General features: G+C 45.6%; 5 protein-coding genes and 1 non-coding gene across 22 annotated transcripts in view; 3 read left to right on the forward strand and 3 right to left on the reverse strand.

Moving 5' to 3' along the window:
* Nucleotides 1–8,248: 8,248 nt before the first annotated feature.
* LOC105479271 (adenosine monophosphate deaminase 2) lies at nt 8,249–20,763 on the reverse strand. 5 transcript variants are annotated; one of them, XM_011737221.2, is made up of 19 exons: nt 20,004–20,375; nt 19,015–19,521; nt 14,858–14,988; nt 14,500–14,630; nt 14,075–14,143; nt 13,876–13,984; nt 13,391–13,577; nt 12,987–13,128; nt 12,785–12,874; nt 12,398–12,527; nt 12,024–12,218; nt 11,806–11,937; nt 11,516–11,679; nt 11,084–11,210; nt 10,829–10,992; nt 10,401–10,521; nt 9,911–10,084; nt 9,512–9,622; nt 8,249–9,359 (listed from the first exon to the last, which is right to left on the reverse strand). In XM_011737221.2, exons 2-19 carry the CDS (start codon nt 19,265–19,267, stop codon nt 9,150–9,152), a joined length of 2,640 nt encoding a protein of 879 aa, XP_011735523.1. In that variant the 5' UTR covers nt 19,268–19,521; nt 20,004–20,375; the 3' UTR covers nt 8,249–9,149. The 5 variants fall into 5 exon arrangements, with proteins under 5 accessions (XP_011735523.1, XP_070954894.1, XP_011735525.1 ...); XM_071098793.1 differs by lacking the exons at nt 14,858–14,988; nt 19,015–19,521 and adding an exon at nt 20,631–20,763 and having other exon boundaries at nt 20,004–20,141; XM_011737223.2 differs by lacking the exon at nt 19,015–19,521 and having other exon boundaries at nt 20,004–20,451.
* On the forward strand, nt 20,262–37,326 carry LOC105479270 (G protein subunit alpha transducin 2). 8 transcript variants are annotated; one of them, XM_024792053.2, is made up of 11 exons: nt 20,262–20,399; nt 25,354–25,452; nt 25,879–25,961; nt 27,321–27,491; nt 30,354–30,396; nt 30,675–30,816; nt 32,124–32,281; nt 34,177–34,305; nt 34,514–34,643; nt 36,318–36,471; nt 36,873–37,326. In XM_024792053.2, exons 4-11 carry the CDS (start codon nt 27,374–27,376, stop codon nt 37,061–37,063), a joined length of 1,065 nt encoding a protein of 354 aa, XP_024647821.1. In that variant the 5' UTR covers nt 20,262–20,399; nt 25,354–25,452; nt 25,879–25,961; nt 27,321–27,373; the 3' UTR covers nt 37,064–37,326. The 8 variants fall into 8 exon arrangements, with proteins under 8 accessions (XP_024647821.1, XP_024647822.1, XP_011735519.1 ...); XM_024792054.2 differs by lacking the exon at nt 25,354–25,452 and having other exon boundaries at nt 20,266–20,399; XM_024792051.2 differs by lacking the exons at nt 20,262–20,399; nt 25,354–25,452 and adding an exon at nt 20,682–20,804.
* Nucleotides 37,327–47,226: 9,900 nt separating this feature from the next.
* LOC105479273 (G protein subunit alpha i3) lies at nt 47,227–96,211 on the reverse strand. The gene is made up of 9 exons (XM_011737225.3): nt 94,773–96,211; nt 67,210–67,252; nt 66,952–67,093; nt 61,351–61,508; nt 58,149–58,277; nt 54,360–54,489; nt 53,823–53,976; nt 48,484–48,696; nt 47,227–48,393 (listed from the first exon to the last, which is right to left on the reverse strand). The coding sequence occupies exons 1-8, from the start codon at nt 94,888–94,890 to the stop codon at nt 48,506–48,508; spliced, it is 1,065 nt and encodes a 354-aa protein (XP_011735527.3). The 5' UTR covers nt 94,891–96,211; the 3' UTR covers nt 47,227–48,393; nt 48,484–48,505.
* On the forward strand, nt 49,099–49,205 carry LOC112426207 (U6 spliceosomal RNA). Its single transcript, XR_003017496.1, has one exon. It is a non-coding gene; the product is annotated as a U6 spliceosomal RNA (small nuclear RNA).
* Nucleotides 96,212–96,350: 139 nt separating the features above from the next.
* LOC105479274 (G protein-coupled receptor 61) lies at nt 96,351–103,796 on the reverse strand. 4 transcript variants are annotated; one of them, XR_011625040.1, is made up of 4 exons: nt 103,668–103,796; nt 98,976–101,198; nt 98,226–98,304; nt 96,351–96,887 (listed from the first exon to the last, which is right to left on the reverse strand). XR_011625040.1 is itself a non-coding variant. In XM_071098900.1 (2 exons), exon 2 carries the CDS (start codon nt 100,591–100,593, stop codon nt 99,238–99,240), a length of 1,356 nt encoding a protein of 451 aa, XP_070955001.1. In that variant the 5' UTR covers nt 100,594–101,198; nt 103,668–103,796; the 3' UTR covers nt 96,351–99,237. The 4 variants fall into 4 exon arrangements, 2 of the variants coding, with proteins under 2 accessions (XP_070955001.1, XP_070955045.1); XR_011625023.1 differs by having other exon boundaries at nt 96,351–98,304; XM_071098900.1 differs by having other exon boundaries at nt 96,351–101,198.
* A 30,204-nt stretch (nt 103,797–134,000) lies between these two features.
* The window catches only part of LOC105479275 (adhesion molecule with Ig like domain 1), a 10,585-nt gene continuing 2,213 nt past the window's right edge, over nt 134,001–142,372 (forward strand). Inside the window, exons 1-2 of one of the 3 annotated variants that reach the window (XM_011737229.2) lie at nt 134,001–134,314; nt 134,732–142,372. The exon at nt 134,732–142,372 is cut by the window's right edge and continues 2,213 nt beyond it. In XM_011737229.2, the coding sequence (XP_011735531.1) occupies nt 134,819–136,300 (1,482 nt within the window). In that variant the 5' untranslated portion in view covers nt 134,001–134,314; nt 134,732–134,818 and the 3' untranslated portion in view covers nt 136,301–142,372. The remainder of the gene's footprint in view (nt 134,315–134,731) is intronic. The other 2 variants (XM_071099274.1, XM_011737231.3) reach the window with 2 other exon arrangements.

Below are 142,372 nucleotides of genomic sequence, written 5' to 3' on the forward strand. Positions count from 1 at the left end.
CAGTCATATTTGCATGAGAGAACAGAGCGAGGGCCTGCCCAGTGGCCTCCTGAACACCAGCTGCTGGTCCATCTTGCATCTGTCCACCCAGGGCCTTCGATGAACACCGTGGAGGAGCCTCTCCTCCTCTCTCCCCTCCTCCTTCCACCTCGCCCCAGCACCTCCTTCTCTCCCAACCAACTTCCATCCTGACTCTAGGCTCTGAGGAGAGAGCTGCAACAGGCCAGGCCCCTGCAGCAGGTATTGGCCTCCTGGCCTGCTGGGGAGAAGGAAGAGGTGGGTAGAGAGAGGGAGGCAGTGAGGAAGCCATCAGGAAGGCAGGAGGACCAGTTAGAGCAGGCTCACCCACGCTACGAGGCAAGAAATATTCCCCCACAAGGGAGCAGTTGGTGGGCCGCTGGGTATTGTCCCGGGTTCCCCTGCTACCCTGTGACAGAACCTGAAGGCCGCTCATCTCAGCCGCATCCTGGCTGGATGCCGCTGTGTCTCAGCTGGTGTGGGATTCCGATGCTCTGAGACAGCTTGGTCGTGCAGGATTCTGGAGGTTGGCAGTCCTCTGGAGACGATACGCCATAATGGTTCCACTTGGAATCTGGAACTGGATGGGCCTGGAGCTGAGTCCTGGCTCTACCTCATGCCCGCTGAGTGACCAGAGCTGATTACTTAATTTCTTTGTGCATTAGGATAACCATCTGTGAAATACGGATAACGCTAATACATACTGCACAGTGCTGCTGTGAGAGTTAAAAAAGAACAGTTACTCAGGAAAAGAAATGAGGTAAATGGGAGTTAGCTGATGGGGCCAGGAGCAGAAGAGCAGGAACAGGTGCGAGAGAGGCTGAGATGAGGGCAGGGCGCCGAGCCTCCATAGCTGCCCAGGAGGTGCACTGAGATTCAGAGCCAGCAGGGGATCTCCCAGAAGATGCACAGGCCCAAGGCAGTAGGAGGAGCAGAGAGGAGGGAGCTCAGCAGAGGTAAACGGACACACATGGGGCCAGGCGCAGTGGCTCATGCCTATAATCCCAGCACTTTGGGAGGCCAAGGCGGGTGAAATCACCTGAGGTCAGGAGTTTGAGACCAGCCTGGCCAACATAGTGAAACCCTATCTCTACTAAAAATACAAAAATTAGCCAAGTGTGGTGGTGGGCACCTGTAATCCCAGCTACTTGGGAGGCTGAAGCAGGAGAATCACTTGAACCTGGGAGGCAGAAGTTGCAGTAAGCTGAGATCATGCCACTGCACTCCAGTCTGGGTGACAAGAGTGAGACTCCGTCTCAAAAAATAAAAACATAAATAAATAAATAAATAAATAGACACATGGGCACTTGCCTTTGAAAGTCTTGGCCAGGCGCGGTGGCTCATGCCTGCAATCCCAGCACTTTGGGAGGCTAAGGCAGGCAGATCAACCTGAGGTTGGGAGTTCAAGACCAGCCTGACCAACATGGAGAAATCTCATCTCTACTAAAAATGCCAAATTAGCCTGGTGTGGTGGCACATGCCTGTAATCCCAGCTACATGGGAGGCTGAGGCAGGAGAATTGCTTGAACCCGGGAGGCGGAGGTTGCAGTGAGCAGAGATCGCACCATTGCACTCCAGCCTGGGCAACAAGAGTGAAACTCCATCTCAAAACAACAACAACAACAACAACAAAACGAAAGTCTTAGTGACTCCATCAAGGCCCAGACCTCACACCCTGTTCCACCCTCGCCATCCCCACCTCAGCTTCACAGTCACCTAGAGTCATCCTCCCACCCCCAGTTAAGGCCCCTGGCCAGGCTCTGACTCAAAGCTCCAGCAGGTCCCAAAGGGAGTACAAAGATAAGAGCACTGGGCTGGGAGTCCGGCGCCAGGACCTCACTCCACTCTCCACCTCCTATCCCCGTGACCAGGCAAAGTATGGGACTCTTTGACTCTTGGTACCATTATCCATTATGGACTTGTAACATTTTATGGCTTCTGTTTAGCTCACACCTGGTTCCAAAAGGATTTGAGGCTGCTGTGAGGAATAAACACTCTCTTGACCAACTCAAAAGGCTGTTGCAAAAACTAAATATGGCCGGGCGCAGTGGCTCAAGCCTGTAATCCCAGCACTTTGGGAGGCCGAGATGGGCAGATCACGAGGTCAGGAGATCGAGACCATCCTGGCGAACACGGTGAAACCCTGTCTCTACTAAAAAGTACAAAAAAACTAGCCGGGCGAGGAGGCAGGCGCCTGTAGTCTCAGCTACTCGGGAGGCTGAGGCAGGAGAATGGCGTGAACCCAGGAGGCGGAGCTTGCAGTGAGCTGAGATCCGGCCACTGCACTCTAGCCTGGGCCACAGAGCAAGACTCCATCTCAAGAAAAAACAAAAAAACAAAAAAAACTAAATATGGAATTTTTTTTTTTTTTTTTTTTTTTTTTTTTTTTTTTTTTTTTGCAGGCTGGAGTGCAGTGGCGCGATCTCGGCTCACTGCAAGCTCCGCCTCCCGGGTTCCCGCCATTCTCCTGCCTCAGCCTCCTGAGTAGCTGGGACTACAGGCGCCCGCCACCGCGCCCGGCTAATTTTTTGTATTTTTTTTTAGTAGAGACGGGGTTTCACTGTGGTCTCGATCTCCTGACCTTGTGATCCGCCCGCCTTGGCCTCCCAAAGTGCTGGGATTACAGGCTTGAGCCACCGCGCCCGGCCTAAATATGGAAAATTATAAAGCACAAAGCAAGCATGGTATTATTGCTATTTTCTCCAAAAAGGAATTAGCCCACCCTTCTCTGTCCCCCAGTGGAGTTTCTGTCCTAGCTCCATAGTTGTTCAAGTCTCCTGTCCTTGAACTCAGCCTTATAAACAGCATTTAATCTCCATGGCAAACCAATACACGTGGACCCCGATATCCTCATTTGATAGATCAGAGAACTAAAGCTCAGAGTTCCTAGAAATTTTTCAGGATCTTATGGCTAATAAGTGATAGCTGTGCCATGGGATAGAACCCAGGGATCACAAGCCCAGTACCTCCCTGGCCGTGTATGGACTGGGATGGGTATAAGGTAACCGGGAGGGGTCAGGCTAGCAGCCACCTCAGAGCATTCATATTCTCCATCTCTCATCAGGCTGTGCCAGCCAATCACAATCCTGTGGCCACCTCTACCGCCTCTGTCTTAACTACTGGTCTTAACAGCCTCCCCACAAAAGCTCCTCTCCACCCACACTGCCACCAGCCAGGTCCTTGTCAATCACACCCGGGATGTGGCAGGAGCCTCCTGCATGACCCTTCTGCCTCCAGACTCACCCGCACTGATCCGCCTGCTCATCAGAGCCTGACCCTGTCCCTTCCCTGAGCACCCCACCCCTAGAGGGACCCCCTCAACCAGACACATATCGCAGGGACCATGATAGAGTAGGAGGAACAAAGACTTTGCAGCCTGACAGTTCTCGGGTCACATCCCAGCTCTGGCACTCATTAGCTGAGTCATTCTGGATGAGTTACATAACCTCCCAAACCTCATTCTCCCTGTTGACGTGCGGGAAGATGGTGATAGAGATCATGCAGAGTCCTAGGAGCTGGAAGTACATTCACACTTACTTACAAAGAGCTCAGCCCAATGCCAGGTGCTCATAGGTATTTTACCCCAGCATGGCAAATGCGTAGTAGATACACCAGCATACCCCAGCCGTGGCTTGGGACCCTGGCTGGGAATGGATTGGTAGCCACTCCCCTTTGCATATCTCCTCCAAGCCTGGGAAGTCAGGGAGGAGGGCTGACTTGCCCAAATAATAAACAGAACATTCAGGTTTAAACCCAGGTCAGTCTCTCATCTGCAAAGGGGAGACAGAAATTCCAGCTGTGCGTATCCGTTGCACAGATTCAGGGAAGATGCCAGTGGCAGCAGTAGCTGCTCCAAATCTGCCCAGACTATTTAGGGAGGCAGGAGGGGCTGAAGGTGATGGCAAGACCAACAACTGAGCCAACCCCCCTGGCCCAGAGTGGGACTGCGGGGCTGAGCCATTTTAAGTAAGTCCTTTATAGACCCTACATCTGATTCTTGGAGGCCCCACCCTCACTTGCATTTAAAATGCACCCACACCCCTCATTAAATAGAACTCTACTTTGCTTTAAAGGGATTTTTATAAATTTGCTTTTGCAATTACTTGACTCTGAGTAACTCACTTAATTTACTATTGGCTATGATTTCTGTTTCATCATATTGCATATTCTGGAACTCTTGTCAAAAATCCAAGTTACAAATTGTTTTCAAATATAATGACATGTGACTTAACAAATATTAAAGTTGACATGCAACTTTCTGAAGGCATTTCATTAAACATTTGTCAATTTCAACTTTTTTTTTTTTTTTTTTTTTTTTTTTTTGCAGCCCTCAAAGCTTTTCTTTCAGCTCCCTGTGTTGCCCGGGGGTGGGCGGCATTGAGGGCCTGCCAGGAGAAGACAGGTGTGCGCACAAAATCAAGGCATTTGGATGGTCCCCATCTCTAGACCTGCAGGCTGCCCGCTTCAGGTGCAGCTGCAGAGACCACCCACCCCAGATTGTTCAGGGCATCCTAATTTGGGCAGTTTCACTCTCATTTTGAAAATAAAGTGATTTGTCAAACATTGGATTAAATCTGAGTTAATGCTTAGGCCTTTATTGGAATTTCATATGAATACATTCATAAGTGAGGCAATACTTTGATATGGTAAATGTTCTGGTGTAGGGTTTAGAAATCAGGATTATTGTCACCCAACCAAACACCCTTACCCGTACTCTACCCCAGCCTGGGGACCCAGATAGCTCCCCAGTTACTCTCCTCCACTCCCCCAGGAGTGGGCATGGAGAGGTGACCCCATGCAGGGCATGTGAGATGTGGCCTGGCACATGGCCCTCATGCTTCCGAGTCCGAAAGCTTTAGGGACAGATGAGGGACAGTCCCTCAGTGTCGACTTCACTCAGGACAGGCCCCAAACATTGGTTGGGTTGCCTGTTTTATTTACTCCCTCTGCCACCCACCCTCTTTCCCCCACCCCCCGATTCCATGTAAGATCTGGCCCCTGACCAGAAAGAAGATGTGGGCTCCTTCACACACACAGGCACACAGAGCAGGTCGAGAGGAAGGGCAGGGCATGGAGCTCCAAAAGAGGAGAGGAGGTGACGGGCTGGCATGGAAGGTGCAGGCAAGGTCGAGGGCAAGGAAATGACTTTTTATTTCGGCTCACATACTTTGATTCATTTCTATCAAGAACAGTAAACAAATTCTACCTTGGACCTGGTGATTTCACTCAGGGCATCTACACTAAGGGAATAATCCGGAGAGATTTATGCAAAGATAATAATAGCTTATATTTACTGAGTTCTTGCTTAGTGCTTTATATCCAGTGGCCGATTGAATCCAAAATCAACCCATGAGAAAAGTGCTATTATTATCCCCATGAAATGGGTGAGGACCTGGAGGCACAGACAGGGGAAGTAACTTGCCTAAGGTCACACAGCCTGAAAGTGGTGGAACCAAAAGTCAAACCCAGAGTGCACATTGTTGGTCACATTAGGCCACAGTTATTCTTAACGGAGGAGAGCTGTAATCATAAACCACGGGAGGCTCACCAGGGGGTGGTGCACAGTAGTTCACATTCATATTTGCAGAGTATTTTAATGACATGTGGAAAGACATATGTTAAAATAATTTTTAAAATAGGCCGGGGTCAGGCCCGGTGGTTCACACCTGTAATCCTAGCACTTTGGGAGGCTGAGGTGGGTGGATCAGCTGAGGTCAGGAGTTCGAGACCAGCCTGACCAACATGGTGAAACCCTGTCTCTATTAAAAATACAAAAAATTAGCCAGGTGTGGGTGTCACACGCCTGTAATTCCAACTACTTGGGAAGTTGAGGCAGGAGAATCACTTGAACCTGGGAGGCAAAGGCTACAGTGAGCCAAGATTGTGCCACTGCACTCCAGCCTGGGCAACAGAGTGAGACTCCATCTCAAAAAAATAATAATAAATATTTTTAAAAGCCCAAATTATCCATGTGAAATCAACTCAAAAATACGATTTTTAAAAGAACTGAAAAGAACGCACAAATATGCATAGATATGTATTAAAATATCTACATACATCTCAGGCATGCAGCAAATACTTGGTGAAACTGAATATTTGGTAGATTATGAGTGGGCTTTTTACTTCTTCCTGTTTTTCTTTATTTTCCAATTTTTTTTTAACGAAAATGATTTTCTTTTCAGATAGGAAGAAGTATTAAGGGCTTACTGTTTTAAGATTATTTTCTCTTCACAAATATTTGAAAGAGAAATTTCTGAGAAACTAAGAAACCAGAGGGAAGTTGTTTAAAAAATAAATTGTGGGTTGGGCGTGGTGGCTCACGCCTATAATCCCAGGACTTTGAGCCCAGGAGTTCAGGACCAGCCTGTGCAGCATGATGAAGGTGGCACGTGCTTGTAGTCCCAGCTACTCATGAGGCTAGGGTGGGAGGATCACTTGAGCCCAGGAGGTCACTGCAGCCTAGATGATAGAGCAAGACCTTGTTTCAAAAATAAACCATGGAGAGGCTGCTAGGAACTTCAAATTAGTAATATTCTTAGAGCTAAGCCTCAGCACACACTAAGAAAAACAGGAGACAAGAATGTGAACTGAAGGATTCTATTAAATGACAAATTCAACGAGTAAATATAGAGTCCTAAGTGCTGGCAGACGGGACAGGCAGTTCTTGCCTCCGAAAGACCTTCTAGAAAGATCTTTTAATCCTGCTTCCTTGTTAGAACAAAGACAAGACACAGCTCAGGTGTGTTATTATTCACCTACTTGAAAAGTGAGTCCCTCTCACCCTTGTAAAGGGGGATCTTTGGGCAGCCAAGGCCCAGCCTGGGTGGGGGAGCCGTGGACTCACCACCTCCCACCCTCATTGGGCTCCAGCATTCAATTCTGTGACATGTAAGTGGCCAGGATGAATTGGCAAGGGGTGTCTTCTGTTTTTTTTTTTTTTTTTTTTTTTTGAGACGGAGTCTCGCTCTGCCGCCCAGGCTGGAGTGCAGTGGCCGGATCTCAGCTCACTGCAAGCTCCGCCTCCTGGGTTCCCGCCATTCTCCTGCCTCAGCCTCCCGAGTAGCTGGGACTACAGGCGCCCGCCACCTCGCCCGGCTAGTTTTTTGTATTTTTTTTAGTAGAGACGGGGTTTCACCGTGTTCGCCAGGATGGTCTCGATCTCCTGACCTCGTGATCCGCCCGTCTCGGCCTCCCAAAGTGCTGGGATTACAGGCTTGAGCCACCGCGCCCGGCCAGGGGTGTCTTCTGAACTGAAGGGCCTCGGGTCTTGACCGGGAGAGGGCTTGGCCAATGGGAAGTGAGGAGGGATGAGGAGAGTGTCTTCCTGGGGCACCTGCTGGGAGGCCCAGGGCCAGGTGCAGACCTGCTTGCTGAAAGAGGCTGGGGTGAGGGAGAGCAGCTGACAAGAAGGGAGGAGGAAGCCAGCGGCCTCCCAGCCTCCCCCTCCTGCTCCAGCTGCTCTGGCTCTGGGCAGGCCCTCAATTACACAGGCTCATGCTGTTCCAGGGCTAATCGCTTCTGAGGCAGCCAGCCAGGGGAGGACAGGCCTCCCCAGCCAGCAGCAGGGGCAGCGACAGGCTTCTCTCCGCCCACCCAGGACCCTGCACAGCCCAGGCACATTCCACTTTCCTTCTTTACCTGGGGAACAGACTCCAGCAACCTCTGCGCCAGGGAGGTGCTCCAGAAATTGTGTATTAAACATGGGACAGAGGCTGAGGTTGTGGGGGGAGGCGCTGGAATCAGAATGCACAGGCTTGTGCCAACCTCTTGCAATAGAATCTGCCTGAGAGTTTGCAGATGTCTGTGCCACACCTTCTGCCTATTGAATCAGAATCTCTGAGAGTATGGCCTCGAGAGGGCCATCTAAATAACACCCCCCAGAAGACCCTGGCCTCGGGTTCGCCTGTAGGTGCACAGTCCCCACCCACCAGGCCATCCCCTCAGAGGCTGGAAGAGGGGAAGAAGTACAAGGTAGGAAACAGACACCAGCCCCCGAGCTGGTGTGACAGGGATGTGCTGCAGACCTGGGGCTAACTGTCCCCCTCATGGGGGACAGGCTAGATGAGGGTCGGATGGGTATCTCCTCTCTCCCACAGCTTCCTTTGTCAGTTTCCACAAGCACAACATACACATCACCCAAGACTAGTCCCTCTCCTCAGAATGTGCAGTGCCTCCATTCACAGCCACCTCCCACCATGGTGCTTCCTCTCCCAACAGAAACCCCACCTGCTTCATTAATTAAATAATCTTTATTTCTCATGCACTAGGAAAGATGGGTCGTATGAAACACTGCAGTTCACAGCAAAGGCCTCGGTCCAGAACACAACACAGGGGCCAGCTGGGATCAGGATCTGGTCAAAGCTCTGGGAGCCACACTGGGAACACCACTCCCAGGGTTGAGTGGCAGATCCAGGACCTTGCAGTGACCGTGGCCCCAGACATAACACACGGCAGCTGCCCTCTCCCACAGAGGCACAGGAAGCTGACACCCAAGGAGCACGTGGGCTGGGGACAGGACGGAGAAGGCTGCTGGGCAGTGACTTGGCGGAGATGTGGTCCAGCACCTCTGCCACCTGCGTCTACCCACTTAGGCCAGGAAGCCCAGGGCTGTGACTGAGCTCTCAGCCCAGCTCTAGCCAGTGCGGAGCTGCTGGAGTTCCACAGACCCTCAGCAGCCCCGTGCCCACAGCAGAGGTGTACAGGTCCCCCGCCTACCCCTCGGTTACATGAACAAGACAGGGGCCTAAACTCCAGCCCTGGCCAAGGCTTAGATTTGTCCAGGAAGGACCTGAAAGGCTAGAGGGGCCAGCCCCCCACAACCATCCCAAGCCCCTATGGACACTGGAGAAGCCCGTAGGACAGTCAGGCTTCTGAGGACCCCAGGACAGGGCCACCAGCAGGGGGGACCCTCAATACCTGGGCCGTCAGGTGCTACCTGAGCCCAAACAACAACGAGCAGATTCCCAGGCTTTGCTTTCACTGGGCGGCTCAGGGACAGTGACATGGTCGGAGACATGCAAGACACAGACAGACAAGAACGGAGACATGCAGAGACCACACAGCATGGGAGGGGTCTGAGGACAAAACGTGGTAAAAGTGCTGCGATGTGGTGGGCACTTCATGGACCAGGCTCACTGAGGCCCTGGGCTCATGGTGATACCCGCCTCCTCCGGAATGGTCTCCAGCATCTCACTCTGGACTGCCTGCGTGATGAGCGCCAGCTCCTGGCACAGGGTCTCGTAGCGGTAGCCCACGCGGATGTCTGGCACGTTGGTCCGGCGGATGTCATTCCCTTCAGGGCCTTCCTTGGTATAGTTGGGTCCCAGCCAGTGGCTCTTTACCTGCAGGGAGCAGGGGTAATGGGCAGGGCTGCAGCCAGTGCTGAGGGGCCGTGCCCCACCCCAAGCCATCCCAGGGACAGGTCAGGACTCCAAATGCAAAGGAGGGGAGGAGCGATGCCATGCCAAGGTCCAGGCAGGCGCTGTAGTAGTACCTTGTGCGAGAAGCCACTCATGAGCACGCTGTTGCGGGCCAGCTCACACATATCGCAGGAGCTGAGCTTCCACACCTGGGTGGCGATGCTGTATTCCTCCATCAGCGGCTCCTGCACGGGCCAGGTTCCCTCAGAGGAGTGCGTCCTGGCTAGCTGCCCCTGCCTCCCTTCCCCCGCCTCCCCACACGCTCTACCCACCCCCGCCCCCCATCCGCCCTACCCACCCCCGCCCCCCATCCGCCCAACCCCCCAACTCCATAGGACTTGCCAATTGGCCTGCTATGCTCTACCACCAGGGGGCAGCACCAACCCGAGAGACCCGCCCCCCCTCCCCGCCCCCCGAAAGACCCCAGCGTCCTGGGACCCGCCCGCCTGCCTGGCTGCCTGCTGGGCTCTGACCTTGGTGAAGTGGAACTGCAGGGGATCATCAGTGGACAGGGAGACCATGAGGCCGCGGGACAGGTACTCCGGTAGCGGATTCCGGTGGTAGCTGAGGAAGAGGCTGTTGTTGCTGAGCGGGGACATGGCGATGCCAATCTGGGCCAGGTAGTACAGGTACTGCAGGACGGGGGCCTGGGCAGGCAACAGGGAGGGAGGGCCTGTCAGGTGGCCTCGGGGCTGGGCAGGGCACAGTGGTTCTGGGGGTCCAGGCCACAGAAGAGGGAAGGGGGAGGAGAATCCAGGCTGGGCCTGATGTGCAAAGGGTGAATTAGTCAAAATCCAAGTTGGGGCCCCAGGCTGGAGGCTAGGGCGGGGAAGGGTAGTTACATTGGGAAGGCAGAATCCAATCTGAGGGCTGGGTGGGAGGAGGATTGGTTACTGAAGGGGCTCGAATGGTTCAGAGGAAGGTGAACAATTGGGAGGGAAGGCTGGGCGTGCAGATCCTGACCTTGCGCAGAAGCAGCCCATGGGAAATGTTCTCAGCCAGCATGAAGGCTGACACCAGGTGGTGGATGGGTCCAGCCTCCCCACAGTGTGGCCTCAGCACAAACGTGTGGAAGCCCCTCTGCCTGGGGGACATGAAGACAGTGTCAGCTCCTGAGCCTGGGATCACCTGGGCTCACTGGAGCCCCTGACCTCCCAACCCAGCCTGCATATGTCCTCCAGCCGATAACTATGCAGGCCTGGGATAAGGGGGACAGGGGTAGGTTACTGGCTGTGAGGGGTGAGAGATGTAGCTCCAAGGGCAGAGAAAGAACCCGTCTAGTCCAGGCAACAGGTGGGTCAGAGGTCTGGTGGCCCCAGCCCAAGGTGCCAAGAGTGAAGTTTGTTGGGCAAGAGACGGCACAGCAAACAGACACAGGGTGGTGCAGGCACCTGCGCAGGTGGTTCAACATGGCCATGTTGGCAAAGGTGTAGTACAGGTAGTAGGCATAGGGTGGGTTGTCCTCCTCCACCCACGCCTCAGGCAGGGGGCTCTCCAGGTTGAAGACATGGTTCTCAGGCTTGGACTCGTCATCCACACTGTCAAAACCATCCACCTAATACAGAACCCTGGGGTCAGACCCAGAGCTGCAGCTGGACGTGAAGCTGGCTGTGCTCCCCATACCCAGCCCTGTGCTGCCTGCTCACATGCTCCAAGAACAGATGCAGCTCCGGGTGGCTGGCAGGGTGCACAGTGGCCTCGAACAGTGGCAGGAAGATGTTCTCCAGCATCTCCTGGAAGTTGGCCAGCTGGCCCTTGGTACGGTACACATCACTGCAGGCGAGACATAACATGCAGGTATGTGCAAGTCAGGGCCAATGGGAGGAAACCCAGCGGGCCAGTAAGGGTCAGAGCTCGGCCCAAGAGCATAGGGGCGTATCTGAACCACACTGGGAAAGCAAGGATACCCAGGTGGGCCAGGCTGGACAGACCATGGGTGGGACCAGGAAGCCCTTCTTTGCACTCAGAGGGGTTGGCAGGGACAAGGGAGGCTCAGCCATCTTAGGAGGGCAGGAGGCAGGCCCTGACCCCTTGAACATGACCTCACAGGTTCCCCTCCCACTCCAAGGGACACTCACAAGAGGCGGGGCACCTGCACCAGCCAGCGCACGTTGGGGGAGTGCACACGGTGCATGACGGCCCAGCGCGCCAGCTTGTCCCACTCATCCCTCGAGCGCCCGTAAATGGAGAGCCGCAGCTCTGCATTCTGGTATTTGCTCTCCTCCAGGTCTGACATCACCTCCTAGACATGAGGTGAGCTGAGTCAGAGCTCTTCAGGGGGTCATCTGCCCACCTTCCTTGAGTCTCATCCCCCAAAAGCCCCCAGATCCTCAGGCTCGAGGCTTGGCAGGGAAGGCGGCCTCCTTACCTTAATGATGTGAGCAAAGTACTTCCCAGATACCCTGTTGTCCGTCTTGATGAAGATCTCTCGGAGGACGGACTCCCCAATAGGGTTGTATTTGGCATTAAACTTGTCAAAGCGATGGAAAGTGTTCCTGTCCTGGGGGACGTGGGAAGGCTCAGGTCACCCCTGACTCCTGGTCCCCTGACTGACTCAGTCCCACAGCCCACACCACTGGCACAGACCGCATGCACATCCAGCGTGTCCACACTCAGGTCGTAGGCTGTGAGATTCATGCTCTCAAAGACCTCCCGCAGCGTCTGTTCACGGCCCTGCTCCACATGCACGATCTCCTCCAGGTGCCGTTTCATCGCCCGCTTGATGAAGCGCAGCAGATGCTTCTGGTTCATGCAGGACGAGGCATGGATGTGGGTGTCCACCTGGAGTGGAACAGGGCACTGCTGATCCACCAGAGGCCAGGACGGTCTGGGGCCCAGGGCAGTGCGATGGGAAAGGACCCTCTGTACTGGATGCTCTGTGGGGGGCCTGGCCCTTGAATGGGAGGCTGGGCAGAGGTGTGGGATGGGGACACAGAGAGGGTCACGGGGTCAGGGCCCACCTTGCGGATGTTGTAGAAATCTCGGTGTGGCACTTTCTTCTGAGCGGCCAGTTCCTTCATCTCATTGAGTAGCACGTGCATCTGGAACTTGGAGCTCAGGTACTGCAGCCGGCGGTAGCAGAATGACTTTCTGGGCATGAGGAGAACAAGGCAGACACTTAGGCCCTGAAGGGAGGCACCTGGGGAGGGCTCGGGTAGCAGATCAGAGGGAGCAGGTGGGAGGGTAAGGATGGAGGCTGCCAAGAGGCCAGTAGACTGCAGGCAAGTCGAGGGCTCAGCAACTAGGAAAGGTGACTATCACCAGGTGATGGGAGTCTGGGGCAGAACTGGGGCTGGAGAATCTGGGCTAGGAGGCAAGCTAAGTGTCTGGGATGGCAGGGGACTCACATGGGGCCATTGATAATCAGGGCCATCAGCACATTGACGTCAGCCACAAATTCCTGCAGGTCAGGATATGGCAGCTCCACCTCTGAGCAACTGGCATGGAGGGGAGCTTGGGTGAGGAGAGCAAGCTGAGCCCTGTGGCCTCTCCCAAGCCAATGCAACCTCCCACGCTGCATCCCCCCAACACGCACCACACCCCTCTTACTGCTCGTCAGGTTCCCTTCGGGTGTAGACGTGCACCACACCCCGCACCATGCGCAGACCCAAGCCCAGGTCCCCAGGCATGGTGCTTGGCTCACAGTGCTCGTACGGGTGCTGCTCCAGTGCAGGGGGGTGCACCGGGGCATCTGCAGGGGTGAGGAGGGTAAAGTCAGAGCAGGGCTCTTCCAAGCCACCCACTGCCCAACCCAAAGTCCCCACAGACGGCAAGAGATGTTGAAGACCCAGTAGGTCAGACAGCTCCTGCCCAACCTCCACCCCTGCACACCAAGAGGTTGGAATGAGGCTGGGTGTAGGGAGAGGCAGGCAGGGCAGAGGTGCCCAGGCACTAGGCTGAGGAAGCCCAGGAGGTTAGGGCACATGGGGTGGGGCAGAGATGGGGGGTCCCACCAGCAGACACAGGGGTGTCGGGGCCCTGCTCATAGGTCCGGGTCTCCAGAGGCTTTTCAGCCAGCTGCTGCAGGTAGCGGCGGGTGGTGGGGCAGAAGCTCTGCAGGGACAGGGCCATGTACTTCTCCCGGATGAAGAGTGCCCGCACCACACTCTTGGCTGCATCCAGCAGGTCTGTGAATGGCACCTGAAGATGAGGACATGCAATCACCATCCTCAGTCTCGGACTCAGAGACCTCCTCCCTGAGGCTTTATCTCAGACCCCAAACTATCCCCACCTCCCACAGGCCCTGGCCCCCAGGAATACTCAGATCACCCTGGTCCAGCACATCAAGTGGCTCCCAGCCAGCCCCTCTGCCCCTCCAGCTGCTGGAAAGAGAAACACCCTCTCCAGCCCCCACCCCCAGGTCTCCAGGTTGGGGGAACCCACTAAGACATAGGTGATGGAGATTCAAGGCCCTGCCCCACGTGCACCCCATACTCACCCCACACTTCTCCTCCCCGGAGATGGTGACCCGCTGAAACTCCCGTTCCAGCACATCACGCTCCCGCAGGCTCCGGTCACCCTGCCCCTCACCCTGTTCCTTGTAGAGCCTGCAGGGGGTGCATTCAAGGGAGGGGTTTGGAGCCGGCAGAAGGGCAGACTCCAGCTCCGCATTCCCTGTGCCCCTCTGCCCTCCTCACTGTAGGTCCGAGTCACTGTCTGTCTTCAGGAAATCTTGCTTGGCCCGAAGCAGGATGTCCGGCTCCAGCCTAGAGGCAAAAGGGGTGAGAGGTCAGGCAGATCACGAGGGACGGCCCTTGCTCCCAGGTCCCAGCACCACACTAGGTGCTGTGCACATGTTGTCACATGTGATCCTCAAAGGCAGAGCTGCAGAACCCTGTGCTGTTCTCACCCACTTTAGAGATGAGAAAGCAGTTAAGCAACATGGCCCAGCCACACCGGCGGCTAGAAGACAGAACAGAACCCAGCAGCCCGACTCCAAAGCCCACTCTAGGCTCCCTGTGCAGCACCCCAAGGGAGGGCGCGAGGGAAAGAGGCAGAGAAGGGCTCTGAAAGGGTCTGGACGGGTATGGAGGGAGACTAAGCAGCTGCCTGCTGGGCTCACTTGACATCCTGGCTGATCTGCCGCTCCAGCCGCTGCCGCCGCTCCTCCAGCTGTTCAATGGGGCTCTCCTCGGGGAACTCATACGGGGCACTACGGAGCTCACTCTCGGCCAGCGAGCGGGTGAACAGCTCCTGGGGGGAGGGAAGGAAGGTCAGCATGGCTGGCCCTCCGCCCTCGGACACTCTCCTACAGAGTCTAAGGGTGGGGTGAGGGCAGCAGGACCAGGGGTACCTGGGAGAGGCTGAGGATCAGGAGACAGCCAAGCGTGAGGTGAGGGGACAGCTGAGGTGAGGGGTGTGGGGAGCAGAGGCAGGGCATGGAGACACAGGGTGAGGGTGCGGGTGGTGCCAGGTGATACCTCGGCGATCTCCTTGCATTTGCCATCCATAGACGTGCGCAGGTCGAGCGGGAAGTGCTTGAGGCAGGGGGCGGGGCCCGGCAGGGATCGGGCAGACTGCAGCGGAGGGGCCCCCAGACCACCCCGAGCCTCTGCAGAGACAGTGATGCCAGGGTCAAAGGGTGGAGGGGCACCCCTGATAGCCCTGGGCCCCTGCCCTGACTAGGCCAGCTCCCGAGAGAGCCCAGGGTGGGGAAAGAGGGCAGTCTCTCCTCAGTAGCTGAGGAGTAGGCCTGTGTGTGTGGCTCCCAAAGGGCTCACCCTCACCTCTAACACAAGGACCCCTCACCATTTCAGGCTCGGGATGGGGATTCTGAGTCTGCCCCTAGAACAAGTAGATTCATTACCTCCACAAATGAGAACCGAATCCCAGACTAGAGCCTGCTCCCTCAGGCCATGAGAATCTCCACATGACTACCTCCCAGAGGCAGGTGCACGTGTACATGTGCGCACACATGCACGTACGCACAGACACCCGCAGAGACACACACCAGGCGCTTGGTAAGGACCAGGCGGCCACACCAGGGACCCCCAGCTTGCAGCTCCCAGGGCAGGCAACCCAGGATCAGACCCGCCCCTGGACTAGCAGATTCTCCAGTCAAAGGGGCAGGGCCCTGCGCCTGACATCCTGGACCTGTGCAGCACAAGAAAAGCCACAGCTGCTGCTCAGCTCTGACCTGGGGACCAGCCCTCAAGGGAAGAGGAGAGGAAGTGGAAGGCCTGGTTGGCAGGGGAACCCTACCTCCTCCCTGGAGGCCTGCCCTCTCCCCCAGGGCCCCACGGCTGCCAAAATGTGGCCTGGCCTGTCCCTCTAAAAGGAGCTGCCACAAACAGTCTATGTCACTCAGGCTCCAGGATCTGGGCTGGGGGCACCACAGAGGGCCCTGGGGAATGGAGTGTCAGAAGCCAGGGGTCTTTCTCCATCAAGACTAGACTTTTCATCTGTGCCACCCGGAGGATGGCACCAGAGGGCCGTAAAGCCGCCGATCTATGGGGGCTGCCAAGGCTTCCAGCCTACCCCGAAGGACCCTCCCTGGGCTCAGCAGCCCCAGCTCCTCAGTGGGAAGCTTTCCACACCCAAACTGCCTCTCTCAGCCGGCTGTAAGGAGTGCTCCCATCCAGCACCCTCCACCCTGGCTTAGGGAAGGATTACAGGATCTGCCTGGGTAGCCGGCCTTAAAGTCTCTGCACCCATTTCCCAATACTCCAGGACTGGTCCCAAAGCTGGACGAAGGGAAGAGGGAGGGGCCTTCCCCAGATCCAAGACCCCGTCCCCTGCACACCCTGGGCCCTGCCTGAACCCTACCTGCAGAGTGCAGGCAGCTCCAGCCAGCAGCCCTGTGCCCCTTGCCCGCCTGTTTGCCAGTGAAGCTGCAGCCAGTCCCTCAGGGGCTGGCACAGGCTGTACCAAGTGCAGCTGCAAGCAGGGGAGACCCTGAGATGGCCGTGAGCACAGAGCTAGGGGAGTTCAAGGGAGCCCAGAAACCAAGGAAAGGAGCATCAGAGTTGGGAGATAAGATGAGCTCCAGAACTGAAGAGGGCCTCTACAGTGCCAGGGAGGACCCAGCCAGATGTGAGGCTCCTAAGGGGGAGTAGCAGGGTAGGCTGATTTGGGCAGGGCAGGCCGGCAGGGAGGAGCCAAGCCTCCTTAAAATCCACTGCCCTAGGGGACAGTCAGTGGACAGGGCCTGGCTGGCCAAAGAGTAAGAGGGGAGAAAAAGGAAGGGAACAGCTCTCCTCATCTCCACACCCACAGCCCCAGGTCAGCCTCCCCTGGCAGTGGCCTTGGTACTCACCACTGTCCTCTGGGCCCTGACTATGGGGTCCCTTAGGAGAGACAGGGCCTTTGCTAGGGAAGAAGCTAACTGGCAGCTGAGGAACTGGCCCAGTCTAGGTAGGGGCCAGTCACTGAGGCTTCCCCGCTGCCCAGCTGCTCAGGGGACTGGTTCACAGGCCCCTAGACTTGCAATCCCTGATCCAAGCCTATCATCAGGGACGGGACAAACTGTCCAGAATAAGTTTGGGAGAAAGGGAGCTAGAATTTGGAGGACATGGGTCTGATTCTGTTCCTGCTTCCAGGCATGTCTCTACCTACCATGGAAGGCTTTGGGTCCTCATCTACAAGTGGGGCGGTAAGTGCTCCCTTCCCTGCCTAGCCACAACTGCCATAAGGCTCACAGAGATAATGGCTCTGCAAGTGTTCTGCAAAACACCAGGCTCTGTGTTGAGGCGAGGCCTGCAATTATGAACTCCTGGGACCTTCAAAATACATCCTACTTGTAGCCCTGCCCACTGAGGACAGTGGGAGGTTCTCTGGGCCCAGTGCAGGGTGAAGGCAATAGGCCAGTAAAGGGCAGTGAAGTGAACTTGGCAGGGGTGGAGATGGGGTGACTATCTCTTTCTTGGAAAAGGACAAAGTAGAAAGAGGAAGAAAAGAGGGGACCCTGCCTCACCCCCAGAGTGTAAGACCTTTTCTTGCCCAAGAACCCTGATTCTACACACCTCCTCCCTACATATGGCCCCAGACCACTTCTAACTCCATCTAGGGGAGGCCGACCACAGACCTCCATGGCTAGTTCATATTGGGTTAGCAGGAGTTGAGTCAAAGGCCCAAATCTCAACCCCCTCTCCTAGCACAGGGGTCTGGGGCTCTACAGCAGTTCTGGGGTGAGCAGGACAGATTCCAACAGCCAACGCCATCCCCCCAGCCTGCCAGGCCACTCTCCAGGGCTGCCACAGGCTCACTGAAGGTGACACACAGGCAGTAACCTCTACGTTCTCAGAGGCCAGGCCTAGAAGACTCAGCTGCCTACTGGTCCTTTCTCTAGGGGCCAGCACCACACACATACACCCACACTTACAGAGAAGTCAAGCAAAAGCCAGAGTGGGCTGCTCCAGAGCCACTCCCACCAACTCTGAGATTCTGAGCACCCCATCTCCCCTCTCGACCAGGAGCCCCTCACACACTGCCAGGACTGCCTCAGTAGGCACAGGGGTGTCCACGGCTTTGACCCCACAAGTGTCAGATGCTCTTACCATCTGACCACTGAAGGGTATCCAGTTCTGGGCTAGATCTGTATCAGTTGCCCTATTGCTGAACCAAACAGGGCCAGGGAGGGCCCTACCCAGGGGACACCCTTTCTGGATGGCACAGACCTGGGCACAGAGAACACCCTCAGGGCAGTACAGACCTAGCACTAGGCATCTTCAATGAAACAAGAAAATATAGGAGGTTGATAGTAGGGCTATGGCTACAGACAGCTGCAAGGGTGGGGGGCAGTCAGCATGATCTGGTCATCAAAGTCAGGGTGGGTCTTTCCTTAGCCACAAGGCCTGGGAGCAGACAGTAGGCAGACAGCCCTCTGCAAGCACAGAGCCAGGCAGCCAAGCCCTCACTGAGACAGGCGCTGCTGCACCTCGCTGCCTGCTCCAAATGATGCAGAGATGCTTACTAGAGTGAGAGACGAACCAAAGGGTGCAGGAGCACACGCAGTGCGGGCAGCAGCCCCAGTCTGAAGCCTGCACGGACCTGACCAAGGACGCCCCATACTCCTAAGGAGGCTCATGACATAGACAAGGAACGAGCAAATAGCAAACGATAGATACAGTCAAGCCCCCAGTTGTGGGATGCCAGCCAACAATGGTTGTGCCCAGATGTCAGACCCCCAGTGAGGGGGATCTAGATGTGGGGTCCTAAAAAGTGGAACTAGTCACAGAATAGCCTGAGCCTGCCTGGTAAAGGCACAGGCACCAGTCAGAGTGGCCAGTCCACAAAACAGTCCCACACACCCCCACTCCATTCACACATGCTCCACATGCAGTCTTAGCACATGCACACGCTGACACGTGTGCACACACACCTCTTGCTGCACCCACACCATGCCCACTCCTTGTGACAGAGGACAGCATCCCTGGCACAGATACTCAGATCCACCCCCACCCCCGGCCACCCCTCACCCCACCTTCCAAGCCGGCTGTCCCTGGGACTGAGGTTAAGAGGCACCACCACAGAGAGGATGCCAGAGGAGGTGGCCTCCTCTGAGGGGACCAGCAGCTTGGGCGAGAGGTGGCAAGACAGAGCCCAGCATCTATCCTGAGGCCAGGAAGCACACACTCACCTGGAGCTGCAGTGGAGGCCTGCAGGCTGGCCCGCTTCTTAAAGGGATATTTGGCCTTGGGCTTGCCAGAGCCAGATGGATAGGATGCCATGGCTGGGACCACGGCGGCGACAGCGGGGGAGTCTGAGCGGCACCGGCTGGGGCCTGGCTCTGCCACATCCAACCCCTTCCTCCGCCCCGCCCCCAGCGGGAGTGACTGATGCAGGAAGCAGCGGCTCCGCAGGCGGAAGAGGCCCCGGCCACGATTTCTCATGTTGTCTAGGCAACCTCGGGGAGTGGGGCCTCCATCTCTGCCCCCTATCCCTCCCCTCCCTCCTCAGTCCCAGGAGTGACGTGACTGATGGTGGCTGGGCTTGGCGGGGGGCGGGGGAGGGAGTGGGTAGAAAAGAAGATGGGGAAGGGCCAGCCCCCAGCTCTCCACTAACCCACCAAGAGCCCTCACCCCATTATGCCAGGGCTCCAGGGCAAAGAAGCCAAAGTCCAGGCTAGCTGGTCCTTCCAGCTAGTCTGGAAGAAAAAAGAATAACAAATAGGAATTCAGCAGCGAGTGAGTCCAAGCTCAAACACAGTCCTCCCGGGGCAGGGCTGGCATACTCCGTGAAAACCCAGCACCCACTTTCCTTCCACATCTGACCCTCAGCTCCGGGGGTAGCTCAGCTCTGGGAGGAGGGGGAAGAACCGAGAATCCCAGCCCAGGAGGGAGGGGCCTGTCTTGGGAAAATTCCACCGTCGCCAAATAGCTACCTCCTAGGAAGGCAGGAAGGCCAGGAGACCCCCTTGTCTGGGGGTCTGGGACAGAGACCCTAGCCTCTTCGGATTTTTCCTCTGGCTCTGCACACTCTGGCTCTGCTCCCCAGGCCCTCGTAGGAAGAGCTGACCGCCTTCCCTACGTCCTGCTGCTGTGCTGTGACTCCCACCCTCTTGTCACCCTGGCCACAGCACTTCTCTGTCCCAGAGACCCTCCCTCCAACACACGTACACACACTCACCTGAAGCCATGGTGTCCGAGTTCCGAGGGGAGGCTGCCCACGAGGGTCTGCACAGCAGAAAGCCCGGGTCCTGAGAGAGGGCAGGGTGGTCGGGCCCCAGACTCCGGCCAAGTCACTCCAAGGGCCCCTGCCCTGGCACTGAGATGGGGAAAGTAAGGCAGTCTTTCAAAATTGCCAGCTGGCCGGAGGTGGACTCCCGCAGATCTCGGCAGCCAGACTGGCCTCAAGGCGACCCCGGTGTCGCGACCACCCAACCCCGCAATCGCAATCGAGAGACGGGTAGGCCACGTGCTCCCAAGGGAGCGGGACCCGGAACTCGTCCAGGTTTCTCGCAACACTCCCTGGGCATTCAGGGTCGGACTCCCGCGGCCGGACTGTGGGGGAGTCACGCAACAGGTGCGACCCCACGAAAATCTCGCCGGCTCCGCGCCAGGCTCTGCGGCCCTTGGCCCCGCCCCCGCCTGGCCCCGCCTCCGCCTGCCGACCCCGCCTCGCCATTTTTTTCTCTTCCTGGGCGCCACGTGGGCAGCCGCCACACCGCGGTAGGGCTGGCCTGAGCTGACCCTTGATCTTGGGCCAGTTTCGTGCGTCAGCTTCCTCATCCGTAAGATGGGGTAATGACAGTACCTCACTCAAAGGGGTTACTGTGAAGATTAAACGTAAAGTCCCTTTACATAGTGCCTGGCACGAAGTCAGGGCCCAATGAAAGGTAGCTGTTGTTATCGTCCCAGGATTCATTTTAAGCAGAAGTCCTGCCCCTGCAATCTCACCTGGTCGTCTGTTTTCTTCCGGCCGGCGTAGGTAGGAGGCTGTGCCCTGCAATTCTGGCTCCCCTTCCCACATTTCTGTATTTGGTGGTGAAGAGCTTTAACTCTAGCCAGAATGTCTGCGTTCAAATCCAGATTTCACCTACTTCCTGACTGATACTGGGCAAGTTACCTAACTTCTCTGTGCTTCTGTTTCTTCCGTAAAATGAGTGTAAGAGTACCTGCTTTATATGGTGGTTAAGATGAATGAGTTAATATAAGTTAACTGCTTAGAACTGTGCCTGGCCTGTAGTTAGCACTTTTTTATTATTACCATTGCTTTAGCCTTGGCCTTGGTTCTCTATTGACACTCACAGGTTGATTCACTTACAGCCGTTCTGGGGTCTGCAGACATCCTATCCAACAAGCATCCCCACTGCCAAGGGGTAGAAAATCCGACCTAAAGGGAACTTGTGGAGGGAAGTCCCTAAGACTTCACTGAATATAATTAAATGCATTAGCAGGAATTAATCTCTTCCCTATTTTCCCTCTTGTGGGAGGCCTTTGCCCCCCAAACCCAGTTGTTCTAATGCTGTTTGTCTGGCTCCTCCCAGTTCTCACCACCCCCACAGCAGAGTTCCTTCCCAAACTCTGCCTGCCTCTTCTCTCCCCACGCTGGATTCTGGACTTTGAACCCTGTGCTCCACCTGCATTTGGTGCCACTTCCATTGATCCCTGTCTACTGTTCCCTGAACAAACTTAAAAAAACTTGGCCTCTTCACCTCACACAGAATCCATAGAACTAAAAAGAGAACAGAGATAACCAGGTTTACCTATCAAAATAGCAAAGACTAAAAAACAAAAAAACAAACATTAATGCAGGTGGCAAGGGTATAGTTAGTGAGATGGGAGACACACACACACGTACGTGTGCACACACATTACTGGTGGCCTTGAACACTGATATAATCTCTCTGAAAGCCATCTGGTAATATATAATCAAAAGTTTCAAAAAGGTTCTTATTATTTGACCCAGTAATCAATTTTCTGGAGTTTTTCTAAAAAAAGCTGCCAGAAAAATATGTATGCAAAAAGTTGCTCAGCACCACAATGTGTATTGCGTAGGAAAGTTAGACACTTTAAAGGCCCAACAGTAGGGGAATGTTTATGGAAGATTCATACCATGAAATACAGCCATTAAAAATTGTTCTTGGAGAAATGTTTAATGATGTGGAAATGTTTACAATATAAAGTTAGGTAAAAGAATGGATGCAAAACACTATATACAGAATGGTCCTACTTATGTGATATACATGGGTAGAAAAGAAACACACCAACAAGTTTACCAATGATTATCTGTAGTGGTGGAATTATGGGTTATATTTTATTTATTTGCATTTTGAAAATTATAATACATACCCATAACTTTTATAATCAAGGGACTAGAAATCAACAAAAATTGGTAAAAATCCATAATTGACTCCACAGTCCCCCCAACCCAGACTTCCCTGGGTCTTAACCCCAGACTTAAACTATTCTGTTTACATTTGTGGCCCACTGAATTGGTCTTGGGGCCCTTAGGGATTTTGAGGCTGATGGACTCTCAAGAATGAATAAAATGAATCTCAAAAATCAAGCACCATGTAACTACATAGAATGTCATGTATCTTCTGATAAGATGCAAATGTTGACATAGTTTTAAAGATAGTATCTTGCATTGGGCCAGGCCTCTTGAGCCTCCTGCTTAATGCAGACCTACCTACCTCAGCAGCCAATAGGTGGCAATCCTTGCCCTCCACCCAGCCCAGGCAAACCAGTTCATTAGTCCCTTTATGCTAGTCCCCTAGTCCGATCTGCAACACACCCCTCACTCTACAACCCTCCCCTATTTCCAGGTCATCTGGTGTATTGTCGCTGCTAGGAAGTCGGCCCTGATTACAGTTAAGCATCAGTCCCTCCACCCACTCAATACCAGCAAGAATCACAGTGAGGTTTCATTGTCTATGCAGAATAGAGCTTGGGAAATAAAGGCCTGAGTCATCCTATGGCCTGGGCTTTTTTCACACTGAGGCCTTAACATTGCTTTTGAGACTCTGGGATCTTCCCTAGCTCCAAACACAGCTTCCTCCCCTCCTAGCCTGTTCCCCACATGGCTCCTTAACTGACCCTCCTGGAATCCCAGCTCCCTAACGATGGTGCACTCCTGTTTCTCTGAAGAACTGCTTTTCTTTACTTCTGGACTTCAGCTCACTGTGATGTCAGCCTCCCTAGCTAGGCCAGAACAATCTTCACAGATACTAAACTTGGGAGAGAATATCTGCATCTCCAAAAAGGTCCTTGGCCAGGGCAATTTCCCAAACCATACCTTATGCCTAGGCCCTTCTAGAAACAAGCTGTTCAGCTCTGCTTTCTTAGCTTCTCCTAGCAGCCAGCTCCCTCTACCCCCCACCTCAGTCACCCAGCATTGTGTTTATAGCACCATGCAGCTGTTTCCATCTGTACTTGTTTATAAGACCCCAGTGGATTTTAGCCAAACCCCTTGCCATTGAAGGCGCTTCACTGGCTGGCTCCAATTTCCCTTTCTTGTCCTTATCTTCACCTCCCAGCCCTCCACTCCATGCACCTTTCTCTCCAGTCCAGTCACATCAAAGTCCAGGTCTTCTCTGAGCACACCTTGTACCTTGTACCTCTACCTGTTTTCTCATGCTCTTTCCTTTCCCCAAAACACTAATCTCCCATTTCCACTGTTGTTCTGCTTCTCTGTGGAAAGTCTGTTCATTTCACAATCACCCTTTTCTTTCTTCTGCCATAGAACTTGTCAGACAGTCAGCTGTGTGTTTAATTGCCTTTCCTACCAGGGGTGAATGCTAGGTCTTAAACAGCTCTGAATTTCCCAGCACTACTGCAGTATCCCTTTCACTAATTTGTTTCTCTGTGAATTTCCCCCACCTCTGCCTATGGACTGGAAGGTCCTGAAGGTAGTTCTCATCCTTCATATCCTCCCACTCCATCTGGGACAAGTCTTTACCCACAGTTCACTTAAGACAAAGCTTACCACGGATGTCAGACAGATCCCTTAACTCAGGAAACATGCCCAAATCACTGAGAAACAGTGATTTACTTTTCATCCAAGATGATATGGTTATAAAGGGCTGTGAATCAAAACAACTGAGCTCTGGCTTGGCTTCTGATACTACCTTGCTTATTAATGTGAGGATCACTTTTCTGTACTTCAGTTCACTCACCTCAAAAATGGAAATAGCACTACATACCTTACTTACTTCATCAGGAAACTGTCCCTAAATGTGATCATAAAGTGGAACAGCTACAACAAAGGCACAGAGTTGACAACAGAGGCAGAGGCAGGAGGTCACGGGCATCAAGATGATGTATGCACAGTAATGGATCTGTGTTCTCAGGCCAGGCGAGGGCTAGCAGTTCCCTCTCTCAGCTTTCCAGCGAGAATGGGGAACTTCCACCCAGTAGGTTAGGGAACAAAGCAGAAGCAGCACAGAAGTTTGCAGAGGTAGCAGTAGAAAAAGGAACGAGCCCACTTTCCCTGTGTGTGAAACAAGTTAGTGGTTCCTTTAACAAGGGCTGCTGTTATCGAGTTCATGCATTTGCCCATGCTTTCTCTCTCTGGCTACTTATGTGGGAGTAATAGAAAGAATGATCACTGGTTTGTCTGTTCACTAGGACATATAACTTCGTTTTTTTGTTTTTGAAACAGAGTCTCACTCTGTCGCCCAGGCTGGAGTGCAGTGGTGCAATCTCGGCTCACTGCAACCTCCGCCTCCCGGGTTCAAGCGATTCTCGTGCCTCTATCTCCCAAGCAGCTGGATGTATGCCACCATGCTGGGTTTTTTTTTTTTTTTTTTTTTGAGACAGAATCTTGTTCTGTCATCCAGGCTGGAGTGCAGTGCCTCCTGGGTTCAAGTGATTCTCCTGCCTCACCCTCCCAAGTAGCTGGGATTACAGGTGCCTGCCACCATGCCCGGCTAATTTTTGTATTTTTTTTTTAAAGTAGGGATAGGGTTTCACCATGTTGACTAGGCTGTCTCAAACTCCTGACCTCAGATGATCTGCCCGTTTCGGCCTCCCAAAGTGTTGGGATTACAGGCATGAGCCACCACTCCTGGCCTAATTTTTGTAGTTTTAGTAGATACAGGGTTTCACCGTGTTGGCTAGGAACTCCTGACCTCAGGTGATCCGCCCACCTCAGCCTCCCAAAGTGCTGGGGTTACAGGCATGAGCCACTGTGCCCAGCCAACTTTAAATGAGTTACTTAACTCTCAAGTCTCTGTTAATCTAGTCTGTAAATTGGGGACGATAGCAGTTATTGTGAGAATTAACTGTTATGAGCCACTTACATTGTTCAGTAGTTATTATAATAACTATAACATAATAATTATTAATAGTTCCAGGCAGCCCCTTGAACAGTGTAGCCTTCAGCATAGCTCTGGCCTCAGTGTGAGTTACTGTGAGTACTGAGTTACTGTGGGTAGGCTACAGCACGTCTGGCAGTGGGGTATAATTACTGAAACCTTATAATGAAGATTCCAAGATAGTCACAACTTCAAAGAGACTCTCCTGTTTTCCCTTAGGTCAATAAGCACTTGCCAATTTGATGGGAAAACATGGCTACCACGGAAAGCCCCTCAGCAGCTGCCTATTTCTCCATCAGCCCGTACAGTCGCTGAAAGGTGGTGTGAAGGAGGAAGGTAATTAGCTATGGCTCAGGGTACCTGATAGGCGGGGAGACCTAGATTCTACTCCTGACCATCCCAGTCCCAACTGGCCACTGCTGCACAAGTCCAGCTCTCAAATGAAAGAGCAAATTACATCCTTCGAGCTCAGTTCTCCACCTTGGCTGTACGCTAGAATCAGCTGGGGATGTTTTTAAATTCTTGTGCCTGGACTGCACTCCAGACCAATTTAATCAGTATTTTTTAAAAAGCACTCCAGGTAAATGCTACTGTACACTAAAAGTTGAGAACTGTTTCAGGGCAGGGTTTTTCAAACTTCACAGGCGTAATAACTACCTGTATTAGCTTAAAATATTTTCTCTGGCTCTGGAGTTTGATTCTAACATACCCTTTAAAAACTTGTACACTATTTTAACATCTCAGAAAGCAGGGTGATCTTCTAGTCAGTGGCACCTAAGACTTGAGGACACACAGAAACCAGCAACCCAGCTGATTCTTAGGATTAGGTAAGTTGAGGGGAAAACAGTTCCCGAGGGCAGTGCTTCCCAATCTTTAATGTCTTTAGAGTCACCTGAGATCTTGTTAAAATGCGGATTCCGAATCAGAAGTTCTGGGTTAAAGCCTGAGATTCTGCATGTCTAATGAGCTTCTGGGTGATCTGATGTTGCTGGCTCTTGATCCGCATTTTGGGCAGCAAAATTCTAAAACATCTCCACCCGAGGAGGCTCCACCAGCAAGACTCATTTAAGTCAACTGAAATAACTGGCATAGAGGAGTACAACCTGTGGAGTCCTCAATGTCTGTGAGGCAGTTACTAGACCGCACCCTCATTTTTCCCCCAGGAAAGGGCAGCTGGGATGAGAGCCAGAGGGAGAGAGAGCTGCCCCGACCTTTGAGAAGCCAGAGTCTGGAGTCCAATTTCCCAAAGAAGCAGAGTTTGTTGTGTGAGGCAGCACAAATCCCACACTGAATACCAGCAAAGTTCACTTATGAAGTGAAGCTGGGACTCAGCTGGCTTTAGTGGGCCGAAGGGAAGCAACCCCATTCTCTTCACCATACACCCTTTTTCTACATTTATTCATTCACCAAACCTTTTGATCCACGAACAAACTACAGGTTCTGAGAGGTTCAAAGATGAGTCAGATTTGGTCCATTGAGCTCCAGGGGGAGAAATGCAGTGAGGGAAAAGATTTGTAAAATGACATACAATATGAAATGATAAGTGCCAATAACAGAAGTACAAAGAGAGGGGCCAGTACAAAGGAGCAATGCTAGTAGCTTCCTGGAGCAGCAGCCACTGTGGGACCTGAAACATTCCTAATCTTCCCAAAGAAGGGCACCACCCAAAACAAATTTCCTTGCCAGGACCAGCCTATGGTAAACGAGTATGCTTTGATACCCTGAAGCCCTTGAAACCAAGACCTCATAATCTGGAGACTCAACATAAGGAATGCTTCCTACCTATATGCCCGTAATCTCTAGCTCTATGATGCAAATAAATCCAAGGAAGCAAGAGACTTTCAGGGGATGAGCCCCTTAAAGGATGGAAGTGGTTGTGCATCCTATCCTTCTCCCAGAACCCAACAGATCATTTCCCTAGTTACATAAACATTTGAGTCTTTACCCCTTGCCATACTGACAAAGCTCTTAATTGGCTTGACCTATCACATTGCTAGATATAAAGGCTACAATCCCCAGACTAAGAAGTAGGTCTCCAGTTGGAGTAGGGAGTCTCAGTCAATGTAGGCAGAGTACAAGACCCTACAGCCTGCTCTCTTACCTGACCTTGTATAGACCAGCTTTTAGGGGAGCCAAGTTGGGATACTCAATTCCAACTCTTTTCCTTCTCTCCGTCTCACATACAGGAAACCTTACGAGAAAGGTTTAGGGGCCTGAAAAAGGTGACAAGACGGCAAAGATGGGAAGTGGAGCCAGTGCTGAGGACAAAGAACTGGCCAAGAGGTCCAAGGAGCTAGAAAAGAAGCTGCAGGAAGATGCTGATAAGGAAGCCAAGACTGTCAAGCTGCTACTGCTGGGTGAGTGAGATGGGAAGATGAGCCAGAGAAGGCAGGGGTCCTTCCTGCTTTCCTGAAGGGTCAGTGGGTTCTACCTCACCCCATGGGAAGGAGGGGTGGCAGGTCATTTTTCCTCTCCTCTACACAGTCTCAGGCTAGGTGATCAGGAGATCTAGAGCTGAGTTAATATGGGGCCTAAAGAGCCACCCCAAGGGGATCCAGAATGCCAAGGCTATTCCGGAGTTTTTCTACTCTTGAGTGAGGAATAGTGCAAGGGCCACCATGAACCCTCCCATTTCCAAATCTAACCAAATCTAACACATCCTTTAGGCTTCAAGGACCCTGGACTTGCACATTGTACCCAATCTGCAGTCAGAGAACCCTAAGCCAAGAAATCAGAAGAGAACAGGACCTTCCCTCACCAATAGGCTCACAAGTCCCAATATACAGTCAGTGCCAACAGTCCCAGAGATAGTCCCACTGGTTTTTGCCAAGTATAGTGGTTTCTTCTTGTTTGCAGTAAAAATTCTGGAAGCAGGGGGCCCTGAGTGAGGAGGAACAGTGTCTATGTATAGCAGTCCCTTCCTGGCTCTCTATTCAATAGCCACCTTCAAAGTCCCTGCCAGATGGAAGGTTCACCAACTTGATGAGCTCCTCAGCAGATCACTGGTCTGTGCTGAGAAAATAAAAGCACCTCAGTTTGTCAGGGAAATTGATCATGGCTGTAAATAAAACCAAGACAAGAACATTTGAGACATGTGGCTTAGGAAAAGAAACCACTGGTACCACAGAAGTAGGGTAGCTGGAGCAAGTGGGGTCTATGTAGCAGAAGATTGGATGCCTGAGCTGGGCTTCCAAGCCCTCATAAGGGATCTGGGAATTGACGCACTAGGCTAAGGTGCCTTCTTTTCCCCCAGCTGATCTGTGGCACAGTCGTAAGGACGCACTAAAGGAGCACATCTCTGTAAGCTGGACCCAGACTCTAAGGAGCCCAGGAGGTTACGCAGGGGGAAACAGAGATGGTGGGGCCACTGAGAGATCTTTTAAGCCTAAGCAGATTTCTTCTAGATTCAGGATAAGCTGCTTAGAGGGAACAAGCACAGGCGAAATGGGAGGAGGTCGAGGCATTAGGGTAGTATAAACTCAGCATTAAAGGTATAAGTTTTTGATGGGGAGAGCAGAGTGTGAATGAGGACATTAGGACACTTTAGTCAATAAAGGAAACCCACTTAGTCCCATCCAAGATCAGGCTGAGCAACACGGTGAAACCCTGTCTCTACAAAAAAAAAAAAAAAAAAAATAGGCCGAGTGCAGTGGTGCACGCCTGTAATCCCAGCACTTTGGGAGGCCAAGACAGGTGGATCCCCTGAGGTCAGGAGTTTGAGACCAGCCTGGCCAACACAGTGAAACCCTGTTTCTTTTTTTTTTTTTTTTTTTTGAGACGGAGTCTCGCTCTGCCGCCCAGGCTGGAGTGCAGTGGCCGGATCTCAGCTCACTGCAAGCTCCGCCTCCCGGGTTTACGCCATTCTCCTGCCTCAGCCTCCCCAGTAGCTGGGACTACAGGCGCCCGCCACCTCGCCCGGCTAGTTTTTTGTATTTTTTAGTAGAGACGGGGTTTCACCATGTTAGCCAGGATGGTCTCGATCTCCCGACCTCGTGATCCGCCCGTCTCGGCCTCCCAAAGTGCTGGGATTACAGGCTGGAGCCACCGCGCCCGGCCTTTTTTTTTTTTTTTTGAGATGGAGTCTCGCTCTGCCACCCAGGCTGGAGTGCAGTGGCCAGATCTCGGCTCACTGCAAGCTCCACATCCTGGGTTCACGCCATTCTCCTGCCTCAGCCTCCCGAGTATCTGGGACTACAGGCGCCCACCACCTCGCCCGGCTAGTTTTTTGTATTTTTTAGTAGAGACGGGGTTTCACCGTGTCAGCCAGGATGGTCTCGATCTCCTGACCTCATGATCCGCCCGTCTCGGCCTCCCAAAGTGCTGGGATTACAGGCTTGAGCCACCGCGCCCGGCCGAAACCCTGTTTCTACTAAAAATACAAAAATTAGTCAGGCGTGGTGGCACGCGCCTGTAGAGTCCCAGCTATGCAGGAGGCTGAGGCAGAAGAACTGCTTAAAACCCGGGAGGCAGAGGTTGCAGTGAGCCAAGATAGCACCACTGCACTCCAGCCTGGGAGACAGAGCAAGGCTGTCTCAAAAAGAAAAAAAAAAAAAAAAAAAAAGTAGCCGGGCATGATGTCACACGCCTGGAATCCCAACTACTCAGGAGATTGAGGTAGGAGGATCACTTGAGCCCGGGAAGTCGAGGCTGCAGTAAGCTGAGATCCTGCCATGACACTCCAGCCTGGGCTATAAACCTGAGACCCTGTCTCAAAAAAAAAGGGAACCAGCAAGGTGATGAAAATATAGTATTTTGGTGAAATGATCCAGCTCTCTCCAATCTTACCCCAAGATCACTCTCCTGAGTCAAAAATAGGCACAGAGGAGAAATGTTAAAGGACTCCCCCTGTATCTGTTACATCTGGGAGATTTTGACTCCCAGCAGTCATTTGGAAATGTCTGGAGACACTTTTGGTTGTCATAACTAGGGAAGTGGGGTGCTATTGGCCTCTAGTGGGTAGAGGCCAGGAATGCTGCTAAACATCCTATCATGCATGAGACAGCCCAAACTAACTAGTACTGAAATTAAGAAACTGCTCTAAATCCAGGGTGAATGGCCTAAGCTCAAGCCTGCCAGAAATTGAGGGCAGCAGTCATCCCTATGTATTCTCCTCTAACAAGACCCCCAAGCAAGCAGTGGCTCTGACTTCTCCCAAGCCATCTCCTGGAAGGCTGGGGAGAACTGGTGGAAATCGAAAGCACAAGCATTTTTCCTTCCAGGTGCTGGGGAGTCAGGAAAGAGCACCATCGTCAAACAGATGAAGTGAGTAGCAACAAAGCCCCAAAGCACTGGGATAGGGTGAAGAAGTCAGCCAGTGGAGGTATTCAAAGTGAAAGGCTCTTTAGCCTCAAGGAGCCCAGGTATAAAGGATCTGATTCCAATGCCCCTCATCTGTACCTCTTGCCCCCACCCTCCGCTTTGAGAAAGCAGTAGCAACAGAGAGATAGGATTCTTATGACCCCTTAAATACCCCCAAATTCCTAATCCCTTAGGTCTGGTTACTGAGGTCCAACTAAAGACAGAGTGTCTGCCGCTTGCAGGATCATTCACCAGGATGGCTATTCACCAGAAGAATGCCTGGAGTTCAAGGCTATCATCTATGGAAATGTGCTGCAGTCCATCCTGGCTATCATCCGGGCCATGACCACACTGGGCATCGACTATGCTGAATCAAGCTGTGCGGTATGTGGTTACTATTATGTGGTTAAGGGTGGAAGCAGAAAGGCTAGAAGAAACATACAAACTATATGGAAAGATGGGTAAGAAAAATAGTAACTAAAATCCCACCTGCTGAATTTCAAATCTCTTAATGCAGTCCTGGAGAAGTAAGCAACCTCCACCTTTATTTTTACTGGGACAGGGTCTTGCTCTCTCGCCCAAGCTGAAATGCAGTGGTGTGATCATGGCTCACTGCAATCTCACCCTCCCAGGCTTAAGTGATTCTCCCACCTCAGCCCCAGTAGGTGGGACCACAGGTGTGCACCACCACGCCCAGCTATTTTTTTTTTTTTTTTTGGTCAAACTCCTGGCCTTAAGCACTCCTCTTGCCTCAGACTCCCAAGGTGTTGGGATTACAGGCGTGAGCCACCGTGCCTGGCCTCAAGCCCTACTTTGTAAGAAATATTTACAAAATAAAGCTGCTCACAGCCTCCTCTGCTTTTTTACTTTATTTTACATTTAAATTGCTACCCTTGGGTTCCTGGCCATGGAACTTTTGTAAGTGAAATCCCTACTTCTAGTACTGGCCTTTTTCTAGCTTTAAATCACTGAAGAAAAAAGGTGATGGGTCCCTGTCTTCTATCTTGTCTATTTCATGGTCAATCCAGCCTTTACATTCCCAGTCTCTCTGCAGCAGAGGACCCACGTTTTGTGGCAGTAAACTTTCAGACTAAGGATGGAAGCCAGAAACTCCAGAGAGGAAATACCTGGGACCCCTGCCCTGCTTTAGACACATCCCAGGGCTGGGTATAGTGCCACCCTCTGCATCTGGGGAGCATACTCAAAAATTAATCAGTAGTTTTCTTACATAGAATCTTCACTGCAGATTGCTTCCATCTTAGGTCTTTGTAGTAATGTAAAATGCTCCATTCAGCAGTCTTCCCAGAAGCCTCTTGGAAAGCTATTACTCCTGTGAAGTTCTTTTTTTTTTTTTTTTTTTTTTTTTTTGTTGAGACAGAGTCTCGCTTTGTCGCCCAGACTGGAGTGCAGTGGCCGGATCTCAGCTCACTGCAAGCTCCGCCTCCCGGGTTCACGCCATTCTCCTGCCTCAGCCTCCTGAGTAGCTGGGACTACAGACGCCCGCCACCTCGCCCGGCTAGGTTTTTGTATTTTTTAGTAGAGACGGGGTTTCACCGTGTTAGCCAGGATGGTCTTGATCTCCTGACCTTGTGATCCGCCCGTCTCGGCCTCCCAAAGTGCTGGGATTACAGGCTTGAGCCACCGCGCCCGGCCACTCCTGTGAAGTTCTTAACCAGGTTTCTGCATTACAGGACGATGGGCGACAGCTCAACAACCTGGCTGACTCCATTGAGGAGGGAACCATGCCTCCAGAGCTCGTGGAGGTCATTAGGAGGTTGTGGAAGGATGGCGGGGTGCAAGCCTGCTTCGAGAGAGCTGCAGAATACCAGCTCAATGACTCCGCATCTTAGTAAGACTCTTGACTGGGGAGAGGGTGGGTTGATGCTTAAGCAATCTTCTAGCCAGTCTTCTCTCTGGTTGGGAGAAATTTCACCCAACCCAAAATTTCAGGCATTGAAAGCTGGAGACCCAGACTGAATTCAGCCTGTGGATCTGTTTTGTTAGGCTTCAGCAATGTTTTGAATTTAATGCTATGGGGAGATCTGCCACAGTTGTCACTATTTTATATTGCTTTACACTGGCTCACTACAGCCTACAAGGCTAAAGATGCAAAATTCAAAAGAGGTGCTCTGCCTCATAGCCCTCAGCCCTGTTCTCTTGAGGTGTACACTGAGCCTCTCCTTCCAGAACCCTAAGATAGCCCTGCAGTTCTGTCATACACTCTCCCAGGAGTAATGTGATTCATGATGGCTCTTTCAGGGAAGAATTTTCTATCTGGTAATCTAAGCTCTACTTAGGCCACTAAGCAGAAATGAGTCTCCTACACCTGGAGCATCTTATGTCAGGATGCCAAGGTAGGGGACACAAACTACGAGGGCAAACCAAAGGAAGGTGGTCAGGAATTAGTACCATCATTGCAAAGCTGCTTCCAAAAAGATAAGGGACATAATTTATCAATCCTACCTCAGACAGTATGGGATCATAGAAAAGCATGGATTTTGAAGTCAAACCTGAGTTTATTTAACCTAACCATCTGTCTCCTAATCTTGTAATAATGCTATCACTTACTGTTCCTGGAGCACTCAAAGCCCAGTCACTGCTAGGTGTGCTGTGTATATCATCTCAAGGCCCTTTACCCATCTACACAATAAGACTTTAAGGTAGATGGTACCTTTCTAATTAGCCTCATTTTACACATGAAAAACTGAAGTTCAGAGAAGTTAATCAACTGCCCAAGGTCATGTAGATAAATGGCAGAGACTGCATTTGCATTGGGCTGCTTGACTACAAAGCTGAATATTTTTCATAATACACCACAATTTCTCTTGACCCTAGCCAAGTCTTTAACTCTCCTGAATTTCTCCATCTGTAAAATGGGGATATGAAACTTGATGGCTTAGGAGTTTAAATGAGAATCTGCACATTAAAATGCCTGGCATACAGCAGGCACTTGTGTTACTTGTGCTTCCCTCCTCCTCTCAGTCATCTCAGTTCACATCTGCCTTCCTCCTGCCTTTTCTTTTAAAAAACTAACTTTTTCTTTTTTATGGTAACTTTCAAACATATATGAAAGTAGAAATAATATAATGAATTACCCCTCAACAGTTATCAACTCATGGCCAATCTTATTTCATTTTACCTCCATTTCCTACTGGATTATTCTGGAGCAAATTCCAGGTATCATTTCATGCTAAAAATGTCATTATGAATCTCTAAAATATTGACCCTTTTTATAAAAAGAATATAATCACACCCAAATAGTTAACAATTCTTTAATAGCATCAAATATCACCAAATTGGTGTTCAAATTTCCCCGGTTATCTCAAATGTTTCCTCCCCAGTTTGATTCAGGATATAAACAAAGTGCCTGTGTTGCATGTCTCTAAAGTCTCTTTCAATTTACTGCCTCTTGATAGAACTTTTAGCACCCACTGAAACCACTAAATCTCATTCCAAAATCTACAAAAGCTTGCAGTCAGGGGAAACCCAAGGAAAACTTACCTAACTTGATTTAAATGTGCTGGAACCCCAGCCACAAGTGGGCTTGTTCCTCAGTCCATCCCCCATTTCCTCTAGTTAATGACTTATGAAGGTTTAAAGGAAAGAATCCTAAATTTAACAGTATGGCTTCTAGTCCTGCTTTCTATCACCAAATTAGCTGTGTGACTTTGGGTAAGATACCTTTTACATCTCTTAGCCTTATCTGTGGAAAATTTGTCACTGATGCTAATCACTTTTCTCTAGCTACCTGAACCAATTAGAACGAATCACAGACCCTGAGTACCTCCCTAGTGAGCAAGATGTGCTCCGATCCAGAGTCAAAACCACGGGCATCATTGAAACCAAGTTTTCTGTCAAAGACTTGAATTTCAGGTAAGTGCATGGTTCCCTGGGGCACCTCGGATACACGTGTGAAATCCCGAAAAGGGGCACAGGCAGGCCTCTTGGCCTTTGGTGAAGCCTAATCTAAATTACTGTTCTGCTTCTCCCCCTTTTCCTCTCCCACTTCATGGGGTGAACATCAAAGGCCTATGGGTCAGATGCTGGGCATACCTATGAAAATAGCTGCTTCTTCCCTCAGGATGTTTGATGTGGGAGGGCAGAGATCAGAGAGAAAGAAGTGGATCCACTGCTTTGAGGGAGTCACCTGCATCATTTTCTGTGCAGCCCTCAGTGCCTATGATATGGTGCTGGTGGAAGATGACGAAGTGGTGAGTGGCCCTTGCACCAAGCAGCTTTGGTAGAACAAGTTCTCCCCATGAGCCTTTCTCTAAGTCTTGTGTCACTCTATTGCCCAACTTAGGTAATTTCAGTCTAGCAGACCAATCAATGTCTCATGCAAATAATTCTAGAAAAACAACTTCTTCTGCAGGTTCTAGGTTAGCATTTTAGAGCTCCAAATTTACTGAGAGTGAGCTTGGTCTCAAATTAGACATCGAAGTATCACTTGGACATCACAAAGCTCGTAAGAGGAATTGAATGTAAAGAGATAAGGGACCATCAACTAGGCAAAGCAAAGGAGTTACACTTAGTACTCTCCCAAGTTGCCTAAGGAAGGAGATGAAAATGATAGAACAGAGAAAATAGCATATATGAATCTTCATTGCAACATAATAGAGGGGTTGAACTAGTAACCCCACTTAGAATGCTAAAAATGTACTGTCCATAGGAGTAAGGAGAGACTGGCAGACCAGCTCTCATGCCAATTAAATTGGCAGCTGGAAGACTACCCAAGAGTGGTTCTCTTTAGCCTGTAGAATTCTGTAGGACACGAGTTCTACAGCACAAGTGTTAGAGCCCAGCCAGTTACCTTCTCTGAAGTGAGAAAGGTTAGAGGCGTGAAAAACATTAATTTCACCCAAGCATCTGCTTACAAATGGAGGTCCACAGCTTGCTGATGAAAGGGATACTCCTATCCCTTGCCACAGCTTGTTCTCTTCCCTTCCCCTTGTAGTTTTAACTTCACATTAGGGCACTCTGAATATCATCTAACCAAGATGGCTTACAGAGCTATTCACTTCTCATCTTTAACCCTAAAGATTCAAGTATAAGAGACTTTCCATCTTTAACCCTAAAGTCTATAAACCAAGTCTGTAAGACCCTTAAAGGGTTGTACAGGAGTATTATGGGGGGAAAAGCCACAAATGAGATTGTTCTTGTTTTATTAGATAAGTAGACTGAACTCAAGTCAACTGATAGCATACTTCAAAATCCTAAAGACCTGCTCCCTAAAAGCAGGCTGGGCTGGGGCAATGGGCAGCCTCTGCAGATATATAGCACGACTTCTCGCTCTCTAAGTAGCAATCAGAGAAGGAAATGAGAGAGCAGAAATGCTTGTGGTATGGCACTGGGAAATTCTCCAACCCTCACCATGTGGCAACAGGACCAAAGTAGCCCAAACTGAGATCTGGGACCCCATGAAAGAAGCCTATCAAAATCATCCTGGAGATGCATATGGGCACATGCTAACTTGGGCCTGTTTCAACCCATTATCAGCACTACTTATAAAATGTCAAGTTCTCAGTTGCACCCTGGCTGCTAAAGATCTGCATAACACATATTATAGACCTATATGCCAGCCACTATCATGGACACAATACATATGCAATCTCATTTAGCTTTCATTATAACCCTATAAGACAGGAAAACAGACTCAGAAAAAGCTCAATAATTTTCCACAAGTCACACAGCTATTAAAAAGACAGGGAACTAGAACGAACCCACATCTCTCTGGCTTTACTCTGGTACATTAAAAAGAGATAAGCTGTTCTCTGTCTTGCTTTTTACATTTGGAGCACTGGTCTCTCCAAGGGGAACAAGAGCAGGAAGTAGGTAGCTATTCGTAAGCCAAATCTGATATTTCCAATGGTGTTTCCTCTTACTAGAATCGTATGCATGAGTCTTTGCATCTGTTCAACAGCATATGTAACCACAAGTTCTTTGCGGCTACTTCCATCGTCCTCTTTCTCAACAAGAAGGATCTCTTTGAGGAAAAAATCAAGAAAGTCCATCTCAGCATTTGTTTTCCAGAGTATGATGGTAAGTGTCAGGGGCTGGAAATAATAATAATGCCTTTTAGTAGTGACTAGCAATTGTCTCATTTTTTAGGCTAAGGTGACATAAAGAACTTAAGGGAAAACCTTGGGCACAGTTACAGGGTTTAAATTCAGATTCTCTGGAATACAGCAGGGATTAGATGCAGGAGAGCCACTGACTTCATATGATACCTACTAAAAACCAAAGGTGGAGAGACACCTCTCCTCAATTTCTTTTCAACTAAAGTGAGAAACATTGGAGTGCAATCGAGAACCTTCCCTCCAAAAACAGGCCCCCAGCTGTTGTTGTCTACATTTTAAGGATCAAGTCAATCACCTAAAGTGAGTCAGCAACTAACAAGGGTTCATTTATTCTACTTTTTCACTATTTTTCTGGAAAACCAGGTAACAACTCCTATGATGATGCGGGGAATTACATCAAGAGCCAGTTCCTTGACCTCAATATGCGAAAAGATGTCAAAGAAATCTACAGTCACATGACCTGTGCTACAGATACACAGAATGTCAAATTTGTGTTTGATGCAGTTACAGATATTATCATCAAAGAAAACCTCAAGGACTGTGGCCTCTTCTAATCCTCACCATTCCTCAGGTATAAATTCTATAAACAGGCTTGGAATCTGGGTAATTAAAAACAGAAGATTATAGTCAATATACTATGACATGAAGAATGAATCCATTCTTTGGAGATGAAGTATACATGACTGCAACTGTGTTTCATACATTCTTTTCAAAGTGGGATAGCTAGTGCAGCTTAAAGAGCACAGGCCAGTAGTTAGAAGACCCCCCAGGTTCCAGTACTGGTTTTCCAACTTAATACAAAAATGTGAATACTTTATTTTTGAGTCTTGAGTCTTTCAACTATAAAATGAAGATGACTTCCCTGCCTACTTCACAGGGTTATTCTGAGGAGCACGAACATAACTGAAGGGAAGGCACATAAAAACTGCTTGTGCAGGCCGGGCGCAGTGGCTCACACTTGTAATCCCAGCACGTTGGGAGGCTGAGGTGGGCGGATCACGAGATCAGGAGTTTGAGACCAGTCTGGCCAACACAGTGAAACCCTGTCTCTACCAAAAATACAAAAATTAGCTGGGCATGGTGGCAGGCACCTGTAATCCCAGCTACTCAGGAGGCTGAGGCAAGAGAATTGCTTGAACCCAGGAGGTAGAGGTTGCAGTGAGCCAAGGTCACGCCACTGCACTCCAACCTGGGCAACAGAGCTAGAATCTGTCTCAAAAAAAAGAAAAAAGAAAACTGCTTGTGTTTAGGGTCACAGAAATAAATCCTATATAAAAGCTGCCATATATTAAATTCAACACCTGGTTTTTAGAATAAACTACTGCAACAAACTATTCCAAGCAAAATAGCAAGGCTTCCTATAGTCTGTAAAAAACTAGTATTAACCAAACCTAAACAAACCTGCCATTCCCTTTTTACTAACAGACCTCTATGTGCCTTAGCTCAGAGATCTGGATCACTGGATAGAAGATGCGAGTTTGTTAGTTTCTAAGGCACACATCCCAAAACGATCATCTTTATTAAGCAAAGATTATCCCTCTGCCCCTATCAAACAGACCTTTATCTCTACAAATGTTTCTTAGCTACAGAAGATACTTTCTGAATAAACTTAGAGGACATCAAATACTCTTATTTAGAGTATATTATTGTGCTGCTGCTGCTTCTCTGTCATAGAATTTGGAACAAGGGAACAATTCTAAACTTTCATTTCAACTGCTACATGTTTCAGAAGAACCAAGACAGGTGAGCTTGTTTTAGGCACTGAAAATCTTTGCAGCTGGGTCCATGTGATGGTGGATGAAAACAACATCTCCCCAAACACGCCAACAAGTTTTCCTTTGAACTCCTTTGAGGGGAAATGCAGTTTGCATTTATCTTGACAGAAGGTGATGAAGTTAGATATATAGATTTAGCATTTACAACTACCAGTGAAGAAAGCTCTTGGCATCCAAAATTTAGTACATAGAAGAAAATGTCAATTAAAATGGAAATTGCTCCTTCCCAGAAACACCCACTCACACTTAGGCTGCTACTAGCAATATTAATACTAGAGAGCCATATAAGCTTGAAATACACAAGAACAAATTTGTAGCTAAATTAATTCATTTAATAGTTAAATTCATTTAATAGTCTTTCTGATTTCCTAAAAAGAAAGCAGCTTGGGAGAATTATCCGAGAAACTACTCTGGCTACTGCTGATGAAAAAACAAGCCAAAGAACAAACCTGGCCAGGCACAGTAGCTCACACCTGTAACCCTAGCACTTTGGGAAGCCAAGGCAGATGGATCACCTGAGGTCAGGGGTTCGAGACCAGCCTGGCCAACAGGGCAAAACCCCATCTCTACTAAAAATACAAAAATTAGCCAGGCGTTGTGGGGCATGCCTGTAATCCCAGCTATTCAGGAGGCTGAGGCAGGAGAATCACCTGAACCCAGGAGGCAGAGGTTGCAGTGAGCCAAGACCATGCCACTGCACTTCCAGCCTGGGCGACAGAGTGAGATTCCATCTCAAAAAAATCAAAACAAAACAAAAAACCTGGGAAAGACTTCTCATACTCAAGAGCTGTTCAGGAACTACTCTGAATATCATGCTGCAACCATTACTAACCTGTTCACTTTAACTCAACATACAGGAGTTCTGAATCTGTTTTGTATCATGGATCCTTCCAGCAGTCTGACGAAACCATGTACCTCTTTTCATCATATTTTTAAACACATAAAATTAAATTCAGAGAATTACAAAGAAAACTAGCATATCAAATAGTCTCTTTGTAGACTCATGGAGCTCTGAAGCCCCAGGTTAAGAACCCTCACTATACAGCTATGCTCTTGTCTATTCAGGCCCCAAACATAATTTATCCCATTTATTCCATCTCCATATAGGACAGCCCTACTTTCCCTCACATAGTACTAGATTGTTGCTTATTTTATTAACTTTTCCTTGGTCTTTCAATCTAGGTACAAATTGGTTATCGACCCAACTATAAGTCTAACTCAGGATCCTTGGTTATTAATGTTCACACAGAACCTGCCTTATAGTACTAGTACAGAAGCACAGCCAGTGGGACAGGTCTTCCGTCAGAAGACAAGTCTCTAGCAGACTAAAACAGGGTTGTATTTAGTCCCCTTCTTTTGGGATAGCTGGTGGATATCCCAACTTTTAACTGGTTTATAAACAAACTCACACAAGCCACCTTGTACAAACTTTATGTAAAGCGTTCATCTTGGAGGATAGAGGATAAGATAGTAGCACTTAAAGCAACATTATATAGCTGTTTTTTACTGAGGTTGGGATCTGCCTGTATTCATCTTATGATGTTTTCAAGCTAAAACTCTTCTGGCAAGTCTACATGAAATGCAACAGGGGCCCTTGAGCACCCATTCACCTATTACCTTAGAACAAAGTAAAAATAATTTTCTCAAACTCTTGGTCCAGACTGGGCTCTCCCGTGATTAAAGGTAAGAGGACTTCACTTTGATGCTCTGGATAGGCTTCCAGAAGAGGCATTCACCCTTACCCTAGCTTAACTGTTTGTCAGGCCAACGATTATTCCCAAACCTTACATGTTAGAGCTAGAGAAAAAGTGCATTTGTACTTTTCCTTCATAAATAGCTTATTTTTATCTCATGGACATTTTGACTGTATTCATGAAAAGTTCTTATATAAAACAGCTCTAAGATTAAAATAAAAAGTAAGTCATATATTCTGCTGTCATTATCTTTCTCCTTTTGCCTCATTTTAAATTTACACTATACTGTTGAATTTTTATTTACTTTAAGCCATCAAGTTTTTTTTTGGTAAACAGATCAGAAATAAATATTTAACCCTATTTTCTGGCACTGCAACCTTAATTCTTAAGACTGCTAAAATTAGAACGAACTTCAAAATATTCCAGCCCCATCACTAGCAATTTATAGAGAGAAAACTGAAGCCCAGGGAGGAAGAGTATCTTCATCAAGATCACAGTGCTAGGCAGTAGCAGAACTAGAACTCCAAAACAGGAATCCAAAGCCTGTGGTGACGTCCAGCTACCAACAGCCCACCATACACTATAAAATCAAAGCCAATTTCTCGTTCTTCTAGGCTCCTCCTATTCCCAACCAAATTCTTGGTTATTTTTTCATTATGCCATCTCTAAATCATGGACATTTAACAAAACCATCTCCAAGCTAAGACAAATAGATCTCAAAATAGAATATGAAAATAGCATAAAATCACAAAGACATAACTAAGTTTGCTTGTTTGTTGAAGGCAAAATTTCCTCTTCATATTCTTAGAGGGAGAGACTATAATGGACTTCCCTAGTATAGCACGATTAAAGAGACATTACTTACAATAAATCCAATGTAAATTACATTACATTTCACATAAATCTGAAAGTTTTCCTTTTTTAGACAAAAATACAATATGATTGATACAAAAGAACAAATACTATGATTCTACTTATATGAGGTATCTAAAATAGTCAAATTCATAGAGACAAAGGAAAATGCTGGTTACCAGGGGCTGAAAGAAGACAGGGCATGAGGAGTTATTGTTTAACAGGTATAGAGCTTCAGTTCAGGGAGATGAAAAAAGTTCTGGAAGTGGATGATGGTGATGGCTGTGCAACAGTGTGAATGTACTTAATGCCACTGAACTGTATACTTAAGATGGCAAATTTTATGTTATATATGCTTTATCACAATTTTAAAAATAGAAAAAATACACTATAATTAGAAATTTGTATTTCTGTGGATAAAAGGAAGAATGGATAAAAGCGGCATAAAAATTGTCTTAAAAGCAACGTAAAAGACATGTTAACTTGAAACAGCTCCTACTCTGATAATAAAATCCACTCACATGTACCCCCAAATAGTCCAAATCAGAGTATTCCTTCCCATCCCCACAGTGAGACATAACAACATTCAAAACCCACTCTATACTTGGAGATGTGCCGTAGACCAAAGTGTGCCGGCCATGCTGGGTGGAGAAGGTGGTGAAGGGTGAAGAGCTCTTACCTCCCACTGCCCTCTCTACCCGGCACAGCCCCCGGAGCACAGATTCCAGCAGGATTTCGGTGTTGGGCCAGGGACTGCAAGTGTGACAGAGCCTCTGGTGGTCCTGCTAGGTAAAAGCATGAAGACATTTCTGTGAGGTCAGAAGACACTGGAGACTGCAGAAGGGAACTTTTTCTTTTTGCCATGAAAAATCACTAGTATAAGCAGAAAATAGCTGGATTTAAATGTAAAACAAAGCAAAGACCTTTTCACCCTGCTTCACGAATTTTAGAGCAATTTATAGTTCAACTTCATTTCAGGTCTTCAAAATGAATATGGGCAAAGTAATGCTGTAAAAGACCACTAGCTACGTTGAATACCTTTGTTGGTGCTGCCTTAGGATTTTTTTTTTTTTTCCCTGTAGAGTATAATCCTGAGTATCATAACATTTACAAAGCACTTTCAAATATGTTATTTCTATTTGATGAGAGCCACAGAATACCACAGCAGGAAGGAATAATTTAGTCCATCTTTAGATAACAGATGAGTGATGTAAGACTGAAAGAATACACAAGATTCCATAGCTAGTTGGAAGCAGAGAAAAGACCAGAACCCAGCATTCCAAACAACTCTCCAACCTCTTAAGATTCTGAGAGGTCTCAGGACCTTTATCCTACATGAGCAAGAATAAACAGAACAGGTAATTTCTTGTGTTTTGTTATGTCTACTGGAAATCTCTCTTACATATAAATAAGCCTCTTAGTAAAAATGTCTGGATAACCCAAGGAGAATTTTGGGGGTAGAGAGAGGTAAAAGATAAGAGGAGACAGATAAACCAGGTTGTTCATAATTTAATATTCCTGCTGTCAAAAGATTTTACAGCTTAGTGAATGCTAGTACACTGAGATACGTCTATCCCAGTAGTGTATTAATACTTATTAATATTTGATTATTTCTGGTACCTTGTGATTCTCACTGAATTTCAGAAAAACACTAGCACTGAGCATACAAAGGCTTTTACATGTGACTCAATCATTCCCCTTATGTACCCCCTTACCCATTTCAAAATGACTTTCATTCTAGTTTAGAGCTACTTAGCTTTGCTTTCTCTACCAAGTGTAAATAAATATTCATGTTATTACATATACCGTTATCTGTCACAGGGTTTTATCTTTAATTTGGTATATCTTTCCATTTTCACTTCATAAATGCAGTAAAATAAATGAAATAAATGTTTGGACATCCTAGGTTTCCTGTTGTCTTAATTTTGTATAAAACTAAATACTCTGTATCCAAAGTGTAGGAATGTTATGTGACCCAACAGTCTTCAGTAATTTTCTTGGTAGAAGGCACTTTAAGTCATGTACAAATGGTACTTCTTCTCGGGAAAAAATAGGTCATTCACTAGTGATTTTGAGGTTATTTGTGCACTGAAGTTGCTTTTCAATGTTTGTGTTGACTTTAAAAAAAAAAAACGGAGTCTCACTCCGTCGCCCAGGCTGGAGTGCAGTGGTGCCATCTCCGCTCACTGCAACCTCCGCCTCCCAGGTTCAAGCGATTCTCCTGCCTCAGCCTCCAGAGTAGCTGGGATTACAGGCGTCCACCACCATGCCTGGCTAATTTTTGTATTTTTAGTAAAGACGGGGTTTCACCATGTTGGCCAGGCTGGTCTCAAACTCCTGACCTCAAGTGATCTGCTCACCTCGGCCTCCCAAAGTGCTGGGATTACAGACATGAGCCACTGTGCCCAGCCTGTGTTGATCTTTTTTTTTTTTTTTTTTTTTTGAGATGGAGTCTCGCTCTGTCGCCCAGGCTGGAGTGCCATGGCCGGATCTCAGCTCACTGCAAGCTCCGCCTCTCGGGTTTACGCCATTCTCCTGCCTCAGCCTCCCGAGTAGCTGGGACTACAGGCGCGTGCCACCTTGCCCGGCTAGTTTTTTTTTTTTTTGTATTTTTTAGTAGAGACGGGGTTTTACCGTGTTAGCCAGGATGGTCTCGATCTCCTGACCTCGTGATCCGCCCGTCTCGGCCTCCCAAAGTGCTGGGATTACAGGCTTGAGCCACCGCGCCCAGCTGCCTGTGTTGATCTTTAATATAGATTGAGCATTTCAAACCTGAAAATCCAAAATCTAAAATGCTCCAAAATCGGAAGCTTTTTGAGTGACAACATAATGCTCAAAGGAAGCACGCACTGGGGCAGTTTGGATTTCAGATTTTTGGATTTGGAATCCTGAACCAGTAAGTATATAATGCAAATATTTCAAAACATGACAAAAATTGAACTCTCAAACACTTCTGGTTCCAAGAGATTTGGATAAGGGCTACTCAACCTGTATTAGGTCCTACTCAGTTGTCCCCAAATGTTGGCCCAGATTGACTACATCAAAATCACCTGAGGAATGTATTAAAAACATGTATATTCCCATGACCTGGCTCAGACATTTTAATTTACTAGGGTTTAGCCAAAGAATCCGCTAAATCAAATTAACCACGTACCCCAGGTAACTACTGCTGTTTAACATTCGTTATTACCTCTTATTCCTGAGAAGATCTGAGTCAGCCCAGGTCTAGGCCTGATATGGTATCAGAAAAAAAAACTGCCCTGAGTGGGTGGAGTGGTTCACACCTGTAATCTCAGCACTTTGGGAGGACAAGGCAGGCAAATTACTTGAGGTCAGGAGTTCGAGACCAGCCTGGCTAACATGGTGAAACCCTGTCTCTCCTAAAAATACAAAAGTTAGTCAGGTGTGGTGGCACACGCCTGTAATCACAGCTACTTGGGAGGCTGAGGCACAAGAATCACTTGAACCCACGAGGCAAAGGTTGCAGTGAGCAGAGATGGTGCCACTACACTCCAGCCTGGGCAACAGAGCGAGACTGTCTCAAAAAAAAAAAAAAGAAAAGAAAAACAAGAGAAAAAACTGCCCTATCCTGATATGTTCTGAAGTATGTCATTCTCAGCAGAACTAACTCATAAATGTTGAGAAAACTGAGGGGAAAGGAGGGAGAGAAGGGATCTTAAAAACTAAAACATAAAGGAATAAAGACCTTGATCATCATTAAAGTTAGTTCTCCAGTGCCTGAAAAAGCCTTTCTTTTACTCCCTGACAGTTGTCAGCAAAATCAGCTTTGAACTTGAGGTCTCTAGGCAGCCTGCCTTTTTCTCTTGTGCTTGTTGGGAGCAATACAACAAAATATGATGACCATAAAGCTATGTAAAGAGCTGAGGGTGATCCAGGTCAGATCTCTGATTTGCACTACGAAGCCTAAAGTAGAACACAATAATTACCTGGCACTGGCAAACTAAGATCATTGTTCTTAAAATCAGTATTACACATGAAAAGGAATGATCCCACAAGTACCACCACTCAAGGAAAACAGTGACGTTTTAGGTTTATACAAATGAGTAGAGGGCTGCTGATTTTTTTTTTTTTTTAACACATAAAAAGGGAAAATAATCAATGGTAGGTTTTTAATAGGAACAAGAGGCTGACTTTACCTTATATATGACTGCAATACAGCAAGGAGTTCTGCAACAGGAAACTCCAGAACTATGTCGCACATGCTAAGCAAATGAAAAAATTATATTAAGTAACTAATCAGGCCAGGGAAGCAATGTCCAAAGAATGTCACAGCTATAAATGAGAGAATAATGACCAGAATATAAGAATATAGAGTGACTGAATGAATTACAAAAACCAGCTGTTATTTTAAAATAGTCTAATGTGTATATACAACAAATAGAATATATATGAAAATTTAAAAAACAAGGCAAGAAATTTTTTTTTTTAATTTTGGTCCCATCTAGTCTTACACTGTAAAAATGTAGTACCTTGTGAAATATAACGATCCATCAGTAAAAATTTAAAAAATGATTCACTGTGAACTAGAGATTTAGAATTCAAATTGTCCAAGATGAAAATGCCATCTCAAGATCCACTTAAGAATAATTGTTAAAGTTTTTGGAATTTTCATCCTAGGAGGTAAAATCTGTTGCAAAGCTGAATTTATAAGGTTGGGGGGACTGTCCATTAAGAATATTTCTTCTTTACACAGAGACTAATGGCTTCTTAAATGGTCCAAAGCATAGGCACCTGAATTCTGAAACACTGTCCATCACAAATCTCCAGCATTCTCCAGAGGAAACACACAAGGCAACTTTTAGCTTCTTTGACTACAAATGCCGAAGTTTTTTTTCAGGCTAGTAGATTTAATGTTTCATCTCACATTTTAGCCCTGCTACAAGAAAATATCTTTTGTTTCAATACAAACCAGTGATTTTCAAGCCTGACTGGTAATCAAAATCACCTTTTAAAAATTATAAATTGCCGGCCGGGTGCGCTGGCTCACACCTGTAATCCAGCACTTTGGGAGGTCGAGGCGGGTGGATCACGAGGTCAGGAGATCAAGAGCATCCTGGCTAACACGGTGAAACACCGTTTCTACTAAAACATACAAAAAAATTAGCTGGGCGTGGTGGCAGGCACCTGTAGTCCCAGCAGGAGAATGGTGTGAACCTGGGAGGCGGCGCTTGCAGTGAGCCAAGATAGCGCCACTGCACTCCAGCCTGGGCAACAGAGCAAGACTCCGTCTCAAAAAAAAAATTGATTGCCAGCCCACCAGCCAAAAGTCAATCTCTTAGATGGGTCCAAGTGATTTTTACTTAAGTCATATTAAAGACCACTGACTTAAATTGTCTCCCTGTGTCCTCAAGGAATGTGCATTTAGATAAGTTATTTGGGATGGTGAAATAAGAGTGATCTTCATGTAAACAAACAGAGAGCAAATGTAAATGGTACAAAGGCAGAAAATGGGGACCTGCTATTTTTCTTTAACAGAAGGGCTAAAAATTTAACATATCAGATAGATATTCAAATGAAAATACAAATTCAAAATAAAATGAACTTTTTTGGATTATTGGTTATTTTAGATTATCAATAACACCATTCCATTAGTCCACAATACAGAAAGACTAAAGTTGAAAATAATATTCCACCAGTTCTCGTTTCCAGATGATCCTATATTACAGAATACAATAAGGAAAAGATATATTCAAAATGAGTAAGAACTACCAACCCTGTTTACATTGTGGGCATTGAATCAATCACCAACTGAAGCTGATAATTTTCTTTCAGATCAAGTTTTCCCAAATCTAAAGGAAATTTCATTATATAATACAGTTATACCATCTGTAAGCTATGATTTTCCAAAAAGAATCAGAAAAAAAGTTAAAAACAACCAACAAAGGCACTGAACTGCTATGACTTGCTTTTTTGTTGACACCAACCTTTTTCTGTAAACTAGTGAAAGGTCACATCAAAAGATGATATAGAATCCAATCCGAAAAGATTGGACCCCAAAAGGCACTGCTCAAACTTTTGATTTGAAATGCTCAAAATGCATTCTCTTCATTTGTCTTCCTCCAATAGAGCATTCAATATTTAATGACATTTGCTGTACATTATACAAAAGGGTCTGTAGGTTGAAGTGAATATAACTCTCCACACAAGCAAAATGTAAATCTGCAAAATGAATGATGATCACATTCACTTGTATGCAGATATAACATAAAACCTAAGGTTCAACAATACTATTACACCAAAGGACTAGACCTTCAGGAAACCCTTCTACCTAAACCCATTCTCAGACAAAGGCTAAAACACATTCTGCAAAGGCAAAAGGAAAAAGAAGACAGTATTTCCATTAAAGACTAGTTACAAACAGGAGCAAACCTGGGCTCTTTACTCACCATTTTAATACTGCTGCCAACTATAACAGATTAAAAATGTACACATGACAAAGTGGAAAAAAGTCCCAAAATGCAACAGTTTCAGCAAAAGAACATACTGACTAAGGATTACTACAGTTAACATTGCTACAGTAAAAACGATGGCAAACAGGGATTTGGCACCACATTTACAAAGTAAAAGCATGCACTGTTAATACACTTTAGATGTCTCTCAACAGAAAAGGCCATGAAGATGGAAAACAAGAGGCACCTTGTACAAAACTCCCTATAACTGAGACAAACAAGCAAGAATCAAAGTGGTCAATTTAGTAAATATGTAGCAGCAAAGTCACTGGTTCTGTTTGGAATTTAGCAATTTGCATTTCTGATTGGCAGCTGTCCCGGGCATGTCTGTATCCAAGAAGCTGACTTTATCATACTACATCACAGCAGTAATTTGGTAATCTGCATAAACAAAGTTAACCTTCAACCATAAGCTTAAAGAAAAGAGAGAACTAGAATCTTATTGCAGAACTTTCCAATGTAATTACCATATGGAAACCATAATGGTACTTTGAGCAGGATAATAACATAAATTTCATCAAAAAAGTTGTATGCATAGCCCCAGTAACTGGAAAGAATTATAAGTAATTATGGAAGTATTATATTCTGACCACACCAAGAGTTACAAACAAAGAGTTCCTACTAAAGAGGAATATTTTCAAGATGATCTGGTCACATCATGTGCATAGTTAACATTGTGTTTTAATAAAGATTCTTTTGCAAATAAAGAAATAAAATTTAGTAAAGTTATTCTTCTCTTGATGAAAAAACCCTAAAAATGAACCACTGGTGGTTTGTTAAGAAGGGGGAAAAAAAGAGTAAGCTACATATTGAAGTTCTAGAATGCAGCACCTCAACTTCACATCTTCCATAAGCATTTAAGATTAAGAAATCCAAGTGATGTCTTGATGATCAAATCACACTTTACAGTTCTTCCAATTCCAATGTCTGACTTTAGCATCTCATGTCAATTAAAAGTTCCCTAATATAGAAGATTGTGCTAAAGAGTGCTAAGATTCTGCATGCTGCTGCCATTCCCTGGTCCCGTTCATGCTTGTAGCTGCCCCGTAAGACAGCAAAAGGTGTCTGGTCTCAACACTCCACACTGTAGTAACTAGAAGAGAAGAAGATTCTTAATTAGAAAAACTTTACAAAGCTAACAGACATCACTATAGCACTATAACTACCTTGTATGAAACTTTACCTTTCACTAACATCCATGCTTTTCAATAAAGTCCACATTCCTTTAAGTTGTTTTTAATGATGACATCTGTAACAGCATCAAAAACAAACTGCACATTCTTCGTGTCTGTGGCACAGGTGAAGTGAGTGTAGATCTCCTTGGTATCTTTTCTTCTGTTCAGATCTTCAAACTGGCATTGAATATAGGCAGCTGCCTCTTCATATGTATTGGAACCTAAAACAGACACCCCGTACTTTCAGTTCAAATTGTAACAGCTGCCTGAACTCAACTAAGTCAGACCATTACCATTTACTTATGGAGAGGAAACATAACCCAATTAAATATGAATAGAATTCTCTATTTCTATAATCATTAGATGTTTCTATAATTAGGTTCTTCATGAGAGTAGACTCTCATGGTAACTAAAATAAAATCATCACACACAAAGATTGAAGAAAACATAACGTTGTTTCTCTTTACCCTTTCATTTAGACTTTTCAGCTAAAAAAAATCTAGAAAGTATAAAGGGAAACTAGGAAAGTAGGAAGGTGCATTTCTAGGGAACACAACTGCTTCAAACGTCTGAGAGAGGCTGTGTTCCTTGGAGTGATCTTGGAATAAAAATTCAACAGGGTAGTGCTCACTTCGGTAGCACATGTACTAAAATTGGAACAATACAGAGAAGATTAGCATGGCCACTGCACAAGGATGACACGCAAATTCATGAAGCGTTCCATATTTTTTAAAACAACTGGGTTGGATCATGCTAAAAGGAGATAATATTACTCTGCTACAAAGTGTTTCCAATTAGAAAGGATCAATGAAGTGAGAAATTGTTGAGAAGGATAGTTTGCTTTTAGATGTCCTTTGTCCATTATGAACATTTATTCATATTGTTTTGATTACCCTTATGTTACTACAAGATGGCAATAAATGCTATGGGATTGTTTGTATTAAAACAAACAAAAAAAGGAATTCAACAGGGTAAATTGTTCTTTTCAAAATCATTCCACAGTTTTAAGGAGGTTTAGCTTCAAAGCCTTAAGGTAATAATTTAAGTAAGGAAAAGCAATACACTTTAAAAGAGTGAATTTTAGGGTTTCTGAATCATGTATCAATAAAGCTCTTATTTTTTACAAAAAGAAAGGTGGCAGGAACCAAAAGTAAAAGCTGTCTCAACAACATTTGCAATTAATACCCTTAAATGACCTGCTTTTTACACCATCTTGTCTACTTATGGAACCTTTAGAGTAGCCTTAGAAACTGGCTATAAAGCCAGGGAAACACAACAAAGACAATTCATTATTCCAATAAACTAAAGGCTATTTTCAGTAGCATTAAGCATAACAAAAATATCAATAACAAAGATATAAAGAAGACCAGGTAACAAAATGGAGCTTAAGAAAAAAGGAGCTGGGTGGGGTGGCTCCCACCTGGGGCTGCGGCAGGTGGATTGCTTGAGGTCAGGAGTTCGAGACCAGCCTGGCCAACACAGTGAAACCCCATCTCCACTAAAAATCAAAAAATCATTAGCTAGGCCTAGTGGTGGGCACCTGTAGTGGAGCTGAGGCACAAGAAGCACTTGAATCTGGGAGGTGAAGGTTTCAGTGAGCCGAGATCATGCCACTGCATTTCTGTCTGGGAGACAGAGCAAGACACTGTCTCAAAAAAAAAAAAAAAAAAAAAAAAAAAAAAAAAAAGGAAAGGAAAAGAATATTAATTAAAATATTTAAAGAACTGAAGGAAAACAGCTTTGTAGGTGCTTGAAGCAGGTTCTTAAAATCTGGAAAACAACCTCTGTAAATTAGAGGCAGATGAGTGAAAAGTGAATTTTCTCTGCTAGGAACAGATACTAATACCTGGCAAATAAGGACTGTAAGAATCTGTACGTAGAACGAAGACAATGGAGGATAGGCTTGGAAGTTAACAACAACAAAGAAAATGGATACGATATTAAAGGCTCTTTGCTTTGTGTGAAGACTCTAAGCTGGGCCTTCAACATTAATGCCGATTCTTTTACTTGTCTTACATCTCTCTCCCCCAATCCTAAAACTTGGTTGCTTTCTATAAATTCACCTGATTCTCACTTCCCTCTGTTCTTTACTCTGAACAGGTAACCACATTTCCAACTTCCTTAAGAAAACAGAGGCCATGAGGATTAAACTACATCTCAACTTTTTGTCCTACCACCTCACTCAAAATGTTACATATCTGCACTTATTTGTACTTCTGGTCTTAGAGGTGTCTTACTTCTTCCTCAAAAATCAATTGCTCTACCTATACTCTTTTAAAAAATTGAGGAAAATTAACATAACAGATATTTAACCATTTTAAAGTGTACAATTCAGTGGCACTTAGTGTATTCACAATGTTATGCAATCACCACCTCTCTCTAGCGACAAAACTTTTTCAATGCCCTATTCCCATTAAGTAATCACTCCCTTTTCTTCCCATTCTCCCAATTCTCATAACCACTAATATGCTTTCTGTCTCTATGGATTTGCCTATTTTGGATATATCATATAATAGAAGTATCGGCCTCTTTTACTTAGCACAGTGTTTTGAGTTTCATACAAGTTGTACCATCTATTATTATTCCTTTTCTTGGGTAAATAATATTCATTGTATGTATATAACACAATTTGTTTATCCATTTATCCTACTTAGACTCTTAATTCCTTTTTTCCACCTTCTTGCAAATCTTGCTCCTTCAATTACATCTGTTTTTTCAACACCTCTTTTGCTTATAGGATCTTAGCCCTCAACCTATAAACATTCTTAAATTTCTCCCTTTTACCACGTTGCTCAAGAGTAGTCTACACTTGTCTTCCTTCTTCACTTTCCACTCTGTAACTCACTGTACTCACCTTTCCATTGACACTGCTCTCAAGAGCAGGTCACCGACCTCCTAACTGTTAACTCCAAGGCCATTTTTCAGTATTTATCTTACTTATCTGCAGATAACACTGTTGACTGAAATATTTAATCAACTCACTTTTTAAGCTCTCCTTTTGGTTATGATATCTTTCTTTCTCTCCTGCCAATAGAGGCTGCTATTCTCTCTCATTTTATCTGTGGTCCTTTTTCTCCTCATTCTATATTATTCTCTCCATAGGTCATTTCACCCATTTCCATGTTTTCATTACTGATGATCTCAAACTCCAACCTCTCCCCAACCTCAAATATAACTGCCCATGAGATATTATTTCGATGTTCCATAAATAATTTAAAATCAACATTCCTAAATATGAATTCAGGTCACAGCACCAGCATCCAAGACAGAAACCTGGGAGTACCTCTGACTCTTCCCATTTCCTTAACCCTGCTTTACCCCTTCACTTTATTGATTGATTGACGGATGGAGACTCACTCTGTCTCCAGGCTGGAGTGCAGTGGTGCAATCTCAGCTCACTGCAACCCCCGCCCCCTGGGTTCAAGCGATTCTCCCGCCTCAGCCTCCCGAGTAGCTGGGATTACAGGTGCGTGCCACCATGCCCAGCTAATTTTTCTATTTTTAGTAGAGACAGGGTTTCACCACATTATCCAGGATGGTCTCGATCTCTTGACCTCATGATCCACCCACCACGGCCTCCCAAAGTGCTGGGATTACAGGCATGAGCCACTGCACCCGGCCTCACTTTATTATAGAAAGCATTTACAGTGTCTCTGCTAATAAGAGTTCCTATTCTCTGGAAATACCTGACTCTGATCTCCTAGTTTCATAGTGATCCATCCCTGGCAGGTTATATTTCTGCCCCTGACCTCAACTGATTGGCCTACAGATTTCTGCCTGACTTAACCATGGCCAGAATCTCTCTCCTTGGAATTGAAACCAAGGCCAAGCAATCCCAGTCTAGTCTTAACTTTTTTTGTTTTCGTTTTTGTTTTTGAGGTGGTGTCTTGCTCAGTCACCCAGGCTGGAGTGCAGTGGTGCGATCTCGGCTCACTGCAAGCTCCGCCTCCCAGGTTCACACCATTCTCCTGCCTCAGTCTCCCGAGTAGCTGGGACTACAGGTGCCCGCCACCATGCCCAGCTAATTTTTTTTTTTTTTTTGTATTTTTAGTAGAGACGGGGTTTCACTGTGTTAGCCAGGATGGTCTCAATCTCCTGACCTCGTGATCCACTCAGCCTCCCAAAGTGCTGGGATTACAGGTGTGAGTCACCACGCCCGGCCTAGTCTGATCTTTTTAACAGAGATACAGAAACTGTGACCAAGCTGTTATCACATAAACTGAATAGCAGAGAAAGCCGGTAAGGAGAGAAAGAATAATAAAAAAGATACACAGAGGAGAGAAAAAAGATGGGGATAAAGAGTGCTTCCAGGGTTCCTCACAATTATTTCCTAGTTCTAATTCCATTCTAAGACCTGTCCATTCTTGCCTTTGGGTTCTAAGATCTATCGCTTAATCCCCATCAAGAGTTTTTATTTCCATCCTGAGTTCTTACTAATTCAAATCTACTACTATCTTTATTATTTATTGCATAATCTTTCTAAAGCACAGTTTCTTCTATATCATGTACCCCATGATATGGATCATGGAAGGATATTAAACCTTCAACTGATTATCATTGTCTCAGCATGAGATATAAGGCCCTCCATGAGTTGATCTCTGACCATCTCTCCAACCACTTCTTCCCTGCCACTGTAAACTCTAGTAATACCAAACTCCTTCTGAGTTCCACGACTGGTCACACCATTTTCCTACTTCCATATTTTCATATATGCAATTCCTCTTTTCTAAAATGCTTTTATTCCCCTGTCTGCCTGATGATTTCTATTTCATCCTCTTAGCCACTCTAGAAAAAGACTACACTGACCCCATCAGAAGTAACCACTTCTATTCCATTTCTGTTAATGCACATTTTACACTACAATAAATTTATTTATGTCCCTCGGCAACTACATGTCAGTTTCTTGGGCACAATGATTACAACTTACCCTTGTATTTTCTTCGACATATACCAAGTTTTACTTTATTTTTTGTGAGACAGGGTGTCACTATGTTGCCTAGGCTGACCTCAAACTCTTGGGCTCAAATGATCCTCCTGCCTCAACCTTCCAAGTAGCTAGAATTATAGCCACCATGCCCAGCTCCCAAATTTACTTTTTCTCCTTTTTTATTTTCCTCAAAAAATGAAGAGAGAAATTTAAAATAAACACAGAAAATTCAATTGTGTCTGATATGGCACTCTTGACTTAGGGGGTTTTAATCACAGGCTTAATGCCAATGCCACTACCACTGAATACTCTCCGTCAATCACTTAAAAAAAAAAAAAAAAAGGCAGTTTTATGAATGCCACCAAAGTGTCAATCTAAGTAAGATGTGTACCTCCAACAAAGTCTTTCATAACCTCTTACCTGTGTATTCTGGATAACAGATAGTTAACGGACTCCTCTTTATTTTTTCCTCAAACAGGTCTTTCTTGTTAAGAAAGAGAATGATTGAAGTTTCTGTAAACCATTTGTTATTACAAATGCTGTCAAACAGTTTCATGCTTTCATGCATTCGGTTCTGAAAAAGAAAGAAAGGATGATAGGTCAGTAGCAAATAGTAAAATTGGATTAACTTAAAGAAAAAGATAAACCAACAAGTTTTGCAGCACTGAATGGCATTAATGGAAATAAGTCAAACACCAATAAGATAAAGTTGAGTGTCAGTCCTCATTTGTGTAATTTTGAGGCGAGAGGAGGTAGGAGGAAGGGCTGGCTAACATCCTTTCCACATACTCAATGTGCCTATAACATCTTTTTTAGAGTAACAGGACACAGATCAAAAAAAGTAAAGATACTAAGTTTTGACTGAATGAGCAAATGGATGCAGACAATCTTCCTAATACGTTATTTTCTATTTCCTGGTTACATTAGACAGGCTTTTTACCAGAAGCTCCAACATACCATCTCCTCGTCCTCAGCCAGAACAAGGTCATAATCACTGAGGGCCACACAGAAAATAATTGCTGTCACTCCCTCAAAACAGTGAATCCACTTTTTTCGTTCTGATCTTTGGCCACCTACATCAAACATCCTGGCAAGGGGAAAGAAAGCACAAATTCAGCAAGGTCACACATACACCTCTCCCTAAACTGAAATAATTAGGAAACTTCCCACTATTACATATTCAAAACTTCATTTATAATAGAAGACAAACAAGGAATAGATTAAATGCAGTCAAAATAATTACCTTGGCTAAAAGTACAAGACAACATGAGAAAATAAAATTTGTGAATAATCTAGATTCTAATTTTAGACAGACTGTTGAGCCTCCTCTCTATCAAAGCTTGTACCAGATGTGTGAAAAGTCAGCAGAATAAGCACTGAAATGGATTAAAGGAAGGAGGGGAAAAGATAGGAAAAGCAAAGAGCTAAATAATACAGTTTGAGATAATAATAATAATGGCATATTTATTGAGTGCTTACCATGGTGCCAGACACTACTACTAAACATCTTAACTTATTTTGCCCTTGTAACACTCCTATAAGTACTATTATTATTACCCCAATTATACAGATAAAGAAATTATGGGACATTCAATGTTAAATGATTTGCTCAAAGGTACACTACTAACAAACAGGGACTGGGGATCTGAACCTAGGCACTCTAACTCCAGCACCCATGTTCTGACTCTCAAAATGGTTTGCCTATAAATGCCCAACGTGCACTCTGCTTCCATAACTTCTTCCTACTAAGTTTGTTTTCCTTACCTTAAAAAAAAATTTGGAGATTAATTGTAAAAACAAATAAATTATATTTTTATGGTAGGATTCTATGAACCCAATAACCGAAAAACAGCCTTGACCAACATTTCCAAACTCCAAGTCTTACTTAAACCTAATTAATAAAAACAAAGTCTCAACTGTTCACAAACTTTATGTTCCACTCCAGATCAGTTTTAGTCCAATACTCTCTTCTGGGCGACTTACTTGGTATTCTGAGTCAACTGCTGAACTTCCATCAACAGCATCCTCAACTACCTCCTACAGTAAAAAGAAGACCTGCACTGCTTTGTGTTTTAGCTGATACTTAGGTCTAATGACGTATACATGCAAATTGTTACTCTGTGATCTGTGTTTGAAGAAAATGATAAAATTTTTAAAGGCTAAACTCTGCTGAACTGGTTTAATGTATAAGATCAATAGTGACTAGAGGCCTACATTTCCAGAGATGTTTTTGCCCAGAAATTGAAAGAAATAAGACACAGTTGGTGATTTCTCAATGTATGCTTGAAAGGAATTATCTCTTTATGACCCAACTCTTCCTTTGGGTTGATCTTGCACAATTCTTTTTGACCTTTGGTCATGACACCTGAAATGATGTAATCACAAGTTGGCTTTAATATAGGGTCATAATACAGGTTTTAGGAAGGCTAACATCATATATTTCACCATGGAAGTCTCAAGGGGAGACACACCAATAACTTCAATTTACTCCCCCATTTTCTCTACAAAGTCTATACAACACTGTGAAGTTCCAAGGTGGGCTTTTAGCACATATTAACATTTACAATATCATTCACTAAGAGATCAACATTTCATAAACATTACCTCATTAACTGAGAGGCAAGTAAGCAATTACACAATGCCTTGCATATGGTAGATGCTCAATAAATGTTTGAATAAATGGATAGTAGTTTTGCCTAGAGAGAAGAGGAAAAGGAAGAAATGATAGTACTTCATAACAAGATAACTACATGCCAACAATCAAGTAGGTGTGGCACCTTAATTAGATCTGGCTATTGATTATGGCATAAAAAGACAGGACAGTTAGGATTTGCCTAACTAAAGATTGATCTATATAACAACACCAATAAGAAAGTTTCCAACACTAAATAATGATCACAACTTTTAATTATAAGTAGATTACAAACCTTATACAAAGAAATCTCATTCTTATCATCTTATGAGTGATAATCCACGTGGTCTTTGCTGCTCTTGCTAAATAAATTCATCAGTACTAACGACAAGCAGCAAGTCTATTCTAAAAGCATTCAGAGCTGAACTGCTATTTTCCTGCACCAGGAAAAAATCTAGTTTAGTGTATTAGGATTTCGAGACCCTGAGTGGTATCTAGTAATAAGTAAACCCTATGTGGATTTCACAAATCCTGTGTAAGAGCTGGTTTCAGACCAAAAACCTGACAGGCTCTGAGGTAGTAGTTACATCTGTATGCAATAATGCCGAACATCACATTCTACATATAAGCATAATAACATAACTAAAGAACACATGGTATATTGAAGGAGAAAAGTTTACTCCTAATCTCAAAGGTCACAAAAGAAGAAAATAGGAACCAAAAAAACATTTCTAATATTTATAAAAGACCATTAACACAGAGACAAGCTGAGGCTTGTTTTAGAATTACTAATGCTGCCAGGCATGGTGGCTCCCAGCATTTTGGGAAGCCGAGGCGGGCGGATCGCGAGGTCAGGAGATAGAGACCATCCTGGCTAACACGGTAAAAGCCCATCTCTACTAAAAGTACAAAAAAAAAAAAAAAAAAATTAGCCGGGCGTGGTGGCATGCGCCTGTACTCCCAGCTACTCAGGAGGCTAAGGCAAGAGAATTACTTGAACCCGGGAGGCAGAGGTTGCAATGAGCCACGATCGCACCACTGCACTCCAGCCTGGCGACAGAGCAAGACTCCGTCTCAAAAAAAAAAAAAAAAAAAAAAAAAGAATTACTAATGCTAATGAGAAAGTTAATTGTATTAGAATACTAGAATTTTCTCTCTCTCAAACTATCACAGTTGGACTGGGCATGGTGGCTCACACCTGCAATCCCAGCACTTTGAGAGGCTAAGGTGGGAGAATCACCTGAGCCCAGGAGTTTGAGACCAGCCTGAGCAATAAAGAGAGATTCTGTCTCTACATATTTTTTTTTGGTAAACATTAGCCAGGCACAGTGGCATGAGCCTACAGTCCCAGCAACTTGGAAGGCTGAGGCAGAAGGATCACTTGAGCCCAGGAGGTCCAGGCTGCAGTGAGCCATGATCACACCACTCCACTCCAGATAAGATGACAGAGTAAGACCCTGTCTCTAAAAAATAAAATTTTAAAAACAAACCAAAAAAAATCACTGTTTAAATGTCATCTTACCAACCCAAAACACCTCTATCCCCATATTTCTGCACTGTACTAAGAACTTAATTGTACATGACACTACGCACAAATTACTTCAAGAGCCATGATAATACTTGCTCCATTCCATTCAACTGGAAGGGAAATTCAAACCAAAAAGAAGTGACACTGGGGAGAAAAGCATTCCTATTTTAATATCAAAATGGCAAAACAAAACCATGTAACTAACCAAAAAAACTGGTTTTCATAAGTTCAATATTGTTACCCTATTAAACATTCGATATCTGTTTTGGTGAGTCTAACAAGCAGCTGAAAAGAATAAAATTAAAACAAACCAGTTATCACAGGAAAAATTTTACTGGGAGGCAAGTTACAATTTATTTTTGAATTTAAATTCCTCTAAATGGACACAAACATTTGATGCTATTTGGAGAAACAAGAGATGTTTGGGCCCCCATTCAATTAAAATATTCAAACAATGCTGATAAATAGGTTAAGTTTCTAAACCAAGGAATACTGCCCAGAGGAATTTTGCCCTGATTAAGAGATGGTAAACTAAAACAAAAGATACTTGTATTTGGCACACCTAGCAAAAAGGCTAATGACTTACTTGAAGTATAGGTCTTTGAAGGTGAAATGCGTTTCTACAATGCCTGTGGTCTTCACTCTCGTCCGAAGAACATCTTGCTGAGTTGGAATGTAGTTAGACTGGGATATTCTATCCAGATCATTTAGATAACTAAATAAAAGACACACTTACTTTTACTTGGTGAAGCCAACCATGTGCATAGCAAATCAACAGACTAAATTAGTTCCTATTCTAAACCTGTTACTAGTTACTAGAGTGGCAAAACAGAATCAGATCTTCAGTATCATAGAAAAGATAAGAAGCCAGGCATGGTGGCTCATGACTGTAATCCCAACACTTTGGGAGGCCAAGGCAGGAAGATCACTTGAGGCCAGGAGTTCAAGACCAGCCTGGGCAACATAAAGAGACCCCTGTCTTTACAAAATATTTTAAAAATTAACTAAGCATGGTGGTGCACACCTATAGTCCTAGCTAATCCTCCTACCCTTGAGTGAAGCAGGAGGATCACTTGAACCCAAGAGGTCAAGGCTGCAGGGTGCCACTGTACTCCAGCCTGAGTGACAGAGTGAGATCCCCGTCTCTTAAAAAAAAGAAATAAATAATAAGAAAAAATACGAATCCAACATAGGACAATTAAAGTATAGAGTCTATATACATTAACAAAAGTAGGTTTTTGTTTTGTTTTCTTTTCTTTTTGTTGTTTTTTTTTTGAGACAGAGTCTCACTCTGTCACCCGGGCTGCAATGCAGTGGTGTGATCTCGGCTCACTGTAACCTCCATCTTCCAGGTTCAAGTGATTCTCCTGCTTCAGCCTCCTGAACAGCTGGGATTACAGATGCTCACCACTACGCCCAGCTAATTTTTTGTATTTTTAGTAGAGATGGGTTTTCACCATGTTAGCCAGGCTGGTCTCAAACTCCTGACCTCAGGTGATTCGCCTGCCTTGGTCTCCCAAAGTGCTGGGATTACAGGCGTGAGCCACCGTGCCCAGACACAAAAGTAGGTTTAATTCTACAGAATTAAACTGTGAAGGCCAATTTAAAAAATTAAAACAATAGGAACAGGAAACGTTTTTAGTAAAGAAAAATTCCTGAAATGTAATACTAAAATAACTGTGTACTGTATAATACCAAAACCAAACTATACCAAAAGTCCTCAGACAATTAAACTTAATAGGTCATGTGTGTTTAACCATTTGACAGGACATTAGAGAATGGTGTTTGATTTACTAAAATTAAGAGAACTATAGTGAGTAAGAATATTTTCCGTTTTCTTTCAATAAACAGAAGAGTTGGGGAGGTTTGGGGGTTTTTTAAATCTAAACCAAAAACAAATTGTAAATACCTCCAAAAAAAATTAATTTGTTCAGGGAAATAATTAAAAGACTGCTTCAAAACTATATTCTTTGCTGATTTCAGGCTAGAAAACTGATGAGCAGATGGCACCAATATAAGTGAATCATTAATGATCTATAAAACCAAATACTATCACTAATGTAAAGAGGCAAACTTAGATCAACTGTTATGAAAATCTCTATAATGTAAGCACATGTAGTTAGAGGATTCAGAGCTTTCTGAATGAATGATGAAAAAAAGCAATTATAATCTACTTTTGTTGACCACTGGTAGAATTATTTAAGCTCTCAATACCTGCAACTAAAATATGTTATTAAAAGGTAGGCAAGAATCCTGAAACGTTTCTAAAGTCAAGTTCTCACTGAAAGAATAAGAAAGTTTTCAAATACAGTCACGCGCTGCATAACAATGTTTTGGTCAACAACAGACTCCATAAATGTATGCTAGTGATCCTGTAAGATTATAATGAAGCTGAAACACTCCTAGTCCCTAGTGACATCATGGGCCGTATTACCCTTTTATATGTTTAGAGATGTTGAGATATACAAATACTTACCATTACGTTACAATTGCCTACAGTATTTAGTACAATAACATGCTGTACAGGTTCACAGTCTAGGGGCAACAGGATATACCACAAAGCTTAGGTGTGTAGTAGGCTATACCATCTAATTCTGTGTATGCATAGTCTATGATGTTCACACAATGACAAATCACCTAATGATGCATGTTTCAGAATGTATCCCTGTCCTTATGCACAGCCTGACTATATCATTTAATTTCTTCTTGTAACAATTTAAGCTAGAATGATGATGTGAAAAGTAGGAAAACAATAATATTGGAGAAAAAACCTTAATGCTTAAAAGTACAAAGAGAAATACAGATAACAAGTGCTCACCAGGCCCCGCAAAAGTACATTTAAAAAAATACATTCTGGGCTGGGCACGGTGGCTCACTCCTATAATCCAAGCACTTTGGGAGGCCGAGATGGGTGGATCACGAGGTCAGGAGATCGAGACCATCCTGGCTAACACAGTGAAACCCCGTCTCTACTACAAATACAAAAAATTAGCCAGGTGTCATGGCGGGCGCCTGTAGTCCCAGCTACTCAGGAGGCTGAGGCAGGAGAATGGTGTGAACGTGGGAGGTGGAGCATGCAGCGAGCGGAGATCGCGCCACTGCACTCCAGCCTGGGCGACAAAGCGAGACTCCGTCTCAAAAAAAAAAAAAATTCTGAATCTAGGTTTTATAAATAAGTATATGTAAAAGAGGTAAAATAGGATAACATGTAATAGCTTTATATAAGTATTCATTATAAATTCTCTAAAACTATGTTAACACTCAAGATAATATCCTTGACAAAAAAGATACTTCAACTTCATTCCATGACTCAACCTCTTTCTATACAAAGTCTACTATTGTGATCTGGCAAAATATTTATTAGTGAAATCCACGGTGCAGCCCAGACACAGAGAGCTGGCTGCATAAAAAGGAATACCACAATTCTAATTTCCCTTTCTAGCTGGCTATCAGTGCCAAGCTCTTACACAGAACTTATGAGTTGGAACAGATTCAGAACCCAGCCACAATAGATGTCTCTCCTCCTTCACTTGCTTATAATAAAATGCCATGGAACTAATTTAGTGGTGCCAAGTCTCCCATTTACATTCCAAGAGGGAACTTTTTTCTCCAAATCATACAAATGACCAAGGGCTCTATAATCCTAAACTTAGACAATTTTTATAAAGCATCCTATAAACTTCTAAGAGTGTCTATTACTTAAACATTTCCTTAAGGATGGGCACTAAACTTTCTCTAGTGTCACCAAGTTATTCTCTGTTATAGTTTCATGGAGAAAAATTACTTACTATGAAGCAGAATCATTGAGCTGATATTCCCTGGATCTGCTGAAGCAAGCTTGTACCCCACCATCTCGCCATAACCGTTTAATCACTCCTGCTAGTTCTGGAGTCATGACTCCTTCTTCAGCACTGCCAGCTAAAACAAATAATTGTCGGGCATCATCCTGAAGAAAGCAGTTAAGAAAAAGACAGATGACTCTCCATTTCCTTCAGCCTTGATGACAGTCTCTTTAAAATATACACACATTACATGTTATGTTAAAACAGGTGTTGTTACAGAGACCTTTTCTGACAGGCCAGCATGACAGAATTTATAATTCTTTCCTCATTCTCATTCCACTACCATTTTAAGTCCAGAACTGAGCTGAGAAATGATTTTACTTCCCCACCACTCCTCCACACATCACCATCCCCAGAAAAGATCATTTCTGGCCAGCCCACAAATCTCCATCCAGATTGCTAATAATTTTTGAGAGAAAAAAACTGGTTTATGAGACAGGCTTTGTAAAACATTCCCGTTCTATTAAAGGAAGCCTACAATAAAAATAGAAATAAAAAGACTAGCACATAAGAGTTAAAGTCTAAACACCTCAAAGGGAGTAAAACATTAATCAAGTTTAAGAAAAAGTATTATCTTCTTTGCCTTCAGCCCAGAGAGCAGAACAAGGAGAGGAGATGGAGGCACTTAAGGAGTCTAGAAGTCTAATGGGGGAAATAAATCCCTCAGGGAAAGATTCAAACAGTCCCTAGATTTCCCTAAAGGAATAATAATAATGTTCTGAGAGAGGGAAAGGAAGGCAGCAGGAGGAAAAGAAAGTAACCAAAACTTCATGAGTCATAGCCACAGTTTTTTTTTTTTTTTTTTGAGATGGAGTTTCGCTCATGTCACTCAGGCTGGAGTGCAATGGTGTGATCTCTGCTCATTGCAACCTCCACCTCCTGGGTTCTAGTGATTCTCCTGCCTCAGCCTCCCAAGTAGCTGGGATTACAGGCGTCTGCCACCACATCCAGCTAATTTTTCTATTTTTAGTAGAGATGGGGTTTCACCATGTTGGCTAGGCTGGTCTCGAACACCTGACCTCAGGTGATCCACTCGCTTCAGCCTCCCAAAGTGCTGGGATTACAGGCATGAGCCACCGGGCCTAGACATAGCCATAGTTTTCTAGGTTGTTATAGTTTTTAAACATAAAATATGTGACAGACAGGACAGAAATGGATTATGAGATTTTTATTGTTTTGCTTTATTCTATCCATCCCTACTTGTTGTTTAAAAATAAACACAGGTCTCACAGGATGATTTTCCCAACCACATCTAATATTTATCTACCTTGAGAGATTCCAAATAACTACAAAAATAAAACATTTAAAAAGTATATAACATGTAAAGAAAAAGTAAAGGAGAAAAGGGAGCAATCATTTGTATCTTAAGTAGTCATCAGGACAAGTAAACTAACAAACAAAAGTCATTTCAGACCACAGGTGAACTCACAACCAAAAACTCCAAAGACTCGTGAATTACCAGAACTTGTGCATCCACCTTACCAAAAGAAAACCATCCAAAGTGCATTCAAATTATTGTTGCCAAACTCTGGGTCTCCAGCTCTAATGGTTTTTACCTAGTAATATTTCCTCCTTTATGATCCTTTCCTGTATTCTTTCTAGTAATATTTAGGCTCAACCCACTCTCATTTAGCTTCTGAGATCAGGCGCATTCAGGGTGGCATGGCGGTAGACTAGGCTCAACTCTAAGAAAACTTAGCTGGCTGGGCGCGGTGGCTCATGCCTGTAATCTCAGCACTTTGGGAGGCCGAGGCAGGCAGATCATGAGGTCAAGGGATTGAGACCATCCTGGCCAACATGGTGAAACCCTGTCTCTACTAAAACTACAAAAATTAGCTGGGCGTGGTGGGTGTGCCTGTAGTCCCAGCTACTCGGGAGACTGAGGCAGGAGAACTGCTTGAACCCAGGAGGTGGAGGTTGCAGTGAGCTGAGATGGTGCCACTGCACTCTAGCCCGGGCGACAAAGCAAAACTCCATCTCAAAAAAAAAAAAAAAAAAAGAAAGAAAAGAAACCTTAGCTGACATCTATATGCCCCTCCCTTTCTTTTCAAAGATAAAATTTTAAACAAATGAAAGAGAAAAGTTGAAATATTAGACAAATTGGCAAACATACTCAACAGTGAGCATGTCCTTCTACACATGCAAGGTATGGTGCTTTAACATTTGAAGTCTTTATAATCCCTTGGTTCTGAAATTTGACCTATACTCATGCACATATTCAAATAATCTTATTAAGCATTACTTAAAAAAAAAAAAAAAACAGGCCGGGCGCGGTGGCTCAAGTCTGTAATCCCAGCACTTTGGGAGGCCGAGGCGGGTGGATCACGAGGTCAGGAGATCGAGACTATCCTGGCTAACATGGTGAAACCCCGTCTCTACTAAAAATACAAAAAACTAGCCGGGCGTGGTGGCGGGCGCCTGTAGTTCCAGCTACTTGGGAGGCTGAGGCGGGAGAATGGCGTGAACCCGGGAGGCGGAGCTTGCAGTGAGCCGAGATCACGCCACTGCACTCCAGCCTGGGAGACACAGCGAGACTCCGTCTCAAAAAAAAAAAAAAAAAAAATACGATTCTAATTTGAGAAACTTCAAAAGAGAGGGAATTATTACTACTTTTTTTGCTGTCCTGACTCTATAAATATTCTTTTAGGAGGAAACACTTTTTTCTTATCACTTAATTTCTTCCACTGACCTGCTCTTGCTTCCCCACAATAAACCCTCTCTAAAGGTCTATAAAGAGGTCCCTCTTGGCCAGGCATGGTGGCTCACGCCTGTAATCCCAATACTTTGGGCAGCCGAGGCAGATGGATCACCTGAAGTCAGGAGTTCGAGACCAGCCTGACCAACATGGAGAAACCCCCGTCTCTACTAAAAATACAAAAAAATTAGGCGGGCATGGTAGTGTATGCCTGTAATCCCAGCTACTCAGGAGGCTGAGGCAGGAGAATCGCTTGAACCCAGGAGGCAGAGGTTGCAGAGAGCCGAGGTCACACCATTGCACCCCAGCCTGGGCAACAAGAGTGAAACTCTGTCTCAAAAAAAAAAAAAAAAAGAGAAGAGGCCTCTTTTAATAATAAACTTTACACCCCCACACTTAAGCAGATGTGAAAACGTAACCTATTCCACACCCAGCTCTATTTCTTTTTTTCCATTCACACTCTCTAACCAACTATAAAAAACTAGAGTAGAGGCCGGGCACAGTGAATCACGCCTGTAATCCCAGCACTTGGGGAGGACGAGGCAAGTGGATCACCTGAGGTCAGGAATTCAAGACCAGCCTGGTCAACATGATGAAACCCCGTCTCTACTAAAAATACAAAAATTAGCCAGGTATAGTGGCGGGTGCCTGTAATCCCAGCTATTCGGGAGGCTGAGGTAGGAGAATCGCTTGAACCCAGGAGGCAGAGGTTGCAGTGAGCCAGGATCGTGCCATTATACTCCAGCCTGGGTGACAAGAGCAAAACTCTGTCTCAAAAAACAAACAAACAAACAAACAAACAAACAAAAACACTAGAGGACAATAAGAGAGGAGCTATAAACATAAAACCTTACACACAGAAGGAAAAAAAAAAAGAAACATTTAAAAATTATAATATAGGATTACAGATTAGGTTATGTGGACACCAGAAAGCTGGATGATTTAGGAGGCCTGACAGGGATTAATGACGTCAACTGCATCTGGTGACACAGGAGTGTTAGGACCCAAAGATTAATGACAATTATTTGATAACAGAAAGAAACGGGGCCGGGCGCTGTGGCTCACGCCTGTAATCCCAGCACTTTGGGAGGCTGAAGCAGGCAGATTACGAGGTCAGGAGTTCGAGACCAGCCTGCCCAACATGGTGAAACTCCATCTCTACTAAAAATACAATAATTAGCTGGGCGTGGAGGCGCACGCCTGTAATCTCAGATACTCGGGAGGCTGAGGCAGGAGAATCACTTGAACTCGGGAGGCGGAGGTTGCAGTGAGCCGAGATTGTGCCATTGCACTCCAGCCTGGGTGACAGGGCGAGAGTCCGTATCAAAAAAAAAAAAAAAAAAAAAAGAAATGAAAGGGTAGGGAGATAAATAAAGGAAGACAGACAGTGGGGAATAAAATTAAAGAGGGAAAGAGAAAAGGGACAAACTAAAAGAATCAATAACTGAGATGGAGAAAAAGCCAACAGAGAGAGGGAAGAGAATAAATAACAGTACTACTGACCTGTTATCAGATACAACAAATACAACAGAGAAGTAGAGTTAGGTAACAGGGAGAAATGAGAAATGGGAAAAAGAAAATAAGACCACAGATAGAGCTGGTATGAAGAAGAAAAAGAGGAAAAGAAGGAAAGAAAAGCAGGAGGTGAGAGAAGGAATAGGAAAGGGTAAGACAAGGATAAAGGCTTTTTTTTGCTTGACTGCCAAACTTCCCCACTCGGATGCATAGAAAAATAGTTTCTATGTGATATATTTTACAAAAATATAAAAGTCACATTCACATATTTTCTCTTATTTTTTGATACTCATCTCTCATTTTACAATCCCTAATCTAGCTCCTCTTCCTTTATGCCATTTCTAAGACACTTTCCAGTCTAACACTATCCAACTGTGACCACCCTTTCAGTATTTCCCCTCAACAATTTCCTATCTTTTTATCAAATATAAATTCGCATTTGGTAAGTTGGAAGTGGCTTATAAGAGTTCCTAAGCGACTTCATAGACATATAGGTTTTGCCTTTCCAGGCAGACTTCCCAAATCATCTCCTTTTATTTTGCCATGGCACGTAAGTATGACACTCTGAACACAGCCAGTGAGTCCCTTAGATGTAGGAAATAATTCTATAATTTCCCAGCCTTTTCTGGAATTTAGCTGATAGTAATATCAAAGATCTCCTGCCTTCATTTTGGCCCCCTCCCCAATGGCATAAAACATCCTAATTATACATACTCTAATTTTATAAACTAGATCTTCAGGGTCTACTAAGTATTATTATAATTAATAATACAACTTTTTAAATAGCTGACATGTGCAAGGCATTAAAGAATTATACTAGGGCATGGTATATGCCAATTCTATAGCCTAAGGTTCCATGTAGTATATAGTATTCTTGAATATCTGAGTTAGATATTCAAGAATTTGGACTTAGTGCTCATGTCTTTACAGAATTTATTCTGCAAGACTGATTTTGGCCTTTAATCTGTACACCTCAGAAAGCAGAGCTACATATCATGGCAACCTTTCTCTTAGATTATTATTTTAATGTACTATTATCAACTACTATAAAAGTCAACAGTGCTGTTAAAAAAAAAAAGGCAACTGAATAGAACAGTTATCCCAGAAACCTATGATGCATCCACAGAATCCCATTTCCTAGACTCCTCTTGGGGTGGTTACATCTAACACCTTCTAAAGTAGATTGCTAACACTTCTCAAGTGAGCACAAAGTACTTTACTACATTTTATCTTGTTGCTTAAATTCATTTCCCTAAAACATGAAGCAAAAATTTTGCTTAACTTAAAACTATATCTGCTGAATAAGAGCAAGTGAAGAGGAAATGAGAAACACTTACTGCCCTGGCAGCTTCCCCAAAGTCAATCTTTAGCCGTCCCATGGCTCTTATGATTGCAATGATGGACTGTATAGTATTGCTGTAGACAACTACTTTATATTGTTTACATTCATCCTCTGAATAGCCATCCTCATGAATGATTCTTTAAAACAAAGAAAACCACAAGTCAATAGCGTGGACCTAAAATGAAAAGATACTATGAATTTTATATGCATTAGGAGAAATCCTAGTCTAACAAAATGCCACATTCCAACTTACTTCATCTGTTTCACAATGGTGCTTTTACCAGATTCTCCAGCACCTGAAAGAAAAGAAAACCAGACTTTGAATTTCTCAGTAATCAACATAAAAGTATAATATCAACATGAATGATAACTCTAGATTGATGGAAACCACGGGTCCTAGGGAAAATTTTGGTGAGGCTTTCATGTCTATCAAGAAAATGTATCCAGCTTCTCCACTACAGCATTTTACTTTCTTTACATAACTCAGCAACCAAGTATAATTTATTGAAAGTGTCCTAGGGCTTGCTTGGTATCATTTGTGCAAAATAGGCATATCCAAGGACAGATGGCAACATAAACTTTTGGAGGAACTCATTCACTATATAAAACATGATATAAACACTAAATATGGGCAAAAATGTAATGATTATATTTTGGTCTATTCATTTTTATTAATTCCTCTGTTGCTGCCTGCCCATACCAGATAAATGTTCTGAGGGCAATCCTATCAGTCACAGAACTAAAGATGTTTTAAATAGAAGCGAGAAGGCACTGTGCCTATCAATTTCTCACCATACACCATCTCAAGACCACCCTGCCCTCCTTAGCCAGCTGGAATCACTTTAAACAAATGACCACAAATGTCAAGCTGGCCTTCTGACCTCCTTGACAAAGCCACCTGCTAGATCTTCCCTAGTCAACTCATTTTCCTATCTTTCAAGATCCCTATATCACACCACCTCCTCTCTCTCAAATTTTATAAACCCCTTGCCACTTCTGACTCTCAGCTGATGATCCTGCCCTACTTTTCCATAAAAATTAAAGCAATCAGAAAAAACTACCTCATTTTCCCACAACCACATCTACCAGTCTATCTGTACCTCCATTAATATTCTCTACCTTCATCAACGGATGAAAAATCTCTGCCAATGTTTTAAAATCAACTTCTCCCCTTGTGCACCTTCATTTTACCTACTCAAGGTCATGGCTGCTGCAATTTCCCGTGATATTTCCCATGTCTCAAATATGATCAATTTTTTATTTCCACTGGGTCATTCTCATCAGCATACAAGCTTACTATACTATTTTCCATCTTTAACTCAACACACATACACACCCCTAACTTTCCTTGACCCCACACATTTTCTTCTAGCTACCACTCCATTTTCTCTATCCCTCTTTGCAGCAAAACTCCTCTAATGTGCCATCTACACTCAGTGCCTCCAATTTTGTACATTCAATTCTGTCCCTCAGCTATGCTAATCAGGCTTTCATCCCCACCACTCTACTGAAACCACTTCTCAAGGTCTCCAAAAACTTCCATCATGACAAACCCAGTTGGTCAATTCTTGCTGCTCATCTTGCCTCTCAAGCAGAATTTGTCTAAGTTGAAATATTTTCTTCACTAGGAAGGCTTCTAGCCAACACACCCTTCAGGTTTGATTCCTACTTCACTCCTCAATCTCCTCTCTCCAGTTTCTGAATCCTTTTTTTTTTTTTTTTTTTTTTGAGATGGAGTCCCACTCTGTAGCCCAGACTGGAGTTCAATGGTACAATCTCAGCTCACCGCAACCTCCGCCTCCCAGGTTCAAGCAATTCTCCTGTCTCAGCCTCCCGAGTGGCTGGGATTACAGGCTCCCACCTTAATACCCAGCTAATTTTTGTATTTTTAGTAGAGATAGGGTTTCGCCATATTAGCCAGGCTGGTCACAAACTCCTGACCTCAGGTGATCTGCCTGCCTCAGCCTCCCAAAATGCTGGTATTACAGGCGTGAGCCACCGCACCTGGCCCAGTTTCTGAATTCTAAAGGTTGTATTGCTTCAGGGCTCCCTCCTTGGCCCTTTTCCCTATCTAAACTCATTCTCTAAGTTATCTAATCTCATCGCCTTTATTTTTTGGAGACAGACTCTTGCTCTGTCACCCAGGCTGGAGTGCAGTGGCTCAATCTTGGCTCACTGCAACATCTGCCTCCCAGGTTCAAGTGATTCTCCTGCCTCAGCCTCCTGAGTAGCTGGGGCTACAGGCACGCGCCACCACATCTGGCTAATTTTTGTATTTTTAGTAGAGACGGGGTTTCACCATGTTCACCAGGCTGCTCTCGAACTCCTGGGCTCAAGCGATCCACCTGCCTCGGCCCCCCAAAGTGCTGGGATTACAGAAGTGAGCCACCGCACCCGGCCCTAATCCCATGGCTTAAATACTATTCATAAACCAATCATAACAGGTAACATCTAGTGAGTAACCTCGGCCATGCTGTTCTAACCACTTTGTTTGTAATAACTAATCTAATCCTCACAACAACCCTATGAAGTAGACATTATCATCCCTATTTTACAGATGAGATTAATGATGCAGACAGATGTCAAGTAACTCGCCTACAATTACACAGTTAGTAAGTGGCAGAACTGAAATCTGCATTCAGTTTGGCTCCAAAGCTGGTGTTTACTGCCTCTATACTACTGATTTGCAAATTTAGATCTCTAATCTTGGCTTCTAACCTTGGTTCCAGATTCATATATCTAAACCATCTACCTGATACTAGATTTCTAGCAGGTATTTAGATTTCACAAACCTAAAATGCTCAAAACTGAGATACTGATTCCCCAACTCACTCTCACCTCAAAACAAACCCTGCTCCTCCCTCAGTCTTCTCATTCCAGTAAATGGCACCAACATTCACCAGTTGCTCAAGTCAAAAATGTTAAGTGACATGTGACTAACATGTAGATAAGAAAAGGATGCCAGTGCCAATCTGTATATTAAATATTAGTAAAGCTTAATTTTTTTAATAAAGCAAAATAAATAGTTAATGTAATAGTTTTAACAGTTTGTTCCTGAACATTGAAAACCATAGGCCTAGATCACTGCAAAAGCTTCCTAAATAGTCCAGTGCTTCAGACCTTGCCTTTTCTACAGCCAGTTTGCCAGTCAGTAGGTAGAATAAACTTTGTAAAATGTACATTAGACCATGTCACACGATCTCCAGTTATACTCAAAATCCATGGGCATTATTGTGCAATATACTCTGGCCCCTGCCTACCTCTTCACCCTCATCTCTTGTTACTCTCCACTTTGTCCTCGCTGCTCTTGTCAGACCAGCATTCTTGCTTTTCCTCCAACACACCAAACCGGTTCTTACTGAGTTAGGTCCTGACTCTGTCTTTCCTGTCTTTGAGTTTACTGTTACCTGAAATAAGTTTTGCAAGATTTTCTTTTTCACAGGAACAGCTTTTTCTGACTAATCTATCTAAATAGTTCTCACCCCGTCACAGTCTCTCCCCTTATTCTGTGTTACATTTTTTCATAGCACTTACCGCTTCCTCACATGACAGATTAGCTCATTTCTTATCTTCCACACTAAAATATAAGCTCCATGAAGGCTTATTCATCCCTGCATTCCCAGGGCCTTAAATTGGTCATGACATAAATTATCTACTCAAATAAATATTACTAAACAATGAATACTATTTAGTAACCATGATTCTTTACTAAATATTTCTCAACTTTACTAACCAAAAGTTAATTAAAATCCAAATATAAAAATTCTAGACAACTACATTCTTACAGAATCAAAAGGCACATTTATATATGACCTTGTCTCATTACATAATCGATAATCAGGGTAGTATTACATAGTTAATATTCAAGAAGCACATAGTGACTTTCTTAGGATGCTGTTATAAAAAGGTGGATCCTCTCATTCATATCTAAAAAACCCAATGATTCTACTCTGGGGAAGAAAATACAAATGCATACCAGTTATATTTTAAATTGTTTAAAAGACAAAATTCTCAGATTATCCATATTAACAAAAGCTACTAAATTAAGAAAAGTTGAGATTAATGAATCAATGTGTACTATTCTTTTATATACTGAAAACCACATTTCCATCATTCATGTGAGATTATCTTGAATAAAATAATAAATCTATTAATCTCAGAATCAATTTCTACCTATCTCATTAATCCTAGCCTACGGATGTGCTGATTAAAAAAAAAACCCTCGGCCGGGCGCGGTGGCTCAAGCCTGTAATCCCAGCACTTTGGGAGGCCGAGGCGGGCAGATCACAAGGTCAGGAGATCGAGACCACAGTGAAACCCCGTCTCTACTAAAAATACAAAAAATTAGCCGGGCGCAGTGGCGGGCGCCTGTAGTCCCAGCTACTCAGGAGGCTGAGGCAGGAGAATGGCGGGAACCCGGGAGGCGGAGCTTGCAATGAGCCAAGATCGCGCCACTGCACTCCAGCCTGGGCAACAGCGTGAGACTCCGTCTCAAAAAAAAAAACAAAACAAAAAAAACAAAAAAAAAACCCCTCTGTTGCCCTACCTCCCTCACATTTTTCCAAGGCTCCCTGAGAAAATGTCAGTTTGCCTTTCCCTTTGTTATCACACTAACATCTTCTTCCGAGCTTCCAGTTCCGTCTCTTGCACCTTGGCAGGGCACAGTGGCTCACGCCTGTAATCCCAGCACTTTGGGAGGACGAGGCTGGTGGATCACCTGAGGTCAGGAGTTCGAGACCAGCCATGGCCAACATGGTGAAACTCCATCTCTACTAAAAATACAAAAAATTAGCCAGGCGTGGTGGTGGGCACCTGTAATCTCAGCTACTTAAGAGCCTGAAGTATGAGAATCACTTGAACCCGGGAAGCAGAGGTTGCAGTGAGCCAAGATCACACCATGGCACGCCACCCTGGGCAACAGATCGAGACTCTATCTTAAGAAAAAAAAAAAAGGCACTTCTAACTGCCCACAGAACTAAATACGGATTTGTTTCAGTGGGTGTTCCGGGGGGGTATTTTATACAAATAAAGAGTGAATCACTTTATACCAAAAGTCTTTGACCCACTCGGCTTCTATATCACCATGAAGGGTGCCACCATCTTATCCATCTTCCAAGTGTGAAATATAAGAGTCATCTGGAACCCACTCACTTCTCTTCTCTCCTTACCAAGCTGTAACAAAATCTTTCTTCTTACGCATTTCTCAAATTAATCCTTTCTATCCTTCACATGTCTGAGCCTGATGCTGCACCTATTATATGTTACTGCTGTGATTTTCTGAAGCTTCCAGTTCAAAGCCCCTCTCCCTGTTCTCATCATTTCCAAGTGGCACTTTTTTTTTTTTTTTTTAAATAGTCTTGCTCCATTGCCCAGACTGGAGTGCAATGGTGCAATCTCAGTTCACTGCAACCTCTGTCTCCCGGGTTCAAGCAATTCTCCTGCCTCGGCCTCCCAAGTAGCTGGGATTACAGGCGCCTGCCCCAAGTGGCACTATTTTTAAAACCATCAGTTTATCTAACAATTCTCCAAATTATTGAAACACTTTCTATAACCCTTTCTTATTAGGTCTGGGTTCTTCACTTTTACCTCAACTCTCTGTGCTCCATTGCTCTAGCAGTAAGCTCCCTTTTCATAACATCTCATCGTTGCATTTTCCCCAAGCTGCTTCCTATGTTCCATCTCCCTAACCTACAACACACATGGTGTTTGGAACTTCCTAATTTTATCTGCATCTTTTATCTCTTTTTTCAAAAATTTATCACAAGTTTAAGGGGAGATTCAGTTGCCCATCTTCAATACACCAGGGAAGTGATAGTTGAAATACAAAGAATGGGAAGATGTAAAGGATATTGCAAAGACAGCATCTATGGCTTGGAAAGGGAGGAACTGAAGAGGACTCTGTATGCAGAGGGATGGAACTGCGCAGGAGGTTAGGATATACAGGGGAGAAAAAGTTGGAAAGGTCCCAGAAACAGGAGGGAATAGGATCCATTCAACATAGAAGCTTTGTCCTTTAAAAGATATCCTATATAAGTAGGAAAAAAGGATGAGAGGTGAAGTCACAGAGATTTTTGAGAATAAAAGGAGGAAGGAAGCCATGTTAGTCTCATTCTCAATAAAAGAGGCAAGGCAATCTGCAGAGAATAAAGGAAGAGGATTAATTTAGAAAACTATCTGGGAACAGGGCATGGTTGGTTCACACCTATAATCCCACCACTCTGGGAGGCCAAGGCAGGAAGATCACTTGAGGCCATGAGTTCAAGACCAGTCTAGGCAACATAGGCAAACCTCATCTCTACCAAAGAAAAAAAACAAACCAACAAAACAAAACAAGAATAACACAAAAAATTAGCTGGGCCTAGTAGCACACACCTGTAATCTCAGCTACTTGGGAAAATCTCTTGAGCCCAGGAATTCAAGGTTGCAGTGAGTTACAAGCGTGCTACTACACTCAAACCTGGGCACAGAGCAAGACCTTGTCCCAGCAAAAAGAAAAAGAAAATCATCTGTGTTTACCTACAATTTGAATACATAATCATCAACACTGTTAAACCAAAAAAAAATTCACCAATATGGAGCCGGGCGCGGTGGCTCATGCCTGTAATCCCAGCACTTGGGGAGGCCGAGACGGGCAGATCACGAGGTCAGGAGATAGAGACCATCCTGGCTAACACGGTGAAACTCCGTCTCTACTAAAAATATTTAAAAAATTAGCCAGGCGTGGTGGCGGGCACCTGTAGTCCCAGCTACTCGGGAGGTTGAGACAGGAGAATGGCATGAACCCGGGAGGCAGAGCTTGCAGTAAGCCGAGATCGCGCCACTGTACTCCAGCCTAGATCACTGAGCAAGACTCCATATAAAAAAAAAAAAAAAAAAAAAAAAAAAAAAATTCACCAATATGTACTCTAATGTAGAATCACTGTATTTACCTAAACATGGGTTTTTTGTTTGTTTTTTGTTTTGAGACAGAGTCTTACTCTGTCACCCAGGCTGGAGTGTAGTGGCGCAATCACAGCTCACTGCAGTCTCAATCTCCCGGGCTCAAGCAATCCTCCTCCCTCAGCCTCCTCAGTAGATAGGCGTAGCTAGGACTACAGGTGCACACCATCGTGCCTGGCTAATTTTTTTTTTTATTTTTAGTAGAGATGAAGTTTCACTATGTTGCCCAGGCTGGCCTCAAACTCCTGAGCTCAAGCAATCCTCCCGCCTCACCTCCCAAAGTGCTGGGATTACAGGGGCAAGCCACTGCACCCAGCCACATGTTCTTAATTGAATTTTTAAAATGATCTCTGAGCAGGTACCAGAGCATATGCTCTCCACCCTATTACATTATGGGTATGTAAAGTGAGAGATGGTGATAATTTCTTTGCAAGATAATTTTTAAACAAGGCCTAAAGTGATTGGAATCTGGAACTGCTAAAACAAATAAACCATTATCATATATGAGCAAACTCATTCAGCTCACATACAGACTGATTTTAAAAATTAACCCTGACAGATGGCTAATTCTCAAAAAAAAAAACACTATCCCCTGAGGCCTTCTCTTTTTTCTCTTTCATTTGACTAAAGCCAGTCCAAAGAAGATACATGAGTATATTATGCGAATTTCTATTTCTGTGCCTTCAAGCACAATCAATTTCCTCATTTGAATGGGGGTCAATAGAAAATGCTTAAAACAGTGCCTGGCACACAGTAAACGTTCCATAAATGTTAGCTAGTTATTATTTATGAATGCTGTTTTCAATGTTGAGAATATCACCAAGTAATGTTAAGGCCTCACAAAGTTTCATTTAGTAATAACTTGGATACTGATGTTGGTTCAAAATTACAGTAAAAATGGTATAACTATTTAGCAGTGGTTTCATAATAAAATCCTAGACAGAATCTGGATTCACACACATAAACTGTAACTTATAACCTGAAAGTTACAGCAAACTATAATATATCAAAGCATTAGTCGTTTTCTTCACCCTATCCTGAAGAACAAAAACACTCTCTTCCTTAAATGTATTTTCAGCCCCAGATATTCCTGTCTACTATCGCCTCTCCTTTTCATCCATTTATACCTCTATAGCTTTTCCTTGAAGCTTTCTCACAGGTCTCTCTGTACTGCTACCACCTGAGATAGTGGTTATTCCAGGGGTACCTGAAACATCTCCTCTTCCTGTTAAATACCGGTTTCTATAGAGAAATTTTAAAATTTTTAGTAGCAGGATTATAATTAGAGTATAGCCCCTCTTCCAGAGGTCTGGACAATCAAATCCCAGTATGGCACTATTTTTAGATAACCTTCTAGTCAGTGCTAGACCAACACTCTCTCTCCTACCAGCCCCCGTTATCAGACATATAGGAACATATGACCAAAATAGGCGCAGACAGCCCCTCTCTCACAGCAGGCTGAAAGCTTTATCAGCAAATAAAATTGATTTTTTTGCTAACTTATTCTCGCCTTTCATTTACAACAGGAAAGAAAAAAGAATTGTGAGCATCTACAACTAAAGATCATAGGAGAAAGCCCATGCTATTTCCAATAGGAGTACCTACTGCTCCTGGTTGATTCCTTTTAGTAACAGGCATAGGTATGTAACTCTAAAAATTCAAAGTAAGGTTAAAAATGACATTCTAGGCCGGGTGCAGTGGCTCATGCCTGTAATGCCAGCACTTTGGGAGACTGAGGCGGGTGGATCACCTGAGGTCAGGAGTTCAAGACCAGCCTGGCCAACATAGTGAAACCTCGTCTCTACTAAAAATACAAAAAACTAGCCAGGTGTGGTGGCGGACACCTGTAATCCCAGCTATTCAGGAGGCTGAGGCAGGAGAATCACTTGAATCCGGGAGGTAGAGGTTGCAGTGAGCCAAGACCACACCACTGCACTCTGCCCTGGGCAACAAGAGTAAAACACCGTCTCAAACAAACAAACAAACAAAAAATGACATTTCATTCAAATGGCTTTTCAAGGTACTACACTTAATTTAAAAACCCGTTGCTTCTTAGTTCAATAAAAGAAAAGGCTAGAAGAATAACAGATAGGAAAAACAGCACTGAGCAAATAAAAAAATTTTTTTAACAAACATGTCTCCTACATGCCTGAAAATGATGAAAATTGTGACTTCAAATACAAATAAGTTTATGGACTTTATGGTCTGGTGGGAGAATTTAGAGATCTATTTTTCTTGTGAAATTACCAAGTTTCCTTAGCCTACAATCTCAAAACAGTTTTTCAGCCAGCCCACTATCCCGCTAAACATGACAAGCCTCTATATATGCTATAAACATCCGTGAAACCCCTATTCAACTCAGACTTCAACTCCTTGCTGAAGCCCTCCTCATTCATTCTGAACAGTTATCACTTCCACCCTGGTGGCTGACATAGATTACTCCCTTTGCACATCAGTTCAAGAGGTTAACTTCCAAAACTAGCTCCCAAACTGTCCTTCCCAGCCACCTCACCTCATTTTATCTCTAGCCAGCTCTGGCTACTGTAAAAAAATTATTTGACTCTCTTCCTAGCTCCTAATCTCCTTGCTTCTCATAAGCTGCTAGTTGGTTTTCCTGATTTTGATTAAAATAGTAATGAAACCCTTTCTGTCACAACCTGAAAACCCTTCCATATCTATGTAATTCTCCCTCAAGGCACCCTGACCAGGCTCAACCTGGCTTTACAGGGTAATGTCAAACACTATTACATTAGTACTTGGTCAAATTATCGTAATTATTCGGGTTTGTGCCTGTTTAGGACTCCACTAGCCCTAAGCTCAAAGCACAATCCTTGAAAGCACAAAATTGTGATTTCTTTTTGTGCACCCCCCGCCAATCTAGAGTAAAATCTAGGACAGAGTAGGCACTTAATGACTATCTGTGAGATGAATGGCTTGAGTTTCTATAATATTCAGTGGTTGCTTAATCACATGAATCACGATGCCAGATGCAATGGATGGAATCTTCAATGTGGGTAGTTAACAGAAACAGAAGATGTCCATTCCTATGCTATCTTTATTCCGCCTCACACCCACTCTTGGCCCTTCAGCTCTTATCCCATGACTGTACTGACAATAAATTTGGACTCACTCACTAACCTCACTCCCTTCTAGCCTTACTCTCAAACCCTTGTCCTAGTTCCCTTGCACTTATCATCTCATTCTATCCCTAACCCCTAGAAGAGTACATAAAACATAGTGAGCACTCATTTATTATTTGTTCAGGGAGATCATCAATGAGTTTTGTTTTGTTTTGTTTTGTTTTTGAGACAGAGTCTCACTCTGTCACCCAGTGGCACAATCTCGGCTCATTGCAACTTCTGCCGCCCGGGTTCAACTGATTCTCCTGTCTCAGCCTCCCAAGTAGCTGAGATTACAGGCGCCTGCCACCACGCCCGTCCTATTTTTTTGTAGTTTTAGTAGAGACGGGGTTTCACCATCTTGGCCAGGCTGGTCTTGAACTCCTGACCTCATGATCCACCAGCCTCGGCCTCCCGAAGTGCTAGGATTACAGGCATGAGCCACCGCGCCTGGCTACGAATGAGTATCTTAAGGATAAAAGATGGCAGTGAGTTGTAACTGGAAGAGAGCTAATGGTCTTTTCTTTGAAAAACATTGTTCTAGGAAGCAATCACATACCAATTATCAAAAAAGCTTAAAGAGCATATGAGAAAATTTTGATAAAACTTAACTGACATATTAGAATTTCAGAACACCTGCCTGCCCATAATCTCTTCTATAAAAATCCCTACTTCACTACCTCAGCAGGGAATGGCCCACACGATCTAGGCCACATCCTTTCCTGTGACTGAATTGAGAGTAAATACCTAACACAGGAGTCACCCAGTCACAGACTGTTGGGGGCCTACGTGACCTAGCTCCAAAAGATGAGCAGGACCAATTGGATTATCTGAGGAATCTGCACTAGGAGATACATGTGAAAAAAACCTAGGCTACCATAATAGAGCTTCATGCACAACAAGGTCACAAAGGAAGAGATTCAGAGGAAGGCTGGTCTGGAGAGAAGAGAACAGACAAATGTGCAGTGAGACTTAAAGGAGAGAGTTCACAAAAAAAGAGACATCAAGTAAGTGAGGAAACAGAGAGTAAATGGGGGAAGGGCACCTTTGTTTTACAACAAAGGTTGTTGCCCCAGTTAAAAAACAAAAAACAAACAAACAGAAAAACAAATGGATGGGACAAAGGAAAGAGAGAAAGAGGGGAACAAGCAAAGGTAAGAAAGCAAAAAAATAAAATAAATAAAATAAAACAAAGGCAGAAACAGTGAAGCCAGCAAGAGGCAAAAACAGACAAAAAAAGAGACAACAGTCTGGCCAGTCTAAGAGCTGCCTCAGTTCCTGCAGCCTGATTCTCCAACTCTTCCTGTATTCCCACATACACCTTTCTATAGTCTAACAATAACCTATCAACCCACCAACTTTTGGTCCTAGTTTTTTTTTTTTTTTTTTTTTTTTTGAGACGGAGTCTTGCTCTGCCGCCCAGGCTGGGGTGCAGTGGCCGGATCTCAGCTCACTGCAAGCTCCGCCTCCCAGGTTTACGCCATTCTCCTGCCTCAGCCTCCCGAGTAGCTGGGACTACAGGCGCCCGCCACCTCACCCGGCTACTTTTTTGTATTTTTTTTAGTAGAGACAGGGTTTCACCGTGTTAGCCAGGATGGTCTCGATCTCCTGACCTCGTGATCCGCCCGTCTCGGCCTCCCAAAGTGCTGGGATTACAGGCTTGAAGTCCTAGTTTGAATGAGTTTTCTTTTCCTTGCCACCAAAAAAAAAAAAAAAAACACACACACAAAATAACTGAATGGAATTGGCCTTAAGGACATGAGAATTACCTTTTTTGCCTTTAAAACTTTAGGTTGTTTTTCATTAAATAAATATTGGATACATAAAAGGGAATACTTACAGCAAATGTATAACAAAAATATCTGTGTACCTATTGTCCAGCATAAAAAATTAAACATTACCACTTATCTTTGAAGCAACCTATGTGTCCCTCCCAATATCAGTTACTGTTTCATTAAATATTTCTAGAGGGTAAAATATGTAATGACAGAGGGGGAGATGTTTTTTAAAGGCCCTAACAACCAAAATATGTCCATAACTTACATGGCACTGTATGGTTTGTTCTGAGTTTCACATCCTTCACCAATTACATACATGGACAATAATTCTATCATTTTACAAGCATCATAAACCATAAAGCAGAAAGTTAATAGGCATTTTACATTCATAAATCATCTAAGGAAGGGTTGGTTTGAGGTTTTTTTTAAAAAAAGGCAGCTCACTCAGCTAAGCAGCTCTCCTCAAAATGTTACCACTTAAGTTCCTTCCTTGGCTTTGAATGCTTAAGGCAGCAGTCATTTGTGAGCAAGGACTGGGATCATCCTCTAGCTGCCTCAATGGTTTTTGTTTGTTTGTTTGTTTTCTGAGACAGTCTCTTGCTCTGTCACCCAGGATGGAGTGCAGTGGCATGATCTCTGCTCACCACAACCTCTGCCCCACCCCAGGGCTCAAGCAATCCTTCCCCCTCAGCCTCTAAAAGGGGGGACCACAGACACACATCACCACACCGGCTAATTTTTGTATTTTTAGTAGAGATGGAGTTTCATCATGTTGCCCAGGCTAGTATCAAACTCCTGAGTTCAAGCGATCCCAAGGTGCTGAGATTATAGGCATGGGCCACTGTGCCCAGTCTCAGTGTTCTAATTTTGGCCTGTGGTACGTTTCCCTCTACGTATGAAAGCAGGGCAGCAAAAAGCCATTTTGATGCTAATATTAAATTACGCAGTATTTATATATGACATGACTGAAAACTATCTTTTGTTTAGAGTAAAAGGGAACAGAACTGACAGAAGCAACTGTAATGCACAAATAATCCAAATATTTCATTTTAACCCATAGAAATAATTATTCATCACACTGCAGATGTCCTCCAAAGTTAACTGCAATGCTAAATCATTTATCAAAACACCTACATCCCAAAATTCTACAATTTTGGGATTTAAAATGTTGAAATCATATTCCTCCCTACCTAGGGCCCTCTAACATCGATAGCCACATAGAGCACGTTTCTACAGGTATATTTAATCAAATGTAAATCAAACTACACTTTCAAAATTCACTAACAGCAAACACTACACACTGAGTTGCCAGATAAGAATGCCTGCAATTTCATTTCCTTTACTATAATAATTGCTCACTAAAGCTGTTAAGCTAAAACCCAAAACAGTCTGGATTTCACATATGTATTTACTTCCACTTAACCTTTTGTTACAGCATGAATTAGTGGTGGAATGACAAAAAAAAAAAAAAAGCAGGTAATAAGGAGGAGAACAATGCAGTCTCTGGATGAGTTCCCCTAAATTTTATACACACACACATACCTTGGTATCCACAGGGGATTGGCTCCAGGACTCCCCTAGGATACCAAAATCTACCAATGCTCAAGTCCCTTACATAAAATGGTGTAGTATTTGCATATAACCTACACACAATCTGCTATACAGTTTAAATCCTCTCTAGATTATTTATAATACCTAATAAAATGTAAATGTTATGTAAATAGTTGTTATACTTTAATTTTTGTCATATTATTTTATTTTTCCCAATATTTTTGATCTGTCATTGGTTAAATCCAGATGCAGAACCTACTCCATATGCATGCATACATATATATTTTGTGTATGTATATACACACACACATATATTCATATGTACACACACATACATAATACAGCTTAAAATACAGCTACCAAAAAAATTAACATAAACACTCTCCAAATCCTCTGCATACCTTTTCAGGCTCACCTTCTACACTCTTCCTGTACCAACCCTTCATTTCAGGCTCACCTTCTACACTCTTCCTGTACCAACCCTTCATTTTTTTCTTTTTTTTTTTTTTTTGAGATGGAGTCTCACTCAGTCGCCCAGGCTGGAGCGCAGTGGTGCGATCTCGGCTCACTGCAAGCTCCGCCTCCCGGGTTCACGCCATTCTCCTGCCTCAGCCTCCAAAGTAGCTGGGACTACAAGCGCCCGCCGCCACGCCCGGCTAATTTTTTGCATTTTTAGTAGAGATGGGGGTTTCACCGTGTTAGCAAGGATAGTCTCGATCTCCTGACCTCGTGGTCCACCCACCTTGGCCTCCCAAAGTGCTGGGATTACAGGCGTGAGCCACCGCGCCCGGCACCAACCCTTGATTTCAATCAAATCTATTTGCTCACTCATGTTCTGAGTCTTTGTGCTTACTATTCCCTTTGTCTGGATATGCTTCTCTCCAGCCTCTGCCTTAAGAGTTCCTATTTAACTTTCATCCCAGCTTTTTGCTTGGTAAAATATTCTAAAAGGAAGAAACTAAAAAAAGAAAAAAAAGAAAAGTTGCTATTTAATTTTCAAAGCCCATTTCAAATGTCACCTCCTCTGGGAGGGCCTCCCTGATGTAAATGTCTCTCTCTTCCTCCTCCTCCTTACAAAATTGACTATTCCTTCTGTAATCACATTTTATTACCATTGTTTACTTTTGTATCTCCCCTACTTGAACTGCTTAAGAATTCTGTGTATTTCTCATTTATATCTCCAGGCTGGAAAATAAGTTAATACATGAGCCTTCCACTGAACAGTGCAACACTGAAAACCAAAAAGCTCAATAAAAAGTAGCCTTGACTAAATGCAATAGCGTATCCTGGATTGGATCCTGGAGCAGAAAATTAGTGGGAAAACTGCTGAAATCTAAATAAAATGTGAAGTTTAGTTAACATTAAGGCACCAACATTAATCTCTGAGTGTTTACAAATGTACCATAGCTACATAAGGTATCAACATTAAGGAAAAACAGGTGTAAAGTATATAGGGACTCTGCACTATCTGCAACGATTTTCTGTAAATCTAAAATTTTCCCAAAATTAAAAGTTTATTTAAAAAAAATTGAGTAGTCTAGAAAAAGTTGAAAGAACTACTTCAACTTTTGCTGGGGACATGAATGTGGATTTTAATTACAAACATAATAACAAAAATAGAATAAGAAATACTTTTCTTCTTAGAAGCAGAGGAGAAAAGAAGCAAATTATTCTCAATACCCTGGAATGAACCAAAATTAAGACTGCACTATCCTAACATATACCTCAGGACTACATTACCTACGTAAGTCATGGTAGTAGTCTTATCATTATATCAAACAAAACCCTGTTTTGAAGTTAATGATTCCCAAGTTCTAATTTGAAGAAATACAGGGAAAATGTTCTGTTAAAGATATGTCACTTTAAAACAACCCGTCAAAACTCACTTTCACATCAGCTCTTTAAGAGCAGTCAACCAGGTCAGATAAGGTGGCTCACACCTGTAATCCCATCACTTTGGGAGGCTGAGTTGAGAGGATCACTTGAGCCCAGGAGTTAAAGACTACCCTGGGCACTGTAGACAGACCCCATGTCTACCAAAAATTTAAATTAGCCTAGCATAGTGGTGCATGCCTGTAGTCCCAGCTACTCGGGAAGCTGAGGCAGGAGGATCACAAGAGCATTGACTAGAGAGGACTTTTGCTGTTCCTCAAATGACTTTTTTTTTTTTTTTAAGAGACAGGGTCTCACTCTGTCAAATTTTTTGTAGAGACAAAGTCTTGTCATCTTGCCCAGGCTAGTCCTCCGGCCTCAGCTTCCCAAAGTCCTGGGATTACAGGACTTTGCCCAGCCAGTACAATTTAAATATACAAACAGAGTGTATGTTTTGATCACAGCAAGGCATGCCTGACTCAATAGCTGCTACAGCTAGAAAAAATTCAGAGTATTATACTGAGCAGCAAAATAATAATTATTATTATTACGACTTAGAATACTATCTACTTCCAAGAGCAGTAAGAATTCTTTGAGATGTAAAATACTAACATCATTCAAAACACAGATGTTTTGTATTAATATTAAAAACATTTATTCATCTGAAAACGTGACTTGGTGACAAAAAGAGGCACTAACAGCAATTAGTAATGGATCAACAAACACAATAACATCTCAGCTAATCCTTAACAATCTTTCTTAAACTTTTAGGTATCTAAGTCTAACTTGGAAATCAAAGGAAGTTCAGATCTGAAGACTAGCTCTTCCTGAAACTTGTTTCTAAGATCACTAGACCATTATTTAGGTACAAGTCAAACAAATTTGGTCTTTTAGGTATCTTTCTTCTTTGCTTAGTTCACATCAGATATATGAATTTCTGTTACAACTTAACAGAAAGTCACGAAAAATATGGTATTTCACTTATATAAAGCACTGTATCTATCAAAACTAGAACAATTAAACAGTGATCCTAACACAATGTTATTCAGTTCAAGCAGCTTGAATTACAGAAATGATACAGCTGATTACTAAGCCGGTAACAGGATCACCTGGACAGATAAAGGCTTAAAGATAACTTTAACTTGCTAAACACCGAAAAAGAATTATACCAAAAGACAATTAAAATTGGAGGGGAAGTCAAATACTAGAGTGATTTCTTTGTATTTTCTTTTGAACATTGACATTAGGGGTACTTCATGAATTTATGTTTTTCAGGTTTTTAACTTCAGTTTTTAACTATCTTTGTAACCAGCTTTATGATGTTAAACTAATTTCAATCAAACTCAAGAATAAGAGACATAACACAAAAATAATTATCTTTATAATTTGCTAAAATATTCCATCTGGTTAATAATACTAAGCTCACAGACAAAGGACCCCTGAGGTTCAATTTAAATCCCTCAGTGGTAAAAAGAAAGGAAAATGAAGCTCAGTGATAAGGACTAATCTCTCAATTTTCAGTTTCTTTGCCCTATATTAATTGCATGGTATCTCCTATTTCTGATGTGAGTCACCAGTTCAAAGAGATATATTTTATTATTGCTAGTCTACTATATTTTATTGACTAGAAAACAAAGTTTAAAAATGAACTTCAGTAACGTGAACAAATTCAGTGCACACTGCTCTAGACATTTCTTTTTCCTTTTTTTTTTTGAGACAGTCTCGCTCTGTCACCCAGGCTGGATGGAGTGCAGTGGCACAATCTCAGCTCACTGCAACCTCTGCCTCCTGGGTTCAAGCAATTCTCCTGCCTCAGCCTCCTAAATAGCTGGGATTACAGGCGCACACCACCATGCCCAGCTAATTTTTTGTATTTTTAGTAAAGACAGAGTTTCACCATGCTGGCCAGGCTGGTCTCCAACTCCTGACCTAGTGATCTGCCTGCCTCGGCCTCCCAAAGTGCTGGGATTACAGGTGTGAGATGCTGCACCTGGCTGACATTTCTTATTAATGAAGACCTGCATCCCTTCTTCCCCATTCCCTTCAACAAGCCCTATGCTCCTGCCATAGAACTAAACTAAAGGTAAAAACAAAGCATGGATAGCTTAACTCTATGAGCAATCTACTTTGCCAAACGTTTTTATCTACTCTCTAACAAAAACTTAGAAGCAAAATTATTAATAAGGAGCAAAAATAGTGTTTTATTTCTTCCCTTAGCTTTGGACAATTTTCTGATACTCATAAAAGTAGTAAGAGGAAAAATTAGCACCAAAAAAAAAAAAAAAAAAAAAGCCGGGGTGATGATGAAGCACAGACCCTGAGCTGGGTATATGCATTTTAAAAAATTAATTCCTAAATTAAAATCAAATGTAATTAAATTCAGGTTACATTAACTATTCTGAGTTGAATGTGTTGATAATGGGACTTTAAAATCCTGTACCCTACTTCAATTTAACTTCAAATTTTGCTTTTGTTTTTTGAGTCAGAGTCTCACTCTGTCACCCTAGAGTGCAGCTGTGCCACGTTGGCTGCCTGCAACGTCCGCCTCCCAGGTTCAAGTGATTCTCATGCCTCAGCCTCCCAAGTAGCTGGGATTACAGGTGTGCGCCACCACACCTGGCTAATTTTTGTATTTTTAGTAGAGACAGGGCTTCACCACGTTGGCCAGGCTAGTCTGGAACTCCTGACCTCAGGTGATCTGCCCACCTCAGCCTCCCAAAGTGCTGGGATTACAAGCGTGAGCCAGTGTGCCTGGCCTAATTTTAAATCTGAATTTAAGTTCTCTCTCTCAACCTTACAAGATGGTAATATTGAGAATGAGCAGGCACATTCTCATGAACTAACGAGAAAGTAACACAGTGATATGTTTAGTTCCTCAATATTCCCATGTCATTCCATTATGTTCAACTTATATTTAATGAGTGCCTACTAGGTGTTAGGCATTGTCATCTCTTTATTAAACATTAATTCTCTGGCCATGCCTTTAATAGAGAATTTGACCTACTCCAGTCCTTGAAAGGGTTACCTTATAAAATTCATGATACCCCATCAACCCTGCTATACCCCAACCATACATGACTGGATTGTGGTTGGCACATCACAAGGTTGGGCCAATCTGATACTCTTTCCCAGGAACTGGGAATGGGATCCTGGGAGCCTGCATCAGATAACATGAAGCACTTGAACTACCAGGTCGGGTAGTGTGTGAGCCACAGAAGATGTCAGAGTAAGCCAAAGTTGAAGACTCATGGGAGGTCATTCTGCTCTAGGAGAAATAGGGGAGAGGGTGGGAGTTGGGTATCACAATCCACGTACATACAACCTACCTGTATTTCATTTCTTACCTATTCTTGAATGTCTAACACCTATGAAGTTGCCTACTGTGTCCTTTCAATATACCTCTTTTACTTGTGACTTGTATGAGTGGTGTTCCTATTCCTTATGGGCAAAAACACTTTAGCATTGTATTAGGTCCTGCAACAGATACAAAGATGAGAAATACTTAGTCCTCCTGCCCTAAAAGACCATATTGTTAGGACCAGGTAAGTACATAAATAACCATATATAAGGCAAACTAAAAGTGGCATAGAAAGTACTATGAGGTTTCAAAAAGAGAGAGTCATGTCATATCCAATTCAGAACATCAAAACAGTTTTACCAGTGGTGAGGCATGGTGACTCACATTTGTAATCCCAGCACTTTGGGAGGTCAAGGCGGGTAGATGACTTTAGGCCAGAAGTTTGACACCAGCCTGGCCAACATGATGAAACCCCATCTCTACTAAAACTACAAAAAACAGCTGGGCACAGTGGTGCACACCTGTAATCTCAGCTACTCAGAAGGGTCAGGCACGAGAATTGCTCGAACCTGGGAGGCAGAGGTTGCAGTGATGCAAGATTGTGCCACTACATTCCAGTCTGGGCAACAGAGTGAGACTGTCTCAAAAGTTTCACGGAGGAAAGAGAACTAAATAGTAATCATAACAGACAGTAGTCTGAGATTTTTAAAATGTATTTACTAAGAAAAATAAAATATTAAAATCCTAGGTCAGTCTACCAAAAACCTTAAAGTCCAAAAATCTGGCATCTAGTAATGACTGAGTCATAGGACCTCACAACTGACTGATTGTAAGAGATGACAGTAAGAGAGGAGTTAAAAACAAGTGCTGTTTTCAGCCTAGACGATGTTGAGAATGGTGGTACTAAAACAGAAAAGTTCCCAACAGGTGGATTTGGGGGTGAAGAGTGAAGGCAAGTTCTGTACTGGATAAACTGACTTGAGGTAACTAGCAGGATGTAGTTCATTAATACGCTGGGGGAAGAGCAGAAAGAGAAGCCATCTCAAGTAGAGAGAACAGATTTTTCAAAAATTCCAAGTAAAAAATTGTCCTCTAATAAAGGAACCAAAAGACTCTTCACAATGTCTCAGTTTTTTCTTCCACGTTTTGAACATTCCATTTTTGCACAGCTACTGATTTTCCTGCCATCTGTCTCTCTATATTGTTTTTTCCTGGTTACAGATGAGAGACTTTTAAGAATGGAAGTTAGAGGCTGAGCACAGTGGCTCAGCCTATAATCTCAACACTTTGGGACGCTGAGGTGGGTGAATCACTTGAACCCAGAAGTTCAAGGCCAGCCTGGGCAAGATGGCAAAACCCTATCTCTACAAAAAATTAGCCAGGGGTGGTGGCATTAGCCTGTAGTCCAAGCTACTCAGGAGGCTGAGATGGGAGGATCGTTTGAGCCCGGGAGGCAGAGGTTGCAGTGAGATTGCGGAGGTTGCATTGAGATTGCACCACTGCACTCCAGCTTGGGTGACACAGCAAGACTCTGTCTAAAAAAAAAAAAAAGAATGGAAGTTAGTGGAAGGACCTGATGAAACACACACACACACACACACACACACACACACACACACCTTTCCCCAAGAGAAAGTATGCTGTAGAAGAAATCAGGGAAGGAAGAGAGACAGGATAGGAAAAAAGGAAATATCTGCAGAGGCCTAACAACTCTCTTTTCCTTCCCAAGAAGCTAGAGGGTGAAGAAGCTCAGCACCACGGGGTGGCATAGTGCTTCAGGTTTTACTAACCATCTCTAAAAGATCTCTAGGCCAGGAATTACTTTTAACAGAGACAACTGCCTAAAAACTAAGACTTTTTTGTAATAGTGCATATAAGTTTAATATGCTAAAAATTATTTTTTAAAGAAACATAGTAGCAGCACTTATTAGAACTGTACATGCCCTGTCAAATCTAGTATTAAGCACCCTACTCTATGGCCATCAGTGTACTACAGGAATAGCGTAGTCTGGGAAGATTACATTATTTTAATTCCTGAAAAGGGCCATATTTTCAGACTGCAAAAGTGATTAGTGTTTCTACATGTGGCTTGTCAATTATCCCAGCACCATTTGTGGAATAGGGTGTCCTTTCCCCACTTCACATTTTTGTTTATTTGTCGAAGATCAGTTGACTGGAAGTTATTTGGCTTTATTTCTGGGTTCTCTATTCTGTACCATTCGTCTATATGCCAGTTTTTACACCAGTACCATGCTGTTTTGGTGATTATGGCCTTATAGTATAGTTTGAAATCGGGTAATGTAATGCCTCTAGGCTTGTTCTTTTGCTTAGTCTTGCTTTGGCTATGCAGGCTCTTGTTTGGTTCCACATGAATTTTAGGATTGTTTTTTCTAATTCTGTGAAGAATGATGGTGGTACTTTAGCGGGAATTGCACTGAATTTGTAGATTGCTTTTGGTACTATGGTCATTTTCACAATATTGAATCTACCCATCCATGAGCATGGGATGTGTTCCCATTTATTTGTGTCATCTATGATTTCTGTGAGCCGTGTTTTGTAGTTTTCCTTGTAGAGGTGTTTCACCTTCTTGGTCAAGTATATTCCTATGGTATTTTTGTTTGTTTTTTGTTTGTAGCTATTGTAAAAGGGATTGAGTTCGTGATTTCATTCTCAGTTTGGTTACTGTTGGTGTATAGGGCTAATGACTTAAATCTAAGACCCAAAACCATAAAAATTCTAGACGATAACATTGGAAAAACCCTTCTAGTCATTGGCTTAGGCAAAGACTTCATGACCAAGAACCCAAAAGCAAACGCAAAGACAAAAACAAAAATAAAAAAAGGGGTTTAACTAAACTAAAAAGCTTCTGAACAACAAAAGAAATCAGCAGAGTACAGACAACCCACAGAGTGGGACAAAATCTTCACTATCTATACATCTGACAAAGGACTAATATCCAGAATCTACAAGGAACTCAAATCAGCATGAAAAAAATAATCCCATCAAAAAGTGGGCTAAGGACATGAATAGACAATTCTCACAAGAAGATATACAAGGCCGGGCGCGGTGGCTCAAGCCTGTAATCCCAGCACTTTGGGAGGCCGAGACGGGCGGATCACAAGGTCAGGAGATCGAAACCATCCTGGCTAACATAGTGAAACCCCGTCTCTACTAAAAATACAAAAAAACTAGCCGGGCGAGGTGGCGGGCGCCTGTAGTCCCAGCTACTCGGGAGGCTGAGGCAGGAGAATGGCGTAAACCCGGGAGGCGGAGCTTGCAGTGAGCTGAGATCCGGCCACTGCACTCCAGCCTGGGCGACACAGCGAGACTCCGTCTCAAAAAAAAAAAAAAAAAAAAAAGAAGAAGATATACAAATCGCCAACAAACTTATGAAAACATGCTCAACATCACTAATTATCAGGGAAATACAAATCAAAACCACAATGTGATACCAACTTACTCCTGCAATAATGGCCATAATAAATAAATAAATAAAAATAGATGTTGGCGTGGATGTGATGAAAAGGGAACACTTTCACACTGTTGGTAGGAATGTAAACTAATACAACCACTATGGAAAACAGTGTGGAGGTTCCTTAAAGAACTAAAAGTATATCTACCATTTGATGCACGAATCTCACACCTGGGTATCTACCCTGAGGAAAGAAGCCATAATACAAAAAAGGTACCTGCACATGCATGTTTATAGCAGCACAATTCACAATGGCAAAATATGGAACCAGCCCAAATGCTCATCAATCAACGAGTAGATAAAGAAAATGTGATATATATATACACACACACACACACACACACACACACCCCTCTACACCCATGGAACACTACTCAGCCATAAAAAGGAATGAAATAACAGCATCTGCAGCAACCTGGATGGAACTGGAGACCATTACTCTAAGTGAAGTAACTCAGGAATGGAAAACCAAATATATGTTCTCACTCATAAGTGGGCGCTGAGCTATGAGGACACAAAGGTATAAGAATGATACAATGGACTTTGGGGACTCGGAGAAAAGGGTGGGAGGGGAGTGAGGGATAAAGGACTATACATTGGGTACAGTGTACACTGCTCAGGTGATGGGTGCACCAAAATCTCAGAAATCACTGCCAAACTTATTCATGTAACCAAAGACAACCTGTTCCCCAAAAACTTATTGAAATGTTAAAAAAAGAAAAAAAAAAGGCCAGGCGCGGTGGCTCAAGCCTGTAATCCTAGCACTTTGGGAGGCCGAGACGGGCGGATCATGAGGTCAGGAGATTGAGACCATCCTGGCTAACACGGTGAAACCCCGTCTCTACTAAAAATACAAAAAATTAGCCGGGCGAGGTGACGGGCGCCTGTAGTCCCAGCTACACGGGAGGCTGAGGCAGGAGAATGGCGTAAACCCGGGAGGCGGAGCTTGCAGTGAGCTGAGATCCGGCCACTGCACTCCAGCCCGGGTGACAGAGCAAGACTCCGTCTCAACAAAAAAAAAAAAAATAAATAAATAAAAATAAATAAAAAAAAAAAGTGACTAATGCATTTAAATAAAAGACACAAAGAATGACAAGTGCTTATAAAACACAAAGCTTTTCTTCCCCGAGACACAAGATGCATCCTCACATGAAATGTACCTGGCTATGAACCTTATCCCAAGTAAATGGAAACATAATAAAGGGTATAATCCTATAGGAGGATATAATGTAATGGCATGTTTACCAAAGGGCAGTCTTATTCTCAATAATAAGCATATTCAGCCAATAATATGCAGCGATTTAAATATAACTAACTGTATAATAAACAGTTCAAGTAAATAAGATGATTCCAGTTCTCTGCATGCAACTGGCTTTTTGCCATACTACCACCAGCAAATCCCAAATAACAAAGTATTTTTTTAAGTTTTCTCAGAACCTGCTAAAGGAAACTATCAAGAAATGGAAATTCAGAGAACAGATCATTCAACAACTTACAAAACTAAATATCTTCATTAGTATAGTGACGAGTAAAAAAAGAAAAGGACTAACATTTAATTCCTTTCACCACAAAAGGATATTAAAATTATTTGAAGATCTTTGAAAACAGTATATTAATACGGAAAATAACAAAATAGCTGTCTGAAAAACCTCTGAAAAAAGTAGCTAAAATGGTAAGTCTCACAATCATCATTGACAGAAGTGACCACTTACTATTTTTTATTTGCTAGGCACTAATGTGAAGCATTTTACATGCATTATCTCATTTCATATTATGAAACATCATCTCTGCTTTACATATGTAAAAATTATGATTCTTATAGTTAAGTTACTTGCTCTGGGTCTCAGAGCTAATAAATGGAGGTGGAACTTAAATTCAGTTTTGTGTGAATCCAAAAGCACTGCTCTTATCCATTATACCAGTGCTTCCCAACCTTTGTCACATGATGGCACATATTAAAATATTTGTAAGGCTCACTGGGGTGCGCTGAAAGAGCTTGGTGAAAAAAAATTTTCTTGCTTGTCCTGGGGTCAAAACAAAACAAAACAAAACAAAACCCACACACACAAAATTTCTTTTTATTATGAAATTATGGCATAAAAAATACAAAGTATTACAGATGATATTAAATATAAAATTGGTATAAATTTAGTATTTATACCAAATACAATTTTTTCAAATTACCAAATTCATGGTAGGGTAGGCACAGTGGCTCACACTGGTAATCCCAACACTTTGGGAGGCTGAGATGGGAGAATCATATGAGGCCAAGCATTTGAGATCAGCCTGGGCAACATAATGAGACCCCCATCTCTACCTTTTTAAATAGTAAATAACCAAATTACCAAATTCAGGAATTTTAAAGAGGAAATCAAACCAAAGACGTTCAAATGTAATTTCAACTGCTGTAAAAGTTTGAACTTCTAAAAATGATTTAAAATTTCAATGCTATAAAAAATTTGTAAACAGCACACCTATATGCCATCCTAAGCACTGGAACATTGGTTGGGAAGCTTTGCATAGTATTTTTTCAACAGAATGTCATAATTAAACACTAATTTGATATACCTACCAAGATCTTTCCAAGAACACTTTTTTTTTTTTTTTGAGACAAACAGTCTCACTTTGTCAGGCTAGAGTACAGTGGTGCCATCTCTGCTCACTGCAACTTCTGCCTCCCAGGTTCAAGCGATTCTCCTGCCTCAGCCTCCCAAGTAGCTGGGACTACAGATGCACACCACCATGCCCGGCTAATTTTTGTACTTTTAGTAGAGATGGTGTTTCGCCATGTTGGCCAGGTTGGTCTCGAACTCCTAACCTCAGGTGATTCTACCAGCCTCAGCCTCCCAAAGTGATGGGATTACAGGAATGAGTTACCATGCCCAGCCCTTCCCAAGAACATCTAAAGGAAATTCAAACCAAAGGTTATCAAAGGAAGAATTACAATACTGAAGTGTCTGTTAATAATCTGGCCCACACTAGCTTCTTAATTTGGTACAATTTCCATAATACCTACAATCTGTAACATTCATTTTGACTTAATAAGAATAGCTAATCTTCATGAAGCTAGTACTATGTGCCAAGCTGTGTTCTGCTTTACATCATTATCATATTTAATCCTCACAGCAATCCTAGAAGTAGCTCTATTTTCTCCATTTTAAAGATAAGAAAACTGAGGCCAAGAGAAATTAACTTTCCCAAGGCTATAACTAGCAAATGGGAATTAGGATTTGAAGCAGTCTGACTTCAGGACCCATGCTATTAATCACCATGTTAAACTATACCCCCATAAGAAAATATATCATGTGCCAGGAGACACAAGGGTAAGTAGATAGATCTCAACTTAAACTAAGTTCCATAGTGATAAAGTAAAAACGACTTGCATCTACAGCAAAGGAGATATTGTTCAGGAAAAAGAAAACTGTATACTGTTTTGGGTACATTTTGCTTACAGAAATAGCATAGAAGATAATTTTAATTTTCTATGTGTGTTATGATATGGCTCAAGCAAGAACATATGTTTCTGCAAACTATTTGAATTTCTGGATTTAACTTGCTCAAGAATATTTAAAAAAAAATCTTACTTAAAAAAGAATGAAGATAAAAATTGAAAGCAAATATGTTTAGTACTTTGATTTTTACTCACTGCTTACTCAGTTCCCTAAGTCATCAAGTGTCTAATTCTGCTTTTAATTAAATGCACTATTTGTAAAATCCTGAATAAAAATTCTTCTAGACATATGGACAAGTTCCGCCTGTCCAAATTGTGCCTGCCTAATCCTGCCTTTTGGAAGAAAGTCTCAAAAGTTTCCAACTACCTTACAATAAGCTGATGTCCTGAGGGTATCTCTGTTGGTCAGTGTAAATCAAATCACTCATAGAAGATGAGAATACATCTTTAATTTCATAACCAATAAATCAATAAAGAAAATGTTGGCCAGGCGCGGTAGCTCACGCCTGTAATCCTAGCACTTTGGGAGGCTGAGGCAGGCGGATCACGAGGTCAGGAGATCGAGGCCATCCTGGCTAACACGGTGAAACCCCGTCTCTACTAAAAACACAAAAAATTAGCCGGGCGTGGTGGCAAGTGCCTGTAGTCCCAGCTACTCAGGAAGCTGAGGCAGGAGAACGGCGTGAACCCGGGAGGCAGAGCTGTCTCAAAAAAAAAAAAAAAAAAAGTGAATGCCCTAAATATTATAGTTTATATCAAATTTCTCAAAGGCCCCAAGGACCAATGTTCAACATTTGCTGGCTCAGGCTGGTTAACAGTAAATATTTAAGGAGCACCTACTATGTACCAGGGACCATGCTTATCTACCTGTTATACAGACAGTGGCAGTCTAGAACAATTTGAACTCGCATCTTCTGAAAGTTCAAGTATACAAACCGGAAGCTTAAGCTCCAATACATAACTTTCCCTTTATAGTATATCCAAAAAAGCTATTACCAGAGCTTCTGCAATCTACAACCAACCAAATACGTTAAGAAGAGACTACCGGGGCACTTAGCATGTCCTAGAGTACAAAATTAGTCTTGGGTTACAATGGTACATTCTGTTCTCTGGAGCTTTATACCACGAAAATTTAGCACTTCCCCCAAAGTGACTCCTTTTCCTCAAAAATCAATTGTTTTAAAAAGTAAATTTCTATTGCTTACAGAAACCCCTAATCCTACTTATTCATCTCTAATGGAAATACTACCCTAGAAAATACTAATAATGAAATGTGGCTTGATTTATTAGTAAGCTAATGCCAGGATTCTTTGTATGATTTACTGAGCCTCTCAAAAATTTTAAAACTCATGTTGAGTAAAACACATCCGACTGCACAAAAAAAGCCACTTAAAACGACTATCAGATAATATAAACAGTAATTCCTGAAACCAATGGTTTTGCTTTGAAGAGGCCAAAATGGATACAACAGCCACCAGAAGTCTACCACAGTCTTTACAGTAAATATGTCCAACTCTGTAACTTATCCTAAGGTAACTATTCCAACTGCACATCATCTATAGCAACTGTTCAGCACTCTCCAATGTGTAATCTCTTGTTCACTATATCTTCTGCTACAAACCTCAAACAAATCATTCTTTAAATTTCTTTAGCTCACACCATTTCCGATCCTTTTATAAAAACAGAAGGCGTTATAAAACCTTGAAAATAAAAATGATAGAAAGCGGTGGAAAGGTAGAGATGGCCTCTGCACCCAAACTCTTTTCCTTTATACTTGATAATTTGTCATTTATCTCGTCTACCTACCTTCATGTTCCTGGATAATCCAGGGTTCCTCCAACAGTTCAAAAGGCTCTCTCATTAACAAATGTCAACGTCCTTATGTGACCATTCTGTTCCAGTTTCTATACCATCCATTCAAGCCTCCTAGCTTTATCCTGCCAAAGAACCACGACGCTCCAATCTCACAAACCATTACCAACACGCTCCAACCCAATGTAAAACCTTCCCGAGTATCAACTCTTCCTTTATGAGCTTTTCCCATATTCCTACTCCCTCAATATCCTACCTGCCCATACTCCCAAGTCTCTCTGCTAAACGCAATTCCAGTCCGGAGTCACACCCTCTACAGCCTAATTCCCGCAACCCCAAAACCCCACCCCCCTCATCACGCCCTCTGGGGCCTCAGCTATGAACCCCAACACCCCGCCCCACACCCGGCACGCCCTCCAGATCCCTTTAGAGTCCTTTTCGTCGGCCCGACTAGACTCCGTTCAGGCCTTCCAAGCGCCTAGGCTCTCCCGACCACCACTCAGTCCCCGCCTCCAGCCCCTCACCGAGTAGCAGCAGCTTCACTTCTTTGGCCGCTTTTTCCCCGTCCTCCCGTAAGTTGCGGTCGATCATCTTGCTTCGCTCCACTGCCGCCTTGTCTTCGGCGCTCAACGTGCAGCCCATGGCGGCGGCGGAAGAGGGGACACCTGCCCGGGCTCACTCACACACCGCGGGAACTGCGGCTCGGAAGGTTAAGGTAGCGTCTACTGCTGGGCGGCGGCCCTCTCCGTCAGCTCCCTTAGCGCCCTGAAGAACCGGATATCCGGCGTTTACGACACTTCCGGCGACGCCCCGCAGCCTTCACTGTTTAAACCACTCTCCTCGGGGAGAGGAGTTGAGACCGAAAGCGGAAGTCACGGGGACCTGGCGGCTAGGTTGGGCGGCGGATCTAGAGTTTCGAGGTTCTGTTAAGTTCACTGCCCGCCGCCCAACTTGAAGCCTCATTTACCTTTCGGCTACCTGATTTGGATAAATGGAGAAAAACCGGGGCCTCCAACAAATAATGCCCTCCCGCGTTCAAAATGCCAGTTTTGGGGCGGAGATGTCTAAATTAAAGCCTACATCCCGCGCGGGAATTTCTGCTGATAATTTCTCTGCTGTTAGAAAACTCCTTTGATCTCTTGCTCTGGAGACTCGGGGCCCCTACCCAAGTTTGGGACACTGCCTCTGTTGGGGTTGTATCGGATCAATGGAATGGGAACAAGCTGCCCGGCCTGGGCGCCGTTCACGTCTCACATCTGAGACCGTAACACCGACTGTGTTCAGGACCTTAGCAATATCTTTTTGCCCTCTCTGGCCCACTGACTCCTCTCAAAATGTCCCCTGGTCCTTATACCTTTCACGTTTTTTTGTGGGCTTGAGATTTGCTTAACTCCTATGTTGGCAAAAGGCCACATGAAATCACTAGCAGATACTCGATAACCTTAAAGTTAAGCCTGTAGTTCCTCCATAAAATTTCCATGCTGCCCTTCTCTTCAGTATAATTCATATCTTCCTACCTTAGGGTCTTAGAACTAAAACCAAGATAAGTCAACTTCAGTTCCACACCCTGAAACAAACCAATGCATCCTGTGAATCTCCTATTAAAATTTCCTGTTGCGATTACATACAAAAGGAGAAATTCTAGTAAAATTTGCCTCTCAGCCCTATTCTCACCTGAAACTTAAGTCCACTGTGAAAGCCCCAGGCCGATAGCATCTTTCACTAATAACCCTGGATACTGCGTGAAGGTAGTCGTAAATGAACTTTTCAGGCAAATAAGCCCATAATTACTATACATTCTAGGGAAGGGAACTCAGTCCCTAAAACCTTTCCCTGTGATTGTAAATTACTTTCTTTCTCTAATAGAATCTGAACTTGAGAATGTAAGGTCCCAACAGAGAGGGCTACATAGTGATGATTCATTAATTAGAAGGATTTAATTAGAGGATTAGAGCCACTTTAAAAAGCCTCGTCCACCATAACTCTTAGCAATGCCAATTCTTCAAGGTTTGAATAGTCCCCCAGTCATTCCCAAATGACTGTTAGAATGAAAGGGACCGCTTTTCCATTATCAATACTTTTGGGGAAAAAGGGCAAGAGGAAAGGGAAGTAAAACCAATATTTATTGAGTACCTATTTGCCAGATATGGCTAGGTGCTTCCACATCCCATCTCTTAATCCTCACAACAACCCTGTGAGGTAGGTAATAAAGATCCCCATTTTTACAGGTGAGGAAGTAGGCTCAGAGAAATTAAGCAGCTTTCCCAACTTCACACAGTGAGTAAGTAGACCTCTCTGACCCCAGAGTTACCTTTTTCTATCATGCCCCTCTACGATATTGCCTGGGGACACCTGACAACAGAAAGTCTAAGGTTTTCATCTAGGATTGGGAGTTACCCCAACACCAGCAGGATGCAGGAAAAAGTAACTGACCGGATGGTTGCCTCAATCTGTTGATTCTTCAGTGAGTTAGCTCAGATTTTGTCCAGGAACAGCTTTCAGAGCCAAAGATTACGTATTGAACTTTACCAAGGCATCCTGGTGACTAGAAAACTCCTGGAAGGTGGTCATAGCAGAAATTGTTGGGAAAGTTCTCAGCATAATAAAAGAGAAATTTTTATTTCCTTCATGATCCACTCCTACAGGGAAAAATAAATGGCAAATGAACCCATGTATGTCAAACTCTGTAATAAACACCAGTGAGATCACAGTGTCAGGAAATTTCAGCCTGAATTAAAGATACCCTTACTCTTAAAACTTTCTTCTTTGATGTATGTGAAGGAAGGGTTGGAGGGCAAAGTCAAAGGAAAAGGCAAAATAAATTAACAAAATGGCTGCCAGGCAATGTTTAATGCCCTCCCCTTCCCCCTCCCACCACATACACTCGCGTTTCCTCCTTCCATTGGACTCACACTGCCACCTGCTGGCAATGCTTTGTATCTAATAGCTGATTAGTGGTGTTGGAAAGAAGTTTTTTTCCCTGTCTAGGAATGATTGATTCCTCAGTATGCATTTATTTTAATAGGGAGGAGAGGTGAACATGTTTTTCAATCACAAACGACTCTCCTCCCTATATATACTATGTTTTTAGGTGACTTCCTCAATGTAATAGGCACTAGACTGGTATAATAATCTAGTGGTAGGAAGACAAACCTAGAAATTTTCCTACAACAAAGGGGGAAAGCTGTTTGCCCAGTTTCATTTAATTTTTTTTTTTCTTCATTAGAGAGTTTCATTTACAACCCCTATGCTTTCTACAATCTGCAGGAAGCTTCCAGGTATGCATCTTGCTGCCATGGGCTGAACTCTCAGAAGTTAGAACCATGGACATATTCTCCAGTATATTTCTCAAGCACATTCTGTAGTGCTTTATCAGATCAAAGTGCTTTGTGAAAATACAAGGTATCTCATCAAATTAGACTATGAACTCCTTAAAAGCAGTGACCACACACCCTGTGTGGGTCCCAGGGACTAGTGGGTGTTCAACTATTATGCACTGAATTGAACTAAAGGAGTCAATGTTGATATCAGTATAACCTTTTATAAAAATTATTTATTAACTGTTTAAAGGGGAGACTATCCCACTCCCACCAGCCCATTTCCCCCTTTGATGCTCAGTGAGCCAGGAATTTGTTCAAATGCAGACCACACCACCCTCTGGCCCTGCCTTGACCCTTTAGTGTTACCTGCTTCAATTGAGGGAAGTAGGATGGACAGGTGGTCCCAGATGGGTGTCCTGTCCAGTTTGCAATTATTCCCTCTTTGCTGAAAATACCACCACCAATACCAACCAACACAGTTCCTACAGTCTCAATCAATGAACAGCCAAGACCAACTCCTGTGCCCTCTCTCCAACCCAGTGCTGCAGATAGGAGAGAGATTTAAGTCTTTGTCACTGAAGCTAATTTTGAGAGCGATGAATGGGAGTAGGAAGGCATTTAATGGATCATGGAAACCCCACCCTTCCCATGCCCAACCTTAAGTCTCTTGTACCCGATTGTCCACGGGACTGGAGGTGGGTCGCTGCCATGAGGAGAGAGATCAGGGAAGCCAGTCCTGGAAAGAAAAGATTCGCAGTATTATTGGTCAGGCTGATTACTTGGCCTCTCTGTATCCAGCTACTTTACCAATTCAAATGCTAACCTCCACCCTTGCCCATCTGACCCCCAGGCATTCTAGTTCTTCCTCCTAAAAGAGAGGAAAGCCATCCTGCCTTCTTTTTGTCTCTGCTGAGATCAGGCTCTACCCTTGATCTCCTGTGTGCAGGAGAGAGACAGAAAAATAGAACAGAAAGGCTTATCCTGAAGAATGGGAGAAAGAGAGCTGCAGTCAGCTTTCCTATCTTCTACTCCATGTACCCTAATTTCTATTTTGCCTTGTTTCTGGCCAAACTCAGTAAAGGAATACACCCTACTGGTCCTCTCATTTTAAAGAAATCTCAGGTATAAAACCAGAAAAACGATCTATTAACTCAAGTGGAAACGCTTGGCTATAATTTAGTTCTTTTTAAACCTAGCAAGGAAATGAGAAAACATGGGTCATTTTCTTACCTTGCTTGGGTGCAATTACTGCCCTGGACAATTACACTGAAAAATAAAATATCCTAAATGGCCCCTAGAATAACTCCAAACCTGGCCTGCTGCCCTGTATCCTCCAACTCCTACCCTTAGAGAATTCCCTGCTTCTGGAAGCATGGAAATTTCACTGGTTGAGAGGCTTCACCTCACCTTTGTGACCCTTTTCTCTCGTCACTGTCTCACCATACCCAGGTTCCCTCCCCCAGCAGTCAAAGATCACAGCCAAGTCCAAGGCTTTTGCACACGTTCGTCCTGTTGACTCTGTTCCTGACCCAGGAAACACTAAGCAAAAGCTGTGTGCAGAGACCCCAGCCTCAGCCCTAGCCAGCTGGGAAAAGGTGATCCCACAAGGTGGTCCTTGCGATCATAACTGGCCCCTAGCCCCATATCCCTCCGAGTGTCCAGCGGCCCATCATGACTCCAGCCGGGGTGAGGGGGCAGGACGGAGGTAGCTGTCTGACATGATGATGTCGCTGGTGAGTTGCTGCTCCAGGAACTCAGAGGTCTCCTCAGCTATCTGGCCTGGGATTCGAAAGTCAACAGCAGGAGGCTCCTGCTTGGGGCTGGGTAAGGGTCGGGAAACCCAGGACTCAGAGGCACAGCCAGTCCCCTGAAGGAACTGCAGGAAATTCTCCTCAATGGAGCCCTCCCGGCTAGGTAGCCTCAGCTCCTCCTCTGGAGCTGGCTTGAAGAAGCAGACAAACTGCTTGCTGAGCTCCCCCCGGATCTGCCGGTTGAGACATCCATAGAAGAAAGGGTTGGAAGTGAAGCAAAAGTAGCCGATCCAGGTCACCACACTCTCCACCTGCCCAGTTGAAATGGGCTGAGCACTCAGGGCAACGTAGAGGTGGAAAGAGAAGTAGGGCAACCAACAGAGCAGGAACTGTCCCCCCACAGCCAGGAGAACCACTGCTGCTTTCCCTCCCCCAAACGTCCGGTGTGGGGTGGTCTGGGGGGCCCCCGAGCTGGTGACCATCGTGGAGCGGCTGCTGAGAGATTCAGAGCGTTGCCGGGGTGTCTCCATCCACGTGGGCAGCGGCCCGTGCTGCATGGCAGCCACGCGGGCCACTCGGAACATGCTGCAGTAGACCACAAGGATAAGGAGCAGGGGCAGCAGGAAGTAAAGGACAGCAAAGACCACCACAAAAAGCTGGCAGTAGGCACTGTGGCTCCATTGGAGTGAACAGCCTGGGGGGACACTGGGAGCTCCTTCCTCCCAGGTGACCCTTCCCAACACTGGCACAGAAGCCATAGCCAAGGCCTTCACCCACACACCCACCAGCACAGAGGCTACCAGCCCCAGCGTCATGCGCACCTCGTAGCGCATGGGGTGGACCACGTAATAGTAGCGCTCCACATTGATGGCCGACACTGAGAGGATGGCCAGGCTGACAAAGCACACGCTCAGGAACAAGTAGAGGCGGCAGGCCACCTCCCCAAAGAGGGCGTGGTCAAAGAGGGCGGAGCTGGAGAGCATGGCCAGGGGCATGAGGGTCAGGGCAGCCAGCAGGTCCACCAGGCAGAGGTGGAAGACAAAGACAAATTTTCGGAGGGCGGGCGTCTTGGCAATCACGGCCATCACAGCGGCATTGCCAGCCACAGCAGTCAAGTCCAGCAGGAGCATGAAGAAGAGGGCCACAGATTCCGAAGCGACGTCCTGCAGCCCCACCTCCGGGACCCCACTGGCAGTAGAGGGACCTGGGGTTTGAGGGACCCTCCCCAAAGTCGAAGAGTTCCCTGGCGACTGGGGGATGGGTGAGGACTCCATGGGGCCGAAAGAGGACACCCAGGGTACCTCCTGTCACAGGCCCATCCCCCATCCTAGTCCAGTGACCCTGGGATGGCCAGCCCAGGCCCAGGCTTCCCGGTTTTGTAGGGGGCGCCTCCCACTGGAGCCTCCTGGGCAGGTTTGTCTGCGTACAGAGCGCCAGGCCAGGCAGCTGAAGGATTAGAAGCTCATATCCCCTTTCCGGCCAGAGGTAGCTCCAGGATCTGCCTTGGTGACTGCTAAGAAGCAGGAGACGTGAGAGGTACAGGAGCCTGACCCACTCAACACTTCGCCTTCGGAATGGCCTTCACCTCTTCCTTTTCCATTTCCTTTCTGCCATTCTCATTCTCCATACCCTTCTACCCTTTCCAGAACTGTTAGCCGGGGATTCTAAATCCTCTGTCTCTCCTTCCCAGGGTCCTGCTGATCTCTGGGATGGTGCCTCAGTTTTAGGGTTCCTTATGTAAATTTCCTGATTTCTTGTCTCCTCAGAATGGCAGGAGCTGCTGGGGAGTAGAAGGAGCACAAAATTTAGTTTCTAGTCCCAGTTCTGGGCATTACTAACTCTGTCAATCTTCTGAAGTTCAGTTTCCTCATAAATCCATCTGTAAAATGAAAGGAAGAAGACTTGCTTCACAACTGTGTTTCTGGATCCTGCGTGATTTTTTAATAATAATATTAATGACAAGCAGTAGCATTAATACGGCATTTTCCACATGCCAGGCCCTGTTCTCAGCACTCTACCTATATTAACTCATTTTATTCCTCACACAACCCTATGAGGTAGATATTATTTTTATCTCCATTTTGCAAGGGGTGAGACTGAGGTCTAGAGAGGTTAAGTAACTTACCCAAGGTCACACAGCTAGTAAGCAGCAAGGGCTGGGCACCTACCTGGGCAGTCTGGCCCCAGGGCCAGTACTCTTGCTCACTGTGCCATGCCATATGTGAAGGTGCCCTCCATGCCGGCTGGACTATAATAGGCATCCAGTAAATAGTTGTTGAATTTCAGCTGTCTCTAAAAATGTCTCTTGCTGCTCTGGGGCTATCACCTGAGAAGGGGAGCTGTGCTTTAGGCTCTTTTGACATCACTACTCCCAGCACAAAGAGCTGCCACTTTGGGAATGTTGAGAAGGAGCAGTGAAAATAAAATGTCCCGGCTGGAAGGAAACTGGGAAGCCAGCTCATCCAGCCTCCACTGCTCCCAAAGCCAGAAGTCGCTTTCAAGCTGCCCTCCTCCACCCACTCATGAACTCTTCAAGGCCACTGTGTCCCTCTTGTGGGAAAGGAGCTGCTGCCAACTTCCGGCTCCTCAGATTCCCAAATCTCTGGTCTCTAGAGCTGACCCTTGGAGGATCCCTGACCAAGAACCCCCTTAGTTCTAGACTATTACTGCAGTCACGGAACAAAAAGTAGGGAGGAGGCACTGAGGTTGCTCAGTTTAAAAACCCATCATTTCTATGGCTGCAATAAAGAGGACCACATGGCAAGATGGGCCTCACCCTCCTCCACAGTTACAGCCTTACAGTCACCTTTGGTTTTTGGTGTTTCCACAAACCTTACACCGATCCAACTTCTAACATGCTATGCCTGCAATAGATGCTGGATACAATTTTGTGAATTGAATCAAACTCAAATTGATAGTTGAATCCCTGCCCCCTAGGACAAACTCCAAGAACACTCAGTCAGCCAGCTGTGTGCCAGCCAAGGGACTCTCTTGTGGAAAGGGTAGCCGGGGTTCCTGGACTTGAGGAAGCCCTAACTTTGGGCAACTGCCTAGAGACGTGCCTCTCTCTAGGGATACAGAAAGCTCATTTCACAGTTAACATGCCCACAGAGATTTAGGGTCTGCAGAGAAGATGAAGAGTGGGCAAAAAGTGAGATATCAGCTTCTCATAAGAGTCTACCAGGAAAAATGCCTGAAAGAAATGCTAGGAGAAGCATCCTTCCTCCTTACTCTCCATGCTGCAATTTACCTATCCCTTCTGCCTATGAGTGAAGCCCAGACGACGTGGTTCAGAGTCCCTCCCTGGTGGCTGAAGGAGGAGAGACCCACCATGTCTGGATGGACATCAAGAGTCCCAGACGGAGGGAAGCAGATGTGGTTTCCACGTGGAGCTGGAGGGATGCCATGCAGCCATGATGGAGCCCTGAGCACGAAGGCATTGGACATTGCTCTTTTTCATAGCCCCCTCAAGCTTGCCAGTGTCTCCACAATGACTCCTAAATGCCAGGACTCCAGTTTTTCTCTTAACAGACAGATCAGTGTATCTGGCTACTTGGCACTCCCTCACTAATGGACGGGGGCTATGGAGGGGAGGGCTGTGGTGTAGCAGTTTCATAGGTGAAACCAGGGTTCCTTACTCTTCTCCCAGGTCATATCATTATGCCTACTCCCCCAACAGATGCTTTCCTTCCCCCACTACTTCCTTCCAACAACACCCCTCTTACCTCCAGGACCTTCAGTACCTAGAAGGCTGTGCCACTAGGGCCTGAGATCTGGGCCTCTAGCAGGGGCATGGTCAAGTTACAGGATGCAAGATGTGCATAAGTGCCCAGCCCAAGGCCACAGAGGTATTGGGATTCACATGCACCTGTTTTCCAGATCCAGAGCTTCCATCCCAAAGACCTGAGCCTAGCCTTCCTTCCGACAAGAGCATGCCCCTCCTAAGCTAGGGAAGATTTCCGGGGAGCTACAAAACCTCTCCTCAGCAGAGTTGCCCACGCCCAGGACACAGTTGCCCATCAGCCTGGATGCTGAAGGGCCCATTCCTAGAATGTGGGAGACCCATCTCCATGACATGGAGCAAGACAGACCGGGAATGCTGTTTGTCTGCAGGATGTGGGTACTCCTGCCGGCAGGAGATGATCAACCCCCCAGCTCTGGGCTTCAGAGATGCCCACACCCCAATACCGCCTTTGGGATACCTGAGAGCCCATCTCCTGATCAAACTGCTCACCAGAAGGTAGGCAGGGCTGGTCCTTGGAAAGCCACCCTTCTATGGGGATACCTTGGCACTCACCACCAGGCCCTGGGTCTGGCCCCCATTCCTGGCCTAGTCGGCAACTCCTACCTTTGCTGAGCAGTCCCGGCTCCCATGTGATAGCTCCTCTCAGCTGATGCTTCTCCAAAGCTGCTGAAGCCTGAAACACTGCAGTAAGCGGTGAGAGGCAGCCGGCAAAGCAGAGTGCTCCGAGAGCCTCTGGGTCCTAATGGCCTCCTGCTTCTCACCCAGCCCCTCAGAGTCACTTCTGGAGCAAAAAGATGGGCACCAATGTCCCAGGCAAGGTGCCGGGCAGTGAGCTCAACTCCTCTCACTTCTCCAGGCTGCTGGATTGCATCTCAAAAGTTTCGTGGGACCAGGTAATGATAGGTAGAGGAGACCCTCCTGACCAGCCTGATGAAGTAAAAAAAAAAAGTACATGGAGTCAGAAAATCCAGGTTTAAGGCCTGGCTATGGCACTTACTAGCTGTGTGATCTTGGGCAAGTTACATTTTGGCCTTGATTTCTTAGTGGTTCAAAGAGAAGATAGGAGAGATGCATGGTTCTGTGTGACATCAGAACCAAGGTACTGATGCATCAGGTCAGCGCAGACCCAGGGCCCCAAGGCTTAGGCCAGGGAGGGGACTGAGGCTCCAAGGGATGGTCCAAAGTTTGGTTCCTTTGGAAGCTGCCTAATGCATATGGGGGACAGGTTTAGGAGCAGCACTCAGGTTTGAAGGGCAGCTGAAGGCTTTGTCTTAAACCTGTCCTTGCCACCAAAAAGCAAATTGTTATTATTTGCTTAGACTGTATGTTTATTGGGAGTGGGGCTGTGAGGGTTGATGGAGATTGGCAGGGAGGGGGTGGGAGGATCTAACCTCCCCCCGAGCCACCATGGGAACCACACAACACTGCTTCCTGAAGGAGACAGAGTGGGAGCCAGGGACTCAGGAGTGCTCACACTGATCTGGATTTGTAGGACTGGAGAGAGCTCGGGAGCATCAGCCACTGAGCATCGCCAATCTGTGGCATGATGGGCCTTTAGAGACGCAATGAAGGGGCATGGCTTCCCTCTAGCTATGAAGAAAATGATCATTTCCCCGGGTACATGACAGATACCCAAGGATAGAATCCTAACATTGTAAAGCTGTAAGACGTCCTACAGGCCAAGGTATCCATGTTTCTGAGACCCAGAGAGATAAAGAGATTGCTGAAGGCCACATAGCTCCACGTGGCAGAGCCATGAGCCTAAACAGGGAATTCAGGCATGATACCCTACTCCAGAGCCTTCTTCCCTCAGACTTGCCTATCTAGGGACTCCTTCTGCCTCTAAGAAGGAAAAAGGGAATTCTGGAATTGTTTACCAGGCCCAACCCAAAGAGCCGTAAGAACAATGAGTTACCCAAGGACCTCACTGGGATAAGTTGGCTGCCCCAGGTCAACAACAAAGAGGCCACTGACCAACCAAGAGCCGATGCAGCAAGTGCCGCTGTCACCAGCCACCACTTTTTGAGCTCTTATAAGTGCCAGGCCCTTTACATACAGTTTGTTCAATTCTTACACCAATCTATGAGGCAGCCATGACTTGCCCTATTTTATAAGTGAGGAACCAGGTGCCAGAGGAGAAGTGACTTTCCCCAGATCACACGGCTAATAAGTGCCAGAGCTGATATTTGAACCCAGATCTGTTTGAAGTCCAAGTATTTCCTCCTCCTTCTCCCTTGGCTCCATGCCCTCTTCAGTGGCCTGACACAAGACTGTAGACTACAGCCCTAAAAGCTATCTTCTTTTTTTTTTTTTTTTTTTTTTTTTTTGAGACGGAGTCTCGCTCTGTCGCCAGGCTGGAGTGCAGTGGCCGGATCTCAGCTCACTGCAAGCTCCGCCTCCCGGGTTCACCCCATTCTCCGGCCTCAGCCTCCCGAGTAGCTGGGACTACAGGCGCCCGCCACCTCGCCCGGCTAGTTTTTTGTATTTCTTAATAGAGACGGGGTTTCACCGTGTTAGCCAGGATGGTTTCGATCTCCTGACCTCGTGATCCGCCCGTCTCGGCCTCCCAAAGTGCTGGGATTACAGGCTTGAGCCACCGCGCCCGGCCTAAAAGCTATCTTCATAGAAGTAGTCACTGCCTTCCAGAAAGCCTAAAACAGACCTCAAAACTAGGTATACCTGAGTACAAGAAATTCAAATGGAAATACCAAATTGAAAACCTGTAGACAGCAAAGTGATTTTTATGAAGCCCTGTGCTGTTGTGTTGGCAAGATTAATTTGGCATCAAGCAGATTGTCTGGGATTAGGTAAAGCCTGTCCCTGCTCAGCACCCACATTCTTCCTGCAGGGCCCCAGCCCAGACTGGCATGGCCCCTTCCAAGGGGTTCAATAAGAACCAGAGCAGACCTGGACCCATTGGAACAGGATTTTAGAAAGAGTGCTAGACTGGAGTCAGATAAATCTTGGTTCCAGTTTGGCGCCATTCTATTGGTTGGTGGTAAGACCTTGGCCTGTGAGTTGGCTGTCTGTGAAAATGGGCAAAATTCTTCACTTCCAAGCTTATCTAATAGTGATAGGGAGCCTGCAAAACAAACATAGCCTGCCTCTCCGGCTTCAGGGAGCTAGTACAGGTAATCACAGCTCGTGTTGTGGACAGCAGGCAAGGCCTCCGTGTCCTGAAGCCCCTCCCAGAGAGCTACTGGGAAAGGTGGTACCAAAGAGGGAGCATGTTCCAGCTGTTGGAACCATCTTGGCTCAGGAGGTCGGGGTGGGGAACTGCTTATCCTAGCCTGTGGGCAAATAATAAATAATAATAATGGTCATGCTGGCTGGGCACAGTGGCTCACGCCTGTAATTCCAGCACTTTGGGAGGCTGAGGTAGGTGGATCACGAGGTCAGGAGATCAAGACCAGCCTGGCCAACATGGCGAAACCCCATCTCTACCAAAAATATAAAAAGTAGCCAGGCGTGGTGGCACATGCCTGTAATCTCAGCTACTCAGGAGGCTGAGGCAAGGGAATCACTTGAACCTGGGAGATGGAGGTTGTAGTGAGCTGAGATTGCGCCATTGCACTCCAGCCTGGCAACAAGAGTGAGATTCTGTCTCAAAATAATAGTAATAATAATAAATAATAATAATAATAATAATGATGCTACTAGTTCTTGAAAGCCCACTCTGGGAGGCACTTCTTATGCTGTATCTCATTAAATGATCTCAGTCAGAGTGTGGAGTAGCTACTGACAGCACACCCCCAACTTCACCTGCCAGTCCCTCCTTTTAGTAAAGCTTAGCACAATGGAGGGGGCAAGAAGACCAAGATGGAGAAACTGGGTGTGATCCCCCAAACCACATAAGAAATCCATGGCTCACTATGCTGTGCACATACCCAGGAAGGGAATCCTGTTACAGGACGGGGACCAGGCCCTGTTCCCGACAGTGGCACCCCTCCTGTTGGTATCATGGCAGGGCCCTTGGTGCTGAGGACTGATCTTTCCATCCTAGACTTGCTTTCTGGTACAGTCCTACCCAACCCTTGCCCACCAGCACCTCGTGACAGGGTCGTGTCTGCCCGTCCACCCTTTTCTGCCCCAGGATGAGACCTGGAAGCCAACCAAGTTCATCTTTCAGTCATCCATCCACTTCTTCAATAAACATTGAAGGCTTCTTAGGTTGCCACTGCCCCCTCCCTAGAGCCCCTCGCCTGCTCAGTGGCACCCACTACCCTCCTTCTCTGCCTTGTGTCAGAATCTGCTCTCAGGAAAGAGGTTGATAAATCCATTTGCACTGATAGCAGCTTAACGTGTTCTCTCTCCCAGGAATATTAACAATTTAACAGGGAACAAAGAGAAGAAGCAGAATGTTGGGATTCCAGCATCGACCAGGGATGTCCCTGAGATCCCACAACATAGACTGCCTGTCAGCCGCCTACTCCCTAGCCAGGCCTCCCCCGCCAAGCTGCTGGCATTGTGTCCTCTTGGCATCCACCTCCATCCACATAGGCACCCAACCCCCCCACCCCTGCCACCCAGACAGCAGGCTCACAGCTGGGACCTCCCCACCACAGCTCAGTTCCTGGCTGCCTGGAGACCCCTGTACCAGTACCAGCCATGCCTGCTTTCCAGGCACCCGCCTCACCCTGCCCACCATCTGGGGGCCAGGCCAAGGGGCCAAGGAGGGAGGCAGAGGAAAGCAGAGGTGAGAGCCTTTCCATTCTCTTTATTCCCCCACAGTCTGGCCCATACCCCCTGCCAGGAGCTGAGATCCAACGGTATATTCAGCCTGCAGCTGCCACTGGTCATGTGAGCCCATTGCTAGGTTACAGGGACCCAAAAATAAATCCTTCCCAACCAGATTAGAAACTGGGGGCCTCGGATGAACCAGGCTCAAAAGAGTGGCAGGAACACCCACAGTGCATGTTTAGGCCAGGCCTGCTATGGACCAGGGCCCTTCCCATGCTGCCCACCTCCTGTCCATCAGCAGGGGCTCAATGCTGGAACCCCACAGAAAAGTCCCAGAGAGCTCCTGGGTCTCCTATTTATTAATAACACAATAAATAGGTCTACAGGCTGAGTGACCCTTCCTCACTAGCAATCAGGGTAATATCCTCTGCACGTTCTTCCCATCCAACCTTCCCATCATCAGCCTGTCCCTCCACAGGCCTTGCCCCACACCCAGTGCATGGGCAAAGCAGCATTAGTCATTTGCCCTGTGGCCTGGGGGCCATCTGTCCTAACAGTCCTTTTCCAGACTCAGGAAGGGAGCTCTGGCAGTAGGCACAGCACTAGGCGTATTCGTGTGAGTAGTCTTACACAATCTTTTGTGTTAGTCTCAGTGATCCCATTTACAGATAGGGACACTGGGGCTTAGAGAGATTAAGTGACTTTTGCAGAGCCACATAGTTGAGCAACTGGGGTTCAAACTCCAGATCTATACTATGGGGATGAGGCAAGGAAGAAGACAGGGAAGCACAGTTAAGGAAAGGGGAGTCCTCCAAAACCCTTCCCTGGGGCCTGAAAACTTGGCACTTTAATTGCTTTGAATTGGAGGGGTGTGATCTCCCCCTGGAACTGCTTTCACATCCTCCAAACCAGGACACAGCTTACCTAGGTCACATACCTCCTTCCCCGTGGCTTTGGGTTCTGTTCCCTTCTCTGGGAAATACTGTCCAGGACCTGGGTGGGGTCATCCCCAGTGCTGAAGCCTGGGGAGGGAGACACCAATCCCCACTGCTCAGCACAGCCCTGCTTCAGAAGCGTGGCATGGGGCCAGAGTAGCAGAGCTTAAAGGATCGCAGGAGGTCAGGTGTCTAACTCCTGATTTTACAGATGAACAGGCCCGGAGTGGAAAGGTGACTTGCCCAGGGCTAGGCTACACAGCTAGAGAGTGAAGGAGGTGCAACCAGAACCCAAGCCTCTGGAGTCCTGCTCCTTTTCTCAGCCTGTCATTAATGGTGCACAGTTGGGTTCCTGGGGCCCTTCCTCAGCCCATCACACCCCCAGGACCTCCCAGCTGTCTGTTTTCTTCAGCTCCTCCTTCCCAGCAAGGTTCTGAGCAGGCCCAGACACCCTACTTACCTCTATACTGTCCTTGTCTCCCCATTTTGAGTACATTCCTATAGTCTTCTGAAGCCTGGGAGCACCCCATTCCCACCTCCTTCAGCTCCTAGCAGCCCAAACTGCAGACTCTATGTCACTCCATTCGAGACATGTTTATTGAGCAACTACTATATGCAAAACTCTGTATAGGAAGTGAGGAAGAGGGATACAAAGATTAAACAAATACAGACTTGCCCTCTTGGTGCTTATGTCTAGGATGGGGACAATGCAGGTTTTAAGTGTCAAGGGATGGTGAAATTGCTGGGGAGATTCAAAGGAAAAAGTGAACTTACTTTCTTATGAAATCTAGGAAGACTTCATGAAGGAAGTGGCATGGGTCTTAAAGGAGGAGTAGGATTTTAACTGGGAGTAATTGAAAGAGGTTGAGGAGGACAGTAGTCTAGATGGAAAAAGAAGGTCTACCAAAAATTTGGAAATAGCAAGTTTAGGAAATATCAGGGTGCTGTGAGTTCTCCAATTTGACTGAAAAATAATCTGGATGTAGGGAAGAAGTGAGAATAGAAAGGTAGATTTGTGGGACCGCGCCCCCTGCAAGCCAGGCTGAGAAGCCAGACTGAGAAGTCAACGTAACAAAATGTTTTGAGCAGGGAAACATTAAGGCCACAGATGTGCCTATCTCCTATCTTTTTTTTTTTTTTTTTTTAAAGATAGAGTCTCTTTCTGAAACCCAGGCTGGAATGTGCAGTGGCACAGACATGGCTCGCTGCAGTCTCGACCTCCCAGGCTCAAGTGATCCTCCTGCCTCAGCCTCCGAGTAGCTGGAACCACAGTTGTGCCACCACACACAGCTAACTTTTTATTTTTATAGAGATGGGAGTCTCACCACATTGCCCAGGCTGGTCTCTAACTCCTGGGCTCAAGCAATCCTCCCACCTTGGCTTACCAAAATGCTGGGATTCCAGGCCCAGCCTCCTGTCTTTTGGTGGGTCCTTTGATAAGTGTTTACTGAACCCACAAGTTCCAGCGCAAGGGGCTGAATCAGAGACGGGGGATTTTCCTTTGTCATTCAGGCCTAGAGGGAGAAATAAAAATCCATATAGGTCATCAAGGAGATCGTGCATGTGAATGTGTGACAGAGTGCACTCAGAAGAAAGGGGAGGTCACAGATGAAGTGATACGGGATCAGATGACTCTCATGTTTCTTAGGTAGGGCTCTGAGGATCTTTGGCCCAGGTACTCATGAGTGACCTGCATGTCCATTCTTCGGAGAGGAGGAGAAAGGGTGGAGTGGTAATTAGAGTGGCAGGAAATTCTCCTTATAGAGTAATGATATCACAAGAAGCTGTCCAGCCTGTCCTGAGAGGACATGGCATCTGGACTATCAGCTGGTCCTTCCACACTGGAACGCCCAGCTCAAGGCCTACTTCTTTGGCCCTGGCCTGAAAACAAAGAACTGTGCTGGATTTCCCAACTGAGAGGTCCACAGAGCACTCCCAGCAGTGCCTGGTGTCTGACTCTGGGGGGCACCCCTGCTCTACGTCTCTGGGGCAGTCGCCCCTAACCATCTCATCCTCAGCCAAGCCAACCCCTACTGAGCCCTAAGGCAGCCTGACTCTTCCCTGTCCAGGCTGGACACCACTGGACACAATGATACTGGTCCTGTGACCTCTTTCCCAGACATTTCCTTCCCTCCAAAGTCCTCTCCCTGCGTTCCTGCCCCACCTAAAAACAGCACCCCCCGCCTCCTTTGACTCTTATGCCCATTGGTTGAAGGGAGGGCCAGACTTCCAGACCTAGAACTCTCGGGGAATCCTTGGGGATCCAGAGATGGCTTGTGAGTGGCCCCTGGGGTTTGTGGGGGCCCGGGAGGTGGTCAGCCCTCACCCACATGCCTGGGGACCCTATTGCAGAATGGCACGTGGAAGCTCAGTCTCCTGGATGGCCTCCCCTGGAGGGGTATCCCTGGAGGATCTAAATCAGCATTGCACTAGGCAAGAGTTCCTAGAGGGTGAGGTCCTGGGTGGGAAAGAGGACCCAAGCCGCTCCAGTTCCGGCCCCCAGACTGCCTTGACAGCCAGCAGCCACAGGGCGGCAGTGTTGGCCACAGAGATGCAAAGAGTTGCCTGCAATACCCGGTGACAGGCTTCTCCCCGCCCAACCGCCACCTGCCTTCTCCGTCCTGGGGACGGTGGTCCTGTGGAACCTGACCTTTTTACACCATCACAGTCAGCTGGGAGGGCCAGGCGAGAGGGCCCTGGCTCCTTAGATAAAATCCCTCCTACTCCTAAGAGCTTGTGAGGGTCTGGGACTGATGTCCCAGAAGGAGGCCTGAACCAGCAGTCCAGCGTGCATCCGCCTTAAGTGGGCAGTATGCTTTGGGCTGCTGTCCCGGCTTTTCGGAGCTCAGGCTTCTTAGAGCCCCAGCTTCCAATGAGGGATTGGGCCAGAGTTTTAGGCCTTCTCTAAGGTCCTTTTCCACCCTACAATTTGAGCGTCTGAGTCAGCAGCTGCTGTCCTTGAGTGGCTTCTCTCTCTAGGCCCCTGACAGCTTCAGAGGCTCAGCCTGGGTGGGTGGAGGGACGCAGGAAACAGCAGTGGGCATTTCAGATCTCTACAAACCAGGCCATTCTTCTGGAAACCACAGTCATGAAGAGGTGTAGTCCTAGGACTGGGAAAAGACTGAGAAAGGGATGACCAGGGTCAGCTGGATCCCCAGGAAGACCCCTCTCAGGGGCTCCATCTGATTGATTTGTGTGACTGTGTGAATGGCAGGATGGCTGGAGGCTGGCTGAAGAATGCCCTGTCCCAGGCCGTGGAGCTATGTTGAGCTTCCTTGAAGTGGAGGCTGCAGAAAGCCTAGACATCCCTCCCTTCTGGTCCTCCTTACTTCCAAATCTCCACAACAGTCCCCTTCTCTCCTCCCCACATTGCTGCCACCTGCTCGTAGCTGCCTGCCTGAACCTGAACCTCCACCCACAGAGAGCAGAGCCCACAGCCACAGTTCTAGGAGGGGATCCCTGCCTGACCTTCCTATCCCTAGCCTATCCTGCCCAGCCCTGTCCCTCCAGACTAGCCTCTGCTCACACCCACATGGCCTTGCTCCTGTGCCTCTGAGGCACTCTCTCCTGGCTCCTGTAATTTCACACCAGGCCCCCGGACAGTGTGTGTCCATCACCTCCGCTTCCCTGATCAGACATCTGATCCAGCACCAGGGGCCTGACCCCCACAAGCACAGGGTGTGTCCTGGTTCTTCTATCTCGTCTTCTTTCTTCCTTGATGACCCCATTTTCTCACTTTTCCTGGCTCCCTTATTTGGTTTCTCTTCTTTGATCTGTCCTCTGCTGTCTGAATCCTGTTCTCAGAACTCTCCGAGTCCTGGAGCCTCTTGGCCATGGGCCTCTGCTCCTTGACCTCTCTGCTTCTTTGCCTCAATGTACACCTTTCCCCATTCCCTTTCCATCTCTCTCTCCATCTTCACTTCCTCCTCTGCAGTGCATACACTGAGTATCGGATCCATCTCTCCCTGGACTGAGAGTATAAATAGCAGAGGGAGGCTGGGCTAGAAACCAATTGTGCTACCAGCCTCTTCCTTGCAGTCCCGAGCTTAGCATTCAGGACCAGTAGTGGGAAGGGTCCTGGGCAGGGCCTCAAGGGTAGGGAGTTGGAGGGTTGCATTTGAAGGCCACTGGATGAGTGACAGACCCAGGCAGAGAGAGGGGTGCTACCGCAGCTGGAGGGAGTCCTGCGCTTCACGTGCAGGCCAGGCTCCCCATCTAATGTGGGTATGAAGTCGCTGCTTCTGCTGCTGCTGGAAAAGGAGCTCTGGGTCAAAAGACCCTCCCAAGGGCTGCTGGAGGGCCCTGCCTGCTCCTCTGGGGTGTAGATGCCTGGGCCCAGGTGGCTGCCAACAGACAGCAGCTGGGGACTGGAGTAGAAGTGGTGCCCTCAAGAAACAGGCCGCACTCTCGCTCCAGCCAGCTCCCTGGCCTAATTAGAGACCAGAACGGCATTGATCGTCCCTGAGCTCATTATGTCACAGCTGGGGAACAGCTGGCCAGTTTTTTCCAGGCCATTAGCTGCGCCATGAAGTGGAGAGTGTTGGGGAGAGGGGGGTGGCGTGCAAGCAGGATCAATACCCCGTCTGTCTGGGGGAAAGCAGCCCAGTGACTGCCTGCTCTGGCACTCTGGCTGTGCTTCTCTCCAGCGCTGCTACACTAGCTGAGCTCCTTGGAGTTCACACACAAAAGCTCCACTCCTTCAATCCTGGAGCCCAGAGAGATGGATTCGTGGCTTCTGGGCTGGCCCTGACCTGGCTGCAAGAGACCCTCGGAGTCTTCTCTCAGATAATTAAGAAGGGCAAGAAAGAGGCTCAGATTACCCAGCTGGTCTCAGGGGGGACCTCAAAAGTGCAGCTCCTCTCCACCCCCATGGCAAGATGACACCTAAGGCAGCTGTTTCTGTTGGCCCTGGGCCCACCTCTCTGTGCCCCTGGGCTCTGCTGGATTTGGTTTCCTGTGGGGTGGAGAGATGGCAGGGGATCCTCTGGCCCTTGGGGAGTGGGGGATACTGGAAGGAGGGAGGGAAGAGACAATAGTTCTCTTTTTCTCCCACTCCCTGTCCCGGGCCTGGGCAAGCAGAAGCTTAGCTGGGCAGCACCCGAGGCAGGGGCAAGGCTCTCCACACCGCCTGACCTGCCATGTGGAGGGAGGACAACAGCGGAGAGGCCAGGTGTCAGAGGGGAGTTCAGTAGGACCTAATGAGCTGGATTCTTACTTACAGGGTTATAAAGTGTGAAGGCTAGAAAAGATCTCCAAAATATCTCGAGCCACACTCCTCATTTTACAGAGGGAGAAAGCAAGCTCTAATAAGCCTTAAGCTCTGCTATGCCTGGTTGATTCTGCTACCGAAAGCTTCATTTTAGTTCTGTGTTTCTCCCATTTATTCCACATTGAGGGTTTTTTTTGGGGGGGGTGGGTTGTTGTGGGTTTTTTTTTTTTTTTTTGAGACAGGGTCTCGTTCTGTTGCCCAGGCTAGAGTGCAGAGGCACAATCATGGCTCACTGCAAGCTCCACCTCCCAGATTTAAGTGATTCTCATGCTTCAGCCTCCCAAGTAGCTGGCACCAAGCCTGGCTAATTTTTATATTTTTAGTAGAGATAGGGTTTTGCCATGTTGACCAGGCTGGTCTCGAACTCCTGACCTCAAGGGATCCGCCTGCCTTGGCCTCCCAAATTGAATTCTAATGTAGCTCCAAGGTGTCCTGGGCACATGTCCTCAGGCCACTGGTGGAGGCTTCACTCTCCAGGAGAGGTGTGGGGCTTGCCAGGCTCCCTTCCATCCTACCTCCACTCTCCAGCCCTGCACCCCCACCTTCCAGCACCACCATGGGAACAGCACCAATCACTGGAAGTCCTGTTGGGTCCAGCTGCTGGGTTACTGGGCAGTTTCCTACCCACTGGACAGAGGCCAGGCTATGCATAGCACCTGCCGCTCCCCAGACTTCCCCCCATGGCCTCCATTTCCAGAATCATTGGTGAATAGAAAACACAGAGGTCAGAAGGCCTGAATTCCAGATGTGAGTTCTTTCTAGGCCCAGGCCCAGATCCAGCCCTGAAGAGCTGGTAGAATCATACAACCAGAGGTGTACAAAGGGCAGAAGGGCCCTTACAGCGGTACAGCATATTCCTCATGTTACAGATGAGGAAGCTGTGTCCTAGGGAGGAGAAGGATTTGCTCAGGGACATCCAGCTGTTAGAGGCGGGTTTCAGATGAGCTTTCCCATAGCCCAGATAGTCAGTGTTGGTTCCATTCCACCACAGGGCTGCGGCTCCACGTTCTGAAAACCACTGATTAAGGTCTAGTGGATCACCCTTGACCCATTTAACATGCTCAGCAAGCCCAACAAACACTCCTTACAAGCCCAGGGTGCACTCTCTTCCTCAGGACTCTCAGAACAGTGAAGGCAGCTGGGGCCATCAGAATGTGCATTGGTCACACCACTGTCACCAGAAGTAGGCTCCTCTCGGGTGAGCCTGTCAGTTTAGGAGCAGCTGCACCCAAAGGATGGAGCAGAGACCCCTGGGCTCTGCTATGCCTGATGTTGATCCATCTGTCTGTCTGGATCCAAGAGGTGCTTAGAGCAGAAGGAGCCTAATGGTAACTTGGCATTGCTGGAACTTCCTCAGGCCTGATTCACAGGGGTAGAGTGAGTTAGAAGGAACCAAGTACTGCTCTTGCAGGGGCATTGTGAGGAAAGGGAACGTGTGCCTGGGCTAGAAGATGACATGGCAACCAGACTGGGAATAGAGAGAGCACTCAAGTGAGTTCCCGGGGCCAGCTTCCTGAAGCCATGGGCTGGGTAGCCTCTTCCTTGTTTTCTTCTCTCTTGACTCCAGAACAGGGGCTAAGATGCTGAACCCTTGTGGCTCCAGCTAGAATGTGGGGGCAGTGGGGAAGGAGTTGTTGGACAGTCTGGAGAGGCAACCCTAGCAGAGGGTGCTTCATGGGCCAGAAATCTGGGGGTGGAGATCAGTGTGGCTGACATAGGAGAGGAGAGCTCTGAGGAGCCAAGGACATGGGAAACAGAACCCAGAGGCAGAGGAAAAGGGCCCTGGAAAGGGAGGTGAGGGAGGTGCTGTGACAAACCATATCCTCAGTCAAAATGTCCACGGGATGGAGGGGCATCGTGAAAGTCCTGACTTTGTGTCCCGTGGGTACCATTTATTAGCTCTGAGGATGGGCAAGTCCTGATCCGTGAGCAATGCAGAGAGCAATGTTTGCCTCACAGGCTGCTGTCGCTCTAAGGCTCGCGTGAGGGAATGTGAATGAAAAGCTTTGGAAAGTGCACAAGCAGGTCTGATTCTCATCACCCCACACTGCTGGCTGTCAGCTCATCTGCAGTGTGTGGCGTTAGGACCCTGATTCCTAAGTTACTAGAGAATGGTATGTATCATAATGCTGTGTGCACAAGTATTTTTGTCAGGAGTGACAGAAGCAAAGGGGCTTTCCTTCTAGAAGGGACTACCCAGGCCACACGAGCAGATGTTTATGAATCTATAATAGCATGCATCCATCCCCACAGGGTCTCTGCTCACAGAGAAGGCGCCTGAAACCAAGGCTTCCAGGAGGTGTGTGTGCACACAACAGGAGCACACATGGACACAGATGCATGCACTGTTGCCATCCCTGGTGGCTTTGCCGTCAACTGTGCCTCCTCCTAGGTGCCGGCCTCTTCCATTCTCAGTCTGTAAGCACGTTCTTACATCTCTCTGAGATGGCAGCTGAATGAAGAACTGAAAGAGATGTGCGGACTGAAGGGACAGTTTTACATTCATTAGTTGTAGTTTTCTGGGAGAAGGAAGATACTACTAACGATTTATATTTGCAATAGTGTTTTTACAAAGCACTGTCACATACCTTATTTAATAATTTAAGCCACACAGCACTCCTGTGAGATTATTACTATCATCAGGCTCAGAAAGGTGAAACACCTTCTTGCAGATCATGCAGCTAATAGGTAACAAAATTGGGACCGAATCCATGTCATTTATTCCAAATCCTGTTCACCTTCTGTGATGCTTTGCTGCTTCTGACCTCTTGTTAACTTCCAACTCTTCTCAAGTGTCTCTCCTGCAGGAGTCCAAAGGCACAGGTGTTCTGATACTGTGGATGTTTCCTTCATTTGTTATTTTGAAATTATTTCAAATCGACAGAAATGTTGCAAGAAAGGTACAAAGAACCTCTGTTCCTGCATCCCTTCCACCCAGTTCCTCAACTTGTTTTTTTAAATTTTGTTTTTATTTTTTGAGATGGGGTCTCACTCTGTCACCCAGGTTGGAGTACAGTGGTGTGATCTGGGTTCACTACAACCTCCACCTCCCAGGATCAAGCAATCCTCCCACCTCAGCCTCCCAAGTAGCTGCGACTACAGACATGCACCACCACACCCAGCTAATTTCTGTATTTTTTTTTTTACAGAGATGGGGTTTCGCCATGTTGCCCAACCTGGCCTCAAACTCCTGGACTCAAGTGATCCACCCACCTCAGCCTCCCAAAGTGCTGGGATTACAGGCGTGAGCCACAGTGCCCGGTCCTCAATTTGTTTTATATGTGTTCTCTCTCTGTCTTTCTCTTATATATATACATCATATATACGTAATTTCTGATCCATTGGAGAGTATATTACAGACATGATGACATGATGCCCTATTACCCCTTAACACTTCAGTGTGTATTCACCAAAAACAAGGACATTCTCCTACATAACCAAAGTACAACAACATCCCAATCAGAAAAGTAACACTGATACAGAACTGCTGGCTAATAAGAGACCCCATTCAAATTTCACTAATCCTTTTTTTTTTTTTTTTTTTTTTTTTGGAGACAGGATCTTACTCTGTTGCCCATGCTGGAGTGCAGTGACATGATCACGGCTCACTACAGTCTTGACCTCCCAGGCTCAAACAATCCTCCCACCTGAACCTTGTGAGTGGCTGTCACTACAGGTGAATACCCATGCCTGGATAGTTTCTTCATACTTTTTGTAGAGATGAAGTCTCGCTGTTACCCAGGCTAGTCTCAAACTCCCGGCCTCAAGTGATCCACCCACCCTGGCCTCCCAAAGTACTGAGATTACAGGTGTGAGCCACCGTGCTGGCCTCACTGATTATTCTAGTAACATTGTTTATAGATCTAAGCATTAATCCAGGATCATGTGTTCTATTTAGTTGTCATGTCTTTTTAGTCTTCTTCAGTCTGGAACATTTCCTATCTTTCCTTGTCTTGAACTTAATATTTTTGAAGAATCCAGCCTGGAAACTTTGTAGAATGTCCCTCAATTGGGGTTTGGCTGATGTTCCCTTATGAGTAGTTTCTGGTTATGTGTTTTGTCAGGAATACTGCAGAAGTGAGGCCATATTCTGTTAGTGGGATGTTATCTTTTTTTGTGGGGGTGGCAGGGATGGAGTCTCAGTCTGTTGGTCAGGCTGGAGTACAGTGGCATGATCTTGACTCACTGCAATCTCCACCTCCTGGGTTCAAGCAATTCTCCTGCCTCAGCCTCCCAAGTAGCTAGGACTACAGGCATGTACCACCATGCTCAGCTAATTTTTGTATTTTTAGCAGAGACAGGGTTTCGCTGTGTTGGCCAGGCTAGTCTTGAACTCCTGGCCTCAGGTGATCTGCCCGTCCAGCCTCCAAAAGTGCTGGGATTACAGACGTGAGCCACCGCACCTGGCCTGGAGATGTTAACTTTTATCACTTGGCTAAGATAACGTCAGCTAAGTTTTTCCACTGTAAAGTCAACTGATAGTATTGCATACTCATCAATCAAGTATTTGTGGGGAGACACTAAAATTGTGTAAAAATCATATTGCTCATCAGACTTTCACCCACTAGTTATAACATCCACTGATGACTTGTGCCTACATCATTTTTCATTTTTTATTTTTTATTTTTTTGAGACAGAGTTTCGCTCTTGTTGCCCAGGCTGGAGTGCAATGGCACGATCTCAGCTCACTGCAAACTCTGCCTCCCGAGTAGCTGGGATTACTGGTGCCTGCCACAACACCCAGCTAATTTTTGTATTTTTAGTAGAGACGGGGTTTCACCATGTTGGCCAGGCTGGTCTCGAACTCCTGACCTCGTGATCTGCCCACATCAGCCTCCCAAAGTGCTGGGATTACAGGCGTGAGCCACCGCGCCAGGCCTCCCCTAGATTGTTTATTACTGTGATGGTTACCAAATGGCAATTTTCTAAATGCAGCTTTTATATATATATACACATCAATTGGCATTCTAACATAAGATAAAGCCTGCTCTGTCTCTCCATTTATTTATTTATTTGTTTATTCCGTCATTCCTGTTTTACCGTATTTTAGTTGTAACCTAATACCAAAATTATTTATTTTGATGCCTAAATTGTTCCAGATTTGGCCTGTGCATGCCCCTTCAAGTTGGATTCCCCATTCTTTTCATGTGTTTCCGTCATTATTTGAGCACTTCCTTACTTTCTAGCACAAGATATTTGGGGCTCATCTAATAATTTCTAGGCTAATCAGTCCTAGTGGAGTTGTTTTTGTTTTTGTTTTTGTTTTAAGTAGAAAATACCTTTAGAAGCCAAAATCTGGGTGCTTGGTGTGCTCGCTGCCGTTGGGGCATCATTGCTTCTAGTATCGTTCAAAGGACACATAAATAAGTCCCCTCATTTGTATACATGGGACTAGAAATAGATATGTACACACACACACATTTACATCATTTACATATATTAAAATCAGGAGTTCAAATTAATTACCCCAATTCTGATTGAATACTGCAGGGTTTATTCTCTTTCCACATATGTAACTCCTGTCACTAACCATGAGAAATATAGGTCCCATCATCCTGAACCTACTATGTGTGTGCTCAGTTCCTCTGTTTGTAATCAATCTCCTAACCACACAGGCCACCCTCTCTGCCTCAAACTCACCACACATGCTGGTTGAACCAGCCAAATCTTGGCCCCAGCCACACTGACCACGCCATCTGTGCTGGCTGATTCTTTAATCCAGATCAAAGGGAAGGGGAGAGAAAGGACACATTATATAATTTTTTAAGGATTTAATTTATTGCAGAGTATTTATTCACACACTGAACTGAACTCCAACTGTCATTTAGAGACACTTGTCATATAACCCAAATATGTTTGTTTCAATAATAGAGCGTTTAGTGTTTCTAATAGAGTAAGAGAGCCAGTATTTATGAAGTTAATTCTAGATTAATCTGAGAAATACATTATGTGTATGTGTATGTGTATATATATGTGTGTGTGTATATATATATACACACACATTATAATTTTTTAAGCTCTCTCAAAATCTGTTTTCCTAACTTATATTCATGCTAACTTAGATGATGAAGTAGAGGCCCTTTGCCCTATGGATAAGTTTGGGAACAAAAACTGCAAATAATATGTGCCACAGACTGGTTTTATGAAACCATTTCATTTTACGTCCTGGGTGCATAGTCTGACTACATTTCCTAGCCTCCCTTGTAGCCAAGTGTGGTCATATGACACAGTTCTGGCCAGTGGAATATGGCAGAAATGATGAATGCCACTTCAAGAGCTGGTCCATAAAACCTTCCACACAATCCTGCATGCTTCCTGTCTCTACCCCATCTTCTGACTGGAAACAGGGAATACAGAATCCTCCAGTAGAGGATTCCAAAACCTGTAACAGTGACCAGAGCCACAAGGCGGATCGTTCTGAGTCTCATCCAATGGGAAGCCATCAAGTGAAAATCTTCATTAAACTGTTATTCCAGGGAGACGTTAATTTCCATTGAGGTAAGTCAGAGACTTGGGGGTTATTCATCACATCAGCCAGCTCACCCTAACCAATGCAAAAAGCAAATGAGTTGTCCAAGTTTACCCTTTAGAAGTTACAAAGCATGATGTTGAATGTGACCTTCTGATTCTTACATGAGATCTCTTCCCATCAGATCTGACCAGGTAGCATGAACTTAGTACTTTGGGAGGTTGTTACCCTATCTTTCCACATGCAGTATTTTCCTCTTTAGCCCAAGTATACTCTTAGCCCTATCTTTTCTCCCTTTCCCTTTCCTAAGGGTTTCCTAGGTTTCCTTTTTCATAGATTCATCTTTATCAGATGAAAATATCTGGTTTGTCTAACATCTGACCTCCAGCAGAAGACGGCTTACCCACCCTGTAGAGATGAGTCTCACCAGCAAATGGAGACAGCCCTTCAATTTCCTGCAAGTGAACTCTGCAACTGACGTGCAGGTAGGGACAAGGCTCATAGTCAGGATGGGCCAAAATGCCTAGGAGGCAAGTAGATTTCTTCCTCTATACTCAGTAGACCAGCAATAGTTACCACTCCCGGGAAAAGACACCTCCACATCTTGTCTTTTCACAGGCTAATAATTACTTGTTCAGCAATTTAGCACGGCCCAGGCTGCTGGAAACTAACATCTTCCTGAAGAGGATGTCCTTCACACTTCTCCCTCCAGGCAAGACACGTTTTCAAGACCAAGAGAGTAGAGAAGTCAGGTAAAGTGCGAGGGAAGATGGGAAACAATGCAATAATATGGGGGAAAGGAAAACCTGAAGACGTGGCCACAAGAAGTGTCAGACGCTTTCCAAGCCTGGGACTCCAAGAGAACAGTACAGTCCAGTTTCAGAGCTAGAGTTACAAAGCTGATTCTAGAGCTGTTTCTAGAGCTGGGCAAAGCTCCAAGGTCATGATGCCTAACTCTCTCGTTTCATAAAGAGGGAATGGAGGACCTGAGTGATTAAGGACTGTGTCCAAAGTCACAGAGGCAGTCACCGTAGGACTAGAGTCCCGGACCAGTGCTCTCCAGTGCTCTTTGTACTTTCTACTCTTGCTTGCAGGCCTGATAGGAAGCACTCAGTTCAAGGAGTTGGAGTAGCAGATGTAATTAGGAAGCTAAGTGCTGGAGTATGTGGTCCCTGAGGATTCATCTCTCCATGCCCTTGGCCATCCCCGTCCTCCCTGAAAGCCTTTCCCTGCTTCTCTGAGAAGCCAGCTCCCATCACCCACTAGGGACAGACACAAACAGTCTGTCTGGGGTGAGTCTCTCAATTCCTAGGTGAAGCAGGAGTGGAAACATCTCCAGTTAGAACTCCAGAGCATCTGGGAAGGGAAAGTGTCTCCAGGCTGGAAACGTATGGAAAATTCCCTGAACCCAGAAGCATGCTTGGAATAGTTTCAACTGCCTCATCTCCACTCCAGCCCAGCCGTGTTAGTGAGGCAAGCCGCAATCAGGGAGATAATTAGCTTGCTGTTATTTATTCCCTGCGCTAATCAGCAGCCCACTGCTTGCACAGTGGAGAGGGCTCCTGCCCCCAGAGCCATGGGGGTTCTCAGGGACCTTTAGTTACCCGCCAGGAAACAAGTAGCAGAAGACAAAGGGCTGGGAACAGGGACAGAAAGGGAGGAGGAGACCTAGACCCCAAGACCCAGTGCTGTAGGCTTCTCTACCATGCCCAGAGCCCTTGGGAGAGGCGGTCCTGCGATCACCAGGGGCCCAGGGCAGCACGGCACTCCTCTTCATTTTGTTCTTGGGGTTGGACTGTGGTCAATAAAGGGCGGCTGGTGTTCAGCTCCCTGTTCTGCCTCACTGCAGTCAAATTGCCTTTTTCCAAGGCGACTTTCAAAAAAAGACGACATTGATCAAAGCCTGCTGAGTGGTGACCTTGGTGGGAGGGAGAAAGGGCGGGTGTACTGTCTGTGGAAGCAGGCAAAGAAAACGAGGAAAACCTGCAGGGAAGGAAATGCTTTCAACCCTCAAAGTTGTTAGAACAATCATGGGGAGATGACTCCAGGTTTGAGACAGCCACTCCATGCTCAAACGCACTCCTACCTGCCCCCTTCCTAATCTTCACCAGCACATTCTCACCAGCAGTCCCTGGTTTTCCAGCCCAAACAGTAGACTGATGGTGCTCCATTCAAATAACAATGTCTAGGAAGGCCTCGGGCCATTATTTGATAACTTCATGAAATATAGACCTGGCATAGTAGAACATGCCTATATAGCCCCAGACTCAGGAGGTTGAAGTGGGAGGATCACTCGAGCCTAGGAGTTCGAGTCTGGTCTGGACAACATGGTGAGACCGTGTCTCTAAAAACCAAACCAAACAAAAAGATCAGTAGCAGTCTAGAAGGCCCATATAGGACAGTCTAAGAAGCTGCCATGTGGTTGAAAGGCAGAAGGCAGGAGGAGGTGGGGGGAGCTGGAAGACTCCTCCTGAAGCTGTATTTGTGTATCAAGTACATTTTTTTAAAAAACATAGGTCATGCATCTGTTTGGAGTGGCATGGCTAAAGTCCACCTCGTGCCCCCAGCTACCCCTTGGCCTCACTGCTGCATGGGGTACTAGAGTTGGAAGTGGTCATCTGGTCAACCTCTGGCCCTATGCAGGACTCCTCCACAAGCTTGCTCCCTTCTCTTCTCTGTCTTCCTAAGCTCTTTACACATGGGCTCTTATATTACCTGTCACCATGCATTGTGGCCATCTTGGTTTCCTTCACTACACCACGGCACTTGAGGACAGAAACAGTTTCCTATGTGTCCATCTTTGGAGGTTTTGTTTGTTTGTTTGAAACAGACTCTTGCTTTGTTGCCCAGGCTGGAGTGCAGTGGTGCAATCTCAGCTCACTGCAACCTCCTGGGTTCAAGTGATTCTTGTACCTCAGTCTCCCAGGTAGCTGGTACTACAGGTGTGGGCCACCACGCCTGGCTATTTTTTTTTTTTTTTTTTGTATTTTTAGTAGATACAGGGTTTCGCCATGTTGGCCAGGCTGGTCTCCAACTCCTGGACTCAAGTGATCCACCTGCATTGCCTCCCAAAGTGCTGCGATTACAGGTGTGAGCCACCACACCCAGCCTATTTGTTCATTCATTCTATCACACACCCCCATTCACATGTAGCAATAACTCCTATGCGTGTATAATAGAAAAGTGGAATACAAAGATAGACACATAGGCTGGGCGCAGTGGCTCATGCCTGTAATCCCAACATTTTGGGAAACTGAGGCAGGTGGATTACTTGAGGCCAGGAGTTCAAGACCAGCCTGGCCAACATGGGGAAACCCTGTCTCTACTAAAAATACAAAAATTAGCTGGGCATGGTGGCATGTGCCTGTAATCCCAGCTACTCAGGAGGCTGAGGCCTGAGAATCGCCTGAACACAGGAGGTGGAGTTTGTAGTGAGCTGAGATTGTGCTACTGCACTCCAGCCTCGGCAACAGAGCAAGACTGTCTCAAACAAACAAACAAACAAACAAAACCCCAAAGATAGACACATAGGAAACTGCACTCCAGACTGGGTGATAGAGTGATACTCTGTCTCAAAAATAAAAATAGTAATAATAAATAAATGAATGGACATCTGTGCAAAGTCGTCATCCAGCTCCTACTTGAGTGCTTCCTGTGATGGGAGTTCACTACCTCAAGATTGAAAAGATTCGTTATTGGACAATTGAAATGTCAGAAGATGTTTCTGTACATGCGAAGGAAATCTGAGTCTCTGGCACTTCCACCCAGTAGTATAGTTCTGCCCTTTAAAGGCCCAGGAGAGCACAGATTCTCAACCTAGGTGTCCATGGATGGGCTTTATAAAGTTCATGCCCCCAAGAAATGTGCAAAAATCTGGGTGTGCCTTGCCTACGTGCTTCCGGGAGGAAATCCATGGGTTTCACAAAGAGATGTGTATTACCAAATTTTAGAATCATAGTTCATTTATTCCCTCTTTCCATGAAAATCTATACTAGATAAACAGGCCTCAAAATGCTTTCTTTTTAATATATTCCCTGCTTACTTTTCTGAAGAAAGCATATCCCCAAGGCGCTGAGCAAAACTAACTGCTACTCTTACCACAGATGATGGAATGGGGATTAGTCCACCTACTGAAATTAACCTTGTATGGGTGGGGGACACAGGAGGCCAAAGGAAAGGGTTTGATAAGAATTCTGCCGTAAAAGAGTGCTCAATATTAGATGGTGGCAATTTGACTCATTCAAAGCCTCTTTTTTGAGTAAGTAAACACCCTGATGGAAATGAAAAAAGGTGGATGACTTTTGGTTATGGGCCTCTTTCTGCCATTTCAAAACACAAGTTCAGTTCTCCAAGTCTTGGAAGCACTGGGACCACAGTGACTACAGCTAACAAGGCGACTCACCAGCTACCCTGTGGGGTCCTGCAGTAAACCTTTCTTCCTAAGCCTGTTAGGTATCATTCTTCTTTGCAGTTCCAAAGATTCTGACTAATGCACAATGCTTCAACTTTCAGAAATGGTTATGATGGCTTCCTCCCAAAGTAAAAATCTCACGTTGCTTGGTCATCTCTCATATATGAGCTATCAAAGTGTTTACAACTGTTCTCATTTAATCCTCACCAAAATTCTATAATAGTGGTGCTTAAAGTTGGAGGTATAAAGAGTCACTTTAGGCTGGGCGCGGTGGCTCACGCCTGTAATCTCAGCACTTTGGGAGGCCGAGGCGGGCGGATCACGAGGTCAGGAGATCGAGACTATCCTGGCTAACATGGTGAAACCCTGTCTCTACTAAAAATACAAAAAATTAACCTGGCGTGGTGGTGGGAGCCTGTGGTCCCAGCTCCGGAGGCTGAGGCAGGAGAACAGCATGAACCCGGGAGGCGGAGCTTGCAGTGAGCCGAGATCGGGCCACGCCACTGCACTCCAGCCTGAGCGACAGAGGGAGACTCCGTCTCAAAAAAAAAAAAAAAAGAATCACCTTAAATACAGATTCTCAGGCCACCATCTCCAGAGTTCTAGGAAAGTCTGGGGTGGGCCTTGGAATCCTCTTTTTAAGTTCCTTGGAGATTCTGATGTAGACAGTTTGAGGCCTAAATATGGAGAACATGGCCCTGAGGGTGGTGTTTCCCAAGTGCCCTGATGCTCAAAACGCTTCCTAGGCTCCTCCCATGAAGATTCCAATTCAGTTGGTCAGGAGCTTTAGAATTTGTACTTTTAATAGGGCAGGTATTATAACTTCCATTTTATATGTGAGAAAACTGAGCCCCACTGTAACTTGGCCACAGTCACACAGCCAGATGACGACAGGGGTCATACAGTTTGGATATTTGTCGCCACCCAAATCTCATGTTGAATTGTCATCCTCAAAGCTAGAAGTTGGATCATCAGGACAGATCCCGCATGGCTTGGTGCTATCTTTGTGATAATGACTTCTCATGAGATCTGGTCATTTAAAAGTGTGGGGCACTTCCCCAACCCTTTGACCCTGCTTTCACCATGGGAAGTGCCTGCTCCATGAGTAAACGCTCCCTGAGGCCTCCCGGGAAGCAGATGCTGCTGTGCTTCCTGTACAGCCTGTGCAACAGTGAGCCAATTGAACATTTTATTTACAAATTATCCAGTCTCAAGTATTTCTTTATAGCAAGGGAAGAATGTCCTAATACAGGGGGTGAGACTGGAATCCAGCTTTCTTGACACTCAGTCCAATTCTCTTTCTATTGGCCACAAAGTACATACCCTACATAGAGTCCTTAACATAATGAGCAATTGACAGATATTTGCTAAACTGTGTAGAATCCACATATCTTACCTTCTAAGTCCTGGAGGGAAGAAGTTATTTCTAAAGCATATTTGCATCCTGCTTCACCCAGCCTCACCACAGGCACATAACACAGTGCTCTGCCCTAGGGGCTCAACAGATGTGTGTGAGTGAATGCATATGAATGATTACTAGACTGTGTACCACTCCATCAACTACCTCTGGCTGTGCTCCAGACTGTAAATGAGCTGCCCAGAGCTGAACTTGAGACTCCAGCTATGGTCTGACCCAAACTAAGTACAGCCGGAGCACCTTTGCCTGTGATTTTAAAGGAACTGCTGCCTGCTCTGGGGAGTGAGACCTTGCCCTTCCTGCTGGTTTGGTGTGTGCCCTCACAGGAACTGACTGCTCCGTTACTGATCCTGAGTCCTCCTCACTCCTTCAGCCCCTACCATGGCTTCCTAATGACTTCCTAATCCTAGCCCCCCATTCATCAACACTGAGTACTTAGCTCTGCCTATCACCTTGGCCTGGAGCCCTAGAAGGCAGGCTCTGGAGAGCACAGACTACAGATAGAACTTTTCCTCAGTTCTATCTGCCTTGCACTGTCCCTGAAAATGTTATGATGCATTGAAAAGAACCTTGACCAAGGATGCAGGAGACAGCCCACTCCTACCTCTTCATATTTATAGGGAGCCTGCTTGGGGTTCGAGTTTCTCCTAGATGCCTGAACTCAGTAAGTCCTCACAACAATCCAATTAGGCAAGTATTCTTATTATCCCCATTTTATAGGTTAAGTAACTAGCTCAAGTCACACAGTGAGTGGCAGAGCCAAGATAGGATCCCAAGGAGTCTAGCTCTAGAGACTACTCCCTTAACCACAAAGCTACACTCTTTCTCTAGGCTTCTAACTCAGTTCTGCCATGAACCAGCTTGTGAACTTGACTGCTATGGCCTCTTCCAGCACAGGCAGGTAATCTAAAGTTCTCTCATTATAGGTAAGAGCTAGATGAGCTAGTACTGCCATTACTCTGAGACTTTGCTAAGAATGCTATAAGTGGTTGAAGAGTAGAAACTTCAAAGACAAATGAGTAGGTATGGGCTCAGAAAGCATGATTAGAGGAGACAGATCTATAAACTCAAATAGTAATCAAATGGCTGCAGATCATGGAAAGAAACTTTTAACTATAAGCTAAACATTGAATGTAACTATAATCCTTTCCCAAATCATAAAAGTGCTAACTTCCTAAACTGGAATATTAACTTTCCAAATATAAGACAAACTAGTCCAAAATTTATATATGGGCCAGGCACAGTGGCTCACACCTGTAATTTCAGCACTTTGGGAGGCTGAGGCGGGCGGATCACTTGAGCCCAGGAGTTTGAGACCAGCCTGGCCAATATGGTGAAACCTTGTCTCTACAAAAAGATTAAAAATTAGCCAGGTGTAGTGACACATGCCTGTAGTCCCAATTCTTTGGGAGGTAGGGGTGGGAAGATCACCTGAGCCCAGGAGGTCAAGCCTGCAGTGAACTGTGATCACAACACTGTACTCCAACCTGACAGAGTGAGACTTTGCCTCAAAAAAAAAAAAAAAAAAAATCATATATGAAAATTAGTTTAGAAGTTTCAACATTAGCTAGGATTTAATTTTAGATATAAAGCCTTTAGAAATCAAAAGAGAAGGTTGCATGTACAGGAAAAGAAAATATTTTCAGACTTATGACAAAATTTCTTAATGAAAAAAATGTAAGATTCCTTTTGGAGGACTTCCTGGTTATCCAGGCCCCCATGGCAGTAGGTCCAAGGTATTCTTACTTGTAGCAAGGCCTTGGAACTATAGTCTTCCATCTTTGGGATATCAGGTCAGCTGTAGGTGGACTGTGGTGGTGAATTCCATCCCTAAGGGCTAAAATAACATTTTGAACCATGAATTTATTGTTCAGCCATACTTCAAAGACACATCTATCTGATGACTCAGTGCAGAGTTATTCTGAGATGTCCATACATGTTAAAAGTCAAGAGAATGTTCATGACTTAGTCATCTAGAGTGATCACCACTTTGGTGGCAGGATAGTCCTGACTGTAGTGCACAAGCTATAGATTAAGCAGATGCCTTCAGATTTGTTTGACAAACCTGAAGAGCCCAGGACATGGATAGGTGCCCATGGCATGCCTCCACCTACATCAGTGAGCCCTCAGCTGCCCCTAGTTGGTATGCATATTCTTGTGGTTTCTGCAGATCAAGTGGAGCTTCCGGAAAGTGTGCAGGGTTGAGGTGGAAAGAGAAAAGACTGGAAAAAGAGGCTGCGATGCTGGTTGTCTAAACAGAGGGAGTATTTGCCTCCTGGACATTGAGTAAATCAATGTGTGAGCATTCTAAAAGGTTAAAAGGTCAGTGAAATGATTGATGGTTTATGGAGGTGGGGGCAGGAGGATGGCAAAAGGAATCCTCAAGAGTGAGCACTTTCAGGAACAAACCGAACATGGAACCATGAGTGAACTGCTAGATATAGAAAGGGCTCAACCTGGCCAGGTGCGGTGGCTCACGCCTGTAATCCCAGCACTGTGGGAGGCCCACGAGGTCAGGAGATCAAGACAACACTGGCCAACATGGTGAAACCCCGTCTGTACTAAAAATACAAAAAAATTGGCTGGGCATGGTGGCATGCGCCTGTAGTCCCAGCTACTTGGGAGGCTGAGGCAGGAGAATTGCTTGAACCCAGGAGGCGGAGGTTGCAATGAGCCAAGATCGCACCACTGCACTCCAGCCTGGAGACAGAGCAAGACTTTGTCTCAAAAAAAAAAAAAAAAAAAAAAAAAGCGGGGGGGCCTCAACCCAGTGGTGAGGGCTAAAATGTTAGCCATTTAAGCAATTCATAACAGAAGACTCATCTTTATTGCTACCCACCCCCAAAATGCCTAATTTTTAGAGGCCCCCCTCTTCTTGGAGACATCCCAAAAAATACAAAGTTGCTGATATGAGTAGAACTACTGAGATCTCCACAAAATACAAGAATACTTAAAATATTTAAAGTTTTAAATTTTTTTGGAGTCAGAGGCTTGCTCTGTTGCCCAGGCTGGAGTGCAGTGGCATGATTTTGGCTCACTGAAACCTCTTCCTCCCAGGTTCAAGCAATTCTCGTGCCTCAGCCTCCCGAGTAGCTGGGATTACAGGTGTGCCACCACACCAGGCTAATTTTTGTATTTTTAGTAGAGACAGGGTTTCGTCATGTTGGCCAGGCTGGTCTCAAACTCCTGGCCTCAAGCGATCCGTCCTCCTTGGCCTCCCAAAGTGCTGGGATTACAGGTGTGAGCCACTGCACCCAGCCAAAAGATAGTTTCTTAATAGGGTGTCTTCCCTCGGCGTTGTCCGTTCTAATTCTTCTTTCTTTCTTTCTTTCTTTCTTTTCTTTCTTTCTTTCTTTCTTTCTTTCTTTCTTTCTTTCTTTCTTTCTTTCTTTCTTTCTTCCTTCCTTCCTTCCTTCCTTCCTTCCTTCCTTCCTTTCTTTCCTTTCTTTCCTTTCTTTCCTTTCCTTTCTTTCCTTTCTTTCCTTTCTTTCCTTTCCTTCCTTCCTTCCTTCCTTCCTTCCTTCCTTCCTTCCTTCCTTCCTTTCTTTCTTTCTTTCTTTCTTTCTTTCTTTCTTTCTCTCTTTCTCTCTTTCTCTCTTTCTCTCTTTCTCTCTTTCTCTCTTTCTTTCTTTTTTGGATACAGCATCTGGCTTTGTTGCCCAGGCTGGAGTGCAGTGGTGCGATCTTGGCTTGCTGCAACCCCCGCCTCCTGGGCTCAAGCCATCTTCCCACCTCAGACTCCCAAGTAGCTGGGATTACAGAAGCATGCCACCATGCCTGGCTAATTTTTGTATTTTAAGTAGAGATGGGTTTCTCCATGTTGCCCAGGCTGGTCTTGAACTCCTGAGCTTGAGTGATCCACCTGCCTTGGCCTCCTAAAATGCTGGGATCACAGGCATAAGCCACCACTACCAGCCTTCTCCACTCTGATTCTAATGGCCAGTATTAGCTATTAAGAAAGCAAAAAAATTATTGTAGTGTGGAGAAAAGGAATTCATCCAGTCTCATAAACTGGGACACATATCCATTTGCTTTTGCTCAAGTGCTAAGCTAACCAAACAACCTCTCAAATTGTATTTAGGAATACTGAGTTGGTCCATTTCAGCAAGTGGAAATACATACTCACTAAATAACCTGTTGCTATTTATCTTGCCCAGGTCTTCTTTTGTTGTGAATTAATAGTTGTTCTGGTCTAAAAAGCAGCTGTGGGAAAGTTATTATGAGTCAATTATCTAAACCAGTGCCATCATGAAACTTCCTGTGACAATACGTTGTTCAACAGGGTAGCTGGCCACATATGGCCATAAGCATTTGAAATGTGGCTAGGGAAACTGAAGAAGCGATTTATAGTTAATTTTAATTAATTTAAGTAGCCACAAATGGCTGCTGGCTACCAATTAGGCAGCACAACTCTAGATTCCTGCTACTTAAAGTGTGGTCTCAAAGAAGCATTGGCATCATCTTGTTAGCTTGTTGGAAAAGCAGAATCTCAGGTCACACCCCAGTCCTGGTAATTTAGAATCTCCATGATTATAAGATACTCTGCTGATTTGTCTGCACATTAACATTTTTTAAAGATATGGTTATTTATTTATTTATTTATTTTCTGACAGAGTCTCACTCTGTCGCCCAGGCTGGAGTACAGTGGCATGATCTTGGCTCACTGCAACCTCCACCTCCCAGGTTCAAGTGATTCTCATGCCGCAGCTACCCGAGTAGCCAGGACTACAGGCGTGTACCACCACACCGGACTAATTTTTGTATTTTTAGTAGAGATGGAGTTTTGCCATGTTGGCCAGGATGGTCTTGAACTCCTGCTTCATGTGATCTGCCTGCCTCAGCCTCCCAAAGTGCTGGGATTACAGGGGTGAGCCACTGCACCCGGCCAAAATGATTATTTTTAAAAGGATATGGATTAGCTGAAAAAAGTGATGAGCAACATATCTGTAGTGACCCTTCCAAATTGCAGACACCCACTCTTGAAACTGGTATCCATCATAAGGGGCCTGCTTCTTTTTTTGTATCTGTCTCTCTCCCATACCTTGAACATAGCAGAAAGAGGAAAGGGAGGCTGGGGATGATGGCTTACACATGTAATTCCAGCACTTTGGGAGGCCGAGGAGGGCAGATCACTTGAGGTCAGGAGTTCCCGACCAACCTGGCCAACATGGTGAAACCCCGTCTCTACTAAAAATATAAAAATTAGCTAGGCATGGTAGCGGGCATGTGTAATCTCAGCTACTTGGGAGGCTGAGGCAGGAGAATTGCTTGAACCCAGGAGATGGAGGTTGCAGTGAGCCAAGATTGCGCCACGGAACTCCAGCCTGGGTGACAACAGAGAAACTCTGTCAAAAAAATAAAAAAAAAAAAAAAGAGGAAAGGGAGAGGAGAGAGCCTGGAACAACACTGGGGTGAAAAGTATGCAATATGGAGATGAGGGGTGGGGTGGGAGGAGCATGTGTTTCTCAGGAATATTTGTACAAAACAAAATGATGACATTTCTTTAATGATTATTGAAATGGGTGATGGGTATATCGGAGTTCATTGTACTATTTTCTCTACTTTTGTGTATGTTTGAAAATTTTCAAAATTAAAAAACAGATGTAACTTCAGAGATGATGTGTGTGATAGCCAGCCTCCAAGATGGTCCCAATGATCCTCTCTTCTTGGTATTTGTGTCCTTGTGTAGTTCTTCCATATTCAATCAGGGATTGCATATGTGACCAAAGTGGAGGTGATACCCATCACTTCAAAGAGCCAGATCACTGTGATGTCTGTCTTGCTATCCCTTGGATCTCTTGCTCTGAGGTAAGTCATCTACTGTGTTGTGAGAATACTCAAGTCATCTTGTGGAAAGACCTTTATGGAGAGGAATAGAGGTTTCCTGCCAACAGCCAGCCACACGAAATTAAGTGAGCCTCTATGGCCCCAGTGAAGCCTTCTAATGATAGTAGCTCCATCTAACGTACAACTGCATGAGAAACTGCCAAGCCAGAACTGTCCACCAAACTGCTCTTGAATCTCTGACCAACAGACACTGTGAAAGGCAATAAATGTATATTGTTGTAGGAAGTCACTAAGTTTTGGGGTAATGTGATTGTACAGCAATAGATAACTGATGCAATGTGATTTCAAGATTCTTCACTCCTTGTCCTCCAAAAAGATTACCCTCCTCATCTTTTCAATGATACCTGAAATGAACAGGAACAGAAAGACCTTTCTCTTTTCTTTCTTTTTTTTTTTTTTTTTTTTTTTGAGACAGGGTCTTGCTCTGTCACCCAGGCTGGAATGCAGTGACACAAACATGGCTTACTGCAGCCTTGACCTCCAGGGCTCAAGTGATCTTCCTGCCGCAGCCTCTCAAGTAGTGGGCACCACAGGTGCGTGCCACCATGCCTTATTATTTTTTTTTTTTAAAGAGACAGAGCCTCACCATATTGCCCAGGCTGCTCTCAACTCCTGGGCTCAAGCAGTCCTCCTGCCTCAGCCTCCCAAAGTGCTGGGATTACAGGTGTGAGCCACTGCACCTGGCAGAAAGACCTTTTCACACTATGCGAAAGGTTAACATGCTAATACTCCTTGAAGAGATAATATATTCACTAAAATTCATGGTAAAACATGTGACAGATATAAATTCTTTCTTTTTAAAACTCTTAGCAAGCTAATCTATTGAGACATTAATTTCAGTCTTGATCTTGCTGTTTTAAGAGACTGGAAAGAATAAAAAGGCAATTTCTCGCTTACGGTCCACCATCTCAAGAACAGCTAACGTCTTGAATGATAAGGTCTAGGCTCTTCCTGCATCTCTCTTTCCTCACCCCCAAACAACATACACTAGTAACAGCTTCTTGTTGTTTCAGGGGCCACCCTAAAGAAGACACCCCTCCACCTCTACCACTGGCCTTCATCTTGAGCATTAGGTAACAGAGAAACTATGTTGGAATTGCTCCATAAGGGGAGTGGGGAGCTGGCACTGGCTTAGGAAGAAGGCAAGTGGCCAGACCTAAGGGCTGAATGACTTCCTCCAGGCTGCGAAGGGTTTCGGAGTTTCCAGGAATGGAAATTGTCCCTGGCTTGTATGCAGTCTGTGTGTGTGTGTGTGTGTGTGTGTGTGTGTAGCAGGTGGAGTGGTGAGACGTGCATGAGGTGTCTATAAAGGGGTGTTCTGGGGCCTGGGCCCACCAAACATCCCCTTTCCCCCCACTCCTGCGCAGCTTGCTTGCAGGCTAAGGAGCTGTGCCCTTCAGTGGTTCCTCAAGGGTCATGAACTAGCAGCATCAAGACGGGGTGGGTAGGGGGGAACACTTCCCCCAATTTTTGAGACCCCACCACTACGGAGAGAAGGGGGGAACCTCAGATGTGACTAATGAATTTCCCGCCAACATTGGCAGACGGGAGCTGAGCCAGATTTCTTTAATTTGCGAAATTAAAAGACATGTGACGCCTCTTGCCCGAGTAGGTGCAGCGATCCATTTCAGACTTTTCCTGAGAGCGGGTCTGTGTAGCGAGAAGGGTGCTGGGGAATGGGGGATGGGAGAATGGGGATGGAGGAAGTTATAGCTGATCCCAAGGGGCCACTGCCGCACTTCCTGCCAATTTTCGTCTTTAGTTCAGCGTCCCGAGCTCTCTTTTTGAGGGAAGGACCCCGCGCGCGTCCGCCCGGCCGGCTCCAACACAAACACACGCACGTGCGCCCCGCCCCCGCCGCGCGCACGCGCCCCGAGGCTCTGGCGGCGGCGACGGGCGCGCGCGCGGTGCTCGCTGCCCCCACGCCGCTCCCTCCGCTCGGATCGCTGCGCCTCCAGCTCCCCGCACCGATCCGCGTTAGGCCTGCGGACCTGGAGACAGCGGCCGCGGTCAGTGGGCTCCGGCGGGCTCAGTGGACGAGGCGGTGGCGGGGTGAGCGGAGCGGAGCGGGGCCCCGCAAGTCCCCGGGAGGCGACGGTGCCGGGCGCGGGCCCCTGCGTAAGGCGGGCGCAGTGACAGGCCGGCCGGTGAGGCGCCGCCGGGGGAGGCCGCGACGGAGCTCCCGGACCGGCCATGGGCTGAGACACGTCCTCGCCGAGCAGGTGCAGTGACCGGTGATCCCGGGGGGAGCCCGCCCCTACAGGCCCGGGTACCCTCAACCCCGACCGGACGCGTCCTACCCAGCCCGGTGCCCTGTTGACCTTCCCTCAGCTCCTCCCAAAAGGCACGCCGACCCCACCTCCAAACCCTGCCCGTGCCATCCCTGTGACTCCCAGCAGTCCCTTCCATCCTGTACATACCTGCAGCCTGCACCCCTGTCACCCCAGCCCAGTAGGCCCTCGGGCCACCTCCTCTTTGGCCGATATTTACATCCCACTGCCTGCACAGTGCCTGGAAACTACCCAGCATCTCTTTCCTAGCCCAAAGGGGGTGGAGGTAAGGGTGGGAGGGGAAGTGGGAGAGGGTGTCCTTTCCTCTGGAGTCCTTGGTGACCACAAACCCATCCTTTTTCTCTCAAGTGACCCTTCTGTACCCCACCAGAACATGCCCGGGTGACCTCCTCCCAGATCTTCCTTGTGGCCTTCCTCGCCCACTCCAGTGACACTATGCACCCGCACCGTGACCCGAGAGGCCTCTGGCTCCTGCTGCCGTCCTTGTCCCTGCTGCTTTTTGAGGTGGCCAGAGCTGGCCGAGCCGTGGTTAGCTGTCCTGCTGCCTGCTTGTGCGCCAGCAACATCCTCAGCTGCTCCAAACAGCAGCTGCCCAATGTGCCCCATTCCTTGCCCAGTTACACAGCACTACTGGACCTCAGCCACAACAACCTGAGCCGCCTGCGGGCCGAGTGGACCCCCACGCGCCTGACTCAACTGCACTCCCTGCTGCTGAGCCACAACCACCTGAACTTCATCTCCTCTGAGGCCTTTTCCCCCGTACCCAACCTGCGCTACCTGGACCTCTCCTCCAACCAGCTGCGTACACTGGATGAGTTCCTGTTCAGTGACCTGCAAGTGCTGGAGGTGCTGCTGCTCTACAATAACCACATCATGGCGGTGGACCGGTGCGCCTTCGACGACATGGCCCAGCTGCAGAAACTCTACTTGAGCCAGAACCAGATCTCTCGCTTCCCTCTGGAACTGGTCAAGGAAGGAGCCAAGCTACCCAAACTGACGCTCCTGGATCTCTCTTCTAACAAGCTGAAGAACTTGCCACTGCCTGACCTGCAGAAGCTGCCGGCCTGGATCAAGAATGGGCTGTACCTACATAACAACCCCCTGAACTGCGACTGTGAGCTCTACCAGCTTTTTTCACACTGGCAGTATCGGCAGCTGAGCTCCGTGATGGACTTTCAAGAGGATCTGTACTGCATGAACTCCAAGAAGCTGCACAATGTCTTCAACCTGAGTTTCCTCAACTGTGGCGAGTACAAGGAGCGTGCCTGGGAGGCCCACCTGGGTGACACCTTGATCATCAAGTGTGACACCAAGCAGCAAGGGATGACCAAGGTGTGGGTGACGCCAAGTAATGAACGGGTGCTAGATGAGGTGACCAATGGCACGGTGAGTGTGTCTAAGGATGGCAGTCTTCTTTTCCAGCAGGTGCAGGTCGAGGACGGTGGTGTGTATACCTGCTATGCCATGGGAGAGACTTTCAATGAGACACTGTCTGTGGAATTGAAAGTGCACAATTTCACCTTGCACGGACACCATGACACCCTCAACACAGCCTATACCACCCTAGTGGGCTGTATCCTTAGTGTGGTCCTGGTCCTCATATACCTATACCTCACCCCTTGCCGCTGCTGGTGCCGGGGTGTAGAGAAGCCTTCCAGCCATCAAGGAGACAGCCTCAGCTCTTCCATGCTTAGTACCACACCCAACCATGATCCTATGGCTGGTGGGGACAAAGATGATGGTTTTGACCGGCGGGTGGCTTTCCTGGAACCTGCTGGACCTGGGCAGGGTCAAAACGGCAAGCTCAAGCCAGGCAACACGCTGCCAGTGCCTGAGGCCACAGGCAAGGGCCAACGGAGGATGTCGGATCCGGAATCAGTCAGCTCGGTCTTCTCTGATACGCCCATTGTGGTGTGAGCAGGATGGGTTGGTGGGGAGATTCTGCCCCAGGAGAGGTAATGCACCCCTGAAGGATATGAGGGGATGGAAGAGAGGGCTGGCTGCCCAAGGGAATGGGTTCCTCCTGACCTCAAGGGAATTGGTCCCAGGTACAACAGAGAGCAAGACCCCAAACAGGGTGTGGCTGCCACGATTTTCACATGGGGGTATATTAATCCTCAGACAAATGCTACACCCGTACCCAAAGCCCTGCCAATTCTGTGTGGTAGAGGAAGAGAAACATGTCTGAGTTGGATGGGATTGAGGAAGGAGTGAGGGGAAGAGCAGATTCCCTAAACTTTCATGAGGTCATCCCTAGCTCCTTAAGAGAAAAACATTCAGAAAAAAAATTTTTTTTCTATCTCTGCCCACCCACACCTGTGATGTTGTGTGTGTTGGGGGAGCTTCCACAGGAGCCACACTGGGGAAAAGCTGTAGTATCTTCTTTGTTTAGGAAGTCAAACTTCACAGCTGGGGAAATTGAAAACCTTTGGAAAACGAGTCAGGAAAAGGCTGAGACCTCAATCGGTAACACTTCCCCAAAGCTGTTGTGACTTTCCATTAAAGCCTTCCTCTTTCCTGATGAGCCCTGGGTGGATGGATCTTCGCAGGAGCCTGGCCTGCTGCCTGTTAGTTATGACAGCAGTGTGGGATGTGCTATCTGTGCCTCGTCCTGGGACCAGTAGCACAGAGGGGTACAGCATGAACTGAAGGGTCCATGTCACAGCATCGGTGCCGGCACGAAACTTGTAGATGGGGGGTGAACTCCAGATAGGCTAATTCCCTGGTTGGTGAAACCCTTGGTTAGTATTTGATTCCCAGCATCTGTGTGTCAGGCCAGAGTGGGGGCTGCTGAAGGTAGAGCTTTTATGGATGCCTGCCACAGACATGGTACATGGGCCCACTTCACGCTAGAAGGATGAAGGTAAATCAGCCTCTATTATGTAGCATCCAGCTGGAGCTGATTCTCAATGTATACCATCTCTTCATCCAGTCTCCTTATCAAGCTCAGGTGGGATTCTGAATTTTCCCTAATATGCTGCTCTGTAAGGGGAGGAGTCCAGGAAAGCCTGGCCCCAGCTGGCTAAGAGTAGGCTTGGTGATAGAGAAAATCCAGTATATATCTCCTCTATGTGGACAAGGTTGTCTTGCTCCTCTCAGAGATATCACCTCTGCTGCAAAGTCAAAGCATGGGGTTTTGACATCGGAAGGGCTGGAATTGGGTAGTCTCTACCCCAGAATGGCAATTTGGAGTGCAGCTTAGAGTTCTGCCCTCTCCACAGATTCCAGGCAATCCTGAAGCAGAGATAATCAGGAGTACTAAACTTTCAGAAGGGGAGTTCTGCCACCCCATTCCTCCATTGAGAGGTCTTTGCAGTTGTGGTTGTCAGGCCAGAGGAACTTAAGAAGGATGAGCTCAACATTCCATTCCATCCAAGGTTGCAGAATACTTTGAGTATGGAGATGACTGATCCCTTTAACTTTTCCCTTTGACTAGACTGCATACCCTGGGAGTGGCTGCTCTGAGCTTTGGCGGGGGATGAGCAGGGCGAAGGTGAAAATGTTCTCTGATGTTGGTTTTTCTTAGTGTCTCTTCTCTCCCACGTTTCCGGTCCATTGGAAGTTCTCCAGATCCTCTAGATTTCTGACCTCTTTTTACGTTCTAAGAGGTGTCATTTACCTGTGGGTAAGGGGCTTGGAGGGCCTATTAAGCTTCCCATTAAGATTGGGGAAGGGGACTCAACATCTTCCCCTTGTCTGGGTCCTGGGAACTCAAGACTGCTGTCCATCCTTTATTAGTAACCTAGTTTTGCTGAGAGAGAGGTGCAGCATTTCCCTCAAGTACCTGCATGCTCATAGGTATGCATGCTTATAGGTATGCATGCACACCAGCACCTTGACTTCCACCAGGACAGTGAATCTGTAGTCCCCATTAACGCCACTCTCAGAATGGTCTCCACCAATGTGCACAACTTCATCCACACAATTGTATTCCCCTTTAGAAGAGACAGTGACCATGCCAGGCTCTTCAAATACACACTCCTGTATTTTAATTTCTGAACTCCCTGAAGCTTCACCCACATTTCCATGGCACTGAATCACTTTTCTGCCCAGGCTGGAGTTAGAAGAACCATGGGTTGAAGACCTTGGAAGAAGAGGTGGTGAGGAGCTACCTGGTTCTTCTCAGGAAGAACTCCTGAGTCTCAGGAGACTCCTCAGAAACCTCCCTTAAAGACTATATATATGAGCAATATATGAGCAATTAAGATAGAACTAGGTCATTGAAGGACTCAGAAGGAAACTGGCAAGGGGCTAAGCAGCTGTGAGCTGCTCTTCCTGTTAACTGTCCTCAGGAGAGAAAAGTTGTCTTGATTTATTCCAGAGACTCCTGAGAATTTTGTTACTGGAGCTATAGGAACCAGGACTCCCTCCTCAGACTCATCAGGAAATCTGTGAAAATCTCATCTCCATGCTGCAGTCTCCCCACTTGGCACCATCTATGGCTCTGACGATCTTTAAAGTGAGCGTTAAATGAAGCAGGCCTTCTGGGGCATCGTGATGGAGCTCCTGAGGACTAGGAGGGCCGTTTTCTTCATAATTCCTACCCAGTTTAGGAAATGAGAAAAGGCCCTGTGGCTCTTGTCTCCTGACTATATTCACTAGTTGGGCCTTGAGTTTGAGACACCTGGTAGATGATGTACCTGGCTGCCCTACCAAGAGATTTGATTAGCTTCTTCCCGTGGTTTCAGGTGATAGAACCCAAAGGTAGCTTTTTAATTGGAGAATTGAGTAATCACCATATGTAAGCTCACTAGAACCCTGTGTTGAAAACTGCCAGGTGTGGGTATAAGAAAAGGCCGAGAGATCACCTCCTCTCACCCTACCCCGCACCCATAAACCAGACATGTCTCCCAGGAAGCAGGTGTCCCTGGAGACAGAGTATGACAGGGCTCTACAATCTGTCTGTGTAATTATTTGTGATTTTTTTGTGTGTGTGTGTGTGTTTATGGGGCCCAAGGAAGGGGCCAGGAGAAGGTACACCCTCGCTGGGGAGAACAAAGCAGATGGATCCAGTTTTCTGTGTGTTCTTACCTCTGTACTTCCTCGTAGCTCTGCTGACAAAGCAAGCAGGCCTCCCGTGTCCAAGACCCCATTCCTCCCACTTGTGTACACCTAGGCTGGCAAATCTTGGAGCCTCTGGGCTCTGAAAACTAGACAATGATCATTAAACCTGGCTTGAGTCTCTGTCCTGGCACAATCTGACTGGTTTATTTTTTCAGCCTGTGGGTGGGGTTCACTGTACCTCAGAAGGGTGTGGCCTATCTAGGAAGAAAATCTTTTAAGTGCTATTGTACGGACATGGGTGAAATACACATCTAGGCATTAAGATGGACCAGGGGTCAGCAAACATTTTCTCTAACGAGCCAGATAGTAAATATTTGAGGCTCTGCAGACCACACAGTCTCTGTTACAACTCAACTGTGCTGCTATAGCCTGAGTGTAGTCACAGACAGGACAAAAATGAATGACTGTGGCTCTGGTCCAAAAAAGATTTGACTTATGGACATTGAAACTTGAATTTCATATAATTTTAACATGCCTTTTGAGTTTTTCCAACCATTAAAAAATACATAAACTATTATTAGCTCACAGGCCACATAAAACCAGGCAATGGGCTGGTTTGACCAACAGATCATAGTTTGCTGACCTCTAAGATAAGATTCTCAAATGTCACTGAAGCTTTAGAGTTTAGAAATCAAATGACTTGATGCTCGCTGAGGCTTGTAGGTAATGAAGCCTTCCTGGATCCCTAGGGCAGAGGGTTGCCACCCTTGCAGAGTTCTCTTAAAAGTCTGGATCAAGCCTACTGACCGTACCATGGAAAAAATGCTTGGATTGGGTTTTTAAAAATGGTGGGGAGCAGCTCACTTTCACAGAATTTTTTATTATCAGTATTTTCATGTTGTAAATGGTAGCCATCTTAGGCTAAAAGTATATTCACCTAATGGGCAGGTTAATCTTCCTTGACAGGTTTAGTGTGTCCTAGGCATTGCGTGGAACGGAAAAATGCAGTCCCTACGTTTTGGTGCAGATTCAGCCTACCAGAAGTTGGACTGGATTCTCAACTCTTAACCCTGCTGATTCTTTGGCTACTCTCTTGGTGATTCTAGAAGAGGGTTGTCATGGCAGATTCCAAGGGGGGAGAGGAAATGATACAAGGAAAAAAATTGAAAGAATCCGAATTTGAATACTTACCTAAAGTCTTGACCGAAGGGCAGCCCTCCTCTATTTGGAAAGTTGTTTTTCACTTCAGGAGGAACAACCAAGGTGATGAGGGGTGGAGCTACTGCACAACCAGCCACATCAGACAAGTCAACTTTGGCAGTCAGTGAAATGACAGCTGTTGATGTCAGAGCACTCCCATACTCTGCATTTATATAGTTTTTCATCTGCAAAGCAGTTTTTCTGTGGCTGACAGTCTGGCCAACAGGATGAAGCCAATAAGGAGAGCAAGTCTGATGAGAACTACTTGGAGTTCTCTCTTCTGTTTTGGCCTGTGCCCAGCCCAAGGAAGTCCATGGCTGCATCTCTTCAACACCCCCCAACCACCCACCACCCACATCCTCACCACCTCCCCATCACCTCCCCCAAGCCACAAGAAGTTCCTTAGATTCTGGCCAAGATGGGCAATTTTGTCTGCCATGCCTTGCAGCACTTACCCTGGCTACTCTTAGGTAGCACTTGCGGGGAGGGAGGAGGCTAATATGACAGTTTTCTTTGAGAATAGATACGAGTTCAGTGCATTGGTTAGCCTGGCCTCTCTTCCCCACAATCTCTCAACTCCTTCCCTTTCTGCACTTGCACTTCTTGCACCACTTATCTTGTGTCTCCCAGGAAACCAGTGGGGAAGCTTCACTTTCCCCACCCACATAGCAGAAAAGGCTCAGGCCCCTGCAGTGGGATGGTTGGCTTTTCTGGTCTAGCCACAGTAAGCCTGTGCTGGATGCTTCCTCTCCTGGGGCTTGAGAGAGGAAGGCTAAAGCAGCTGCCAGTCAAACCCCTTCATCAGGCTTCTACACTCTCAAGTGGAAAATGCAAAATAGTGAAGACACCTAGACCTGCCCTGAGGCCTCCAATCTAGTCAGCTTGTTTACTCTCCCTGGTTGGAACCATGGCCTGAGAGAACCAACCTGCAGTGAGCCAGGATGTGGAGCCCTGCGGTGGGACTTCTGGATGCCCTTCGGCACTGGCATACATTAGGTGAGACTGGCATACATTAGGCAGGAGTCACGCCAAGGCCCGTGTGTGTGTCCATGTGTACACAAATACAGGTTGGCGAGTACTGCAGTGATTGTACTTTGTGCTGCATTTCCCTCACCTCCCACTGCTCCCTCACTTGGTCGTAGTTTGCTTTTGTGGGGCCTGAGCAGAACTGAGCATCCTTAGAAAGCACCATGAGATAACTGGGTATCTGCTTTAAAGATAGGGATGCTAGGGGTCCACTCATGTATATTCAGTGAGACAGAGTTGACTCCTCAGATACCATTGAATAGCCTGAAGTCGTTCCTTAATCTGCTTCCAACAGAGGTCAAAAACTCGTCTGGGAAATCCTAACAATAGCAGGTGGATTATAAACTGAGATTGTTATTCTGTGATGCATCTCGTGACTAGTCAAGTCTCCTGAGAGGGTAGGTAGGGGGAAGGTCCCCTCACTGGAGGTAATTTCTGCCTATATGAAGGGGTTAAGCCCAGCACCATGCTGGAGATGGGCTACTTCAAACCACCCTCCAGGGCAGTTCTTTTCAGCTTGTCTTCTCTGTGCAGTGCTGGTGAGAACTGCTGAGGCTCTGCACACAATGCCTGGCTAGTGTTTCATTCCTGGATCCCAGGACAGAAAAAACAATTAAGATAAAAAACGAATATTCAAGCCTCTGCACTGCTGTTGTTCCTGCTTCTTTGCATCCACTCCAGGCAGACTGCTGGCTGCTCTCAGACAAATGGAATGGAAAGTATCCTTCCCCAATTTAAAATTTAAACAGAACTGCTTTC

Source organism: Macaca nemestrina, chromosome 1 (assembly GCF_043159975.1).
Source record: "Macaca nemestrina isolate mMacNem1 chromosome 1, mMacNem.hap1, whole genome shotgun sequence".
Lineage (NCBI taxonomy): Eukaryota > Metazoa > Chordata > Mammalia > Primates > Cercopithecidae > Macaca > Macaca nemestrina.

Excerpts from the sequence above, each read along its gene's own strand:
- LOC105479273 (XM_011737225.3), bottom strand. The coding sequence starts at position 94,890 with ATGGGCTGCACGTTGAGCGCCGAAGACAAGGCGGCAGTGGAGCGAAGC. Across the intron at positions 58,278-61,350 it reads CTCAATGATTCTGCTTCATA|TTATCTAAATGATCTGGATA; the intron begins GTAAGTAATTTT and ends TCTTTTATTTAG. Across the intron at positions 48,697-53,822 it reads CTGTTATCCAGAATACACAG|GTTCCAATACATATGAAGAG; the intron begins GTAAGAGGTTAT and ends TGTCTGTTTTAG.
- LOC105479271 (XM_011737221.2), bottom strand. The coding sequence starts at position 19,267 with ATGAGAAATCGTGGCCGGGGCCTCTTCCGCCTGCGGAGCCGCTGCTTC. Across the intron at positions 14,631-14,857 it reads AATGCAAGGAGATCGCCGAG|GAGCTGTTCACCCGCTCGCT; the intron begins GTATCACCTGGC and ends CCCTCCCCCCAG. Across the intron at positions 12,219-12,397 it reads ATTTCTACAACATCCGCAAG|GTGGACACCCACATCCATGC; the intron begins GTGGGCCCTGAC and ends GTTCCACTCCAG.
- LOC105479274 (XM_071098900.1), bottom strand. The coding sequence starts at position 100,593 with ATGGAGTCCTCACCCATCCCCCAGTCGCCAGGGAACTCTTCGACTTTG.
- LOC105479270 (XM_024792053.2), top strand. The coding sequence starts at position 27,374 with ATGGGAAGTGGAGCCAGTGCTGAGGACAAAGAACTGGCCAAGAGGTCC. Across the intron at positions 34,306-34,513 it reads GTCAAAGACTTGAATTTCAG|GATGTTTGATGTGGGAGGGC; the intron begins GTAAGTGCATGG and ends TTCTTCCCTCAG. Across the intron at positions 36,472-36,872 it reads TTGTTTTCCAGAGTATGATG|GTAACAACTCCTATGATGAT; the intron begins GTAAGTGTCAGG and ends CTGGAAAACCAG.